The sequence below is a fragment of the Eublepharis macularius genome, chromosome 4, assembly GCF_028583425.1.
Source record: "Eublepharis macularius isolate TG4126 chromosome 4, MPM_Emac_v1.0, whole genome shotgun sequence".
Lineage (NCBI taxonomy): Eukaryota > Metazoa > Chordata > Lepidosauria > Squamata > Eublepharidae > Eublepharis > Eublepharis macularius.
In genome coordinates this window covers 113,772,922-113,904,593 of record NC_072793.1, presented here as the reverse complement: position 1 = coordinate 113,904,593, position 131,672 = coordinate 113,772,922, and the positions used below count along the sequence as shown (strand labels likewise).

The following is a 131,672-nucleotide window of genomic DNA, read 5'->3' as shown; positions in this document are numbered from 1 at the left end:
CTGGTCCTCTGAGGACATGAGAAGTTTCTCATTGATGTTAAGGCAGTAGGTTATCTCACAAGTATTTACTTTCTCTTTCTCCGCTGCCTCCAGCAAGTGTCCTTGAAGGCTGGTTGCGGCCAGCTCGAAATGTATCCTTCTTGGGAACTGAGATGATTTCATTCTTTGTTCTGTCTAGCCTAAACCTAGTTTCTCCCTTTCAACACCCCCTGGCTCCTTCGTGCCTCTGCGTCCAAAACATTAATGGCCCTTATCCTGATGGTGGGAACCTTCCCTATAACTAACACCACCGACCCCATCTACATCACTTCTGCCAATTCAGTTGTCTGAGCACCTTGAACTTGATGGATCTCTAATAAACTTACTTCAACCAATACACCTGCATGTTTGCTGTGGAGAACTTGGGGATTCTACCTGCCAAGGACTGACATTCCAGTTCCTTTCTCATCTATGAACCTCAGTGAATGGTCATGGCAAGATGCTATTTCTCAGTTTAATTTACAGGGTATTTTGAGCCTGAATGCAGTTTTAAATTTCTTGATGTAGATGTAATACACTGATTTAATATCATCTACAAAGAAAGAGCCAGTTTGATGTAGTGGTTAAGAGCACGGGACTCTAATCTGGAGAGCCGGGTTTGATTCCCCACTTCTCCACTTGAAGCCAGCTGGGTGATCTTGGTCGAGTCACAGTTCTCTGGAGGCCTTTCAGCCCCACCCACCTCACAGGGTGATTGTTATGGGGTAATAATAATATACTTTGTAAACCGCTCTGAGTGGGCATTAAGTTGTCCTGAAGGGCGGTATATAAATCTAATGTTATTATTATTATTATTATAATAAAACTATTTTAACTCTATAAAGTGCTTTCCAGTAACCTTTTCAGTAACCAATCATGTGTTGTCTACTGTTGTCTCCCTTTTACAAACAGAAAACAAGAAATTACAGGACAGGCCACTAGGTTCAATTTTTTGTGCCTGGAGAATAGAAACAGAACAGATTTGGTCTTGTTTTGAACAAGATTGGATTGGATCTTATTTTGCACCAGCCTCTCTTTGTATTGCCATGTTGTGTATATAAAAATGGTGTGGATGGATTTATACTCCAGTGCATCTAATGAAGTGAGCTGTCATTCACAAACGTGCAATCCTAAGAAGAAATACTCTGGTCTAAGCCCAATGGGTTTCTTAGTACTGATACTCATAAACTGGAATAAATGTTGTTCTATTCTGTTTTATTCCATTGCTACAGATTAACACCGCTACACATCTGAAATTATAGATCTTGTGAAAAGAATTTCACACCAGGGGATGAGTAAAAATAAGCAAGGAAGGCTAGAAAGAGCATCATTTGAGAATTAAAAAGTGGAAGGAAGTTGTCTGAATGGCAATGTATTGGCTAAGTTACAGCGGTGACTGGTGGCAAGGTCAGTAAAAAAGAAGGAATACTAGGGAGACAAGCTGTTTAGCTGATTGAAGCAATTCCTGCATGCAGGAGGGAAGCCTTTGAACTGGGGTCTACAAACATTTATAGACCTGTAAACCATAATCTAGTCTATTGCAATGCTCCTGTGTATCCGAAAGTGAATAATTTGCTTAGTCCACTCACACAAAGGAATCCCTTAAGGGGTCTACCTCTTTAGTCTGGAAAATGAAACTGTACAAATCAATCACAGATAACAATTTCAGCTATTGATTTTGTGTGCATGTGCAAAATAAAATGATGTAAGTAAACATTGTGGTATTTTTAGGCTTGGATGAAACATACCTATTTATCTCATAGCACAAAACATTTATTTCAAATGGATAAAAGGGGGGATGTTTCTGAAGGGGTATTAGTCAGCATATAGGTTTCCAAAGTTACCTTTAAATAAACTACACAACCGGAGTCTTTGGGTTCTTTGGGACAGCTGTTTTTGCACTTAACAGCACCAAGATACACATTCCCACTAAACAGATCTACACAGATGTAAGTCCCATGTTATTCAATAGTGCTAACTCCCTGGGAAGTGTCTTGCATCCTCGGGCAGCACCAACTTCTAAACATGACGATTCAACACTATCTTATTAGGCATACCTGTGGGACTGCCTCTCTCATCACGTCCCTTGCAGGGCACTACGCTCCGCAGATAAACAACTCCTGGTGGTCCCCGGCCCGAGGGACATCCAGCTGGCCTCCACCAGGGCCAGGTCTTTTTCTGCCCTGGCCCCAGCCTGGTGGAACACTCTCCCACTGGAGATCCAGGCCCTGCGGGACCTATTACAGTTCTGCAGGGCCTGTAAAACAGAGATGTTCTGCCAGGCCTTTGGTTAAGGACCAGCGGGTGTCCCCTCTTATCCTATCTGAGATTGCTACCTCTTCTATGACTGCCCTTGGCTATGCGTTTTACCCACAGCTATGACTTATGCAGGTCTTTTATTAGTATCCAAAGTAGCCTATGTATAATGGTGCTGGAGTATTTTAATATAAGTTTTTAAATCTGTTTTTAAAGTTGACTATTAATTTATTGTGTTTTAATGATGATGTGAGCCACCCTGAGCCCATTCGTGGGGAGGGCAGAATATAAGTCAAATAAAATAAATAAATAACTATTAACTTATTAACTAAACAAGAACCCAGTACAAAAAATACAAGAAGACATAGAAAATTATTTTAAAGAAAGTAAAACTGAAGAAATTTCAATGATTTGTTCAGATCTTGCAAACTCACTTCATTTACTGAGTCAAGCTATCTCATTTTAGGTCTTCCTCTTTTCCTACTGCTTTCTACTTTTCCTAGCATTATTGACTTTTCCAGAGAACCTTGTCTTCTCATAATGTGACCAAAGTACTATAGCCTCAGTTTTGTCATTTTTCCTTCTAGGGAGAATTCAGGTTTGATTTGATCTAGTACTCACTTATTTGTCTTTTTGGCTGTCTGTGATATCCACAAAACTCTCCTCCAGCACCACACTTCAAATGAATCAATTTTCTTCCTGTCAGCTTTCTTCACTGTCCAACATTCACATCCATACATTGTAATAGGGAATACCATAGTTTGGATTATCTTGATCTTGGTTCCCAGAGAGACATCTTTATCTTTAAGGATCTTATCTAGCGCCCTCACAGCTGCTCTTCCAAGTCTCAATCTGATTTCCTCATTGCAGTCTCCCTTTTGGTTGATGATTGAGCCAAGGAATAGAAAATCTTGGACAATTTCAATTTCCTCATTGTCAACTTTAAAATTGTGTAACTCTGTAATAGTCATTACTTTTGTCTTCTTGATGTTCAGATGTACTCCTGCTCTGGTGGTTTCTCCTTTAACCTTCATCAGTAGTTGTTTCAAACATAGCCTAGGTAGCGCTGAAAAGAAAAAGCTGAACTCATGTGCATTGCACATTCCCCCTTTCCACCCACAGAGTTAATTTGGTTGTGGAATTAGGTTGGGATTCAATTGGTGAATGCTGGAAAGCAAACCAAGATGCTGCCATGCCATCCCAGTGCCTGCCTGTCTGCTGCCTCCACCATATGGTAAGAACCAACATGAAACACATGAACTTTTCAGTGAGAGGGAGCCATTTTAACTTGGTTTCTTGGATTTGGCTCATCATTATGGAGGCCACTTTAAAGAAACAAAACAGTGAATTCCAGGTGTATTTCCTACTTGTGCATTTTGTTTTGTACCCTTTTAGTGCTCAGCACAGAAACAGAAGCCCCAGTGCCTTGGGTTACTGTCTCCTGACAATCTCCAGTAAAGGCTCCAAATCCCCTTCCACCTTCAGCAGTTATTGGTCGTCCTGGTGAAAAATCATCATGAGCTGCTCCTGTTCTTGACAGGGGCCCCAGATGAAAAAGATTTAATGTGTCACCAAAATATACACCTTCATAGTTTATAAATGTCTTTGTATTTGTCAGATTTTGACCAATTTTGTTTATCAATATCTGCACAAAGCAACAGTTTAGGAATTACTGTGCACTGATTTTCAGTATCTTCAAATTTGCATAAGAAAGAACAAGCCTTTGATCACTTGACTAGACTTACATATTGTTCTTTAAAAAAGAAGAAAGGTAGTCTCTTTTATATTGTTGACAGCAGCTCATAAAATGATGCTGATCCTTCAAGAATGCTAGTTATTTCAAATGTCACTATTATTTGGTGGGGGGAACTGACAAAACATTTCCTTGAAACTGCTGAAAGATAGCGATTCAGGTTAGAAATCTCACATAGCCAAAATTCAATACCTTGAAAAAGATGTGCAGTGCAAACCTGAGGACAACTGAGGTGGAAGTGGCTGGCAGCCGATGCTAAATTGATGCCACTGGTCTGTTGTCTATGGACAGTCCACTGGGGGGGGGGGAATTACGCACCCCTCCACAAGGCACAGACACTGTAGCAAACATGCCAGAGTACATAGCAACCACAGCAAGACCCACCAATCAGAAAATGGCAGCAATCAGTTGCAGCTGCACATACCCTGGGTGCACCTACCTGTGCATTCCCTATGCAGGCTGCACACAGAAGCCAGCAGAGTGTGTGTGTGAGATGGGGGGCATAGACCAATACATGGGGTGTGCCGCCAAGATGCCACTGGATCCTGCTATGTTTTGCAGCTGAACAAAACAGAAGTCCTGAGGTACCACATGTGAAGTGGAATTCACAGATGAGAGAAAGGTGGGGTGAGGAGGGCATGGAGTTAACCTCTTCCAGTCAGAAACAGAACATCTCAGATTATATTGAAGAGTAAGTTGTCATCCCACCACACTTCGGTGTGCGAGGTCCCACAGGGAGCAATACTCTCCCCATTGTTGTTTAACATCTATATGCGTCCCCTTGCCCAGTTGGTGTGAAGTTTCGGACTTGAGTGTCATCAATATGCAGGTGACATCCAGTTGTATCTGATGATGGATGGCCGGCCCGACTCAGCCCCAGATGTTCTGAAACATGCTTTTGCAGCCGAGACTGGTTGGTTGAAGCAGAGTCGGCTGAAACTGAATCCGACGAAGACAGAGGTCCTGTACTTGAGCCATGGGGGATTAGGTTCAGGACTCCAGCTCCTGGCCCTCAATGGGGCACTAGTAGCGCCAGTTCTGAGGGTTAAGAGACTGGGGGTGATCTTGGATGTCTCCCTGAAAATGGAGGCACAGGTCACAGTGGTTGTCAGGTCCTCTTTTTTCCATCTGCGGCAGACCAGGCAACTTGTCCTTTACCTGTCAACCCGTGACTTAACTACAGTGATCCAAGCAATGGTCATCTCTAGGCTAGATTACTGTAGCTTGCTCTACGCGGGGCTACCCTTGAGCCTGACCTGGAGATTACAGCTGGGACAAAATGCAGCGGTGTGTGTTATTATGAAAGTGCCAACTAAGGCACATATAACACCATTCTTACATGAGCTGCATTGGCTGCCAGTGGAGTGCCGGATCAGATTCAAGGTTCCCACCACACTTTGGTGTGCGAGGTCCCACAGGGAGCAATACTCTCCTCATTGTTGTTTAACATCGATATTGACCTATAAGGTCCTGTGCAGACTGGGACCAGCATATCTATGGGACTGTCTCTCCCCATATATTCCCTGGAGGACACTCTGTTCAGGGGACAAACAGCTGTTGGTGGCCCCTGGCCCCAAGAAGGCCTGCTTAGCCTCGACTAGAGCCAGAGCTTTTTCGGTCCTGGCTCCCACCTGGTGGAACGCTCTGTCTGCTGAAATCAGGGCCCGGCAGGACCTACTATCCTTTTGCCGGGCCTGCAAGACAGAGCTGTTCCGTCAGGCATATGGCTGAGGCTGGGCCTCCACTAGCCTGGAAAAAGGGGTGTATAAATTTTAACTTCCTGTGAAGGCTGTCCACCATCCTGTTTTAAATGTGTACTAATACACTGTTGTTTTAATGTTTTAATGTAGATGATTTTTATTGTATTTTAATATGTTGTTATCCGCCCTGAGCCCGCTCACGGGGAGGGTGGAATAGAAATTTGAAATAAATAAATAAATAAATAAATAAATAAATAAATAAATAAATAAATAAATAAATCATGTCGGGATCCAATAAAGTAGGTGGCCAACTTCCTCTGACCAGTATGGCACCAGCACCTTTGCAAGTTGCTCCCAGGGGCCCTGGGGAGACATGCTAAGCTGTCCCTAGCACAGTGCGCAGCTGAATGAGGTGAACTTGCTGGTTGGATAGCTGAGTGAGCCAGGATGCTTGAGGAGTTGGGCTGGAACCGGTGACTGAGCAGAATGGCAGGAACTGCACTATCCATACTCCCATGTTCCCCTGTTGAATCTCCACCTGCCTAGATGCTAAACAGAAACATGCACAGTGATGGCAAATGGCACAGATACCTTGGCAGCCACAGACATGCCTGTGGGGCCCAGGCAGGGTCTGCAGTGTCACATTGGGAGGGGGGGGGGTTCCAGTTGCTAGGGAATCCCTCTGAGGCACTTGCTGTGGCTATTCAAATAACATTTCCTGATCCCACAAGGAAGCATTCAACAACTGCTGCTACTGTCCAATAGGGTCCCAACCCTAAAAGGAAATGGATCCCATGGTTTCTTGGCCAGCTGATCCACAGAGCACAGTGCCAGGAACCACCTGGGAGGAGGGGGAGTCCTAGCAAAGGAATGTGCTAACAGTCCAATATGGGGCTGCCAATGTCCCTGCCCCCCGTCATAGGTAGTGCTCCTGGGAATCCTTGGGAATTTGCCCCATTGCATGGTGCCTGTTGGGCCTGGCTCAGGTCACCCCAAAACTCACACACCACTGGCCTCAGTTGTGGAAGCCAGCATTGCTGCCCAGGCTTATGTGAGGGGAATGGGGAAGGCAGGACCTGAGCTGGGGTAGCTGAATTCCTGCCCTTGCTCACCTGTCAGTGCGTGGTTGCCCCTTTGTGTTGAGCCTCTGGAGGTGGGCTTCCTGTTAGGATTCTGAAATGAAACACATAAACCACTTTGCCCTTTGCCTGGATGTTAGTGCTAAGTGTTCCCTCAGTGGTACCAAGAGCCACCATTTAAGTACAATGCTGTGCACTCTAAGTGTGTACAACAGAGACCTCTGAGACAGAGTGCCATGCCATGTGCTCTACCAACTGACTTGTGGGGTGTCCTTGCTAGGGTTTAAGTAGTGCTGGGGGGGTGGGGAGGCTGTGATTGGGTAAGGGTGTTTGACCACCATTGGGAAGGATCATGAATGGATTCAGCTGTAGTTAGCATCCTATGCTGTGCTGGATCTGTGAGGGTAGTGCTTGATCTTTTTTGTTGTATGGACTACACTGTGGCTTTTGATGGCATAACTTGCTGCTGGTTTGGGGGGCATTCCCAGGCTCGGGTATCTTAGAGAGGCAACTAACTCCTGTCATGTCCCTAGGACTGCCCACTCCCCACCGCAATGTTTGTCTGTAACGTTTCCATACCAGTGACCAGCTAGGGTGCAGCACCACTGGGGCACTCTGCTGGTGCATCTTGGCGATACAATGGTGTACCTCAGAGATACAATGGCACAGTGCCTGGTTGTCTCTCCTCCACCCTCAGGATTATGCTGTAAAGCTTTGGTTCCTATAAGGGAAATAGTATCTACAAGAACAGTTTTATTTCATTTGTACCAAAGACTGACAACTATCTCTTCATAATAACATAACATTTGATTTATATACAACTTAACACCCACTCAGAGTGGTTTACAATGTATGCTATTATAACTATGTTATTATTATCCCCACAACAATCATCCTGTGAGCTGGGTGGGGCTGAGAGAGATCCAGAGAGCTGTGTCTGACCCAAGGTCATCCAGCTGGTTTCTAGAGGAGGAGTGGGAAATCAAACCTGGTTCTCCACTATACCAATCTGTCTCATTTCACAGGTGCCACTTTGTTGATTCCAGTTCAGCATTTACAGCTCATTCAAATGTAGTAAGTGTACAGCATTACTTTTTCTTTAGGATGGTCTCCTTTGGAAACAACCAAGATGCTAAGATGCTAAAGATCTGACAAGGCTTCTCCCACTGGAAGGATACAGTTTCCTAATTCCATCATTCTTTAACGGTCCAGGAGTACTCAGTGGACTCTGCAGCGTTGTACAGTGAGTCCAGATCCGTAATTCATCTTCTGTAATCAAAAGAGACTACTGCACTTAGCATGGTATAGTGGTTAGAGAGATTAAGGTTGGGGAGACTCAGATTTGAATCCCCTCTCTGTCATGGGCATTTGTTACATGACCCTGAGCCAATCACACTAATCTACTTCACAGGCTTGCTGCATGAGGAAAAAAGGAAGAAGGGGGAATCATGTTGCCTTTGAGTTCCTATTGATAAGAAAAATGGGAGTCATGTGTGTGTATTCTATTACACATTACTGTACAGTCCTGCATAGGTTACAATTTGGTTTCCATGGCAATTATCATCTATGAAAATTTCATCTATCAGCCCCACAACTGCAGGTTCTCCCCCACCCCAAATGACATTACTTTTCACAAAGCCATGCAGCCATCCTCATAGCTTCATTATACCTATTTCACAGTATTGACTGAAGGCCTCCCAGAGTGGTTAAAAGGGTGTGGAGTATAGTTCATAAGGCATTTTTTCCCAATCCAGTCTTGTCAGACATGCAATGTTAGCAAAAAGAAGAGTAACCTCCCGGGAAACAAAAATGAAATAAGTACAGTATCAATTAATTACAAAGTGTATTAAAGTGCAAGTGCTATAACTATTTCATATTGCTTGAATCCACATGTATCAATAAATACATAGCAGGGAAATCATTCCTGATTTAACTCAACAAACAACCGAGTATAATAAAGAGTCCTCTTTCCGGTGCGAGAGAAAGCACTGCCGCCTTGTTCCGAGTGTTAAGATCGTTGTCCATTCCTCTTGATTGATGCAGACTATATGCCCCTGATGAAGTAGGGACGAAATCTGCATTGTGTAGCCGGCCCTAGATTGGGCGTGGCACGGAATTCTCCTCTTCGGCTTCACGGACGACTGCTCATTTGCATTCAGAGGACTGTGGAAGACTATAAAGAAAGACTCTAGAAAAAAGAGATGAAAAAATGTGGAAAGAGGACTCTTTATTATACTTGGTTGTTTGTTGAGTTAAATCAGGAATGATTTCCCTGCTATGTATTTATTGATACATGTGGATTCAAGCAATATGAAATAGTTATAGCACTTGCACTTTAATACACTTTGTAATTAATTGATACTGTGCTAATTTCATTTTTGTTTCTCGGGAGGTTACTCTTCTTTTTGCTTACTGGTTACGGGAACAGCCATTTTGTTTGCCCTGAGAAATGCAATGTTGGCTGCTTTTTAAGCACAGTTTTCACTCTCGTGATTGCTGAGAAAAATGTGGATATGTTCCATTTCCACAAAGTACTTTACAATATACAATAGTGCTCCTGTTTTCTTTTTACTCTTAAGATTTTGAAGAGCAATATGATGGTGGCTATTGGCTTGGCAATTCTAGTGCTTTTCTCAGCTGTACAGAGGAGAAAAGATGTGTTCCAATTCTGGCCTAGTGACTGTCATGTGTTCCAATTAAGCTCAAATACATACAGTTCTTCCATCCCTATGGTACAGAAAAGTTTCCAAAAAAGGCTCTTACTGCTGTATAGTCTCCATCCTTATATTTGTAAAATGCACTAAATTGCAAGTATCTTCCTTTTCCTTCTCTGTTTTATATTTGATTTTTTTTACATTTCAGAAATCCTTTCCTCTACATTCAAATCTTCATCTCTATCTTTTTCTCAGTTTTAAGATTAACTAATAAATATGGCATATTTCTGAAATGGTATACATTCTTTAAAACTGCCTAAAATGAACACCTATTTTTATTGAAGAAAGAAATACATTTTAAATTATAGGCAGTCTAATCTTAAGCATGTTTACTCGGAAGTAACATGAATTCAGTGGGATATGTGTTTACGAGTCTTATACTCATTAATTCCTGTGTGGTTCACGCTGAAGCCTGATTTGCAATTTGAGTTTCCGTCATTTTTGCAAATCAACCTATTAATCTGGATTCATCTGAAGTTTCACTAGATGGGGCTTATGTTGGAGGCATGATGGGTAGCTCATTCTTCTTCATATTTGCCGCTCATTACCACTGCAATATTTCTGTTTCCATTAAAGTATGGTAGTATGGATCAGATTACTGAATCTTGTATTGCCCAAGCATCTAAGATAGTTTCTCTTGTGAGTCACAGAGTCACCATTGTAAGGGATGGGGAAGAGCTTTGGGGATCAGTTTGTGATAAAGTGGCAGAACTGACCCAAGAAGCCTGATGTTTTTTGAGGAGACAAATTGATTACATTGAGTAAAGTGGGCATTTACAAGTGATATTTACAAGGTATAATCATCATCAATATATCTGGTTCTCAGCAACTTTGTATAACTGTTATCTCACTCCCTGTATTTGTTGTTCAAGTTATTGTTGTAGTTCTTTTTTTGTATTTAATAAAAGTTAAAATGTTTATATATATATATATATATATATATATATATATATATATATATATATATATATATATATATATATGGTTCTCAACGTGGCTCCATCTGTGGATACTTAAATCCAGAGACTGAAGCTATGGAGAATTAAGAAACAGAGAATTCAACTCTTAAAGGAACAGACTTAACTATGTTACATGGCTGATTTTTATACTGTATACAATTTGAATTTCTCACTATAATGATTGCATTTATTGGCTGTATATCAGATTTTGTATGAACTATTAAGTATAGCCATATATTTAAATATGCACTATGTCACTTTATACACTAGCACAGCTATATTGCTTATTTATAAATTTGGATATTCCAATTGGTGACTATACCTTGATTTATCCTTGATTTTTGTTGGGATATTAGCACCAATATATGGGCGTGGGCCTGGCAGCTGGCACTGAGCAACTGGACTTGACCTTGCAGCTAGCACCTTGTTACTGGGCACATCCCACACAAGTGGCCCATAGTTTTTTCAGATGGAGGCTACCAGAGGGAGGAAAGCTGAAGACAGAAAGGCTGATAAAAGTTAGGTTGGCTGTTGGGTGGGCAGCAGAGGAGGAAGCAGGAAAGGTTATGGGGGTTTTCAGCGAAGGGAAAGAGGAAAATAGTGGGGGAAGAGAAAATGAGATGCCCCCTACAAGTCCTTGCTGGCCTCCCACTTGTACAATATAATAACATTCGATTTATATACCTCCCTTAAGGATGACTTACCACCCACTCAGAGCGGGTTACAAAGTATGTTGTTATTATCCCCACAACAAAACACCCTGTGAGTTGGGTGGGGCTGAGAGAGCTCTGGAAGAGCTGTGACTGACCCAAGGTCACCCAGCAGGCTTCACGTAGAGGAGTGAGGAATCAAACCCAGTTCTCCAGATTAGAGTCCTGTACTCTTAACCACTATACCAAAATGGCTCTCTAATAGCCGTGATGGTGCCTTGTTTCTGCTGGATTGTTTCTACTTCCCAGGACTTTAAATCTTGAACTCCTTAGCTCCAGCTATTGTCTCAGGGGGGGTCACATTTAATTATGATGAGTGAGTAGTCCTGGCATCACCTTTCTTCTACCAGCCAACCCCATTTCCCCGGATATATTCTGTAAAATCTGGCAAACTGTTCTAGATCTGGCAAAACGTAGTCTGGCCTCTCTCTCTCTCTCTCTCTCTCTCTCTCTCTCTCTCTCTCTCTCTCTCTCTCTCTCTGTGTTATTTAGAACAAATAGCAGTGTTCCAGGGGCTATGACTTCCTATTGCCTCCTAAATTCTATTCAGTGTGTTGATTTTTAACATTCAGATCTCTCTGTACTTACTTAGGGCTTACAAGGCCACATCTTATCCTACTTTCCTTCTGTCACAATAACTAAATCTGACTGAGAATGCCCCCTTGACAGTACCCATCTGTAAGCCACATCCTTATGATGATAGAACAGAAGGAGGCATTCTCTTTGTAGCTGCTCTTTCGTGCTTCCTGCTGCCAATGATCTGCTGGAATCTGACTGTCACAGCACAAAGTCACCACAGCAAAGATCACCCCTTTTGCTTGTCCTCCAGTGCATTGTTGCCTTGTAGCAGTCTAGCCAGCTTCACAAATCACTTAAACCAACATCTTAAATCCAAATACTCAGGATGTATCTGCGTTGCTGCTATAGCAGGATCAGTGATTTTATATACTACAGTTTCATATACATACCCTGCCTGTGGGTTTCTGACTTTATGTGCTGGCTTTCCTCTAATATGCATTCTTTCCCACACCCCTTTAACATCGTGTTTTTGCTGATCTGATAAGCATCCTTTCAAGAAGCAATTTCAGTTAGCCTAGCCTAGATCAACTTTTCTGCAGCCTGTCAGTCACTAGGAAGGGATTATCATTTTACAAAACAGAGCTTAATAATAACAAATTTATTAAGAGTTCACTCACCCCATTTAACTTACCAACACTGATGGCAGTGAAAGGTACTTTTGTGTTCTGTTCCCTTGCCAAAAATTAATGGGTAGTGCAGCTCTATCTAGGAATGGGTAATCAGTAAGCTCCACTGTGTACGATGGTGCTTATTACTTAATGCACATTGGACTAAAGTCAGAACTCCACCCAGTTCTAGTGATGACAAAGAGCATCAACCCCCCCCCCCCAATTACTAGTTTGTAAGAACAATGCTGGAATTATTCCCTTGTATACATAGCTAGGTATCAGATGTCATTACTAGATTCATTTCATAGACTTTATAGAAGGGGGGATTCCCCGCCCCCTGTGCTGGAAGTACAATGGTCTAATGAAGGGCATCACTGAAACAAGGTGAGCTAAATTCATGCAGTGATTTTAACATGTTGATCGTTTGTAGAGGGCTAAAGAGGTACCCAGTCTGTACTGGCTGGGAAGCCAAAAGAGTTAAAATTATAGTAAGCCACCTCAAGCAGGTCTGTGGAGAAGTAGCATAGAAATTTCATGAATGAATGAATGAAGAAGCTCCATTCTAATGGAGTATGCAGTTTTATCGTTAAAAGTAGGGTACCATTCCCACCCTCCACATTCATGAGAATTAGATTCATGCTATGTGCAGTCCATGCTTTGTGCAATGCCCATTAGTATTTAAAGAACCTGGCTTGTTCCTTCTTTTGCCTATGGAGAGATACACAGACAGCACTTAGGGCCCTTGCAGTGAATGTCAGTCAGGTGGTGATGAATACCAGTTCCAGGAGATGACAGGAGCACCTCCTATTTCCAACCCCCACTTCTGCTTTACTCATGCGCTGGTGCATGGTTGTCTCAGGGAGTGTATGAAAGAGAACTGGATAAGGATATGAAAAGCATACACAGACCCCCTCACCCTCTCTAGGCAGAGAAGGGCAGGAATCATGACTCTGGGCCTCTGGAATCCTTCCGCTGTGGACCAAACCACGTCCTTTCTCTCTTATTAAAAAATCAAATGTGACAGTCAGTTTGGCCAGTTCATCAAACATTTCCAAATATAAATGTGACAATGAGTTCGACCAGAACTGTATGTTGTATTTGTCAGCTGGACTGTCTGGCGTACTCCTATTATTTGGGTCCATCTGGAATTATTAAACAATGTGTTCAACCAATCTGAAGTTGGAAAAATGTGGCCCACCTCGCACAGAGCAACTGTGTGAATCCTTGCAGCAAAGGGCATGCATAATGGCAGATTCTGTTGCTTTTTGTTGCCCTCGAGAGCCACTTTTCACGTGATTTCCCTTAGGTTATTTCTATGCAGAAATCTTGCACGTTGTGAAGTGACCCTCCTGAGAAGATGCATATTGTGGGATCGCTTCACACATTGTACTCTTCAGTGCACACCGGAGATGCTTTAGTTATGTGTAGAAATGTAAATTGTAAATGCAACATACTTTGTGTGCATGGCAGTGCACAGGCACGTTCACTGGCCTCCACTCCCTGTTGAGTCTATATTTGTTCGCAATTCCCCATTTTGCATTTCTGTGTAATGTGTGAAATGGCCCTATCAGAGTCTGGCACCCTTACACTTTGGGGCAGGGGTGTCTGTGATGCCCCACGAAAGTTATTTTCTCACGTGAACTACTACCTGGGAATCGTGGCTTCTCGAAAGCGCAAAATAGACTAGGTCGCGCATCATGCACTGGCCATGTTCCCTCTTGATTATGCGCAGCAGTGTGTGTGCCTGGCTACATCTCTCTGGGGCGCATTCCGGAGAGCTCCCCAGGCGCCGAGCAGGGCTGAGCGAGCAAAAGAGCAGCCGCCTGCAGCCCAGCACTGCTGATTTCGCCGGGAAGGGAGGTGGGGGGGGGGGGAGAGGGCGGGGTCTTCAGGTGCTCAGTGCCGAGACGCTTCCTCGCGGGCAGCCGAGCGCCGAAGGTGCGGAGGCGGACGGAAGCGGGCCGAAGTGCGAGTCCCCCAGCGGCGGGAGAGGTGGGCGGCTGGGCTCGGGACCGCTCCAGGCGAGCCCCCGTCCCGCAGCCTGAATTCTCTGCATGCGGGGAGAGGCTCGGCGGGGCGCCTCCTGGCTCCTTCCTCCGAGAAGGCAGAGGCCGGCGGGGAGCTCCTTTCGCGCGGGCAGAAAGGGTCGCGCACCCACTAGGCGGACCCCGGGCGAGGATCCCCGAGGCTCGCGGGCAGGGGGCGGCGGGCGCCATGCAAACGGCGACTGCCTCTATTCTCGACGTTTCAAGGACGGGGGTGATTCGAGAGGATGGCAGGAACGCCCCAAATAACTACACAGGTGAGCGACCAAGGCGGGGGGCGGGGGGGGGATTAATGTTAGGGTGGGCTGTTGGGAGTTCTCGCTTTGTTTGAGCCGATCTGGAGGGGGCGACGGTGCTAGGTTGGAGCCAAGGGGGGGAAGGAGCCCTGCAAGATAGCTGCTCTCTTCCCAAATCACTTTCCCTCTGTTTGCCTGCCCTGCATGCCCCTTTTGGGGACAGAAGAACTGGGCTTGCCCTGAGATCCTGCCCTTCCAAGTGGCCAGATGTCTGGTTGTGTGACTTATAGCTTATCTGTAGATGCTCAGAAGTATGCTCAGAGTTGGCAGTGGGGCTGACTCCTTCCTTCCCTGATAGGGAAGAGCCACCCATCAGTTCTATAAATGCCTTAGGGGTAAAGGAATCCACTTCACCTCTATGGACAAAACTCGGGGAGGAGAACTAGGAAAACCCTTTGCTTGAAGAGGCCTTGGAAAGCAAGTCAGAGTATATAGTACTGAGTGACACGAATGGCCTCCTGCCTGTGTTTAAATTCTGACTTACAATTAGGGGGCTGGTAAAAGGTAAAGGCCCCCTGTGCAAGCACCGAGTCTTACTGACCCATGGGGGGACATCACATCAGGATGTTTTCTTGGCAGACTTTTTGTTAGGAGGTGGTTGCCATTGCCTTCCCCAGTCATCTACACTTTACTCTCAGGAAACTGGGTAGTTATTTTACCGACCTCGTAAGGATGGAAGGCTGAATCAACCTTGAGCTGGCTACCTGAACCCGCCCTCTGCCAGGATCGAACTCAGGTCGTGAGCAGAGCTTGGGCTGCAGTAGTGCAGCTTACCACTCTGCACCACGGGGCTGGAGGAACCCCAAAGTGATATTGTGGGATCTTTTATGCCCCCAGAGTCTTCTAAGGTTAACAATATTTTCCAGCTCTGTTGTCTGTTTCATGAGCAGTAAAGTGTTTTCCAGTGATCATCTCATACATTAGACTCAGCTGATCCCTATTTTATGATCTGCAGAGAAGGTAAGAAATAATGAGTTGTCTGAGTCCATTCATAAATTTACATAAAGATTGGAACTCAAGTCTCAAAGACATCTAAAATAGCAAGCATTACTTTTCTCATGCATGGAAATCATTTCAGTGCATTATAATTGTGTACGTATGTGTTACCTTGCATTGCACGGTACTTACAACAAAAAAGTTCTTTTTATTTAAGCAATATCCGACATATGAAATATCCTTCAACTGAATATGCATTCCCTTGAGCCATACACTGTACACTTGAGTAGTCTGTATCATCTAGGTAAGCAGGGACCAAGGTGCAGCATTCCTGCAGAACAACTAATAAACCACTCATAGCTTGTGCTAGAGCTTTTCCAGTACTAGTATCTGGATCAGGTGCTAAATTCTAAATTTAAATCCTGGTTTAAAGAGGCTTGCTTCAGTCTACCTTGAATGACTTCTGTTTTCCTTAGGCAATTTTTTCCTTAGGAAAGGAGTCTCTCAGTAACACTTATATCCATTGAAGGTAAGTATACCAGCAGCACAAATAAGTGTGTCATACTTGAAGCTTAGCAGAGTGATGGCAATCAGTCCACTTTAAAATCCTGTTTATTTCAGGACAGAGAGAATTAGACATGACCTTAAGTCTCCAGCTCAAATCAGTGGAACTTAACAGTGCTTCACTTTGACTGGGTCATGTCTATCATTTGGAAGTGAGCGCTGTTAATGCCTGTATATATCATGAAGTCTATGAGTATCTCAACCAAGCAGCTGCTGTTCAATATATTTGAAAGGCACCAATAAAGAGAAACTATTCTGACTTGCTGATTTCCCCTCAGTCTGGATGTACCTCCATTTCAATTGACTACAATTGTATTGTTAAACTTCCTTCGTCCTGCTGTACCACTCATTTTGCTTTCTTTGGAATTCTGAGCTGTACAGAGGGAAGTGATGTCAGCTGGGGTTGCACAATAAACTGGTCTCATGCAGGGAGAAGATGTCTCGGCACTAGCACTTACTGTGTTCATTAATGGAATGAGCTTACCAAAACACCGTGCTACAAAGAAGAGGATGGTGGTATACACCAAAAAGTCAATGAGTTACCTTTAAATTTGGGGTGAAATGAAGCTGATGCTGTGGTACAGCCCTCAGGAGAATCATGGCAATAAACTTTCTTCCTCTATCTTGTGTATTTTGTTTCAGAAGTATGGATCTAAAAGGAAAGGCCTGGCGGCCATTGGATCAGACAAATGATTTGAAAAAGCATTTTTCTTGGCTCCATTGTTATTTAGAATGCCAAGTGCAATTCCAAGCTTGTGTAGAACACAGAAATACATGAGCATGGGATGGGATGGGAAGAAAGCAACCCAGTCTGCCAATCCTATTTAGCAGCAACCTCTGCGACATCTTTGGCTGAAGGGATAGAGTTTGAGAGGAGGCAAATATTTTGCAAATGAGTCTGTCTGTAATGCAGCTTCAGTACTCTGGTAATCATTGCGTGATAGCTTTTGTAGTAGCTGGCTTTTGTAACTGATGGTTGCAAGGGGGTTCATTTGTGTTGGTATAATTGTATTGAAAAGCTGTCAAGACTGTAATCAGATGAAAGGTTATGGAGAAAAAAGGGGCTTTCTTGATATAATTTAGCTAGGAAAATGTGCAGTGATGGCTTGGGGCTTCTAAACTATCTTTGCTAGTTATACTTAGGTTTGTTTTTTAAAGAAGACCACAACTGAATTTTCTTTAAAATTAAAAATAGCACAATAAAATCCCCAGGTAGGTAGCTGTGTTGGTCTGCCGTCGCACAGCAGGATTTGAGTCTAGTGAAAATAATTTCCAATCTTTATCAATATGAAGAGCAAGGCATACAAGCACATGCAGCTGCATTATACTGTATCTGACAACCGGTCCATCAAGGGCAGTATTGTCTACTCAGACTGGCAGCGACCTTCCAGGGTCTCAGGCAGAGATCTTTCACATCACCTCCTGCCTCATCTTAACTGGAGATGCCAGGGATTGGACCTGGCACCTTCTGAACGTAAAGCAGAGACTCTTCCACTGAGCCATAGCCCTTCCCAGGTAATCTTTTGTTCCATAGCTATAGCCTGCATGAAGTTGCAACCCAGATATTATACAAGGAATATAGCACATTGTACCATTAATGTTTGACCATCTATAGTTGTTATGTAATTCTGCAAACATATATATATGAGTAGCACAAGAAAACAATGCAGCATTGCACTAAAGTTGCCATCACCTCCATGTGAATAATCAAACCCAACCACACCACGTTATAAACCAACTTCACCCAACAATAAGCACCTGGACACCACAGTTCCTAAAAGAACACCCTCCCTGCACAAGCATAAAAGAAAATACATGAAGGCCAATACCTTAGCAAACCAAAGCGCAGCACATAAATAAAAAATGCCTTCCAAAACTTTTCAAAATAGAAAAGAGAGATAAAAGTTGTAGTGGTGTATGATGCATCTTGCATTACATTTCTTGTGTGTTGCAGTATCCCCGTTACAACTTTAATGTGGGTTGTTGAGCCCTTAGGTACTTTTTGTTTCATATGTATAAATACATCATGTACAACTTTTTGTACCAGTAGAAGTCATCGCTCTAAATATTCTGGACTAGCAGTTCAATAACTGCACCTGTCTTTGATTACCTCCTTTTCATCTGAACATTTTGTTGCAACAGTATTAGAAATGTAATCTGCTCACATAAAGCCAGATTCTGTTGGCTTTAGTTGACTATTTATGGTACTGTACTGGACCACCAGAGGAGTTGCTTATTAAGAAGTGTCCGTTCAAGGTCAACTGTTTCTATGAACCCATCCAGATTATTAGTAAAGTGTATCGACAGCGTCTCAGCTGAAAGTGCAGGGTTGAACTTCTTTCACCCACATATTTCTTTTTTTGAGAAACCCTTTGAGGTCCCAAGAAAGAAAGAAAATTCCTGTTTTTTTACTTGGCAAGTTTAAATGTTAATTATTTGTAGAATCCCCCCTCCCTTGCCATCTATATAAGTGTGGGTGAAAGATGGATAGGCACAAGCAGTTCTAGAAGGTACAGAGGGATTCTGAGAGCGGAACTACAAGTGACAAAAGGCACAGGTTGGACACTTGTCAGCTTCCCTCAAGTTTTGATGGGAAATGTAGGCAGCTTGGCGGAATGTTGGACAAGTGACAGTTGAAAAGTCCATTGGACAGCAGTCAGAGAGCCAAGCTGCAAGACTAGGATGCCTACATTTCCCATCAAAACTTGAGGGAAGCTGACAAGTGTCCAACCTGTGCCTTTTGTCACTTTTAGTTCCGCTCTGAGTGAAGCGTCTAGTTTTGGGAGAAGGCAATCTGAAATATTTCATCAAAGTAGAAGAGGTGCATGATTTCATCAACTTTGTTGTGACACATTGTACTAACAGCAGAATTATGTTGTATCTCTCTCTCTCTCTCTCTCTCTCTCTCTCTCTCTCTCTCTCTCTCTCTCTGCCTTCCTTTTGTAACATTTACAATGCCATCCTCAACAGAACTACACCATTCTAAGTCTATTGAAGTCAACGGATATAGTTAGTAAGGCAAAACACATGATGATACAAGGTCATCTGTACAAGTGATATCACAGAAGTAATGTTTGGTTTTGGTCTAATGAATGAATCCAAATATTCACCTGTAGCCAGTGAAGGTGGAAGAATGCGGTACCAATGCAATTCCAGAAAACCATTCAGTAATGCCATTATGGCAGGGAAACTATAAAGCCATTACAGGCTCTGGTGACTTCTTCAGATTGGACTGCCAGTAAGTAGAAATCTCCTGAGGAACCCTACAGCTGTTCTTCTGAAAGCAAGCTCATCATTGTTCACAGGCTTTCCAGCAAGAATGAACAAAGATCAAAATTGGGCCTGTTCCTGTCATTTTTAAGTATAAAGCTAGGAAGGCCTATAACTTACAGTTGCCACTGAGGCCAAGAGACTGGAGATTGCTTCACTGTGAAACAATATCAATCAAAAATGGGAGGAGGTCAGTCTCCTGTGTATAACACTGCTCCTAGCTATTTAACTAAGCAAAACAAATAGCAAGTAAGGAAGTTCATAAGTTAATAGACTCCATTTTTCTACCACTTAAAGTAACAGGATGTCGTAGAGTTGAACTGGCCTAGGACAATTCTGGCTTTATTTCAGCAAGACTCTGACTCCTGGACTGACATACACAGGACTTGGATTAAGAAACGCCAAAGTCATTTGCAGACTGCATATGTAGACTGAACAGTGAACACAAATAGACTGAGCACAAGTTTTCTACTAACAATGGTTAAGCCATCTCCCATCCCTGTCCTTTTCAAATCCTCCTCTCCTTGATAAACAATGGGGCAGGAATCCTCCCAAACAAAGGGAAAGGATAGCCTCTCACTCTTGAATTTATGTATTGTGCAGTGAGTGTATCAGCATCTGGAATATTTACCTATTTGTGAGCATTCAAATGTTTGGTACTATATGTGTATCTGATATTATTCTTAATGTATAAGTGTATATCCTGATTAGATAAAATTATCTCTGTTTCATCATTATGGAGTCCAGTTTGCCCAGGAGCTTTATCTTTTTCTTTGAAAAATCCCTTAGCATACCTTCCCCTAGAACATAAACTTGCAGCTCCTTTAGAACAGGAGTCAGAGATGGAAGTTCTATTATGTTTGGCTTCTCCAGAGTGGTCAGACACAATTAAACAGTAAGTTTATTCAAATAGACATGTATCTATTACATGCGCAGAGTGGTAAACTGCAGTACTGCAGCCCAATCTCTGCTCACAACAACCTGACTTGGATCCTGGCAGAAGCCAGGTTCAGGTAGCTGGCTCAAGGTTGACTCAGGGCCAAACTACAAGTGACAAATGACACAGGTTGGACACTTGTCAGCTTCCCTCAAGTTTTGATAGGAAATGTAGGCATCCTAGAGGCGTCCTTGCAGCTTAAAGTTTAGCATTTACAGAGCAGCAGGGAGGGAAGTGCAGGTGTCCTTGCAGCTTAAAGTTTAGCATTTACAGAGCAGCAGGGAGGGAAGTGTGGGCGTCCTTGCAGCTTAAAGTTTAGCATTTACAGAGCAGCAGGGAGGGAAGTGCAGGTGTCCTTGCAGCTTAAAGTTTAGCATTTACAGTGCAGGTGTCCTTGCAGCTTAAAGTTTAGCATTTACACAGCAGCAGGGAGGGAAGTGCGGGCGTCCTTGCAGCTTAAAGTCTCCCGGTGCAGCCAGGCATCGCTCTGCAGGGCCAGGCCAGGTGAGGGGAAGGGAAAATGCCATGATGCACCTTGAGAGCGGGAGGAAAGGTGCCCCATGCCTGAACTTCCCTCCCTGCTGCTCTGTAAATGCTAAACTTTAAGCTGCAAGGATGCCTACACTTCCCGACAAACCTTGAGGTAAGAGAACACGAGCTGAACCTAGGTATTTTGTCTCGTCTGTTTTGAGTCTCAGTCTTGCAGCTTGGTTCTCCGACTGCTGTCCAATGGACTTTTCAACTGTCACTTGTCCAACATTCTGCCAAGCTGCCTACATTTCCCATCAAAACTTGAGGGAAGCTGACAAGTGTCTAACCTGTGTCATTCATGACTTGTAGTTTGGCCCTCAGCCTTCCATCCTTTTGTGGTTGGTAAAATGAGTACCCAGTTTCCTGGGGGTAAAGTGTAGATAACTGGGGATGGCAATGGCAAACCACCCCATAACAAAAAGTCTGCTAAGAAAACATCATGATGTGACTCTCCCCCATGGGTCAGTAATGACTTGGTGCTTGCACAGGGGATTATCTTTACCTTTTACCTTCACTATCACATACGGCGACACCAAGCTTTCATTAAATACAAGCAAAACATTTCATGGGCCTGCCAACAAATGCAGTCCCTGAAAATGGCATAGCTATGCTAAAATGAAATGTGACTTTTTTTAATGAGTCAGGTTAGCTCTCCAACCCAATTCTCATTGATTCCCTGTAATCAGATACCAGCTATCAGATAGCAGCAATCCAATTTGGATTGGAATTACAATGCAGGGGACGAAAGGGCCTTCCATTCTACATCATTTTCCAGCCCCAAGCTTCCTGGGGGAGTTATTTTATCTGGGGGAGTGGGGCTGAATATACATACTGGGAAACCTGACCCAACACACTGGACAAGATGTCTAGTGTAAACCTTAGGCAACCAAGTTATGCAGAATCAGAAAGCCCTAGCCAAACAACTGAACACAAGGGTTGGCGGAAAGTGGAGAAGATGCTGAGGGTTAGAATGTCTATTGGAATGATTCTGTTCATCAGAAACTCTTCTGGTTGGATGAAAGTCCTATCACACACCGTGATGCAATAGAGCCCTATTCCATCAAGGGTTGATGTGACAATTGGCAGCTCAGTCCAACTCAGGCCTGCCAGCAAGATGTACCTAGGCTCAGACATTCTTGCTTTCAGTTATCTTGTCAAGGTTGTTCAGCCGACAGTGCAGCACTAATTAATTTCAGAGCTGGGAGGTGTGAGAAATGAGCAATGTTGTGATATGCCTGGAAGATTCCCAGAGGCTGGGCATTCTATCGGGTAGCACCAGTCAGGAGGTAGAACAACCCAAAACCCATAATTGGCCTAAGGGCCTATTTAGGGGAGGGACTTCAGTGCTACTGTGCTTTGACATCCTACACATATCTTTTTATTCTGGTTGGTGAGGCCTTGTGCTGTGGCCTATGGATCTGTGTGGCTCACCTTCTGTAACTCTATCAAGAAGCTATAGGCTGCTGGCCAGGAAGCCCTGTGGCTACTTGACTATGTTTGGAGTGGATTTCCAGCTCAGCTCCAGGTACCCTCTGTAATAGCTAGACCAGTTACCTTTGTTATTTTTACTGATTCAGATCTGCTGAGACTTGTACTGGTTTTATTTTAACTGCTTAATTGAATACTTAATAAAGTTTATATTTTCATGCAGAAGTCTGTTACTTTGGAGTAAGACCACCCTGGAACCTGGTAGAGGATGTCTGGCAGCTTTTCTAAGGTTTATAAGGGAGAAAAGGGGTTCCTCTGGCTTCCAGACACAGGAAGTCAGAGCAGGAATGACAAACCTCCTGACCCTTCTCAGAACTTGGGCCCTGCTAGAGGAGCAAAGGAACGTCTCTCACACACATATCTACTGCTTGCTACCCCAGCCCTTCCCACTTCACATTGCCCAGGATAATGAAATCATACATAAATATGCCAAAATAACCATTAGATTTGTTTTTTAAAAGCTTCTTGCAGTTGACTAACACTGGAAGAAATTTTGGATGTATTAAGAACCCTTCTGATATTTCTGAACAAGTTACACTTTAGGGTCACATCTTCATTAGTATTAGGGTTGCTTTCCCCTTTGTTTGGAAGGATTCCTGCCCCATGGTTTTTCAAGGAGTGGGGGACTTGAAAAGGGAAGGGATGGGATATGGCTTAATCATTGTTAGAAAACTTGAGCTCAGTCAGACTAGGGCTGCCAGTTCCCCTGGTGGGGGCAGGAGATCCTTCACTCCCAGCCTCCGCCCCTCACCATCACTCACCTGGCCAGTGGGGGGGGAGAGGAGGGGAAGGCATGGGGAAAGGGCCTGGGAGGCAAAATGCCTCCTGGGCAAGCCTGCAGTGGGCATGCTTCTGGTGGGTCATGACAACATCTCTTCCAGGAGTGACATCATCCCACTGGCCACAGAATGCTCTCATGTTTCACTTGGGGCTGATTTGGTTCCCAAATAGGCCAATTCTTAAAGATGCACAGAGCATTCCCGCAGCCAGAGTGATGACATCACTCCCAGAAGTGATGTCATTGCTTGCTACCAGGAGCACATGGACATGAAGCGTGTGCATGGAGTTCTTCAGAACAGTGAGTACCAGGTCCCCTCCCCCCAGAGGGTAAGGGGACCTGGCAACCCTAAGTCAGACTAACATGCTGCAGAGTTCATATGCAGGACTCAGAGGTGGTGGTAAAGACTTAAGGAAGACTTCTGGCCGCCACTAATGCTTCTGTGTAATCTCATCTGGCATAGTTATTTAAGGTGGGGAGTGATCTATTGACACCTCCATTGGGTGACCATAAAGCACATAAATCAATAATTTTTTGGTGAAATTTTGCAAGACTGCTGATAAAATCTTTTATCTAGTCTGATTTGGAGACACCAGATTGAAGGGTAGGCCTTGTTCCAGGAGTGTCAGAAGCATGTGCTCGTCAGTATTTGGTATAATGGTTTAAAGCAGCAGGACTCTAATCTGGAGAACCAGGTTTGATTCCCCACTCCTCCACTTGAAGCCAGCTGGGTGACCTTGGGACAGTCACAGCTTCTCGGAGCTCTCTCAGCCCCACTCACCTCACAGTGATTGTTGTGAGGATAATAACAACACACTTTTTAAAAAATTCTTTTTATTAATGTTTCTGAAGGGTTACAACTTATCCTAGTAAAGTGAATATAATTTCTAATTCACAACAAGTCTAAGATGAATATATACAAGTATCTCAACCAGCTATATACAAATGTTAGAAATGTACTTGAATCTATAAATTAACATGAGATCATATATATCAATAGTATAAGCATTTTTAACAATATTAATATGATTATATTAAATAAATCTAACTAGAAGTTTCATGGTATTCTTAAATTCTTTCATTCCCCTTTTCCCCACCCACTCCCACTAAACAGGTTATACTTACTAACAAATATAATTCAAATAGATTTACTAAATATATTTACTAACAAATATAATTTTGAAAAAGCACGGCTTACAAACAGTATTCAGAGCCACCAGAAAAATACAACAGATGCTACGTTCAGCAAAAGACAGTAGAGACCCCCTCACCTCTGCAGGAGTATACCGTATACCCTGCAGCTGTGGACAAGTTTACATCGGGACCACAAAGCGTAGCATCCAGACAAGAATAAAAGAACATGAAAGACACTGCAGACTTGGCCATCCTGAAAAATCAGCAGTGGCTGAACATAGCCTAACTCAAACAGGACACAGTATCCTATTCCAGGACACTAAAATACTTGACAACACTTCCAACTACTTTGTCAGACTACACAGGGAAGCCATTGAAATTCATAAGCATAAGCACAATTTCAACAGGAAAGAAGAGACTTTAAGAATGAATAGAGCATGGTTTCCAGTCCTGAAAAATGCCAGGCTAACAAAACACTCTATACCCAACAATAGCCCTGCAGAGAAGATTAGCACATCAAGCACCAATCCATATGCAAAAGAATCTCCTCAGGATACAGTGAAGCCTCCCTCCATTAGCATTCCACACCCTGGGAAACTCTTACAGGATGACTCAACCCAACCCCACCCCTCCTGAGTAGATATAAATGACCTGCCAACATCTTTTCCACACTGTGACATTGAGAGATCTCTGTCTTTTGGTGCTACACCTCTGAAGATGCCAGCCACAGCTGCTGGCGAAACGTCAGGAACTACAATGCCAAGACCACGGCTATACAGCCCGGAAAATCCACAACAACCATTGCTCTCCGGCCATAAAAGCCTTTGACAAAATATAATTCAGATAAACTTTGTTATATTTAACTCTCCCCCTTTAACCCACCCACCTACCCCCCTCAACAAATAATTATTAACTAGTAGTATTCACACACCCCTCCTCTATGTTAAACACAAATATATCAGTTGTTTGTGTACCCATAAGAAAAAAAGAGAAAGAGACTGGATAAACAACCTTCTGGACCTTGTGAAATGTATTTCACTTAGGTAATTGGAACAAGTTCCAATACAGAAAGGCTGTTAAAAATCTAGGAGGCAAGAGACAATGAGTCCTCCCCCCCTTTCTCCCCAAACCTCCAACAACTAGATATGTTAAATATTGAAAGTCTAAGCCATAACTTCTTCAGTGGGAAGAGTCTTGACATATGTAATAGAAGATTTTCATTTTACTATGTAAATAAACAGCAGCTCAGTCAAGCATGTCAAACTGGTATTTTGCTGCCCTTTGGTGGAGCCAAGTTCTGTGTTGTCTTTCTTTTCTGTGAGGATTTGTTAGCATCTGTTAATAAAGGAATGTGAATGTCCTGCAACAAAGTTGCACCCAATTCTTGATCTTCTATATAATAGACTTTGTCATTATATTTTACCTGTAAGCTTGTTAAGTTTGTTCATTCATAAGTCACATTTGCTTGCCTTAGTGCTTCCGTGTTTTTTTAAAAGATCTCGGCATTTCTTCAGTGCTTCTGATGGCAAATCTGGGAAAATAAAGATTGGTTCGTCCTGAAAGGAGAACGAGCCTTGGGATCTGGCTGTTTCTAATATTATCTTTTTGGTTCTTGAGTCAGAGAAAACTGCCAGAATGTCTCTGGGGCCCCTTCATTTTGGAAGATTGAGTGATCCTAAACAATAAGCTTTAGAAATCAAAGGGGCCACTCCGTCTTCCAGCTGTAGTTCCTGAGCAAGTCAGTTAGCAAGGAAGGTTGTTGATTCAGTGTTATCAGTTGCATATTCATTAAAACCTCTAAATTTTATGTGAAGCTGTCGAGCTGAAACTTCTAGGTTCAATACTCTATCGTGTAGGCTGGCATTTTCTTTTTCAAGAGAGCAGAGCTCTTCTTGTAAAGCCGTTCCAAGCTTCAATGCACTCTCTGCCTTTTGGTTAGCTGTTGTCAAAGAGCTTTTAAGTTCAGCTAATTGCTCAGATAGGGGATTAATAAGAGCATTCATATTTTATATTAATCTCTGTTCCATATTTGTAAGAAAAGAAGTAAGCATAGGCTCAGTAGGAGTGGTAGTCTGCACGCTTACCCTACTTTCCTTGGTTGCCATTTTGTCTGTGTTGTTGATTTGAATTATTGTTGCTTTAGATGGTGAAAAAAAAGTCCTGCACTTGTTTTGAAGCTTTTGGTTTAGATTTATTTCTGTCAGGACCTTGCTTGCCCATAATTTACTGCTTTTAAAAGAAGTTATGGCATTAGATAAAGAGACAAGGGGACTCCTCAGACGTCCTCCTTCCCCGCTGTCAATGCCACGCCCCCATGAGGGTGCCATTGTAAAAACATTTTTGGTGGAAAGAATTTTCCCAAATCATTTGAAGGAGGCAGTAATTAGGTCTTGGGAAATCCTTTGGCAAAAGGGATCCAGATAATTATTATTCTATTTTTAAACTGCTTTCTTTTAACAAAATGATTGAGGTAGTATTGGAAGAGCATCTTTAGAAATACCAGGTATACGTCAAACATATTTAAAATCTGTTTTAGCTAGTATGATGGATTGCTCTGACTCGCTCAAAGTCTATAGACTGTTGAACGATTCCTTTCCTGACGTCTCTGAGAAGGTGGCCAAGTTTCTCCATTCTGCTTCAAAGTTGCGTCAAAGGATATTACAGAAATAAGCTGTAAATGTATTTATGTATTTGTAATGTAGTATCCTTTTAACCTTGTTTTTCTTTTTGTAAGTGGATAACTTGAATTGTTGCTATATGCCAATAAAGGCTAACTTGACTCAACTTGACTTGATATACCAGGTTGTCAGTTTTGCCCTTCACCATTTCAGTCAAGTTTCAGGTTTGGTTTAGAGATGGAAGCATCTTTAGTTGCTCTGGTGGACAGCCTACAGTTAAAGGTAATGTTTGCCTTTTAATCCTTCTTGATCTATCTGCAGTCTTTGACATAGCTGATCATTCTGTTTTGTTGGAGTGTTTGGAAAATAAGGTGTTTTTGAGGGGTTTAGTATTCCTGTGATTTTACTCTCTTTTGCTGGATCAGACTCAGAGAGTTTAAATATTTTATGCCACCTCTCCAGGGAACCTGTTCAAGTGACCTACAAAATAAAACATAATAAAAACATAAAACATTAAAAGTTAATTAAAACCCAGCCAGAGCATAAAAGCTTAAATCACTGAACAATTTAACATTTATTTATTTATTCGATTTATATTCTGCCCTCCCCACACCAGCAGGCTCAGGGCAGATTACAACCATATACAATTAAAACACATTAAATAATACCAGTTAAAACCATAAAACAGTCAAAGTTACACAGTTAAAAATACATAAATATATACATAATCGTAACGGCACAGCAACCGACCAACAAATCTTCACCCATCTCTAGAGCATCATAGTAGGGACTGTTTGCTAGATGGAGGTATTGCTAGTAGGGAGGGCATATTCTGTAATCTACCGGCCAGGGTGCTCCACCTAGCACCGCCCATACGCCTGGTGGAACAGTTCCATCTTGCAGGCCCGGGCCATTTCCACACGACTTACCGGCCTCCCGAATGTTGTGCAAAACACGTGGAAGATAGCATCTTCTTGCATGAAATTGCACCAGGAAGATGCGATGTTGCACAAAACACCTGGATGATAGCGTCTTCCTGGTGTGATTTCGTGCGAGAAGATGCTATCTTCCGCGTGTTTTGCACAACGTTCCGGAGGTTGGTAAGTCGTGTGGAAACGGCCCTGGTCTCGTTAAACAGAGCGTTCCACCAGGCTGGGGCCACCAGCTCGTTAGACAGAGCGTTCCACCAGGCCTCCCTGGGGCCAAGGACCCTTAGCAGATGTTTCTCACTTAACAGTTTTCATGCTAAAAGCACATTCTAAAAAAGTGTTAAAAGATCAACTCCTTAATTTAAAGCCTGGGTAAATAGAAATGCTTTGGCATGGCAGCTAAAAAGAGTAGCCTAAAGGTGAGATGCCACTACTAAAAAATCCCTATTTCTGGTTACCAACTGGGGTTACCAGTCTACCACTCAGGGTGGAGGATCCCCTGCTCCCACCCTCCACCTCCACCACTGCTTACATAGCCAGTGTGGGGAGTGGGGAAAAGGAAGCCCCATTTCGGGCTGAAATTGGCCCATTGTGAAGCGTGGGGAGCACTCCAAGGCCATGCTGGCCCCGGCAGTGCTCCCACGCTCTGCAGCGGGCCAAGTTTGGCCTCAAGTGGGCCTGATTTGGTCCGCTGCAAAGCATATGAGTGCTGCTGGGAGGACCTGGAGAGGTCCTGCACTTCTCAGCAGGCCAATTTAGGCCTCAAACAGGCGCAGGAGCACTCCCAGGAGCAGCAGGAGGCCCTGCATGATGACATCACTTCCCTGTGTCACTTCTGAAAGCAAAGACACAGAGAGCAGGGCTTGTGAGGTGGCTCTTAACTGGTGAGCTGAAATGCTTAAGTAAGGAATTTACAATACAATACAATACAATACAATACAATACAATACAATGAGAAAGAATTTAACTGGGTACACCTAGGCAATGGTTTTTGCCACTGATGACTGCTTGTATTGCTGTTTAGAAAGAGACCAGGAGGAGAAGCTTTGCTGTCCTGCTAGGTTTGCTTCTGACTGTGGAAGGCATGGAGTTAAGCAGTTCTCAATTGTTCTGATGCTAACAAATGTTACCACTAGAGATATGAAGGCCCAGAAAAAACTGGAAAAATTCTGACCCTGTTCCCTTTTTTTCTGAGGAAAATTTGGAAACTGGGGAGCCCTGGAAAAAAACTTCTATGAAAGGTCAGCTAGAATTTGGGGGTGAAAAGCATGGACTTCCTTATAGCTATTTTCTCAGAATAAAAACTTGAATTTTGACGTGGTGAAGAAATACCTAAAAAAGCGCGATCACAAATTCACTCTCCCTTGGATTCTTTTTCAGAATAAATTAGCTATTAAGTTAAACATGCATTTTGAATTTGTATAGAATAGGTGGTGGTGTGTAGAAAGCACCATCAAGTCATGGTCAACTTCCAGCAACCCCTGCTGAGTTTTTCAAGGCAAAGAGACTAAGAGAGGTGGTTTGTCTTTGTCTACCTCTGCAACTCTGGTCATCTTTGGTGCTCTCCCATCCAATTACTAACCAAGGCCAACCCTGCTTAGCAGCCAAGACCTAACAAGATTGGGCTAGACTGGGCTAATCCAGGTCAGGGCTACTGAGTGGATAATTAAATGTAACTCTAGTTTTCTTTCTGGTTTCTTAGGCAGACATACCAGCCATTACATTAAAAGTTCAGGAGCTGGTTCTGTTTTGCTATAGTAAATCAAGGGAGTAGTAAGGCTATTAGAGCTAATCTGTTGCATTTCACTTTGCCCTTTTTTCCATTACAGCAATAAACAAGCTTAATACAGCAATAAATAAGCAAGGCCCCCCACTATCTTCATCAGATTCTCTATAGTCAGGACAGAGAGAACTCAATACTTCACCTTTCACTACAGCAGGAAGGTGTGGAATTTTCTTCCTATTTCTGCACATATTTTCACTGTGACAAATGCTTTCATTGCATATTTTGGGGCTTTTTTTTTTGCAACAGTGGAACGGTGTCCCCCCCCCCCCCCCAGATTATGATTTCCTAAACTTTATTTTAAATAGTGCTTTAGAGCCAAATGTGCATATTCCCTGTTTAAAGGCAAAATATCAGGCTTATGGGGGTCCAGATTAAAAAGCACAACCTAGCTTAATTGTGCACCATTCCCATCCAGGAAGTGATATGTTTTGTTTTTTATGAAGGCTGATATGAACCCTTCTCTGACAGAGTTTTCCCTCCAAAAACAGGTAGGTGATGAGAGTGGTGACAGAAGTTGCTTACTGAGCAACTGACAGTGGACTGCAGTAGAGTTAAAAGAGTGTGACTGTTCTGATAGCGTACTTATTACAGGGCAATCTTAAAGTGTGTCCACTCATAAGTAAGCCTCACTAAGCTCAGTGGGGTTTACTCCCTATGTACTTAATATTGTAACCTTAGATTGTAATCTTTCTTTCCTTTTCCCTCCCTTCCACTCAAGAGTTGCTTACAAGAATTATTCCAAATACATTTCTGTCCCCCAAAGACTCACAAATAATGTATATGTTTATAATAATATAATATAATACAAATCTGGGTCCCATCCCAGGAGTGCAGGTGTTGGTCTTTGGAACACTGGCTATGAGGCAGACAGATCTTCTAATTGTACATTATTCCAATTGGTTGTAGCAAGTGAGTAGCTTTTCTGTTTTATTTTTTCCACCATGTGAACTAGACAATATTTTCTCTTCTTCTTACTCTCTGTGCCCACTTCCACTCTGTGCTTACATCTCTTAAATCTATAGCCCCTAATTAGCAGACCCCTCCCCCCATACTGATACAAAGGATTGAAAATGGCATTCATTTAATATAAATGCTGCATAAAAACAGAACATGTACATGGTATGTGTAGGCTGTTTTTCTCTTTGCATGTCTGTTTCCTGGGGAGGGGGGATTTAATTTAAAGCTCAGTGCTGTGTGGCTCACTGACAACAAAATATGGCTTATTACAGGACAAGGCAAATTGATGAATATGGCAGGTGTTTTGATACCATGCCAACCTGGGGAGAAAATAGAATTTTTTGATCAGATCTCTTCTAGATCAAACCAACTGCGCATATTCAGTGGATTATATGAATAAGCCATGCTTTGGTTTGAAATGCTGGATAATTTATGATGGCAGTCTCTGCTTGAAGAAGAAATGAAAAGTGGGCAAACTGCTTTGTTCAAATTTCCAGTGTGCCCTGCCTTCACAGTTCTGAAGTGAGAGACAAAAGATTATGTCATGTGCTCATTATGGTCATGGAGAGTGGGATGGTGTGAGGGTGGCATGCAGGGTCTCAGTATCACAATCAAAGTGGCTTATGATTTTTAAAAAGAAACATAAGCTGTCCAGGAGCAGAGCAACCACACTGCTTTGTTGATGTCTATATAGCATTTCAACATCCCCCCACCCCCAGTAATTGAGAGTTTTGCATTACAATTTAATATTGCATACAGAAGCAGGTCTTTGAACCTGGCTTGGAAGATCTTTGGAAGACCTTGGAAGACCCCTCACAATACAGTCTGAAAAGGCACTTATTTTAAACTGAATATTTCTGCCTACAATACCAGTATTGTGATGTATCAATGGATGTACAGTCTCCCCCTCCCCCCATTTTAAGACAGAACTTGTTAGAGAGGCTTAGGACTAGACATGGGCACGAACAGAAAAAACCCGAACATGGTGTTCGTTGCCATCCATGAACAACGAACGACGAACATTGACGAACATGACCTGTTCACAAACATGTTCGTTGTTCGTTGTTTGTGGGGGCCAACAGGCCCTCCTCCAGCCATCAAGATCCCTACCACACCACTCCCAGAAACCCTACCTGAGCAGGCCGCAGGGAATGTACCAATAATAAATAATAGCTTGGCCCCAGAGCCTAGCAGCAGCCCTGGAAACTGAAGGGGTAGATCCCTACCGCACCAATCCCAGAAACCTTACCTGAGCAGGCAACAGGAAAGGTTCCAGTAATAAATAATAGCGTGGCCCAGAGCCTGGCAGCAGCCCTGGAACTTGAAGAGGTAGATCCCTATCCCACCACACACAAAGAAAATTCAAGCTCCAATGCATTCTCCCTGTCTCTCTCTCAAAATGCCAACATCAACTGTTTCTCCCTCACTGTCTGCAAAACCAGAGCTGGGAGCCCCCCTTCCCCCCTGCTCTTTGCTCCTTTGTAACAAATTTGGAGCTCCACACTTGAAAGGAAGACCTGCCTATCAAGCTAAATTGGGCTTAGATTGGGGTTTCCAGGGCAACAGCAGGAGTTCAGACAGAGTTCAGGCAGTCCCTGCCTCCGGTTGCCAAGGGAATTGATTGCAGGTGCCAGATTGTCTGGCTTGATGAACAGCAATGAATGAGGCTTGCAACGACCACCTGTTTGTTTAGAATGGGGCCTCACGAACAGCTTGTACGTGGACAGCTGATTGGGCTGTTCATGGCTTTTTTTCCATTTGTATTGCTGTTCGTGCCCATCTCTACTTAGGACCAGTTCAACTGCAGATGAGTAAATTCAAGTTGGGGATTATTGCAAGCCTGAAAGTACCACTGCACATATCACAGCAGAAACTTTTGAAGGAGTCATGCAAACCTTTCTACTTCATTTGAACTTGCTCTTCAATCCAGCCATTAGAGAACTAGCTAGAGACGTTTTCCACACACAGTTTTTTCATCAGTTCTGGCTCCATACTGCCTCTAAGTTTCTCCTGACTTCTGTCTACTATTTGGTGCTGCCCCAGGCTTTCCCCTGGCTTCCGCATGCATTTTTGTGCCGTCAGTTTTTGCTTCAGCTTTTTTTTGGTTTCCCCCTTCTTCCCCCCCCAACTTCTTTTGAGACCACTTTTACTCCAATTTCTTTAGAAGCTGATTTTGAGCCTCCTGTTTCCTTGTGCATAGTGTTTTTGTTGGTTTTGTTTCTTCCACTCACTCCCACCCACCTTTAATGCACTTTTCGATGATTGGTCTTTCCTTATCATCGTCCATGCCCTCTGCTTTTCTCCCTTCCATGTCCTGTTCTGCAGCCTTCTGTTATTTCTGGCTTTATGTGAGGAGCAAATGGCAATTTTCAAATGTGTGCATTTAGCAAGTACAGCAATAAGAGAATTGCCGTATGATGATTCTCATTTATGATGAGCATTTATCTGCTACCAATTAGAGAATCATCATCGAGATTCTCATACATCAGCATTTATCTACTACCAATCAGAGAATCATCATTATGGCAACTCTCATACCTGAACATCTTTCTTGCTTGCTTCACAGAGCCCTTAAGCAGCATAACTGGGAGATTTCATGCTGGCTTTCATTTTCATCTAGTCAAGCCTGTGGATGAGTTCCAGTATGATTATTTGGGCTGCTTCTCTTTTAGTTTGGGACCCCCCCCTTCTCTATTCTCCTCCTCCAGAGCTTGGAGAGGTTTTGCTTGGAGCTTCCAGAGAATCCCCCAAGCTTCCTTTCCTTCCCCACCAATTTCAGAGGGGGAGGGGTGCTGGAGGTAGTGAGGGGAGAATCAGGAGATTTTTCTGCCCTCATCTTATAAGCCCTTATATTCCTATAAGCATGTGCACAAACTTTTAAAACGGTGCTTGTGCTGTGACTACTGGTGACGCCATCAATGCCAACAGGATCCTCACTTGAAAGTCCTGATTATTTAAGCCATGTGCAGAAGAAAATAAAACCAACTCCACAACTATAAAAATACAGAGGGAGATCTGTTCCCAAATGGATTCTATTTCTTCTGGATCGACTATTAACAAAATCAGGAGTAAGTCAAGCATGTAGAAACGGTCAGAGTTAGAATTGTTCACTCTGCTGTGTCTTTTGATATTGTTCTCCTAAAAAATATGCTTTGGTAGTTAGGGATGACTCCCGCAAATAAAAAAGGGATATATGACAAATTCTCACCACTAGACAGAAAACAGATCCAGGGGGAGATGTTTTGCTGCATGAAACATGTACCTACTATTGTTGCATGTTGTATTAGTCTGTGAATCCAGTAGTCACCAGTTTGATCAGAAGGTAAAAATCACAAGCCAAAGTTACATTGCTCTAAAATTCTATTGATTTCAGTGGGAAAAAATAACCATGTTCTAATCCCCCAATTGAAACTTTATAGGGCTGGATCACACAAAGGATTTCTGCTGATGGGGAAGGGTTGTGTGTGATTTTTGCTTATTCCGCCTCTTGTTGAAGATCTCCAAGCCTCACATGCCGTTCTTGGGAGGGGTTCCCCATCAGCCAGAAGTAGCATTTTGGATTATAACAGGAGGGGGACAATTATCCCTTCTATCAGTGAAAATTCCCAGCAGGATCCAAGCCAAAACTATTTAACTTTGTTTGAATTGTGCCTGCCTTTATTTCCTGGATGTTTGCTAGTCAGTAACTCTCTGCAGAAATAAATAACACGTTTTACAGATAACAAAAATGTGGCTTAATTTGATTATATACATCACATTCTTCTTTTCACATAAGAGGAAAACTTATTTAATGATATGAGCCTCGTGAAGGATAACCACTGTTCTTATATTTCAGGCACAGGGTCCCAACAATGATGATAGATTCACTGTAAAAAACTTTGTTTCTCTGTCGAGGCTTGATTCATATATCAGCAAAATGTTTATATGGAAGATGTTAGAATTTTTATGATAGAATTATAGATGCCTTGTAAATGATTTTTTTTTTTGCCTTTGAGAGCTGTGACACTTTTCATAGAGCTTTTCTATGATTGTTGGAAATGTTTGAATATAATTTGAATATCCCCAGATAATATGCAAGCTTTACAGTGGGGAAAGTTAAGTTTTATCACTATTTCCATTAGAAAATATGACTTTAGGCTGGGTAATGGGTCTATGTACCAAATTTGGCACCCTCTGCAGGAGTGCCATGGTTGGCTGCACACATTTAACAAATGAGAAGTTATCCATGAGTACTGAGAGAGAATAATGATTAGGACGAAGCTGAATCCTTATTCATTTCTCACCTCAAAAGTAACAATTTGAGGGGGAGAACTTTCCAACCCTTAAACCTTCCTTTTCTTATAACTGTTCACAAATAGTCAGAGCCATAGTTTTGTTCCTCTGCTGTTGCTTCAGCATAACCTCCAGGGGAGCCTGGAATTCCCTCAGAATTACAACTGATCTCCAGACTACAGAGGTCAGTTCCCCTGGAGGAAATGGAAGCTTCAAAGGGTGGAAATTGAAGCCCCTCCCCAGACACTTCCCCCAAATCTCTAGGCACTTCCTAACCCAGAGTTGGCAATGCAGTTTCAGCAACATTTTTCTCTATTTAATTCTGCCTTGCATAATCTAAGCCTATTAGGGATAATATCGCAAATGAGCTGAAATCATAGCTAATCAATTTTGGCTGTGTGGTGATGTTTCTAAGGACAAACATCTCCATATTTAGTGAGGGCAGAGCTTTTCCTAATGTCCATGGGTAATGCCTGCTAATAAGAGATCACCCTAGCAACATGTAGCCCTTTCACAAACACCAAAAGGAAGGGTGTTCTGCATGGAACAGACCCTCCTCTTATATTTTCTGCTCAGCCATAATTATGATGAAGGTAAAAAAAACCATTATGTATAAAACTAAAAATTCCTTCATGGTCTGGCTTGGGTAAAGCTGAAGAAGATTTTCAGGCCTTGGAACCCTAAGCAGGTTATGCTTGCTTCCATGTGCCCAGTAACTATTAAATTGGATTTTATTCTAAATGAAATTTGATCCAAGGCTTCCCAAATCTAGAAGCATTTCAATTGCACAATGTGGATGAGAGCAGGAGGGAGGGAAGAGGATTAAATCTTGAAGTATTAAATGCTTAAAACACGTAAATGATTATATTGTTAAAAATCATGAAATCATTAGGTTGTGGAAAGCCTAATTAAATCAGAGTCACTTTTTTCATAGTGTGCATATAGATTAGTGCCTCAGGAGAATAGTCAGTAAATGGATCAAGTTGCTAGATTGGGCCACTTGATCTTAAGAGCTGTAGAGCAAAAGTTCATAGCACAGTGTACTGATCTCAGTGGCCAGGTCATCCAGGTCCCTGGCAGCTGTGTTGTGCAAGGATGGCTGGGCAGCGAGTTAGCACTCTGCTTGTTTGAATCCCTCTACTGCCCTGAGCTCAGAAGGTGGCCTAGGGTAAGCCACTCCTCTTAGCACCAACTCCTCAGCTGCATTGTGGGGATAATAATAACACTATGTTCACCACTCTGAGTGGGCACTAAGCTGTCTAGAACAGCAGTATATAAGCACAGTGTTATAATTATTATGCTCTCAAAAGTCATGTGTTACAAAATGCTCCTCTATTGTAGACAGAGCTGGGAACAGTAGTGAAAATTCAAACAGGGGCCAAATGCACACTTCCCTACCTTCCAGTTTTCCTGCGCATTAATTGTGCTGGATTCTATCTCGCAGTGTCCCAGGCTGTGTTCACATTCCCTTTCTTACTGAGTCAGCATCATGGTATGCTTCGTTCACATCCCTGGGAGAAAAGCGGAATAAGGGGCGGGTCTAGATCTGCTGTTGCTGATGACTTGACTTTTTAAAAAAAATTAATGAGAGATTTCCGCTATATCGATTTTCTGCTGTATTGCAAATAAGTTTGATTCATAGAAAACACCACGCTGCATCGCACGCTCAGGCCATGCGAGACCAAAGTAGCATTTTTGTTGGTCAGAGAGCCCCAGAAGAGCACAATGGGTCACTGAAAAAGATTGCGGACATTGGTGGGACACAGGTGTTCACATGGCCAATTACCACAGACTACTGTGTTACCGCTGAACTATATTTATAGGACAGCAATTTTTCGCTATACCAATAATTTTAAAAACATTTTTTTTAAAAAACCTGGAAAGAGTCAACCTTTGCAGCCACAGTCCGTTTACTGGAAATTACCTAGGCTGTCCTTCGGCAGTAAAACATTATTCACCGTAATAAAAATGGTGCCCCCTCCACCCATGCCTCCATGGGCTTTTTACAATGCCACTTCCCAAAACGCTTGGGAATTGAAACAGGATTGCACAATAGTGCTAGGAAAGCACCCTTTAAAAAATAAATAAACTGGATGGGGGTGCGGGCATGCCTCAGACAGAGTTGAGACCATAAGAATTGCTTGGCAAAGAGGGATGGTGTTCCGGAAAGGCAAGAAACAAGGAAGTGGGGGTGGTTAAGAGGGGGCAGTCTGTTTGTGAACTGCTTTTATTTGTTCACATCCATGGTGAGAACTGCACAAGAGAAGCGTTGGAAAGCATGACAAACTTGTCTGAGGCGCAGCGCAACAGATGCGAAAGAATGGCGAGATTGAGGTGAGAGTATGTGAACAGCCCTCTGAGACGTGCATAAATGGTGGGAAAATAGCAACAAACTTGAGCCATGTGGATTCGGCCAGGGCAGAAAGAAGAAAGTTCTATAATTTTCAAGCAATAAAAAATCTCACTTGAGGAACTGGTGCATGTTTCCCTGTCTTCCAGGAAGCTTAAGCCACATGTTAGGGATTTTGGGGGGGGGCGGGGGGGGGGGAGGATGGGATAGAAACCCTCCTTGATTTAAAAACTAGCCAATGGATCATTATTCCTGTGATTGCCAGATAGAGGCACAAATGACAGAGGATGGACATCTCTGTCATTCCTGCTTGACAAGCTTCCAGAATAGGACGCAGTCAGTGTGGGATAGTTTGTGGATCTAACCCAGCAATGTACTTGTTCTCTCCTTCTTATTAGGATGCCTGAGCATTGTGGCTTTGGGTTTCCAGTGCAAACTTCTGTGCACTTTGTGAGAGTCCAAAGTGATTCTCAAGTGGTTGAGCTGTTACGCAGGGTATATAAATATCTTAGCTCCAGGATGTATCAAGACACAACACATTATTAAGACCATAAAAAGGAAGCAAGGTGCTTAGAACCTATAAACTAGGCTTTTAATGGCCACCTTTCTATTTCTAAACACTGAAATAAAATGATTCAATAAATATTTTATTGAATATTTTATTATTTTATTTTCTATATTTACTTATACAGTGGAATGATAGCATATAATGTGACTGTCAGGGCCATCCTAAGCAAAGACTCCTTAATGTTAATTAAGTCCTTATGTTAATTTCATAAGGAAAAACAACCAAGAACAGTTTACATAGCTTGGCAATGTAATGTGATATAAGAATAATTGTGCTGGCAATATCATTTGATGGTTATTTTTAAATAGGAAATAACAGTCAAGATATAACTGTACAACACCTTTGATTTGTACACCAGACAGCAGATTTCCAAAGAACAGCTTGTCCTCCTAGGCTTCACCTCCACTTTCAGCAGCTAGGAGCTCGTTAAGGCCCATCCATGTTACAAAATCCACATGCCAGACACATGGACTGTTGACAGATGTGGCCTGGGATATCCCAGTCAGTAACTTAATTCCCAGTCATACAATGTGGGAATGATGTGCAGGATCTTATCAGCAAACTCTAAAGGTGAAATCATATACCACAGTAAGAATTTCTGACACTACGTGGAGCAAGTTTTTTGTATGATCTCATCTTGTAGATTTCATTTGGTCCTTTTCTACTATTAGTAATGTACACTTGTGGCTAATCCTAAAATTCTGCTCATGCTTACCCCCTATTCCTCTCTTGGCTAATGTAAATTAAATAATAACATGTTAACTGTGTTATTCTGGCAGCTTGTTTGTTTGTCATATGAAATTAATGTGTCTGAAAGCAACCTTACCTCTAGTCAAGGACATACTGGAAAAAATGCAGTGAGAACTTAGGTTATGTAAACTCTTGCTAAAGCATTCTTAATTTTTTTTAGCAAAATTATTATCACCTGAAACAGATTAGTTTTCAGTCTAGGAATACTAATATAGGATCCAGTAAAACTATAAAACAGGCCAGGAATTAGGAGCTCTCATTTAGTTGCTAAATGAGAGCCAGTTTGGTGTAGTGATTAAGAGTGGCGGGACTCTTATCTGGAGAACTGTATTTGATTCCCCACTCCTCCACTTGAAGCCATCTGGGTGACCTTGGGACAGTCATAGCTCTCTGGAGCTCTCTCAGCCCCACCTACCTCACAGGGTGATTGTTGTGGGGATAATAAGAACATACTTTGTAAACTGCTCTGAGTGGGTGTTAAGTTGTCCTGAAGGGTGGTATATAAATCAAATGTTGTTGTTGACTATAATTTCTTCATTGCCCATAAACAGAAAGCTGAAAAATTGTTATATGGAGAATCCATAGCTGCTCTCCTAGCATTTTGTTTATCAGTCTGTAAAAAAAAGGCAGAGTGAACTACAGAGCAGAGGAAAGAAAGGGTCTGATCCTTTCCATCCCATGAGGGTTTCCTGATCAAAATTGTTCCCAACTTAGGGAATGCAGTGCTTTGGGGAAAACAGTGCAGGAGGAAAGGTTAAGCACTGCCAATGCATTCAATACTAGTCAGCTTCTTATTATTACGTTTAAATCTCTTTTTTTTAATTCATCACAGATCTCCAGTGTAGTTGGTCCCAATATCTCGGTGCAGGATATTTGCTGATGCGTTATTTCCATTGTAGCCCCAGGCAAGAAATGTTAAATTTGATCTAGGAAGATTTTTAGCTTAGCTTCTAGATAAGAGAGCTGAGTTCCTGGAACACACTTCAGACAGACATCTGAATTTTGAGGTGCTTCTTTGAACTCCAGTATAGCATCTTTTGAAAACATATCCATCAGTAAGTGTGCTGGTGATGATACTTGAAATCTTTTTCGCAGATAGAAGTGGTTGATATAATATTATTAAGGCTAGAATTGCACATCAGGAAAAATAGATACAGCTTAAGGGGCTATCAGCTAACTAGTTTTAAACACTCTTGGAAAGGGTGTGTGTGTCCAAGAGAGCAATCCTAAGCACGTCTACTCAGAAGTAAGCCCCGTGTTCTTCAATGGGGCTTACTCCTAGGAAAATGTCCTTAGGATTGCAGCTCCAATTTTGGGAATGTTTAGAAATGTTTAGAGAGCCAGTTTGGTGTAGTGGTTAAGAGTATGGTACTGTAATCTGGAGAGCCGGGTTTAATTCCCCACTCCTCCACTTGAAGCTGAGTGACCTTGTGTCAATCACAGCTCTCTGGAGCTCTCTTAGCCCCACCCACCTCACAGGGTGTTTGTTGTGGGGATAATAATGACATACTTTGTAAACTGCTCTGAGTGGGTGTTAAGTCATCCTAAACGGAGGTATATAAATTGAATGTTTTTGTTGTTAAATACATGGAACAAAAATGAAGCTGATGGGCAGAAGACTTTTGATTACTCAAGAACTATCATATGCAATTGACAACATAAAAATTAAGCATGACACATTTTGAGCAATATTTCTCATTAAATTATTGTTTGACTAATCACTGCAACATGATATGGCATATTCAATTTTTTTTTGAAGGATGGTATTTTAGATAGTGAATATTTGCATTATGGGAATGCAAAATGAACCTCAAGTCATTCACAAAATAAATCAGCTTATTATCAAATCAGAGCAATTAATTGCCAAAACAAAAGAACATTAGAATAAAGGACTATTTCTTAGTGGGAACTAAACCTATACCTGCATTGGTAATTCTCTAGACTGTAGGATATGGCTCACATGTCTAAAAGTTCCTCCATCCAAGAAATTCTCTGTCTATTAAAAAAAAATCAGGTGCAAGGGAAAAGGATTCTAGCCTCTCTGATTTCCTGACCTTTTATATACAAGGCATTTGTTTTGTAAGGAAGAGCATTTCACCTGCTGTGTGGTCCTGAGTCTGACACAGGTTTACTGCTTCAGTATGAACTAGGCCACAGACTTCAAGGAACTAAGTTACGGGATGAGTCAAAGAGATGAGGTAATTAGTTCAGAAGGATGTAATCTGTATTAGATGATTCCTCATCTACAGTCTCGTTTATAAAGTCCTTCATGACCTAGTTCCCACATATCTTGTGTCTGCCTCTCCAGAATGCTCCCCTATTGCAACAGCTTCACTCAGCTGAGCCTTTTGAAGGTTAATGGATACAAACTGATAAAAGCATTCTGTAGAATGTGAAAAATGGAGTGGGCGGGGATCCTGAATCAGGGATGAAGCATTTGATCTGCATGCCAAAGGTCCCTAGTTCAATTCTCCACATCACTAGAGTCAGAGAACAAGTGAAGTAAAAGACCTCTACCTGAGACCTTCAAGAGCTGCTGCCAGTCAGCGTGAACAATATTGACCTTGATGGATCAGCTGTTTGATTGAGAATAGAACAGGCTTGTATGAACTCTTCAGGAGGGCATTTTTATTTTTATAAAGAGAATATTTTTGTAATTTTAAGGTCTATGGGATTTTATACATTGTTTGTAGTGTATTTATTGGTCATTTGTATTGCTGTTTTTAAATTTTTGTAATTAACTTTGAGTCTCTGTGAGAAAGGCAGACTATTAATGAATCAAATAAATATATAAAAACAAAAAAAGATACAGTTTATTTTACCAACTAAGCATGCTGCCACCTCATTTCCATTTCATTTTGCTGCCTGTGTAGATTAAGGCTTATTGCCCTGGAACTGCTGTTAAATACTTCCTTGATCTCTCCATTCTGCCCAGCCTGCATTGCCTTTTACTCCCCCTCAGATAATTTTTCATAAATAAGTTGATACTATTAATTTACAGAGGAGTCCTATAGACTGGCTTTTTTGTTGCAGTGTAAGCCATCTTTTACTTTGCCACGCTGGTCAATTGCATCCTAGGTTTCTTAAAGGAAAGGAATTGCTGCCAACCACTGTTTCTAGCAATGAGCTTATCAGCAGTGACAGTGGGTGGAGGGGGGTGGAATGATGGTGCAGCAGCTTCAGTGGCCATTGCTGTACTACTTCTGAGCGTGGGTTCAGTTGCAGTTTATGGATCATAGGCGGAGAATGTTTCTAACTGAATGCTCCCTTTGGATCTGCTGCAGTGCTGCGGTTGGTGCTAGTTTTCTTGATGACTTTGACTAAAGTGCAGTGGGAAGAGAATAACTTGTTTAAATGTAAAAATAAATTAGAATATATTAAACACCTGTGTTTTCTAATAAGCAAAACTAAAACAATTTTCTGACACCTTTCCTTATATTATGATATGGTTACAACATTTTTACATTCATTTATTGTATTTTTAATCTCATTTCACCCAAAAATTGGCTCCCAAAGCAGCTTACAATGATTATAAACCAATACAAATAACAACTAAAATATAGTTGAAAATTGCTTGAGGGAGGGTTCCTACTGGGGGCTTTGTCTAGATATGCTGGGGGGATTCTCCCTTTTTCCCCTCTGATGGCAATTAGTATCTAAGAGGAAAGGAGTGGGCTCTTAGCGGGATGCATGCATGCTGGAGAGTTGCCTGGTTGCTTCCTCTTCTCTTTCTCGTTCAATTGTAGCAGGTGTAATATCACAGTTGGGGAATGCTTAAAATACCATTTTATAGGATCTGCAAAGAAGAATATTGATAAAATATAGCAGCTGTGTTTCCCTACTTTTTAAAATAGGACAATGTAGCCAAATATTTCCACCTCATCTTGGTACATCCCAGATAATCCATGGCAATGGTACCATAATTGGCACAGTCATAACGTTCCAGTGTTCTGCAGACCACCAGCTGATTGGACAACGAGTTGTCACGTGCATTTGGAAAGGAAATGAAACACAGTGGACAGCAGGCATTCCTGCATGTAAGCGTAAGTACTTTTACTAAAACATTTGGATAGTTTTTTACTGTGTATCAAGCCACTGATAGAGCTGGCATTGATGGATGCAGTGGAGCACATTAAATTTCATTCATTATTGTTTCTATTGAAGTTAAGAATATTCTTTTCCAACTCTGAAATTGTGGCCTACTATAAAAGAAATGTGTTTGGGCATTTTTACAGTAGATAAAATGTCACTGATTTTAATGAAATTATTGCAGGAACAGTTTTGATTTTTCATAAGATGTACTCAATGCAATTTCTCAGAAAATTGCAGATCAGACCAATATGTCTGCTCCCTTTAAGTAATCTGTCTATGAACAGCCCTTTTTTATTTAATGCCAGGCTTTTGAAAAATGATTGATCTGAACATAAAGAACTTTGGTGAAGTGCAATTAGGCTCTTGCTTGTGGATAACTGTGAGAAGCAGCTATCATATTGACAAATAAGGCTTGAATGGCAACAATATTAGATGCTTCTTACTCTGTACTTTTCTTTATTTATTACATCAATGACAATGATCAAACTGGACGGAGGAGGGAAGCCTCCAGCTAAACCTGAGGAGTTCAGCATACAGCCAGTCTAGAGTTCAAGGAATGCTTCAGAGATCCACATCTAATTTTAAAATGTTTGGGGTGGCTTGTCTTCCCATCTGAACTTGCTTATCCAAATGAAATATAATTGTGCATGTAAGTTGTGTGTCCATTACAATAAGTAGTTGACAGCAAACAATTATACACATAATTGCGCATCTGTAGTCTTTAAACGCAAAAGCACCTTAATAAAACATTAATAACATATTTCTAAAGTATTGAAGTCTTGTCATCGAATTATTTAAGAAAATATTCAAATATCAATTCTTTGCTTAGTGTCAGTGGAAGCTTGCTGGGTGACCTTAGGCCAGTTACCCACCTTCATCCTAACCTACCTCACAGGGTTGTTGTGAGGCTAAAATGGAGGAGAGGAGAATGATGTAAGCTGCTTTGGGTTCCCATGGCAGAGAAAGATGGGGTGTAAATGAAGTAAATCAAAATATATGTGGCTGTCGTTGCCATGATATTTTAAGCTGCGGTGCATTCTGTTTACAAAAGAACCCTGGGTTTTAAATACTTTTGTGTAAATTTGAAAGACAAAATACCTTAATGGCTTTTAAATCTGTGGCAAAGTCCCCTTCTCTTTGGACAAGAAGGAAAGAGTTGTCAGCTTTTCTGCTAACCCTGTTCCTATGACCTTAACAATACACTGGCACACAGAAATTTAGCAGATGAAGCTTAATGACTGGCACTTGATCTCCATGCTAGTAGTTAAACTTCATCTACTAAATTTCTATTGTTAAAGTGATCTGGCAATTGCCTTCATCTTATTTTCTGCATGTTGGGTTGTTCTTAAATGCGCAAGTGCCCTGTTTGCCAGGAAAAAAATGGGAACACTAAGGGAAGATAATGGGCTATGAAGAGGCAATAGATGCCTTTCATTGTTGATTGTCTCAGCTTTCTAGCCTGCCTCATTCCAAAGGATCAAGTGGAGCAGATAATTATTTAAAATATATATATACATAGAGCTGAAGTTGCGTTAAGCAAATATGCTTATACTTATCATTAGCTTAATCCTTGCCATGAAAAGCTCTACAGCTCCTCATAAATGGGCTTCCAAAATATGTTTAAGCAAAGGCTTTCAGTGACTTTCTCAGAGAACACCATCAACATTTGTGGAGGGCTCATCCAAAATGCCTCTTGGTGTGTTCTTGATGGAGCAGAGATGCAGAGAAGATGCAGCAAATGATCTGTTGCAGCTGGTGATAATTCCTCTCCACCTGATACCTAGTTAATATGCAAGGATGTCCTTAGGAATTAGGGCATCATAGGCATTACTCTACTTAGGGGAGCTTTTGGACTAAATATCTCTCTGATCTCCTGTCCTGTTTGGCCCAATGCCTGTCTAACTCTGAACAGCATGTCCTCTCTGTGCTTCTCAAGAAAGCTTATTAGCAGGCTGCATCTTGCAGCTTGCTCTGGGGCCAAGCCTGTTACACAAACTACACCACTTCGTTTCTATCTCTGGGTCCTGTGTGTTGTTTTCTCTTGATTCAGCCTTTTCCTCTATACTGTTCCTAAGCAGCATGAACATGTGCACCAAGATGGCACTGAACAAAGCAAATCCCTTCCATCCCCTGCTGCAAATTCAGCTGCAGGCAGCACAGTGTAGCATGACATAGTGGAAAGACTGGCCCTGATACTGCATATTTGAAGTGTAAACAGAAACCCATTAAATATTGCCTCCCAGGTAAAAAAACACAGTTCACCACAAAGTGGAACACAGCCCTCTAGCTCTTTATGGCTTTCCATAAAAGGTTTTGTCCTCTTCCCCCTCCTCTTCTTCTTTTTCTTTTGCCTGCCAGCCAACAAGCAAAAATGGCAGGAAGAGCAGGGAAATTGTGAAGCAATGAGCAAAACACAACACATGACTAGTAAGCTGTTTGGTTTGCTGGGTCACCAGTCTTAAAATCCTAACATTTTGAGATGATCTGTTCTATTCCTTGCTTTTGTTCTTGTTTACATAAGGCTGAATTAATTGTGATGCTAAATTACTTGTGTGGATTTTATTGCTAAATTTTAAACAGAACACTTTAAAATAGTCTGCTTTGAGAAGTTCCTGGATTGACATGAAGTCAAAACAATATCAGTCAATACATACTCAAGCCAGTGGTTTACAATGACTATTATAATTGGCAGCAGGTATGTTTCAGTGTGGATGTCAATCTGTGCCTGTGTTTACTTCGTTCCAGCGATGTCTAAATATGAAACCTTTGGATTTAAAGTTGCGGTGATTGCCTCCATTGTCAGCTGTGCTATTATTCTGTTGATGTCTATGGCTTTTTTAACCTGTTGTCTTATCAAATGTGTTAAGAAAAGTGAGAGAAGAAGAGCACAAAGGTAAGTAATGTCTGACAGAAAAGGTCATTTAAGATGACCAAAGGTTTTTAAGTGACATTGAAGTACAACTAGAGGTGGGCACAATCCAAAAAAAATTACCGATCAAACTGATCGGGGATCGGCGCTGGCGATGACCCCAAATCACCGATCCACACCGGTCATCTCCCATTTCCGATCCGTGGATCGGGGATCGGGGAGGCCAATGCAGAGGGGCACCCCGCTGTTCCCAGCTATGTGGGAAGGTGGGTGGTGGCGGCAACCGCCAGGCCTGGCGGGCATGGAGAGGTGGCGATGAGCCGCCTCCCCTCTGGGAGGGGATGTTCACACACACACACACACACACACACACACACACACACACACACACACACACACACACACACACACACACACACACAACACTTAGAGCAGAGGGGGTGGGAGTTTTTAACCCGTCCCTGCCTCTCCAAGTAGAGAGAGAGAGATACACCCCGTCAACATGTTTCAGCCAGCTTTTAAAAAAAAAGCAGGGACAGAATCCTCCATTCTTCCCCACCTGATTTTAAAAGCAAGCAGCCAGTCTTCCAAAAGCATATTTTAAACACACACACAGAGCCGTGAATGAGGTTTTCCCACAAAATACAGTGTTTTAAAAGCAGGTTAGAAACAGAGTGACAGACAGAAAAACAGCCATTCCTCCTACAAAGCCCCATTTTTTTAAAAAGCAAAAAACGTTTGGAGTGCCCATGGCTACAGAACACCCCCCTCCCTCTCCTGGGTCTCTTCTCCCAACTGGTGAGTGCGTCACTGCTCCATGGTTGGAAGGAAGCCCTGCTAATCAAGGAAAGCTGGGCTTCCATTCGGGTTTCCAGGGCGACAGAAGGAGGGCAGACAGAGCTCAGGCATTCCCCTGGCTCTGTTGCCAGGGGAATAGATTGCTGGCGCCTGACTGTCTGGCTTCCCGATCAGATCCCGATGGCCTGATCAAGCTCCGATGAAGCCCCCCCCCCCCGAACGCTGGATCGGTCGCTGTGGACGGCACCGATCCGCCGGGTCCCGATCGCGCGAACGCCATTATCGTGGGTATTTTTCTATCGTAATGCCGATTGTGCCCATCTCTAAGTACAAACTCAATGAGAGACAGATTGTTGATCCACTCTTGTTTTTCTGTTTCTTTTTTCTGTACATTTATGTGAAAATAAGGGACATATGGCCACAAAATGGGAATGGCTGACTATGGAGAGGGTTTCAATAGTGGGTATTAGTTCATGATAAATTATTCTGGTATAAATGGCTGCATGGTCTCCATATTTTAAATGGGCACACAAAGATTCCTCCAAAAGAAATTCCAGATGAATACCATGTTAGAGAGAGGGAGAGGGGAAGGGAGTGGGAGAAAGACTGATACTTCATTTTCTCATTCCAGTCATCTGCGAGAAAAGTTGATTTTTTAATTAAAGAGTAAATACTATGTGTTAAACAGTACTTAATGTTAAATATTCCAAATACAGAATAAGAGCCTGTATTTTATATTTCAGGTATCAAAATACCCAACAGTATATTCTAGCTTCATAGACAATATCTTAATGTAGGACATGAAATTAACTGATATGTTTTTGGTTGGGGGAATGGGGGGAAAAGGAGGGAAATGGCAACAGTGTCCTGATACACTGACATCATTCCCATGTGCTGGAAGTGACATGTGCATTGCTGGGGGATGCCAGGGGCATTCTGGTATTTGGCCAAAATTCTGCTGTTAAACCAGAGTTTTGGCCAAATACCAGAGCATCCCTGGAATCCCCTGGTGACGTGCTGATGTTATTTGTGAGTCCAAAGGAGTGATGTCAGCACATCGCTGGTGATGTGATGACATCACCAGCAAGTTCCCCCACAACTTGGTAAGTCCTCCATCCCCTGTTAGTTGCTGGGGGAGACCTGACAACCTAGTTTGTGATATAGGTTAACCTTTCAGGAGCCATGCTTTATTACAGTTCTTTTATGACAAAATGCATCTGCACACATGATCAGTCAACAAACAACATACACTATGGTGGTTTCCACACTACCTTATTTTTGCACTCACCATTTCCCATTGAGTTTTTTTGCAGGTTTGTACACACGGCAGTTCACCCACATGTATATGCCGCTTCTCTCCTGCTTCGCTTTGTCCCCACGGCGCTGTAAATGGCACCATTTTCTCCAGACGGTGCTGTGTCGTCAGTGCTGATGTAATCCCAGGCATGCATTTTTTTTTGCTTCTGAGGGCAAGAGGTAGCAGACTCCATCACCAGCAATTGAGAGATCTTGGGGGGCGGGGGACTGGAAAACGTAGTCTGTTTATGGCTGAATGCGATTGTGCAATTCTAGCCCCTTAAAAAATATTTTTTCAATGAGCGGGGGCAAACTACCAAACGCAGTAGCGCAATTCTAACCCCTTTTTTAAAAAAACAAGTGGGCACAAATGGATTGGTGCCTGAAGGTTTCCATGGCAGCACTAATGAGATGACCATGGGCAGTGATCAGGCAAAGAAAAAAAGGAAGGGAGGGGAAACATCCTGTTTGTGACGGTTTTAAACAAATTGTGGAATAAAGGTTTCTCACGAATTGTGGAAAAAGCGGCAAAAACCCGTGAGTACCAGGAAAAAACACAAAAAGGGAGAACAAATTAATCATGGGAGTTTCACGAGGGGGAGATGGGACGTTCACGGATGGTTTGCAGGAACGTGTGGAAACATGCGTCCTGAACGGCACAGCAGCGCTAACCTGCCACGAAAATAAGGAAGCGTGGAAACGGCCTACATCTTTACTTACTCAGCTGAATTATTTAATCACTTCTGATCATACTCAGTAAACCATAACACTTTCTACTTGTGATATAAGATTCTATAGCTCTGTTAATGCAACCAAAAAGGGGGGAACTCCCTCCAAGAGTTGCCCCCTGTGCTGGCAACCCACTGAGTTCCACCATCTCTTTTCCCAGAAAAAAAGCCCTGGGTATAAAGATGGGATGGATAGGCAGGAGGCCCACATTGCTATTGTTACAAGCAGATACAGCACTGCAGACATTAAACCCATCTCATGTCTGCTGCAGCTTAAAACAGTGCCTACTTTTCCAGAGATATGCAGCTGTGGTACCAGCTCAGAACAGAAGAACTGGAAAGCATGCAGGCTGCCTACTTTGGTTTTAAAGGCAGAAACAACAACAACAACAACAAAAGAAGCAAGAAGAAATCTGTATTTGATGATGGTTTTAACATGGCCTATGACAACCAAGGCTTCTGCAGGTAAGATCATGGCTACACGATGATAAGTTGCATTTCCAAATGGTATTTACAGAGTTGCTTGTCATGAAAGGAGACTATTGGAAGCATATTTTCAAATGCAATACAGGATTGAAAACTCTGATTTTCAGCCAAGCCTATTCACTCACCATCATATATTCAGTTATAACTGTATAGGCGTCACTCTGCAGAGTGCTAAAATGCCTTTGTCATTCAAGGCATTACTAAATGGCTAATTTTCAGTACTAATCCTATGCTGCAAAATGAAACTTTTGATCATTTTCAGTGTTGCTCATTCATTTTTAACTCATACACTGGAGTGATGCAGTAAAGTGTTTGGGAGAAGTACCTGGCAAGACCTGACTCTTGTGTGCCGATGCCCAAACCTGCCAACAGCCTCTCTCTGCAGAGTACCACAAATGCATTGAAATCAGTTACACTCCATGTTTTCCATAGTTTGCTGAGAACCAGTTTGGTGTAGTGATTAAGAGTGCAGTACTCTTAACTGGAGAGCCGGGTTTAATTCCCCACTCTTCCACTTGAAGTCAGCTGGGTGACCTTGGGCTAGTCAGGACTCTCTGGAGCTCTTTCAGCCCCCCCCCCCTCCAGAATATTTTGTTGAGGGGATAATAATGACATAAATTGTAAACTGCTCTGAGTGGGCATTAAGTTGTCCTGAAGGGTGGTATATAAATCGAATGTTGTTGTTGTTGTTATTATTAATTAGCCAGGCCAAGCTTTAGTGCCTCAGAGCAATAGTCTTGTGGGGTAACCTTCTCTTTCATTTAGTGTTTTAATATGAACCGTCGTTTTATGGACTGTTAAGATGTGTCACAATCTGGCCCAGAACAGCAACATGTATGAATCAGTTTTTCTAGGAAGGAGCCTGGTCGAGAACATCACAGAGCTGAGCTTAAAACTGTACCGCATCCCTACCTGCAGCAGAAGCAGTGGCTGATCTAGCCAGAGGGTATCATTTGCATATTCCATTCTGCTTTCTAGTTTGTTACTGCTCCTTTTACGCTGCTGAAGAATAACCATAAAAATGGCAGCAATATGTTGTAATAAAACACAGATTGAGAGGCCAGGAGGAGATCTTGTAAATAAATGTGTTACATTAAGTTGAGCTCCGTCTAGATAGACGTCAGAATGGTCTAATCCTATTCGTCATTTCATTCTCCTCAGGCAGCTAAAATAGTACCGGTGAAGCATAGCTGCCCACATGCTTCAACATTTACAAGAAATGCCTTTACTGAAATTTTCTGGTTTGTGCAACGCTTGGGCTAAGGCCAGAGTAGGGCCACTTGAGCAGCCTTTCGGGTGTGGCAGAAGGGGAGGCTTCCCTCATCTCATGCCTGTGCCCTGGCCTCAAGGGCACCACTTCAGGTGCTGCAGCACATGCCTCTGTTACAAAGCACTGCTTTGCAAGTCCTGTTCAGACACCCCAGGCAGTAGGAGCATAACCAAATAGAAGCTCTTGATTGACCGTATCTCCTTTGAATCTTTCACCCATCTCAAAAGCCCTCCTGAACTACATTTCTGTTTTTTCCCTAGTGATGGTGTATCAGCATCACAGATACATAAATATGCTGGCTTCTGGGAAGCAGGAACAGAGCCAGTCTTTAGGACAAGAAGTAGGAGACGGTGTCTGTTTTCATTGCTCACCCGCCATCCACTGATGCGGGGGAGTATCATTGTTTTGCCCTTTGATGCCTTATAACACCATAGTCTTTGCAGGGTGTCCTTGATTTCTGATTATTTACCTTATAGTTTCTTGCTAGTTTAAGCAGTGTTAATGCTCTTGAAAAAATTATGAAAACAGTAAACAAAGCCTAGCGGCTATTTAATCCATTTTTAAAGTTTAAGGGGTTTCACTGAGACTTATAAAGCTAATTGCACAGTGATTATATTGGAAGCCACTTTGTCTAAAGGATTAAGAGCCAGTTTTTAATATTAGATACTTGCATGCAGACTTGGGATACTTGCATGCAGAGTGCAGACTTGGGATGAATATGCAGTCAGTTTATGTTTCTGGTATCCTTTACTCTAGTTTCTTTCCTAGTTTTTTTTAATCTGAAAATTTATCATGAAAGATATAATCTAGCAAATAATATGTTGTTTTTTGTTCTTCTTTTGCTTTTAAAAACTCTTCTCTGTGCTATTCTCTATGGAGCAGAAACAGTTCAACTGTGTTTGCAAGGGACTGTGTATCCAAGTTTAGTTAATGTTTAGTTAAATGTGATATTAATTTGCATAAGTAAATGTTTAAACAAATAGTTTCTCTTGGGTCCATACTTAATTTTTTTTTAACTTCAGTGCGTACAAAGATCTAGGGAGTAGTTAGATCTAACAGTAAGCTCTACTAAAGAATCAGATATATAATCAAAGAATAAGGTGTGGTCCTTCCTCTTCAATTCATCTGTGGCTCTTGTTAATTTGGACCAGGTAGCTTTTGAGCTCCATAGCGAAAAATTAAGGTTGGATATTTGCTGATTCTGGTAAACTAGGACAAGTGTAATTTGGTTACAAAGAGGGGTAGGGGTAGGGCCCTTATCCCACAACCATGGTTATGAAAGGAATGACTGGCACTACAGTTTATTTGCTCTCTCTCTGTATGTACATTGGAAGATCCGGAATTGTGTCCCATCAGCCTGTCTTTATAACCATTACAAAAATTACAGTGCAGAACTGAGCATATCTGGGACCATATCTAAAAATCCAGGACTGAAATTAAGACCTATTGTTCTGTTCCACAAGACCATTTATTAGGCTAGCAACCCAATGAAAAATGTATTTGATTGATTCATAGTCATCTTTTAGTTGTTGAGTCAGTTGATTACATTTGTAATCAAGCAGGGGGAATTCCACCCACCTCCTCTCACCCATCACACCAGCCACCTCACACCAGCCTGCCCTCCTGATTGCAGCATTGCTGTCACTCCTTCTCCCCCACTCAACCAACTGGCTCACACTGCAGGGGGCAGCAGCTCCTGCTCCTCCTCAATTGCCCTCCTTTCTGCAGAAGGATTAGTGTTGGCAACCTTAGACATGGAGGGGGTGCTGGTTAGTGCAGCTCGTGCTTCTCCTCCTCTGCCCACCTATCTGCCTGCCTGCAAAGGCGAGGCAGTGGCAGCAGGGCTGGCATCAATGGTGGGCTCTCCGTTTGAATGTCTCCTCCTGCTCCTCCTTTCCCCACTTACAGTAAGCTTAAATTGTCTGTTCTTCTGTTGAGAGAGATTTAAACTCTCCTCCATTGCAGAGGTTCAAATTGTTCTGCAAGTGAACAATTCTATCTACGTACATTTTTGCTAAATTAATGCCTTATCAACTTCAGAAAGCTGTCGCCCAAGAAATATACATGACAATTTATCTATATTAGGAACTGTATTTGAAATATTCATGTTCCAAAGCCAACACAAAAGTGCTTCTGAGCAAAGGGAGAAAAGGAGTCCCTCCTCTCTTGCAAAACATTCAGAGTGTGAAGCAGCAACAATGATCTGCAGCAGCAACATGAGAACTTTAGAGAAAACAATGTTATGTCCCATTAACTTCAATAGAGAGATGCAGGCAGTAGGTCAGAATACTGTGTAGGAATGCTTCTTATAGAGTCGCATGGAACTGGCTGGAGCACAAAAGCAGAAGAATGTTTATCTGGAACTCTGTCACTCAAACGTAAAGAAGCTCTTGTCATCATGTTTTGGTTACCCTCATTTGCTGTAGTGCCAGTGTGTGTGGAGCGTGCCTCTCCTCTCCTTGGCTGGGTTTCCATCCGACAAAATCAGATATTGCATTACCAGAGAGGCTTCTGGGATGAATTTCTATTGTCTTGTTTGTGGAGTGACTAGCAACTGTGAAGCATAATTATATTGTTGTAACTGAGGAGAACTGTGAGGGTTTAAAATTTAAGGCTGGATTATGATGTGTGTGTTTGTGAGAGGGGAATAACATATGGCCTAACATTAATTGAGTACAATCTTTTAATTCAGCTCCACTGTAGTAACAAATGAATTTTGTTTATTAATTTTTTAGCATGACAGTACAGTCATACTACTTATTTTTAGTATAAATAGAAAAATAAAACAGAAGCAGACAGCATTCCTAAAGGCTAACAAAGATTATTCCAACAAAAGTTTTTCAGTATCCACCAGAAGTGATGTGGTGGCACTGGTGTGGCTCCGTTTTATAAATTTTTCCTCCCACCAGCCCACTGAGGGCTTAAGGGCAACAGACAGACAAACCTGGAGGTCTCCCTAGTTATACAAATCTCTCTAAAAGATTATTCACTCTGTACATATGAAGAAATTAGGTCTGATTCACAAAAATGTATGGCTGGAATAAATTGTGTTAGCCATCAAGGTGCCATTGTTTCATTTTGCTGCAATACAGCTAGCCCTCTGGAATAGGATAAGCAGGCCATATTTTAAGCTGGACAATATTACTTATGATTCTGTCTGGGAGAACTATTCCAAGTGGACTTTGGTTCATTGACCAAACATTCCAATGATTTTTGTACAACTGTGTGAATCATTTATCTTATACTGTCCTGTACAGTGCTCAGTCTTGCATGTCGGTCCATATACATTAGGTGAGTTATGATATTTAGACCCATGTATTATGCGGCAAATGAACCTTGAAGCTTGTGAACAAAATTCCAGTTTTCTATATCACTTTGAATAATTCATTTGACATAGTCAAATCTTTTTCATCACCATGAAATTATTGTTAGCAGCAAGGCAGTAAAGATGAATTACTAGAATAAATATAACTGTGAAAAACATGCAAAATGTTTGTACCCAAGACCAGTTCCAGTTCCCAACTTAGAAAACCAACATGAATTGTAAAGGAACTTTGACTACCCATCAGTTATAGGGCTCAGTTCAAGGTTATGGCTATCACACACAAAGCACTTCATGGCCTTGGTCACTCATATCTATGGGGGCATGTCTCTCCATATGCTCTGCTTTGCTCATGTCAACAGGGCCTTCTGCAGGTGCCACCATGCAAATGGGTAAAATCCAAAGCTGCCTGTACATGCAATGGCCCCCACCGTATGGAATGCCCTGCCTGAAGAAGTCAGGAAAGCTCCACTTTGGTGGCTTTCTACAAACTGTACAATACTGAATTATTCAGGATGGCTTTCTTACGCAGGTAATAGGCTGTGCTGTAAGGAAATGGTTCAGAGAGATGCATCGGTAGAGATGCATCGGTAGGGATGCAGGGATAGGGACTGTAGCCTACTGTGTACCATCTAGACATGGGCACGAACCAAAAAAATTATTGAACCTGCGGTTCGTAGTTCGGTGCCGCCGCTGAACCCAAACAAACGAACCGTAATGAACATTTCCCATTACCGATCCAGTTCGTGGTTCATGGATGTTGGAACGGCCCCCATTGCACTTAGAGAGCCCATATTCACAGGGAGTGTTTAGCACGCTCTCCTCCAGCCAGCACCCAAGTTTGGTCAAGATTGCAATAGGGATCTTGGAGTTATACCCTCTCCAATCCGAGGCCCCCAGGAAACTCCCACTCGATACAATTAGAGCCACCAGTTGATGTTGGCCCAGTGTACAAGGGGTTGGCCATTAGAACTGCCTATCAGGGTTTGCAGGGATGAGAATGGAGTGCCCATGGCTACAGAACACCCCCTTCCCCTTCCCTCCCCCTGGGATGTCTTCTCCCATGTAACTAATTTGCAGCTCCATGGTTGGAAGGAAGACCTGCCGATCAAGGTAAGCTGGGCTTCGATTTGGGTTTCCAACGTGACAGAAGGAGTGCAGACAGAGTTCAGGCATTCCCCCAGCTCCCTTTCCAAGGGAATTGATTGATGGTGCCTGACTATCTGGCTTCATGAACCGTGGGCGAACACAATGAACCGTGCTTCCAACAAATGCTGGTTCGTTGGTCATGGACCCTCATGAACAGATGATCAGGCAGTTCGTGTTTTTCCCCCGTAATGCGGTTCGTTCCATCTACTGCTGTAAGTATGGTCCTACTGGATAGTACCATGTTTGTTTAATATCTTATCTGCTTATGTTGTCATATAAAGCTGTTTATGTAGTGTTTCTGCATTGTTTTTTTCAGCTCTGCACTGGATTTCTGCTTGTTTTCAAATTACTACCATCCTTACTCTATTGTATTGTTTACTGAATGTCCCAGCCATTATTGTATTGACTTATTCTATGTAATCTGCCTTGAGTTTCAGTGAGAAAGGCAGACTATAAATAACATGAATAAATAAATAATTGAATGAAAATATCTATCCTTATTAATCACTAAAATTGTTGCTATTTGTAGTGCAGTTTTTCTACCAAGCAAACAACAATCTGTGTGCTACAGTAATTTTTTTCCAGTGAAAGCCCCTCTTTTTTGCATCAACCTACTAACAACTGTAACACTCTAGCACTTACCTGTATCAGTTTCGCACTGCAAAAATTCATTGAACTTTATTTTTTACTCCACTATGTTACATTTGCTGGGATTTTTTTTAAAATGGCAAAATCAGTAAATCAGAATAAATATCCCTTGATACTTTTCTGTTTACAGGAAGAAAACTGTAAGTAGCTGTATGTTGGCAGCACTGTTTACTAATATTGCCCCAAAAGGGGCACAGTATTTTATCTGTTTTTATAATTGATTTTAAGTTGTATTTTAATCCAATGGCTTACTTTTAATATTATGATATGGTTTTAATTGTAAACTGCCTCGAGCAGGACTCTGAAGGGATAGCAGAGACATATTCTAAATAAGTAGTGTAGCTGTTGTCTCATGCTAGAGGAGGTACATGAAGGGAGAGTGGTCTTAGAGGAAAGGGCAGGAAGACATCTAGCTGACTGCAATAAGTCCTTTCTTGTTATCTTTGGAAGTCAAACTGCCACCCTAGTTTTTCTTGATGAACTGGTAACTAGAGATGGGCACGATCAGCATTACGATAGAAAAACACCCATGATAATGGCGTTCGTGCAATCGGGACCCAGCGGATCGGTGCCGTCCACGGCGACCGATCCAGCGTTCGGGGGAGGGCTTCATCGGGGCTTGATTTGGGCCATTGGGATCTGGTCAGGGATGCAGACAATCAGGCGCCAGTAATCTATTCCCGGGGCAACAGAGCAAGGGGAATGCCTGAGCTGTGTTTGCCCTCCTTCTGTCGCCCTGGAAACCCGAATGGAAGCCCAGCTTTCCTTGATTAGCAGGGCTTCCTTCCAACCATGGAGCAGCAACACACTCACCACCAGTTGGGAGAAGAGACCCAGGGGAGGGAGGGGGAAGGGGGGTGTTCTGTAGCCATGGGCTACAGAACGTTTTTTGCTTTTTTAAAAAACGGAGCTTTGTAGGAGGAATGGCTGTTTTTCTGTCTGTCACTCTGTTTTTAACCTGCTTTTAAAACACTGTATTTTGTGGGAAAACCTCATTCACGGCTCTGTGTGTGTTTAAAATATGCTTTTGGAAGACTGGCTGCTTGCTTTTAAAATTGGGTGGGGAGGAATGGAGGATTCTGTCCCTGCTTTTTTTAAAAAGCTGGCTGAAACATGTTGACAGGGTGTCTCTCTCTCTCTATTTGGAGAGGCAGGGATGGGTTAAAAACTCCCCCCCCCTCTGCTCTAAGGTGTGTGTGTGTGTGTGTGTGTGTGTGTGCGTGTGCGTGCGCGTGTGCGTGTGCATGTGAATGTCCCCTCCCTGAGGGGAGGCGGCTCATTGCCAGGTTAAAAACTTTCCCCCCTCTGCTCTAAGTGTGTGTGTGTGTGTGTGTGAGAACGTCCCCTCCCTGGGGGGAGGCAGCTTATCGCCGCTTCCCCGTGCCCGCCGTGCCCGGTGGTCACCACCACCACCCACCTTCCCACTCCCTGATCCAATCCACAGATTGGAAATGGGAGATGATTGGTGTGGATCGGTGATTTGGGGTCATCGCCGACGCGGATCCATAATCAGCTTGATCGGTAATTTTTTTTGGATCGTGCCCACCTCTACTGGTAACCATGTTCTGAGCCCACTGTTTGGAAGCTGCTTTTCTTTCCATTGTAAATGCAAATGGTTTGAGCAAACTCAAAAAGCATGTAATCTTAAGAAAATGTTCCATGTTTGAAATCTAGTCTGCTCAGTAAAGAATTGTATCTTTCAGGCAGAGTAACCACTGAGTATTTTCTGGTATGAGTGGTTTCAAAATAAATGTTTGATTTTATTTTTTTGTATAAAAAAATGCCTACCATCCCCTTCTCAAATAAGAGACTTTTTTTTCTTGCTATAGACTGCTTTTAGTTCAAAGGCTAATGGAGAGAAGCCACTGGTTAGCTAATCTAATTGCTGGGTGAGGTGACAAAACCCCTTGTATTTTACTAGATATAGAAGACTCTTTTGTACTTTAGCTGCAGCTGGTACATATTACCATAAAAATCTTTTTGTAGGAATGCTGATTAGTGCTTTCCTATAGAAGTGCTTGCAGGATATTTTTAGCTATTGCTTCTAAAAGAATGACAGTGCAGTTCTAAACAGAGTCATACCCTTCAAAGTCCCTTGAAGTCAATAGGCTAAGAAAGGAATAATTCTGCTTAGGATGGCACTGTGAAGAAACTAGGTGCCATGCATTTTCTGAAATGTCAAAGTAGGATGCTTTAGTACTGTGTGTGCTGAGCTATATTCCAGCAAGCAAGCGGCCCATGTAATGAAAACAAGCAAATTGAGCCTCCAGAAAAGCAACACTCAGTAATAACTGGAAGGAAAGGAATCATAATTATATGCCTTGATGCTAGATGTTGCCCTTGAGAACATAAGATGATTTCCACATGGGAACAGGCCTGTGTGGTTTCTCTGTTGCTGGTGTGCTTGCCTGTACAATGCAGCAGCAATGGGGCATCCACATGCCATATGGCAGTTTCCCCCATCTTTAGCCTCTTTCATTGTGGAAATATGCTTTCTCCTCACATCTTTACAATGGAAGGGACTAGAGAGCCAAGAAAAGCTGGGGGAGCCCCAGGAGGTATATGAATGCACCACAATACTGTGGGGAAGCAGGAAAATATCCATTTCCTAACAGCACTGAATCTAGGGCAGATATGAGATTGCTGGTCTCCAAGAGAGGCCTAGAGAGCTTCTAGAATTACAACCAATCTCCAGACTATAAGGATCAGTTCTCTGGAGAAAATGGCAGCATTGGAGGGTGGACTCTATGGCATTATAATCTGCTGAAGTCCTTTTCCTCCATAAACTTTGTCCTCTCCAGGCTTTACCCCCAAATCTCCAGGAATTTCCCAACCTGGAGTGAGCGTTTTGAAGCAGATAAGCCACGTGGAAATGGCCTAAGTGAGAGAAAATAAATTTGAGGCACAATAGGACTTTTTACTGTTTCACAGCTACCCTTCTGGAACAGGAAGTAATGACGTTAATGAATTTCTGTGCAATCTTAAAAACACTCTCTTGGGAATAAGTCCCACTGCAATAGACCTGAGTATGATTATAAACTGATATGTTTAAGATTGCCCTCTTTGTGCATGCTGTATCTGCAGAAGTGAGCTTTAGTCTTTAAGTTTACTTGAAGTAGATCTCTAACAGCGTTAACCTAAACAGTGTTATATTCTACTAAACCTATTGACTTTAAAAAATTGTATTATGTACCACAATATAAAGTCATGTGAATTGCAATCTCTGCTATTTGCTTGGATTTGTGATATTCTCAGAGAATACTTTCTATTGATTTTCACTAGAGCTTAAATTCTACGGTGCCATGCATTTTTACTATTAAGAAGACAGTCCTTGGTTGTTGGGGGTTTTCCGGGCTGTATTGCCGTGGTCTTGGCATTGTAGTTCCTGACGTTTCGCCAGCAGCTGTGGCTGGCATCTTCAGAGGTGTAGCACCAAAAGACAGAGATCTCTCAGTGTCACAGTGTGGAAAAGATGTAGGTCATTTGTATCTACTCAGGAGGGGTGGGGTTGAGCTGAGTCATTCTGTAAGAGTTTCCCAGGGTGTGGAATGCTAATGGCGGGAGGCTTCACTGTATCCTGAGGTTCTTTTGCATATGGATTGGTGCTTGATGTGCTAATCTTCTCTGCAGGGCTATTGTCGGGTGTGGAGTGTTTTGTTGGCCTGGTGTTTTTCAGAACTGGAGCCCATGCTCTGTTCATTCTTAAGGTTTCTTCTTTCCTGTTGAAGTTTTGCTTATGCTTGTGAATTTCAATGGCTTCCCTGTGCAGTCTGACAAAGTAGTTGGAAGTGTTGTCCAGTATTTTGGTGTCCTGGAATAAGATACTGTGCCCTGTTTGAGTTAGGCTATGTTCAGCCACTGCTGATTTTTCAGGCTGTCCAAGTCTGCAGTGTCTTTCATGTTCTTTTATTCTTGTCTGGATGCTACGCTTTGTGGTCCCGATGTAAACTTGTCCACAGCTGCAGGGTATACGGTATACTCCTGCAGAGGTGAGGGGGTCTCTGCTGTCTTTTGCTGATCGTAGCATCTGTTGTATTTTTCGGGTGGGTCTGAATACTGCTTGAAGGTTATGCTTTTCCATAAGCTTTCCCATCTGATCAGTAATTCCTTTGATATATGGCAAAAACACTTTTCCTGTAGGTGACTGTTTTTCCTTGGTTGTTTGATTCATCCTGGGTTTGATTGCTCTTCGGATTTCATTTCTGGAGTAGCCATTTGCCTGAAGTGCGTGGTTTAGATAATTAATTTCCTCATTGAGAAAGCGCGGCTCACATATCCGTCTTGCACGATCCACTAATGTTTTCATTATGCCTCTTTTCTGTCGGGGGTGGTGATTGGAGTTTTTGTGTACCCGACAGGGAATTAAAGCCAGTTTTAATCAGAAAGCGGATTAGGAGAGAAGAAATACTTCTTTGGATATCTGAGTTATTTTATATTGTTTATATTGCTGCTGTGAGCCACGAGGAATATAAATATTTTAATAATCATTTATATTGTATTTCTAAATACTTTTGTAAGTTGCCTTAAAAAAACTGTGTTTGTAGTCATGGTAGACATATTTTTTAAACTGAAATTGAGTCAGCCCAGAAGCTGATTTATGCAATTCTTTTATAACTAATATGAATTTTGTACATGGTGAGAAGTCACAGAGCTGCTTTCAGAGATAGTGCACCAGATATTTTGGTGTGTGATAAATAGACCTACAATGTATGAGGGAAAAGTATCATAAAGATCCAGAAAAACGTTTCTTATAATTGTTTTTTCATTGTCCTGGAATGCTATGTAAAGCTAACTCCAGGTTAGTGATTGTGACTCTTCAAAGTAGGCTTGCCAACCTCCAGGTGCAGCCTGGCAATCTCCTAGAATTACAGCTGAGCTCTAGACTACATCTATCAGTCTCCCTGGAGAAAATGGCTGCTTTAGAGGGTAGACTCTATTGCATTATGCCCTACTTGGATCATTCTCCTCCCTAAACCCCACCCTCCCCAGTCTCCTTCCCCCAATCTCCAGGAATTCCCCAACCCAAAGTTGACAACTATACTTGGAAAAACCATTAGGAAGGCCTACACTTGAAAGCTGATAGTGACTAGTTTGTCAGCTCAAGACTAGTTTTTCTGCTCTCAGTGTTCTGCCTGTGGACTGGGCACTTTGGTATTCTATTATTTCCACATAGCAGTTCTTAGACATTGTGATTAAGAATAATTCTATCTTATTTATCTTGATGAATTTCTGTTTCCTTCTTTTAATATTTTGCAACAAACATTGTGGGGTGCGTGTATGCTTTTTCATAAAGAAGCCAGCTTCCATAATAGCTGTATTGTTACCACTGAGGGTTGCGCAGCTTAAAACAAGGGATTTCTGCTCACCCTTTTCAGAAGAAATCCGTCTGCAAAGCAATTTACAGCAGTAGACAGGAAACAGAAGAGTATAATTCTTACAGAGTCTTACTGTGCCATAATAGTCTTATTATAAGCTCTATTAACAATATCACCCCTTCTGGCTAGGACCAACAAAAAGTAGAATTAACTTGATTCTTCCAGAGTCAATTGGAACTCATTTGTACCTTCCCAGTTTTTTTATAATGGGTGGAGGAGTATAAACTGAGATTAGAGTTACAGGCAATTGTACACTCATAAGAAGCCTTTCCACTGAATCTGCAAGCAAGAGCTGAATGTCCATGTATAAGCATTCTGTGTGTATTAGTTGTGCAAGAGCATATCATGATGTATGTTCCATGTTGTGATGCTTGTCCAAGCCCTTTGGAATGAGATAGATGCATCTTGGGATATGCATCCAGGATGGCCAGCGATCCTTGCTCAATTAGCTGCCTGTAGACACAGCAGAATCAAGATTTATGTTGCCAATAGAGTCTGATAATTTCAGAATCTGTTCTAAATAGCCATTAGAGTTTACCTTGAAGAACTGTGACATCGGTATATCAAATTCTCAGCAGTGCTCCATCTGTGCGTACTTAAAACCAGAGATTCGGGCCATGGTTATGACTGTGAATTTGGAGAAGTGACTTGCATATGGCAAAGAGACTGATAAGTAGTTACATATTCTAATGTGTGTGTTTGAAATATTTGAATTGAGAGTATAAAGTGTAAACACTTAAATAATTACAGAGGTGTTTTTCTTTTTTGACTAGAAGATCTAAATTTTGGCAGTACATAGTCAGTATCCAGTTACTTTTTATGGTAATGTTTATCTATGTTTGCTTTATTTACAGTCTTCAAAAGAATCTTGGTATTGCTGTTCTTATGTAAAGCTTCAAGTAACAGTATCACTGAGGAATCAAATATAGAAGTTGGGGGAAACTCCTTGTTAGGAGCATTAAGTTTTAAAAAGGTTTCTATCTGATAAAAATTGAACAGACAACCGCAACTTCCCCCTCAAGTAATTCCTGCCATCCTGCTTCTTTTCCTCTTGTGCTGCTATTTTTGTTTGACTTTTGACTTGTAACCTGTCTCAAGAAATTTGAATTGTGTATGCTATACAGTAAGAGGAGCATATGCCTTTGGCAATATATGGCAGTGTCCAGTACAACACTGCCATAACCATTGCAGATCCACCTTCATCCTCAATGCAGCTTATAACTTAAAAAACAAAACAGAAGAATACCTTAATAACATTTTACGCTAGTTCCCAGCCCTTAGAAAATCTGTAACCATTGATTTTTGTGTAGCTTTGCTGTGTACCTGATTTTGAGCCATATATTTAATAAAGTATCACCATTGAGCACAAAACTAAGCTGTCCCTCCCCACTTTCACTGTACTTCCTGTGGAAACATTTCCATTTCTTCTTGTACTCTAGTAAGCTAATTAAAGAGAAAGATGGCTCTATGTTATAAAGAATATTTTCTATCCATTCTCATTGAAGATTTCTTGGTTTGTTATAAACTCCAGTTTGTTGTGACATCCAAATCATGAGCTTTTACAAATTATGTATTGCTTCTTGTTTATAAGGATTCTAAACCAGGATTAAACCATGATTTATAATCCAGTCTATTATTTATAATCCAGTTTCTGGATTATAAAATATGGTTTATAGTCCAGAAACAATCCACAGTTTTGACAGCAAAACAATTTGTGGCTCCTTGTAGCATAGTGGTTAAATGGTTGGGCTGTGAATCAGTACTCTGCTGGTTCAAATTTCACTATTGCCATGAGCTCTACAGGTGGCCTTGGGGATGCCATTCCTCTCAGCCCAAACTCCCCACCTGTATTGTGGGGATAATAACAACACTGACCTTGCTCACTCTGAATAGAGCAGTAATCTGTCTAGAAGAGTGGTATATAAGCGCAACTATTACTATTATTCCAAGCATAGTATGCAATGGGAGGAAAAAGCATGCAAGCATGAAGACTTGTTATCTCATATTCATCATCATAAACTAATCTAAATATAGCTATTGTTTACATCTGTAAGGAGCTCCACAAGATGCAGTAGCAAGATTTAGAAATGTTATCAATTGATAAATAGCAAATAAGGCTATCAAAGATGACAACACAAATAATATGATCTGCTCCATGGTGATAGCCCAAGTGCAGAGACACAGCAGATGTTCTACCAGGAACTGGTGCTTTCTGCCAAAAACAATTTTATATATTTCCAGGAGTTAAGAAACCATTGATTATATTTAATGGATAATGTCACTGATACCCAAGGTCTCAGACTGTGAATGGAAATACACATTGCAGATTACTTGGGGATGCTCAAGTGAAGGATTTTATGTGTGGTCTTCAATTCACATGCAGGCTGATTTTGCCCAGTGCACATGAATGCCACTTTCACAGGAGCTCCCTTTGTGTGATTGGATCTGCAAGTGCACCAGGAGGGCAGAGCACCAATTCAACTCTGTTTTTGCTGTGAGAACAAGTAATGTAGGCTCCTTTGACTTCACAATTTGCATTTCTTTAAGGTGTGAGAAACTGTCAAGATCTGCATTTCAATGAATGGATGTGTGAAATCGGGGAAACTGGGATATTTTTAGCAGTTGAGGAGGAACTGATATCAAACGCATGACTGTATTCATGTGGAGCAAATTGAAGTGTAACTGTGCAAGCAAGTGCATGGAAAATTGGAGGGGGCACACATGAAATGAGGCTCACTTGAGTGTCCCTAGGTACTTAGTAACATGTATTTTGACCCTCAGTTTCTGGCTACTAAACTGCAGTCAAGTTCCCTGCAGTTCCTTCTTGGCCACTGGGGATGCTATCCCCTGGTACCCATGCCCTTTCCCGCTCTCCAGTGCTTCCCTCATCCCTCTGTGCCAGTTTCCTCACAGAATGGTGCTGTTGGCCTTCACATCCCATTTGGTAATGGTTGCCAGGTCCCCTTACCCTCCCAGCAGGAGGAGGTGGGACCTGGCACTTACCTTGGAGCAGTATTCTTGCACGCTGTGACGGACTCAGCGTCAGATGCTGAGATTTCCAGCAGTGAAAGTATGATTGACATGTTTCGTTCCCCCCCCCCCACATGGGGCTAGCCTGAAATGGCAGTTGGAGATGGAATGTTGGGGAAGCTGTCAGTTGGAGTTGGAGAGAAAACAAGAGAGTGAAAGGGAGCTGGAGCCTGGCTTTAGACCAGAGAGGGTCAGCCAGAGAATCCTCTGAGAGGAAATAATGTTTGTGAAACGTTTTTAGTCCTAGGACTAAAGTGGGGAAAACCAGCACTAACTAACTCCTACTTAGACTCAAGAAGAGATCTGGCAATTACAGAGGGCCAAGGAAGCAAGTAGAGAGGAGTCTCCCCTTCAGTGTCAGGAACAGGGTTATAGCTCATAACTATAACACCTGCCCAGTATCTAGTAAGGGTTTGTCTCAGTGGAGCACCCTTAAGTCTGGAGAGGAGGGGAAGTCATGCTGTGTCTGTACTTTTGAAGTAGAACATTTGTAAAGGAGTGTCAACCTCTGAAAGAAGCCAGCAACCTAGTGTTATACCAAGTGCCTCACACCAGTGAAGTTTCTGCACAAAAACCTTTCTCTTACTTCAGTTCAATCATCTTCCTACCTGCCTTTTGATTTTAACCTGTAAATACCTTCAGTTACGTTTTGAACCTCCCCAAGCCTTGTGTGCCAGTTTCTGCTAAAGGGAAGCACAAACCCCTGAACTGTCCCCTACTAAGACTTGACTGGGTAACCATTTTTTAATATTTCTTAAGGGTGGGACTAGAAGGAAAGTTGAAGCTTAACATCAACCACACTACCAGAGGCTTCCCAGCCCAGTATAAAGCTTCATAGGCTTAAAGAGGAGAAATTTTACCTCAGAGTAGGGGAAGGTCAGCCAAAGCCTGAGTTGGACTTGGGTTTGCGGCACACGCGCATACTCCCCTGGCAGGTGCAATGATGCTACTTTCAATTTGGGCCCCTGTGAAGGGCAGGAACATGCCCGCCACTAGGTGCGATGATGTCACTTAAGGGATGTTGTTGCAGCTGGCGGGAGCATGCCTGCTGCATGCTGGCCCAGGAGGTTTTTTTGCCTCCTGAGCCCTTCTTGTCTTCCCCGCTCCCCCCCCAGCCAACCAGGTGAGTGGTGGCAGGAGGCAGAAGCTGAGACTGGGGGATCCTCAATTCCCACCAGGGGACTAGCAGCCCTACCCTCCTCCCTCTAGTCCATGGCTGCCTTTGGACAGCCTCTATAACCCTGCCTTCCCATCAGCATCCCAGCATCCCACCAGCATTCTTGATATTCTGAATGCTCTTTTCTTACCATGTTACATATACCTTAGAGTCCAAAAGATATTTGGTGTGTGTATGCGCGGAAGAGCCTTGATAGTTTGGCTAACAAGAATTTTTATAAACACTGTCATCATGTTACTACTACCCATAAGAAATGGTTACACTTAACTGAGGATTACCAGAAGTTTTCATACTTCTTTCTTCAAAGAAAATGTTTGGGTTATAGCTGTACACTTTATGTGGGGCTACCCTTGATGACCGTTTTGAAGCTTTTGTTAGTGGAAAACACAGCCACAAGTTCTAGGCTGATGGAATCATATCTCAAGTGTGACCCCTATGTGTTGAAATTTCCTGGGCACAATTCAAGGAGCTTGCTATTAAATTTAAAGCTCTAATGATTTTGGACTGAGTACTTAAGAACTGCTTGCTTTCTTCTATATTTTATTTATGGTGCTATATTTCTGGAATTCCTTCCCTAAAGATATTTGCCTGGCATATTGTCTGTTCAGTTTGAAAAACGTATCTCTTTTTTCTAAATTTTTGGTTGATTTCCCTACTCCTTATTTTGTTACTCTTCTGTTTTTAATCATTGTACAGGCTTAGTTTGAGTATTTTACTGCTAGGCTGATGTAGGTTTTATTGGTGTATGTTAATTTAGATGCTATTTTATAGCTGCTTTGTTTCGTTGTCTGATATTTTATGGCTGTTTCATTTGCTATTCTGTTAATTTGCAATACTTTTGGAAGTTGCCTCAATCTGGCTGAATGAAGGTTAATTATTAATAAATAAATAAATGACCCCTACTCTTCCCAGGCTATTTAGTTTTAGAAGCCAGAGCTAACATCTCAGAGGCTAACTAGATACGGCATTTTGTGTGAGTTGGTTCAATTGGAAAACATTTGAGTATCTCATTCATCCAGCCACCAGATAAATTCTATTTATTACAAATTTCCATTCCACCCTCCCCGCGGGCGGGCTCAGGGCAGATAACTTATCAAAACACAATAAAAATTCTATCTACATTGAAACATCAATAAAACAGCAGCATATTTCTATTCATACGGCAGCAACAATCAGACTTACAAATTTAAAAACAGGATGGTGGACAGCCTTCACAGGGAGGGTTAGAATTTTATACACCTCTTTTTTCAGGCCAGCAGAGGCCCAGCCTCAGCCATATGCCTGGCGAAACAACTCTGTCTTGCAGGCCCAGCAGAAGGATAGTAGATCCTGCCGGTCCCTGATATCAGCAGAGCGTTCCACCAGGTGGGAGCCAGGACCGAAAAGGCCCTGTCTCTAGTCGAGGCTGGGCAGGCCTCATTGAGGCCAGGGACCACCAACAGCTGTTTGTCCCCTGATCAGAGTGTCCTCGGGGGAATATATGAGGAGAGTCAGTCCTGTAGATATGCTGGCCCCAGTCCTCACAGCGCCTTATAGGTCAATACCAAAACTTTGAATCTGATCCGGTACTCCACTGGCAACCAATGCAGCTCACGTAATATCAGTGTTATATGCACCTTATTTGGCACTCTCGTAATAACATGTGCCGCTGCATTTTGTACCAGCTGTAATCTCTGGGTCAGGCTCAAGGGCAGCCCCGCATAGAACAAGTTGCAGTAATCTAGTCTAGAGATGACCATTGCCTGGATCATTGTAGTTAAATCACGGGTTGACAGGTAGGGGACAAGTTGCCTGGTCTGCCGCAGATGGAAAAAAGAGGACCTGACAACTGCTGTGACCTGTGCCTCCATTTTCAGGGAGCCCCCAGGCTCTTAACCCTCGGAACTGGCACTAACCAGTGCCTCATTGAGAAATGGGAGCCGGAGTCCTGAACCTAATCCCTCGTGGCTCAAGTACAGGACCTCCATCTTTGTCGGGTTCAGTTTCAGCCGACTCTACTTCAACCAACAAGTCACGGCTGCAAAAGCATGTTCCAGGACATCTGTGGCTGAGTCAGACTGGCTGTCCATTATCAGATACAACTGGGTTTCATCTGCATATTGATGACACCCAAGTCCAAAACTTCACACCAACAGGGCAAGGGGGGGGCACATATAGATGTTAAACAATAATGGGGAGAGTATTGCTCCCTGTGGGACCCCACATACCAAAGGGTGATGGGATGACAATTTCTCCCCAAGCACTACCCTCTGTCCCCGACCGTGGAGAAAAGAGACAAGCCACTGCAAGGCAGTCCCTCATATCCCTACATTGGTGAGGTGGTGAGTCAGAAGATCATAATCGACTGTATCAAATGCTGACAGATCCAATAATATCAGCAGCACCGAGCCACCTCAATCCAGATGTCTATGAAGATCATCTGTGAGGGAGACCAGTAACGTCTCTGTCCCATGTCCCAGATGGAACCTGGACTGGAAGGGATCTAGGGCCGAGACATCCTTCAGGAAATCCTGCAGCTGTTCCACCACTACCAGTAATGACGTGACAGCAATTATTCATTCTGTGTTCACATGGAAATTCAATTTGTACACATATAGGTAACTAATGGCCTTCCCCCTGCAAAGCCAGCATCAGCACAAATGAAACCCTACTTCACTATTAATCTGGATTTTTTTCCCTAGAAAAGTTCAGTACAGTTTTGTTCAGTGCCTCTGTGGGGCCCCTGTGGTATAGTGGTTTACATAGGTTGGCAACTACACACTTGACTGGTGGGACAGAGGAAGAGGAGCAATGGGGGACTTACCTGCTTTCAGGTACGCTTGCTGATAATGTAATGATGTCATTTCTCTTGCACTCAGAAGTGGTATTTTTGCCCAAATACCAGAGCATTTTAGCAGGCCGGCAACATGTCATCACTTCTGGAAGAGATGTCAGTACATTACTGGTGATGTCATTATGTCACCAACGAGCATGCCCAGCTGCCAGTAAATCCTGTCCCCTGCCCCCCATAGCAACCCCCTCCCCCTCCAAATGCCAAGGGGAACCTGGCAGCCCTGGGCTAGCATATTGGTCTAAGACTGGGAAGCGTCAAGTTCTAGTCACTGGGGCAGTAAGATTTGAGTCTAGTGGCACCTTAGAAACCAACAAGAGTTTCAGAGTATAAGTTTTTGAGAGTCAGAGCTCCCTTCTTCAGACTCATGTCTGAAGAGGGGACTTCTGCCTCTTGAAAGTTTACACTGAAAATCTTGTTGGTCTCTAAAGTGCCACTAGATTCAAATCCTGCTGCTGTACTGCAGACCAACATGGCTACCCACCTAAAACTAGTCTAGTCTATTCTAGGCGTAGCTTTTGATTAGTTGGAGAATGGAGATGTGCACTGGGTGTGCCACATTAATGATGTAACATAATGTAATGTAAAAGCTACCATTGTTTTTATATCTTATGTATTTTATTGTTGTTGTTTTCCACTCTGAGCCAACTTGAAGGGAGAGCAGACTACAAATGAAATAAATAAATAAATAAATAAATAAATAAATAGTTACTATTGCTTCCTCACAGGGTTGTTGTGAAGATAAAATAGAGGAGGGAGATCCATCGATGCCCCCCTAAGCTTCTTGGAGGAAAGGCATGACAAAAATATGATCAACAGATTGTAGGGGACTAGAGCAGATAGTTTTTAGTAACTATACAGCCCTACAATTAATCTGAGTATTTGTTTTATTTTACTCTGGATTCTTATCCAGAGTTATCTCCTCTTTTCTATATAGCACCTAGAGCATTGTTTAGTACTAAATAAATGTTGCACACAAGTAACATCAATGATTACTGTGTATGCTAATTTTTACAGTTTTTACTGCTTTTATATTTATTGTAAATTGTTTTATTTCCAGAGAGACTAATCCAACTGTGAAAGCAAATTAAAGGAATAGTTTCACTAAACCAATAAAAGCTTTCTCTTCTGTTTTGCAGTTTCCATGAAGAATGGGCTGGAGACATGACAGAGACTGGCTATAGTGGAGATAACAATTTTCACTGCAAAACAACCAAAACCAGCCATGCCCTTGATAAACAGTTAGTACCAGGACACAATATTGCTATACATACCATCAGTACAATACATGTTGTAGAGGTCTATGGGCCTGAAAAGGATATGGTTGGGACAACAGATATGCATTTACCTGGATGAGCAAGTTCAGAAATGCAATTTGAGATCTGCTGGACCAAAGCCAAATGGGAATACAAATGCCTGCTGAATGTGCCTTAAAAACTGCATAGAAGTAAATGACTGGATTGTTCCTATGTATCTTCACCAGTAAATGTCAGAATATATACATGAAAAAGATTGCATTCTGGTGCAATTTAAATAAAACAGTACATATTGATATTTAACAGAAAGTAGCCATTTCTGCAATTTGCTTTCAAAAGTGAATACATTAAGAAGACAATGATACCTTTCTTCAGCATAATTCTTAACAGGTGTTGTTGTTTTTTTGCTCCATGTGAAATCATTGACAAGAAGTACAAATGCACTGCAAATTTATTTTATCTTCTCTTTTTTCTAAATAGACCAGAAAGAATAAAATGTATTTTTGCACACTACTATGATGAAATTACAATAAAAAAGTTTTTTTTAAAAGCAAACATCAGAGCTTCCTAGGTCAATGGTTTTGAATGAATTTGGGCTATTTATTTAAATGTACATGGGGTTCAGATTGCAAGGCAATTGCAAAAGGTATCTAAGGATTCGCCTTAGAAAGTGAAAGTTGCCAGACCCTGACTTGGAGATTGCACTTGCTATTTTAGGAGCTCTGTGGCATGGTCTTGGACTTAGGATCTGGCAACTTTATAAGGAATATATAAAGCCACACAGACTTGTTGTGTTAGTTTTCAAAGAAATCTTGCCAAAACAGCTGATAGGAATTTTCTCAGGACAACATATCTGAGGAACATAGCATAAGCCTTAAGTTTGTTATCCACATTAAGTTGTTGTGGTTATATCTTTAGTGCTAGTAGTGGGTTGTACAAAATATAGAAGTGATGCAGTCTGCTCCCAGAGCTTACAGTATTAATAACACACAGCAGTTAAATAATGATTTATAGTGTTCAAGGCACTCCACATACATTAGTTCAATAATGATGGTAACATCCTCTAGTTTAGATCTGCATTAATGCCTTCAGCTTGCAGGCTGGGGACTTATCACCATGAATGACAGCAGCTTGTCCATGGCTGTGTAGTAAGACAGGATTGTCAGCAGGAATTTCCAAGCTCACCACAAACACTTATATTTATTTATTATGTATTCATTTAAAACATTTATTACATTGCAGAAACTCAAGGCTGAGTACAATATAAATAAAATAGTCATAAAATAAATAAAACAAATGTTAAAACCATAGTCATAAAATGAATAAAACAAAGGTTAAAAACACAATTTAAGACTGCCAATAAATATAAAAACAAAGGCAATTAAAAAGCAGTTCTAAATAAAAACGTCTTCTGCTGCCTCCTGAAGATCAATAGTTAGAAAGCCAGGTGCACCTCCCTGGGAATGCTGTTCCATATAGCTGCTAAGTGTTCTCCATGGAGCACATGGAGACCTCAAAGGTGAAAGAACCAGCCAGGGACTGACATTAGGGTGGTGGCAATAGGGTAGAGGAGAATGTGGAGGCCATAGGGATGCAGGCGCAGGGAAGCAATGGTGCTTGTGAATGTTTGCTGAATAAGTGCACAGGTATAAACAATAAGCTGGAACCTGAAGCAATGGATAAACAGGTCACAATGTGGCAGAAGGCACAGCACTGAGACTGCCAGATGGCTGACAGAATTTGTTATCTAGATGTGATAGGGTTGCCATTCCCCTGGTGGGAGATCCCTGTTCCAGGTCCCCCCCCCCCACACACACACCTGGAGGGTAAGGGGACCTGAAAGCCCTAAGATGTTGCAGATATAAAATCTAAGATAGAAATAACTCAGTGGGTTGAACAGATGCAGAACTTCTAAGTGTCAAGCCAATAATAAGAGGCACAGTCACAGTCATGGGAGGCAATAGAGAAGGTAGGCAGATTTACAGAATCAACATTACTAGAATGCTGTGATTTATTTAAGAAATCTGGTACTATACATAGAAGAGTTATAATAACTATATAAAGAAATTGTGCTCAGATTGTTCTGTGTGGTTCTGTTCTCCCTGCAAATGTGCTTGCTTTATAACTACTCTACCTCAGTGGGGTGTCCTTTATTGTCCATGTAAAAATTATCAGGAAAAAAAAGAGCATGTAAAAGATTAAAGCAGTTGGGAATACTAAGCAAACAAACGTGACAACATATTCATTCACTTAGCCTCTTCTGATCCTGTGGGTCTATTTGTGCTTGCTGCAACAGCACAACAGTTTGCAGTACTGCAACTCAAAAGAATGTGGTTCTTGGCAAAAGGTTCTTCTAGGAAATTCCCTATCTCTGAATGTCTACTGCAAGACCAATACATTACTGTGTGGGCTTTTTACTGGCATTATTGTCCTGTACGTAAACTCTTAAATGTCCTGTTGCTTCCAACACTAATGCCAAAGCAATTTCTGTAGACATGATAGAGCTGAGGTCACTTGAAGGACATTAGTTTTGGGAAAACACTTTCATTGGGATCAGGTATACAGAGAAATGGACTTATTCCTATGTCCCCTGCCCATAACACTTCAGATTTGCAGTACAGCTATCAACAAGAAGGTTCTTGTCTCAGCTAAAGTTCCTCATCTGTAAAATAGTAGTAACAGTCCACTTCAAACCACCTTCTCGGATGTAATTTGTTGCTGTTGATGAATATCTGAGACAGCCTTATATGAATCAGACTATTGGCCTGCCCAGGTTGGTAATAAGTACTAATTTGTAGTAATTTGGCAGCTGGTCTTTGTCAGGGAAGAACCTTTCTGAACATCTGCCAACTGCTACCCTTTATGTGGAAACACCAGGAAATGAACCTGGGATATTCTATATGCAAAGTATGTGTTCAAGCCAGAGCTCTGCCATAATAAAGTGTAATTATGCCCCAAAACGATAATAAAACATTTGCACATCAGTACTTAAAACAATTGTTTAAATGCTTTTTTCCACATGAAATTGTAACTGGCCTGCATTCCTTTGTTATGGTGTGCCAGGTTACTGGTTGGAATGCCCCATTTTAAGCTTTTATGTACTGTGGAGCAAATATTAGATGAGGCTGTAGGAATTCTATAAAATAAATATGATAGTTTTATTGAAAAACTGACAAAAAGCAGAAGCCTTTGTTCCTGAATTAAAGAACCAATGCAATCAGATAAATTTGATTTCCCTCCCTCCCATACAAATGGTCTGCAAAGCAGCCATGTATTTATTTTTAGAGCATAATGAAGACCTCTGCTGGTCAAAGCTTCTCACAGTGACTCTCAGATTTTAGTTTCACTTTTCACAAACTCGTCATTGAACTTCCGTTTCTGGCAGCAGCTTGGGGGACCCATCTTGCCTGATTTTATGCACTTCAGCTTCACCAGAAAAAAATCCACCATACCCATGGGCAATGCTATTCAAAAAATGTAAGTAATGCATTCCCCCGCCCCCCGGGATTGTTCACTGAGATTCCAAAACAGATGGAACTTTTAAAAAGGTAACAACTAAAACTTTTCTCATAAAACAAGAGCAGCTGTAAAGGGCACTGGAAGCGCCCACACAGATTGATTTGCCCAGAGCCTTTCTTTTTGTGGAAGTGTTTTGCATTCTTGTAGCTAGGAAATGTCACTCTTCTGTTTATAATTTGTAACAATCTGTCTGTACAGGAAGACTGATGCACTGAGAGCAGATATAAAATATCTTATTTCAGCTTATTTTGAGAACTGTTCCTAAGTATAAAGTTTTCCACCTCTGCATTTCTGACAGTACAATCCAAAGGAGAGTTACCTCCTTCCAAGTCTATTAGCTTCAATGGACTAAAAGGCTATAAATCCGCTTAAGACTGCAGTGTGAATATGACAATATAATAATTTAATACACAAGCAATTGCATGGAAAAAACATTGTGTGATGAGAAAGTTTTCTACAGTCACAATTTCAGCTTTGTTAATTACAAACAGGCAAATGGGGCTCTAGTAGGGTTGCCAGCTCCAAGTTGGGAAATTCTTGGATATCTAGGGGGTGAAACCTGGAGAAACTTGGAGAAAGTGGGGTTTGGGGAAAGGACCTTGGCATGGCATAATTCCATAGAGTCCACCCCCCAAAATAGCCATTTTCTCCAGGTGCACTGTGGCCTGGAGATCAGTTGTAATTCCGGGAGATCTCCAGCCACTACCTGGAGGCTGGCAGCCCTAAGCCCTAGAGAAGGAAAAATAAAGAATGTGGGACTTTTGACATAAGTACATCAATGAAAGAAATCAAAAGATTTTGGAAAATACGCCTTAGATATAAAAATGTGAGGTTCTTCCAGAGATTGTCAATTTAAGTTCATATCCTGTACAGACAATCTGATCTTAAGTTTGTTTGTTTGTTTTACTTTACCTGGTCAGGGTATTACAGAGAGCCATAGCTACTTGCATGCTTTAATTAAAATTTTAAACATTTGTTGGTGCACATATTATTCTTTGGTTATAAAGTAGATGTTTTACTGACACTGCAACAGCCTAGAGAATGAAGGGAAAGGTGACTAGAGCATTAACCTGTACTACGTACCAACCCCATGCTCCACAGGTAGACAATGTCTCTAAAGAACTGACTCACACGCAGCATCCTTCTCACTGTTTTTCTTCAGCTTTGGTAATAACAAGAAGAAATGGGGAATGCACAAAGCACTCCTATGGTGATTTTGGTGTGCCTTTGCTGTGTGGGCAGAACAGAGGACTATTGTTCTCAAGAACTGTGTACTGGGCAGTACCGTATGTTTTTATCAAAGTGGCATGGCAAATTGAGAGTTCCACCCAAGTCTATATTTATAAAGTAGTCTTCCTGGTATGTGTGTTGTTAGTTACCCCAAAGCAAGAAAGCAATGAAGAAAAAGCTCTTATGGCTGCTTTGGTCCTTGCTTTTATTTCATTTTTTTTGCCTATAACAAAAATCCAGGATTAAAATCATTTAAGACTTTATCTTCCCATGAAGTAAGCTAAAGAGAACTTATTAATGAAGTAACACATTAACTTATGCTTAGAGAACATAGGAATTTGAGTATAATTGTCAAAGTATCATGTTTGGAGATGGGAACCTGAGATGCAAATTCTGAATAACAGCTAAATTACACTTTATGACAACAAATATTTTTTATTATATGCTACAGATTAATCCCATCCCATGGTCTGATATAGTGTGTTGACTTCTATTCAGTAAACTTTTTAAAAGTTCCTCATGTTGATTTTATGTTCCAATAGCAACAAATATTTGAATTGAAATATTTGGTTACTAACAAAAAGCAAGTCAAGTGTGGCTAAAAGTTGCATTCAAACAAATTCAAAGTGTTATGTGGAAATTATTTTTATTGAAATACATTTATAAAAATTTAGACAATATAGTATGTATTTCCCTTACATTGTTTAAATATAAGGGAAATACATTGTTTAAATTTAAATCAGTCAGTGAAAAATGCTGACAGACTATAGAAAGGAAGCCTAAGCAGCTTTATTTGGAAGTAAGTCCCATTTTATTAAATAGGGCTTATTCCAGGAAAGCATTCTTAGGACTACAGTGTAACCTGAATATGCACAACACATTGGCCATGACTGCTTTCTTCCATAAAGGTCACTGAAGCGACTCGTCATCACTTGCATTACTTATTAGTTACACTGGCGATTATACTATCCATTCCACAATGTGAAAAGACGTGTATAAATAAGAATTTTAGCTTAGACTCTGATTTGTCCTGCACAGCCAGTCAGGTGAATTCATGACTTTATTTTTTTATTTGGATTATTATAAATCTATTTATGGTTTTATCCCCACCCCCACTCCCACATTTACAAATCAATAAAACACTCCTATACTCTCTCAAACCATTCCCCGAGATAATTATCTAGAATTCTTTAATCAACAACTTCAAAACTCCCAAGCTTGCCTAATATTATATTGGCAATGGCATTTATTCATTGTAATTCATTGATATGAAATAATTAGTCTTTAGAAAATATTCCACAGAAAAATAAAGTACTGAAAAGTTTTTTGTCTCATATAGGTATACAGAAGTGTTCATTGGACCATGCTTCCAAGGAACTCAGGGTGCGATGCATGGGCTCTTTCCACACCTATGTTTTGTTCTGCTTGGCTGCCTTACAGGAGTACTGTTTCTGGGAGCATCCATGTAACATCATCTTCTGTTAGTTCTGCTTCTGTGTTTTCCTCTTCTTTCCTGTAATCTTTCCCAAATCTGATTGGGTACTATCTTTCTGGAAAAACCACAGAGAGCACCTCTGGACACTGTGGATGAGAAGGTGTGCATTTTTGCATGTCCCAATCACCCTGGTGACATTTTCCTTGCCTTGGCCCCTGTAGCTGCCATTCCTTCTCAAACACACAGTGGTAAGCTTTTGGGAGCTATTTTTAAAAAATGCTATAGTGTTATGAAAAAGTAAGACTCTAGCCCTTTTTGTTCCAGAGTAATAATGAGAAGGAGAAAGGCTGCAGATTTTCCCTTATATCTCCAGAATGAAGGGGCTAATGACAATTTGTTTTTAAATGAAAATTAGGAAATAGTATATCATGACAATATATCATTTTAATGTTACAACATTTTAACACTATATTGCTCTAGCAATTCTGATTTTTCTAAAAGCCTCTGGAGGAGGGGATACTGATAGCCATGAGGTATGAAAGGGCTGAGGCCTGAAAAGTTCAGGGAAACCTGTTGTGTGCATGCTCTGCTGCCACTGTGAATGTGTCTGTTTACAGCAGTGACAGTGACACACAGAGAATCATCTTCATGTGAATTTATCTCCATGTGGAAGCAGCCATAGATGTGCTGGTCTCGTCATGGTTTTGCCTCTTACCATTAACTTGAGGTTAGACTGAGAGACAGTGGCTGACATAATATCCACTGAGCTTCAAGGCCTAAGCAAGGTTTTTAATCCAGGTCTCCCTAATCAAAATCCAACAGCCTAACCACTGTCTTCAGTGGAGTTCACTGTGTTTCAAAACTGAACACTGTTTTTTTATTTTAGACAGGTCAATGCATTTTAGACTGAAAAAATCTAGCTGTCAGAAATGTCTCATATCTCCTCATTTCATACAAATTGATGAGCCCATGTTTCTAATTGCACCGTTAAACTAAATAATGCATGCAAATAATAAATTACATATGCAAATTAGAAAAAATGTGCACATTTTATTTTGGACACTTAAATTATGTGAAAAAATAAATTGTTATGAGAAAATGCACAATTAATTACTTCTAAAGGTGGCAATTAATTTTGTAAATCCAAATTTATATTCACAGTTAAAACTACAAAGTAAATTAAGCTTGTCATTTACATTTATTTATGGGCATGAATTAGAGTATTTTAGTTCTCTGGACAATAAAGAGAAATGATAATGCTTGTAGGAACAATATAAAAGAAAGGGTTCAAGTTCTGCCCCAATGCCTCGACATGATTAATTATTTTGCAGATTTAACTCTCAACAGCTTGAAATATGACTTTATTTTTAAAAATGTTATTGCTATAGAAAATATGTTGTACAGTGCAATCCTAGAGCAAGATTTGAGTCCAGCAGCACTTTAGGGACTAATGAGATTTTCCAGGCTATAAGCTTTTGAGAGCCAAGCTGCCTTCATCAGATACAAGTAGGAATCCTAGTGCAATGTGGTACTGTTGATGACAATAGTGCAGTATTTGGTAAATAGATCGATGTAATGGCCCAGCATCTACCCAAAATGCTTACAATATATGTTCTATGGATAAAAACTGAAGGGAGAAAGCAGACCATCATAAAGAAATAGTAGGAAATTTACAGGAAAACAGCTTAGTTAAAGCAGTCCCAGAAATGGCACCTCTCAGATTATTGCCCATTATGTCTGCGAATGGAGTGTAGAATGTAGAATGAATATAACATTGCTGAGGTGTAGTTAGTTAACACTGTCAGATTCTAATATGATCAAGAAAGAACAGCACAAATAGGGGATGGCTTATTTTCCATTGAGTTTTATAGGACCAAGTAAATGGGCTGTAATTTGGGGCACAATTGAATGAGTTAAGAGGGACCTCTTTCCTAACCTCACCCCAAGTGTAGCTCCTGGGTTGACGGGGAAAGTGAAAATATTCCTCATCTCCTCTGGTCATAGATGCAGAGGAGTTAGCCATTTTAATCTGTAGTTGCAAAATAGCAGAGTCCAGTAGAATCTTTAAGACTAACCAAATTTATTGTAGCATAAGCTTTTGAGAACCACAGCTCTCTTTGTCAGATGCATCTCCTCTGTAGACTAGAAGGCACATTCAGTTTGGAAGAATTGTAGAAGAGGCAAGAGAGACAAGGTCAGCTTTGGAAAAGCAGGCCTGACCCTCTGCTTGAGCTAGTATCTTCTGTGATGGATAGAAATGTAGAGAATGGGGAAAGAGAAGAACAGTGAGAGAAGAACAGTGAAGTTGTGGAAAACTCACAGGACTTTGTGCATGTTAAACAGGTTTCATTGAAGGACTCCAGCCCAATTAATTCCTGTTTTGGCCTACATTGTTGGGAGACTCCCAGTAAAGAGAACATCCTCTCACGATTCTTTTAAAATTCTCAGAATCTCAGCACACAGTGGCTGCAGTGGACAACAACACAATACACAGGGCTATCCCGGTTGGCTGAACCTGGAAACAATCAACCCCTGGACCCGAGACTCAAAAGATCAAAAAGAATTTATTAAACCATAACCAGTTTTACGTACATGCACAGGCCTAAGAACCAAAGTCCAAAGACCCTGTACTGACACAGTTACAAAGCTTTTATATGCTCTTTCATCCATGTTACAAAACACAACTCATATTGAAAAATCTTCATTTATTACCTTATATGGCAAAGTAAGCAACAAGCATTCTTGGCATAATCTAAATGGCTATAAGTTGTTGCAGGGCAGAACATGTGCTCTCAGGACTGGTAGATGGGACTGTGTCACTTAGTTATGGCTGCTAGGTAATGTAACAGCCCTGATCCAGTTTCCCATAACACAGCCATTCTGTGCTGAGAGGCGCCCAGCTTCATTCACCTCCACTGATTGGTTGCAAGGCACCTACCAGGTTCCAGAGATGCTGCTCAGCACCCAGGGCACTCCTTCATAGCACCACCCAGCTGCCCGGCATGTGATGGCCTGTTCCGAACATTTCTTCCATCATTGTGATGCCCCAGGGTGTTTGCTAGTTAACCCTACATATCCTGGGCAACCTGCTCTATTCCTGTAAACTAGTTGTGGCCTAACTAGTATTTCAACCAGGCCTAGTTGATGTTTGATAACTCCAGTCCCAACCCAGAGGCAGCATGGAGCAGGTGAAAAAAGGGGCTGCCTCATCACCAATCAGATGACATCCCCCCCCCCCCAATTCCTGCTTGGCCCCGTAATAGCAACCATCTAGTCCTATGCTATACCTTGGAAGTGAGGGTGGGTCACCTGCCATAGCAAAATGCCTGCTGAGGAGACAGTGCAGGTAAGCCAAGACCCCTAACCTCCACCCGTAATGTCTCATGTCCCATTTCCATCTATGTGGGCTGGAGCAAACTGAATCCATGGTGTTAACACCATGAATGTCCCTTCTTATGGTTGTCTTTCATTTATCAATGGTGGCAACTAATCAGCTTGTGCATTCCACTGCCTGTATTTGCATTCACAATTGATGCTCATGGGACATCCACACACTCAGCACCTAGGTATGTACTTGAAAATCCATAGGATATTAGACTGAGGTGTAAGATTGTGGTTCAGAAGATTTTATATTCAACCATCCATCTGGAACAATTTTGCTTCTGCAGTAATCTCTCAAAGGGATCTGACTCAGCATGTGGCTTGGCAGCTACGAGTCTGGCTGTCCATCTCATGGATAAATGCCACAAACACCCCCTGGAAATGGACAAAAGGAGCCTGAATTTGCAGAAATTGACACACACATTCAGTGCGATGTTGCATAGAGCTTAGTTAAGGGGTCAAAATTAGAGGTGCTGGATTGCCTTTGCTAAAAAGACCATGTGGTCAGGTTTTCAAAGGAGAGACCATAAACAAAATTGTGAAGTGGCTCCATCCCTGCAACAACTGTCGGCTATCTGGGCATACAACCTCCAAAGCAACCACTTTCTCCAGGGGAACTGATCTCTGTCATCTGGAGATCCATTGTCATTCTGGGGGATCTCCAGGCCCCCTAGTCTAGGGTCACCATTGATTCACAAAAGTACTACTGGAAGCTTTGACCTAAGTTTTATCTCTCTTCATTCTGAGCGAAATTACAAGATCAGGTTGGAAACTTAAGTACAAGAATGTACTCACTTTCATTGTTTAAAAAGGTTGTATGTGTAGCTCTTTCCTTTCTGTAGTTGTAGGAGAAAGGATTCAGGCTGTATTTTTCCTCTTACAACTCTGCAAGGAAAATGACTAGTGACTTTTAAAAATGAAAGCTGGGAAAGAAGCACTAGATTGTAGCAGTAGAGTCCTTCAGAAGCAAATAGTTACTCTGTTGCCACTGTGAATGCCTCTGCACTTTCAGCAGAAAAACTCCACAGAACATTGTATCCGAGGGGGAGCGGCCTTTTGCTTGTGGTCTGAATCTTAGGTTAAATACCAAGGAAAATATGATGCTTTGGAAAAGGAGCCCACACGACTAGTAACAGAGACGAGTCAAGCTGCTTCCGCGCTGTCTGTTTCTGTGCCCTTCTGCCTCTCTGCAGTTCTAGGTTTCCACTGTGCTGGGAAACAAAATAAAGTTGGGAATTCCTTTTCTGTTCTGTAGCCGAGAGAGAAGGAAAGAGCCCAAAGCCGATGTCAAACAGGGGACCTGGAAAGAAGAATCTTCACCTCTTTGCCGCCCTTTATAACGCTGCTGTTGCCGGCTCGCGTGGCCAAGGCCTGGCTGTAACCTGAGCCACGCCGCCGGAGCGCCTTCTCCCTGTCAGGGAAGGAGGACTTGCCCGTCAGCGCTTGTAGGGGCGGGACTGGCAGCTGAAGCTCAAGGAAGTTTCCAAACACCGCCGGGCCGGGTTTCCTTCACAGCTGCCGCCATTATGCCAGGTTAGTACGCCCCTCTCCTCTAAGGACTCCTCACGGAGGGAAGGGACAGCGAGCCACACTCGGCGCTGGCTGCAGGGGGCGCACAAGGGGCAAGCCTGCCTGGAAGCGAGCTGCTCGGCTTCGGGGTTGGAAGGAGTAGGATAGGAAACAGGGAGCGAATGTCAGAAGGGAGGGGAAGTCATTGTACCTCATCTTTGAGACATCCCAGTCTCGCTGTCATGCCTTTGGCTGGTTGCTGAGAACGAGAGAAGAGTCTTGCATTAAACTTCGCGTCAGGCAGCCCGGTCCTGGTTGCTCCCAAAAAGTATGCATAGGATAGTGTAGATTTATTCGGAAGCTAGTTTCATTCATTTCAGGTTAAAGGATTGTATTAAAGCGATCCAGATGCATGTAAATCCTACTACATTTAAAAGGATTTAGGGAGCAATCCTAAATCTGCGTGGAAGTAAGGCCTTTTTAGGAACGTGTTCTTGCAGCCTCAGTCCTAGAAAGTAGAGGTAAGGTTGCATTCAAGCAAGGGGTCTCTTGGGACATGTTCACCGGACACTTGTGCAGGCCCCACGTGGTCCAGTGCAAGGTAGACCCGCGGGGCTTTCTTGTTCTGCTAAGCATGAGGTGCCCCCTCCCTTTTAATAGAGCCTTGAGTATTTGAAAAGACACTTCTCTCCTTTAAGAGACAGACTGTATTAAACCTTCAGTGGCACTAACATCTAATGGATTCACACTGCCTTCTCTTGTTATATACTTCAACTTACTTGGTGGCTATTGCCTAATTTATAGGGTTTTTAAATATATCAGAATTTCTTGCACTTCATCTAGTGAAGGAATTCAGGAATGTTAAGCATAATATATTGGAGGATCCTATGAATAGTAAAAACAGGTCTTTTTAAAGTGCTGAAATGTGTAAAGATGGAATAAATTAAGTCAAGTGAGTCACTCAGTTTGCCTGTGTGTGAGTCACACTAGTACTGTTAACAGACCCAGACTAATATTTTGGGTAAACATTACTTTGAGAACCTTTGATACATAAAATATCATTTTAAGCAGTGTGGATGGCTCTTTAGTACTTGTATTTGGTCCTTTAATCCCTTATGTCTTACTGGAACTACTTAGTTCAAGCTCTTCTAGGGAAGGTGAACTTAAAACTACTCAGCTTTGCAATATTGGATAAAGTGTATGCAAAACTCAAGCTGCTCAATGGGCCACTTTTATATTTTCATTAACTCCTGAGGATGGCATCACTTGTTGTGTTTTAATGCAGTTCTGACTCAGTGTTTCTTTTCTCATCTTTTTTGCTAAGACATTTTCCTCTGTACACACCACTGTCTGTCTCTCTAGTATCACTGTTCTGTTGAACCTCTTATTAATCCTCCCCTTTAATCTGTACACTCTCTGTATGCCACCCACAAACCTTCCTACCCTCATCCCACAAGTCGGTTTGTACTCACTGTTTCCTGCTTTTACTCTTTCCACCCCGTAGTATTCTCTTTCTTCTCTTAGCATCCCTGTCTCTGTTTCTCTTTTTCATCCCTCATCTACTCTTGCTCATCAGTGATGGCAGTGACAGCACACAAGGCTTTCCCTTTCCCAGCAATGATGGAATCTCAGATGCATATGATGTCGCTGGTAGGGAGCAGCAACAGACTAGAAAAACTAGCAGCAGCTCCACAACACATCTCTGAATGTGTTGTGGAGGGTGTAGATGCAGGAATTCTTCTGTTTCCTGTCCTATAATGAATTGGAGGCAAGCTATGAGTCCTTTCTTCAATTACTCTGGTAGTGAGGTGATGTTGAAGCAAGGGTTCTTTCCATGCCACCAAAGTTAACATGAGAAAATGTCGGTAATTTCCACACAGGGAGGGGCTTAAATGGTTTCTTTGTTGCTGTTATGGCTTTAGATATAGTGGTAACAGGGCCCCCACATAGCAGGTTTCTCAGCAGTTTCTCTTCCCTAGTCCCCCAACAGTGCCCCTGAGAGATGTACCAGGTTTTGTGAATTCCCAGCTTTCATTTTTTAAAAAAAGTTTCTAGCCGCTTCCAATGAGAAGATATGCAATTTTATCTTTACATGTTCCAGCATGGGCTGGAATGACAAGTGATAATATTCATACTGGCTATACTTTGAATAGTTGTCTGGAAGCAGGGATTTTGGAAGGCTCAACTGGTATGGCATTGAATGGCAATAAAAACTGTACTTGCCAATCGGTTCCCCACAAGTGTTCAAAAGTGGCTGCAAAAGGACATGGTATTGAGGTTTCCTATGTAGAATAGATCACCGTGTTCCAAAGTATCAATGGCTCTATAGCTGTAAATATGTACACCTTTGCAGGATATGGCTTTGTATGAAATCATTGGTTTCAGCTGTGCTGTTTGCATGTCTGTTGTCATGCACATACAGAAGCATAGGCTGTAAACTAGATCTCTAAATTGTGTGCTTGTAAAATTCAAAAGAATATATCAGCTGATCTGTAATAAAATGCATTAAATGGCATTTGTTTTTACTGTGAGCTGTATTAACATCATAGACTAGATCAGAGTTACTTTCCCAAAAATAGCTGCGGGGTTTGAGTCACCCACACTATACGGATGCTTCAAATGGAAACACTTATATTTTAAGGCTTGTACAGAAGCAATGCATTGGGCTAAGTTGAAAGAAGGCAACAGTTGTTCAAGTGCAGATCAAAGTCAAATGCTTTTAATGTTATTCTGAATTAATTGGGTATTTTTAGTGTGCCTAGATGGGTTTGCTGACTTGATACTCATGGATAGTCCTTTATTATTTCTCAATACTGACCTTCAGAGCTCCTGTTTCCTTGAGCTAGTGTTTGCATGATTCACATGGCTGGTTGCCCAAGGTGGAGCCTTTCACTTGTAAGCTGTCACTTCAAATCCAGTTTAGATCATTGGAGACCAAAATTTTATCAGCATCTGCCAGCTGTTTGTTGATGTGAAGCTGTTCTAGAGCCTTGCAAGGTGTTTCTGTGGACAGATATCTGCTGTTAAGAAAGCCTTTATTTTGGGGAAGTTGGAGTAGAAATGCTAGAGATCAATGAACCATGGAAAACAGTTTTGTAATGTTATATGTTCCCTCTGATGTTTCTCCAGTTATTCATGATTTGTTGTTGTATAAGAGGGAAATATGATTGCTTATTGTAACTCATGCCATTTTAAAAATCAAAAGGTTTGTCGTGGGGAGGGGATTGCATCCTCTGGCTATCCAGTTTATTCATACAATCTCTTTCTTCAGTTGAACAAATGCCTTAGCACTCTTTATTCGAGCCCTATTTTTGTTTTTAAAAGGGACAATTTAGTGTGTGGCTGTTGTCAGAAGGTTCATGTGTCTGTGACTGTGCAGTGGCTGAAAGCCTGTTACTGGCACTCTAACCTCTCCATCATACTGGCTCTCACTGTTACCCAGACATGCCTGCTGCTGATTCTCTGGATGCCGCTGCTCTTTGATTGGAGAGCAGAACAAAGGAGAACTCTGAGATTAGGGTTGCCAACAGACCTAGAGGAAAATGCCCTGTATCTTTCATGTGTGGAAAGGGATAGTGGAAGCTTTTCATGCTGTGGGAGTCAATAGCATCACCTGACAAATGACATCACGTTAAACCTCTGTTAAAGGGACAGGGCATTTCTTTTCCAGGCAGTTGGCAATGGCAACCCTATTGGCATATCCTCACAGGATGTCACTGAACATGATTTTTGTGTTCTGGGAATAGGACTAACCACAGTAGCTGCAAGCAGAGGCATATGAGGAAGAAGAAGGGGTCTCTAATATATTAATTGGATTCAGGCTTCACATAGTCCCCTAGCTGGAGAGATTTCTGTGCCTTATTTTAACACCTTTTTGTAAGTTCCATAAAAACAAAGCCTGTATTTAATCAGAGCATAGGTTCTTCTAGTCCAGCACTTTTTTCTTACAGTGGCCAGTCAGATGCCCCTGGGAAGCTACTTGTGAGTGGAGAGGATAGAGCTGGCCATCCCCTCCCCCAGTTCCTAGTATCTGATGATTTATTGCACAGAGTGATTGTGTGCCTCAAATGGCTGAAAATGAGGCATATAAACCCATTACCTCCCCTAAATCTGTGTTTGGAAAGCCTGATGTTTAATAGCTTAAAAAAAAATTCCATATAATGATATCCACTTTGCTGCCAGAGCAATCAAACTCTCAGGCCGTTTGCAGAGTCTGCAACAAACTATGGATTTGTTTGATTCTTTCCAAGCACTGAATGAATGAAAAGGAAAGTCTTAAACTATCAGTTTTTATCATAACGACCAGGTCAATCAGCAATCATTGTTAGTTCCATAATTGCCAGCTTTGTGGGAAGAATAATGTTATGTCCTTTTACAGTCTGCCTGAATGCCAAAATGATGAACGTTTTGCTTTGTTAGTGCAACTTGTTGTTCAGTGGTTTTAAATACCTGCATTTCTTTTATTCTGTGTTGCTTGTTGTTCAGTGGTTTTAAATACTTGCATATCTTTTGTTCTGTATTGCTGGTTGACTTGGCAACACATTTTTTAGGATATACTGTATTCAGCAGAACTGCAATTTCATTGTTCTCTTTCATATATCAGACACGTTTGGATATATACATATAATATATACATGTACACATCCTCAATTTGGGACAGTTGTCTGAGAAACGTGTAGTGATATAAACACAGAGTTGCCAGTACTGGAACTGGAGCATATGTTCATGCATCCTCTACACAGGGACAGTTTGGGTGGTTTCCCTGCCACTACTGTGGGTCTGACACAGTGCAGTGGCAACAAGTCTTCTACATGGCAGGTTTCCCTGCATTTTTCTTTCCCTCAATCTCTTACCAGTAGCCATACCAGTCTAAAAGCACCGAATTATTCAGGTTTTTAAGGCAATTGGATATTGTTGCATTATTATTATTTGTAGACATAGTGATGCCTCTCCTGCTTGATGCTAGAAGTATTCTGTTGGTATTTTCTGCTGCCTTAGCAGGTTGAAAGCTGGAACCCTTAAAGTGACAGGCACAGTTTGTCGTCGTCCTTCTGTGCAGCCCCACATTGGGACTGTGTGTGCACAGGCCGGCCGCGGAAAGATTTGTCTAGCTATAGAATGCTGAAAAGGGGGACGCTCGCCCGTTCCGTGCGTGCGCAGTTCCGTTCCCGCCGAAATCGGCATACTTAGGGCGAGCGTCCCACACATTCCCTCAGTTCCTTTTTCGCCGCCGTCGGAATTGGTTCTTCTAGCGTATTCGTCTTCATTATGGCCCTCTTCAAGAAGTGCCAGAAATGTTCTACGAAAATGACTCACTCGGATGGGCACGATTTATGCCTTCTCTGTCTCGGGGAAGGGCATATAGTGCAGCGCTGTGCCATCTGCCAGTCTTTTACCCCGAAGGCTTGCCATGATCATTCCGCTCGGCTGAAGGCCTTCCTTTGGGGAGCCAATCTTCTTCCCCAAGATCAGGCGAGTAAGCTGGATGCGCCTCGTTCAGCCGCTTCTTCCGCCCCCGGGCCGTCGTCGGAACTGGCTCGTGGTTCCTCGGATCTGATTCCCTTGGAACCGACTGGAGTGGCTGTTACCGCTCCTGTGGCAGAGGGCGCTGCATGCCCGAAGAAACGCTCGGCGGAGCGCTCCGCAGTGGAACGGGCTGCTTCGGCACCCCCGGCAAAAAAGTCAAAGTCTCGTTCCAAACATCGCAAACGAGATGTCTCCGCTCCTGCTACCCGGGGCCCCTCCCCGGCGCCGGCAGCCCTTTCAGTTCCCCCGGGTGATGCCTTGCACACCCCGTCACCGCCACATACGCCCCCTCCAATGGTGGAGGACGATTACATCCCGGTTCCGAGCCTCCCGGATCCGGTCGTGGCCTTCGAACATGGGTTGCCATCCGCTCCTGCCTATGCAGACCCATCGGTTCCACCTTCTTTCTGGCCCCAGCAGCAGGTCCCGGATCCTCGTTCGGTTCCGACTCCGTGGCTGCCTCCAGTGCAGAATTTCCCGGGCATAGGTGATGTCGCGACCTGGTCATCCTTCGTGTCCTGGCTCCAGTCTTCGGCAGCGCTTGTCCAACGTGCTGGCCTGGTTCCACCGGTATCTGCCTACTCTGCTGCTGCACCGGAGACGTCTGTGAGGCATCCGGGGCAAGCGGTCATTCCCCCGATGTTACCATCAGTCTCACGCACGGAACCGATACCATCTACCTCTGCACCAATGCCGGAGTTCTCTGGTTCCGAGGATGAGGAAGGCCTGGCTTCCCCGTCGGAAACCTCCTCCGACCTTGCGTGGGATCCATCCCCGGATGACACCGTTGGTGAGTCCAGAGCGTCCTCTCCCAACGAGGATCACCGCATGCTTCCTGAGCAGATGGTCCGGATGGCGTAGGCTTTAGAGTTGGATGTCACCACTTCTGCCACGAAGCACAAGAGCAAGGTCCTCCAGGCGGTGGAGGACCTCCTCGATGCCACACACACTTTGTGGCAGGCACCGTCCTCGGTTCCGGCGACTGCCCGGAACCTGGAAAAATGTTATCGGCTAAAGCAGGAGGACTGCCCTTTTCTTTTTGCCCACCCGAAGCCTTCATCCCTGGTCGCCAAAGAGGTCAACGCCCGGTTCCGTTGGAACTCCCAATCTGCTCCAGTGGATCGAGAGGGCCGGGAACTGGATGCTCTCGGACGCAAGGTCTACTCCTCAGCATCCCTCGCCTTCCGTATTGCCAACTTTCAAGCGATAATGGGATCCTACAACCTCTTCCTTTGGAACCAACTATCATCCTATATCGCTGACCTCCCTGCTGGCCGTTGACCCTTAGTCAAGGCTCTGCAAGCTGAGGCCTTTAAGCTCGCGAAACAACAAATGACAGCCGGAAAGGATGTAGCTGACTGTTCGGCTCGCTCCATGGCTTCCTTGGTGGTCCTCCGAAGGCATGCTTGGCTCCGTTCCACGGCTCTACCTCTGGACAAGCGGGCGAAGATTAAAGATTTCCCCTTCGAGGGAAACCTCTTATTTTCGGAGAAGACGGATGAGGCCCTGTCCCTCATGAAAAAGAATCACCAGACAGCCAAGTCCCTCGGTGTGATTGCTGACCAGCCAGCTTCGAGGTATCGTCCTCCTCGGTTCCAGCCCTTCCAAGCGTCCTATCAATCTTCCCAGCCCTACCATCAGCGCCAAGGCCGCTATTCTTCCACTTACTACGGCCGTCGCTCCTTCTCGGGTTCGCAGAAGAGTGCTGCTAAAAGGTCTTCTCGGAACCGAGGGAAACAGGGACCTCAACACTCCCCGAAGGGCCCTGCGTCGGGTCCGAAACAGCTCTTCTGACTAGGCCTGGACGCTGCCTTGCGTGGTTCCCAGGATGTTGACCGGACCCCCTTGTTTGGGGAGAGGCTCCAACCGTTCCTGCCCGTTTGGCGAACCATCACTAATGACTCCTGGGTGTTGTCTATTGTAGAGCATGGCTACAAATTGTTGTTCACCTGCACCCCCCCACTCTCTTTGCCTCCTTGTTATGCCCCAGTTTCTGGTTCTCTGTTGAATAATAATGTTCAGGAGTTGCTTCTAAAGGGTGCTGTGCGTGTGGTTGATCTTTCCACCTCTCCCTATGGGTTCTACTCTAGGTATTTCCTAGTGGATAAGAAGGATGGTGGTTCTCGTCCCATCCTGGACCTAAGGGGCCTCAACTCCTATCTCTTGGTCCAAAAATTCAGGATGCTAACCTTGTCCAAGGTTATAGAGCTCTTGGAAATTGGAGTCTGGATGGCCATTATTGACTTGAAGGACGCCTATTTTCACATCTCTATATATGAGGAACACAGAAAATACCTCAGGTTTTCCTGTGGGTCAGTGGCCTATGAATACACAGTTTTGCCTTTTGGGTTGGCCTCCTCCCCCCGTGTATTTAACAAGTGTATGGCAGCGGTAGTGGGGTTTTTACGCTCTGAGGGGTGTGTCATCTACCCCGATTTAGATGATTGGCTCCTGGTTGGGCCTTCTGCCTCTGCACTTAGGGACCAGCTTTCCCTTGTCACCTCTCTGCTCAATGGATTGGGCCTTCTCATTAATTTTGATAAGTCCATATTTTTGCCTGCACCAACCATCCGATTTATTGGGGTGGTTCTTGACTCCTCTTTAGGGAGGGCGTTCCTACCCTCAGACCGTTTAAGCCGCCTAGTTTCTATGGTGCGTTATTTCCTGTCTCACCGTTACCAGATGGCTTTACTCATTCAGACACTCCTTGGCCTCATGGCCTCCACCACGGCTGTAGTGTTTTTGGCACGCCTCCATATGCGGCCTCTGCAGACCTGGTTCCTTCGATGTTTTAACCCATTTCTGATGTCCTCTCATTGGAAGTTCTCCATCCCAAGGGGTGTCCTGCGCTCTCTGGTTTGGTGGTCCCTCCCTGAGAATCTATCCCGGGGTTCTCCCTTTGGCACTTTTGTGGCTGACATTACTGTCTCCACTGATGCTTCCAACCTCGGCTGGGGTGGCCGCTGTGGTTCCTTGGCTGTGCAAGATGTTTGGTCGCCCTCTGAGGCTTCCTTGCACATCAATGTCTTAGAACTACATGCAATCCGCTACTCCCTTGCTTCCTTCACAGATGTGCTCCGGAACAAACGGGTCCAGGTCCTGTCCGACAACACAACTGCCTGCTACTACGTGAACAAGCAAGGGGGAACGGTTTCGCTCAGGCTCTGCAAGGAGGCCTCGAGCCTATGGTCTTGGGCGGCCCACAACAATGTCTACCCCAGGGCGATTCACATCGCAGGGAAGCTAAACGTGTCAGCGGACACCCTCAGCAGGGTGTTCCTTCCGCAACATGAATGGTCCCTCCAGTCCAAATACCTCCTTCCAGTTTTCCACCAGTGGGGGTTTCCGGAGGTCGACCTTTTTGCTACGGCCTTCAACAAACAGGCCCCGCGGTTCTGTACCAGGGCTGGGGTGGATCCTCGATCCCTAGGGGATGCCTTCCAGATACCCTGGTCACCAGGCTTCTTCTACACCTTCCCTCCCACCCCGCTCCTTCACAAGGTCCTTTGCAGAATTCGGGCTTACCGCACCCACTGCATCCTGGTGGCTCCATATTGGCCTCGCCAGGAATGGTTCCCCCTCCTGCTCTCCCTTTTGAAGGGATGTTGCCTGCCCCTCCCGCTCGCCCCGGATCTCCTACTACGGGACGGTGTGTGGCACCACAATGTGGGGATACTGAAGTTGACAGCCTGGCTCCTGCTGGCCCCGGAATGACCTTCTCTGCGGAGGTCTTGCGGATCCTTTTGAACTCACGGAAGCTCTCTACTAGGTTGTCTTACCAGCACAAGTGGTCCCGTTTTTCCCGCTGGTTGGCTCCCATGGGGGTTTCCCCGTTCGTTTGCCCTCTGCCTTTAATTTTTGATTACCTTGTGGGGTTGCACTCAAATGGTCTGGCTGTGACCAGCGTTAAGGTCCACCTAGGTGCAATCTCCGCTTTTCATGAGCGGATTGATGGGAGAACCGTGTTCAGCCATCATCTGACCAAGCAATTTCTCAAGGGGCTTTTCAAAACCTTCCCTCCCAGGGTGCCCCCGGTTCCCCAATGGAGTTTGCCTTTGGTCCTGGCCCAATTGATGCTTCCGCCCTTTGAGCCTCTGGCTGCCTGCCCGTTGGCCTTGGTGACGTTAAAGGTGGCATTTCTGGTAGCTATTACCTCCTCCAGAAGGGTTGGGGAGATCTCTGCCCTTCGGGCTGATCCCCCTTTTCTTCAATTTTTCCCAGATAAGGTTGTCCTGCACCCTAGTCTGGAATTCCTGCCAAAGGTGGTAACTAAGTTTCACCTACAACAGAAGGTTATCCTCCCCACATTTTTTCCTAACCCCTCTTCCCCAGGGGAACGAGCCTTGCACATTCTTGATTTAAGGCGTGCTTTATTGTTTTATTTGCATGCAACAGCAACTTGTAGAAAGTCCCCTGCATTGTTCATTTGCTACTCTGGCCCCCGGAGGGGTCTCCCTGCTTCCTCGCAGTCCATCTCCCGTTGGTTGGTGTCTACCGTTAAGCTTTGTTATGCTGAAGCTGTTGTGCAGTGTCCTCTGTCCGTGATTGCTCACTGTACCCGGGCGCAAGCTGCTTCCGCTGCATTCCTGCGAGGGATTCCGCTTCGGGACATCTGTCAAGCTGCCACCTGGTCGTCTCCGTCGACGTTCATCAAGCACTACTCTGTGGACGTGAATGCGAGACGTGACTCAGCAGTTGGAACTGCTGTCCTGCACTTATTGTTCCAGTGACACTCACGCCCGCCCCCATTGGTGAGTAGCTCGCTATACTCCCAATGTGGGGCTGCACAGAAGGACGACGACGAAAAACAGTGTTTCTTACCAGTAACTGTTGTTCGTCGAGTGTCTTCTGTGCAGACACACATTCCCTCCTGCCTGCCCCGCTGTGAGTGCTGTTTGGTATTACTTGGCCTCCGGCGGCTCAGGTGAACTGAGGGAATGTGGGGGACGCTCGCCTTAAGTATGCCGATTTTGGCGGGAACGGAACCGCGCACGCGTGGAACGGGCAAGCGTCCCCCTTTTCAGCGTTCTATAGCTAGACAAATCTTTCCGCGGCCGGCCTGCGCATGCGCAGTCCCGATGTGTGTCTGCACAGAAGACACTCGACGAACAACAGTTACTGGTAAGAAACACTGTTTTTCCCAGGTCTTTATCTGGCAACATTTGCTGTTTCATAAGCTTCTGTATGTCTCTGCATTCTGTTTTAAAAGTGAGTACATCTTGGAATGCTGTCTAACTTTTTTTTAAAATAAAAGGTTTCTTTTATTCTGATAATAAAGAGTTTTAAAGACATTGGTATTGTCAGTCAATTTCACTGAACTGCTATCAGATCTCTGGTCCAGCTGACACATCTTTTTCCATAGCCCAAGATGAGTTGAATTCATTTCACCATCTAAAGATTTCCAAGTTTATGATCCCCCATGGTTACAGAGTAAAGCTAGGACTGGATTCAAAGATTATGGACAGGATTTAAAAAGAAAACCCATTTTTAAAATGTTGATAGAGAATATTTGTCAAATAAAATAAAATAATGGTTTAACTGCAGTGATGTTTAACAATGCAGTCTTTTTTGGTTCTCTGGCTGGCAAGGACTATTAGTAGAAATATACCACTGTTCCCACTAGACAGTGCAGCACAATGGAGTTCTCTTTATGATTCAAAGTTGTGGATTACTGTAAGGTATGTTACCATAAATAGCATTAGTGACTGAGCTTTAAGGCTAAATCTCCTAACTGGGTGACTTTGGACTCAGTGCCTAACTTATCTTGCATCCTTCAAACAGGGACTTTTAACAGGGGAGCTGAGGTTGGAATTGGTGCAAGAGGCAAAAAAGGAGTGTGTGCAGGTTGTATGCTTCCTAAGCTATTTGGGGTATGTCTGCCCGAAAATCTCCTTCTAGCTTTTGGTGTATAGTAGCACCTGATTCTGCTGGGGGAGGGGGGCGGTCTTGTTCAGGGTATGATGAACCAGCTGACTGCTGTTGTCTAAATTCTGGTGCTAGACCACAGCTTACCTGTAAATCAGAATTCATTCGGTCAGACTCTAAGAAGGCACACAGATTTCCTGGCGGCTTGAATCCCAGGACTTGCATCTAGGGCATAGTCAACAGGGAGTGAGGCTATCCAGTTCTGCATGTAAGATTATCTGCCATCCTTGAGAAGTTGAGAGAGAGAGAAATATGTGGATGAGACCTTCAGGGACCTACTACAAGAGTCTTATTCCTGTGCTAACAGCTCTTCTGCTGTTGTGGAGATTGATGACCTCAAGGTTGGAGGCTGTCAGACTGAGGAGAAGGGACATAATGCATTAGATGGGACCCTTCCTCAGATGAGGGATCAATATCTTCTCCTGTCAAGGATACCCCTCTGGGGTTGGAGGGAGGTGGGCTTTTGGTAGTGAGTGACTTGATTATTAGGAAAATAAAGTGTGGGGTCTGTAACAGGTGCTTTGACTGTGTGGTGACGTGCCTGACTGGTATGAAGGTTGTGGACATCACACACTGTCTGGACGGGTTGATAAATAGTGCTGTGGAGGAGCCGGCAGTTGTAGTGCAAGTTGAAACCAAAGAGACTGGGAAATGTAGTTGTGTGATCCTGGAGGAAAAAGTTCAAGGCCAGGACCTCAGAATTGCTACCTTTTCCATGTGAAGGGGCAGCTAGACAGGCACAGATGCATGAATGAGATAGTGGTGCCAGGAAGAAGGGTTTAGATTTGTTTCTGGGACAAGCCAAACCTGTACAAAAGAGATGGGCTTCATTTGAACTGAAAGGTAACAATGCAGCTGGTGTGTAATATCCAAAGGCAACGGAGCAGCTTTTAAACTAATCACAGAAGGAAAGCTGACAGGAGCTGAGGATCCTCCAGTTTGGGATACCTCCGTCCAAAGGAATGATAGTATAAATACTCAGGGTAATATTGGTAGGAGCATAATAGAACTTGGAAGTTAGAGTAGGATGACAAAAGGTGGAGAGACAAAGAGGCTGAGGGAGGTGAGGGTTGTTGGAGAAATAAACGTTTTGTTGTTTGTATGCCAATGCTAGAAGCCTCCAAGCCAGGATGGGGGAGCTGGAATGCTTTGTGTTAAATTACATTTTAGATAATGTGGGTGTTTCAGAAACATGATAGAATCAATAGGATACAGCCATCCCTGGGTATAAGCTCTATAAGCAAGACAGAGACATGTTGGGGGAAGGTGTATATCAAAGAGGATATAGAGCCAACAAAGTTTTAAAAGATCAGGGGAATGAACTCCTCTTCAGAGGCAGTATGGAGATACTGGGTCCTAAGGGTTAGTTAAAAGTAGGAGTGTACTATTGTTCACCTGATCAAACCCTTGAGGCTGATCTCAAGATGGAAAAGGAAGTAAGAGAGGTGACTAAAGCAGATAACGTTGTGATACTGGCTGACTTCAACTACCCTCACTTTGACTGGGTAAACATGTGCTCAAGTCATGCTGTAAAAATGAAATTCTTAGACAGCATAAATGGCTGTGCACTGGAACATTTGGTCACAGAGCCAACTAGAGGGCAGTGATCTTGAATTTGGTTTGGAGCAAGGCTCAAGACTGTACGAGAGATGTAGATAATGTTGCCCCATTTGGGAACAGTGACCACAATGCTATTATTAATAATAATAACATTCAATTTATATACTGCCCTTCAGGACGACTTAACACCCACACAGAGTGGGTTACAAAGTATGTTATTATTATCCCCACAACAAACACCCTGTGAGGTAGGTGGGGTTGAGAGTGCTCCTAGAAGCTATGACTGACCCAAGGTCACCCAGCTGGCTTCAAGTGGAGGAGTGGGGAATCAAACCTGGCTCTCCAGATTACAGTCCCGCACTCTTAACCACTACACCAAACTGACTCATTCATGTCAATGAAATTTACCCCTAAAGTCCAAAAAAGTAACATTTGATTTCAAAAGAAGGAACTTTACCAAAATGAGGCAACTATTTTAGCAGAATGATGAAAAGGAAACACCAACGTCAAGGAAGTTGTAAAAGGCTTCTTTTAAAAGTGAGTGGTCTGCTCCAATGAAGTGAATGGGAGCACATGGTCTCGCAAAAGAAGTATAAGTTAATAATTATGCAAGCAAAAAGAGAATTTGATAAGCAGATTGCTAAAAGCATCAAAACAAACAATAAATATTTCTTTAAATATAACCGGAGCGGAAAACTGCCAGTGTGGCAGTTTGGCCTTTTGGATGACTAAGGAATAAAAGGATTGCTAAAGAAAGATAGAGTTGAAAGGAAACTAACAGTGCAATCATAAGGAGAATTACTCCAGTCTAAGCTCATTGATTTCAATGGGCTTAGACTGGAGTAACCCTTCTTAGGATTGCACTGTAAATGAATTATTTGCATCTGTGTTCACTGTGGATGGGGGCATGTATCTAAGCCTTAGCCACTATTTTCAGGAAAGGAATCAAATTGATGTTAGAGATGAATTTCTCAACCTGTGGGGGAAATTAACAACCAGTAAGTTTTCAGGTTCTGTTTTTCTATGCATAGCAGTTATGAAGTCAAAATAGAGGAGGGAAGAATGCTGCTCCTTGAAGTAAGGGCAGAATAAAAATGTGTATACTTGTATTAGCAGAGAGGCAAGTCAGTGAGGCCCATTCTCCATTCTATTTGTGATCAACAGCCATTTAGCTCCTCCTTTTTCAAAACTTCAGTCAGTGGCTGCTTCCACACACATTGGATAGTGCACTTTCGATGCACATTAGTGATTGTGTGCAACTGGATTTTCCTGTTTCACACAGGAAAATCCAGTTGCAAACAGTCACAAACGTTTATCGAATGCATTATCCAATGTATGTGGAAGCAGCTAATGTTGACATTGGTTGTATAGTTATTTTTCTTCCTGTCCCCTTTTTTACTTTTCCCTTTGTGTTGTATATATTATATAGGAGACAGTTATTTTGAATTGTAAGCAGACTTGACTACAGTGCCAGAAAGGCAGGTTCTAAAAGTAGCTTTCGATCTGACCTAGAAATTTTGGCCTGGAAGAACTTTCAATATATAACTTCTTTAATGTTGTGTTTACTGCAAGTACTGCTGTTTACCTTCTATAAATATATTTATGTCACTGGAATTAATTAACACTTTGAATAGTACTTCTCAGGGATTTGAGAAGTCTAATCAAAGCAGTGTGAGGAAAAATTCTTCCCTTTTTGTACTGTAGACAATGCTGTCTTTTATCTGTTGCTGTTGATGTGTAAAAAAAAACACCAAACCCTTTCCTAAAATCTCAGGGAAGTTTATATAGCATAATTATCTAGTCTACATAATAAGCAGGGTTTTTGTGGGTCAGCATATGATAATGGTTATTTGGAGACAGAACTAAAAGAGCAGAAATTATAGGCTTGGTTCCATCTTCTTGAAATGTGATTTTAGATCATTGTAAGGATACTTGGTTACGCATCTTTTCTCTGCTATCATGGTACTATATGTTGTATCTCTGTACCAGTGCATATTAAGAAAGCAAAGGGAAAGTTAAAAAACAGTGAGTGTTAAAATTTGCGGGGAGGGGGTTGGGAGTTGGTATATTTCATCTTGGATGCAAAGAATCATGCAATAAAGGGAATAAAATTATATATAGTAAATGGAAATGGGCCGTAGAGCTCTTTAATAAAGAGAATAGGGCTGTAGTTTATTGCACTCTTTGTCCTGTGTGTTATGAAAGAGGGTGTGTGTGAGGGAGGGAGGAGGGGCAGGGAGGAGTAGGATCTAGAAATACATGAGCCTGTAGGCAATACCAATTACCTAGCCAGGAATAGTGGTCCTGACTGCGTGCTGAACCTCAGTGGATATGGCGCATGTTTCCTTAATGTCAAATGTTACGCCACCACAAACTATTCTGCAGTTTTATCAAGATGAAATATGAACATTTAACCTATGAGTCTTAATTTGTGTGTTGTTTTCTGTTTCCTGACTCTGAATCATTCCCATTAAAATTAATTCATTTTCAGTATCATGTTTATGATAATTGTATAAATATGATATAAATTGTATAAATATGATTAACTGGGAACACTAGTGATGAAAATGGATGGGGAAAAAGATGACAAAGTATGAAAACAACAAGAAATGAGAGAAGATATATTTGTACTTCCCCAGGGTAGTTTTCTACCTTGCTCTTCAGCCTCTATCTGCAATGGGAAGAGTGCCTGTTTTACAAGAGACGTTTTGGGACGGCAATCACTTTTAACATGTGAAACATGCTATATAAATGTTAACTATTTATTATTATTTGTATTATTATTACTTCATTAGTGCTTGCATTTAAGGCTGCATTTTACAAAACATATTTATTTGTTTATTTATGAACTCATGTCACAGTGTGAAACAGTAACCATACATATAAAAAATTTAGAACCGGCCCAGAGTCCCACTTTGTTATTAAATGTTTTTTCTTTTGTTTTGCAGATCAGTCTTACTGTGATCGTTTGCATCAAGACATGGCTTTTTTAACAAGCAATGGCAGACTTAGTGAGCAGCTGGTTGACAAAATTATCCTTCAGTTAAATAGAGTTTATCCTCAAATTCTTACTAATAAAGAAGCAGAAAAGGTAATTGAAATGGCAGATTTTCCAGATTCCCTCCCCTCGCCCTCAGCTAATGAATGTATGATATAACTGACTGGTTTGTGATTAGGATTGCCATGTTTTTTTAATGTATAAAAAAAGTGGGGCCTGAATGGGGCCAGTGGAAATTGAATCCTGCAGGTTTCACCATGAACCCTCAATCTATAAAGTGTACAGCTATTGCACATTCTTATTCTTATAAGTCTTCCCTACCCATCATACTCACTCCCAGGAGGTCCATCTAACTCGGTCCAGACTACAACTGTGATATACACAGAATTAAATAAATGTGTGGAAACATAATTTGAGGTGAAGAGCCAAGCCATGTGTGTGCCATATGTTTGCGGAATTAAGCATGTAGAAACTAGAAATAGCTTATAGTTGGATCCTGCTGAGGCTGAGGCTACTCACAAATATCATTAATGTATCCCTGACAAAGGATTCTGAACACCAGTGGCCCTTTGTTTTTATCTTTCCCTTCTAATGAGGTAGGTAGGATGACTTACAAAAATTAAAATATTAAAAACTAGTTAAAGAAGACATAAAACCATTTTTAAAACCTACTGAAGGATTTTACTGGAACAGGAATTTAAAGTGGCACAAACTTTACAATATGAATAGGAAATCTTAGGTCTAGATAAAACCTTTTCATTGTGTTCATATGGCCTCTATGTTCAGAGGCCTTTTGCTGATGGATCAACAATGGCCGTCAGCTGTTGCTTTCTATGGGCTTTGCAGAAGCTCTGTCTGGCCACCATTGGAAACAGAATACCAAATCAGATGGACACTTTGATCCAGGAGGCCTCTTCTTATGTGGCATGTAGTCTGTGGCAGCTGTCTCATGTTTATGATAATGGATCTGCTGCAGCACACCTCTTTACTTCATTACAAATACACTCGAGGAACCTTGGGACAGAGGGAGAAGTTTGTAGAGCAACGATGTTTCCCTGGGGGCACAATGGAGGATTATAACATGTCCCCTTTTATTTTGAGATGCTCATGGGGCTTTATGCCCCATTTATAAAAAAAAATCCTGTTATATACAAATGCACATAATGAAGCCTTGTTGACTGTTTTTTGTAAAGAGTAACATAAACGTGTTTGGAACCCAGTGTAGGGAATAGCAACATAGTGGGGGCCTTTTGGAGTGGGAAGATGGAGGATAAGAAAGATTTAAGTACCTCTTTCCAACACTCCTTGGCTCAAAGTCGCCTCCCCCCTTCTAAAGTTGCTTTTCTTTAGGGGGAAAAAGCAGTAATCTGGGCTTGGTTATGTGTTTGGGTTTTTGAAGTAATGGAAAATATGCCACTAAATCTGAGCATTAGAGTCCTGTGTAGTGCTGAATGTATACTGTTTCAGTTCTTTGTTGATACAGGCATTGAAAAGATGACCTCTGCTGCTTGTTTTTCCTATGGATCCCTGACAGATGATAAAGTCTGTTATTTCTCCTCCTTTGGCAACAGCCGTTTGTCACATCAGTAAAGTATCATGGAGTGTTCATGTAGAGTCATATGTAGTTGTGTTGAACAAAATTGCAGAGCTAGCTGTGTCCTCTTCCGTGTGCTGTAGAAATGAGACAAAGGTTGCTTTCACTGTATCTGTTGTGCTGCAAGCCAGGGTACCAAAGGGAAAGAGAAGGAATAAGAGCCCTGTGAATGGAAAAGTGTTCCTCTGTAAAGCCAGTGATAAGAAAAATCAGAAAATATGAAGAGATGAGAACCTGCATAAATGCATGGAGTGTGTGTGTGGGGGGGGGAGGGGGAGTTGCTGTCCATTGAAGACTGTGCCCAGAGGAGAAACAATGTAATACATGGAGTATGAGAAGAGCTTCGATCAGAATGAAACCTTCATTGTAGATCAAAGGATTTGCTCAGGACAGAAAGCATATACAGACTTTAGCAAAAAGTTTTCTGATTGATCAAACTTTATGAAATATAAGAAGATTCACACAGGGAAGGGAAATGGCTCAGAGAGATGGTTTTGAAAAGGGATAGGGATGGTAGACTGTACTACGGTATCTTCTGTTGCTGTAAGTATGCCGCTTCTGGGTAGTTCCATGTTTTTTATGTCATGTCAAATTGCTTATGTTTTGTTTCAGCGTTGTTTTCAGCTCTGAATTCAGATTTATGCTTGTCTGTCAAATTTCTGCTATCCATGGCCTATGACTTTGTTTACTGAATGTCCTGGCCATTGATTGCATTGACATACAGTGTGTAATCCGCCTTGAGTCTCTGTGAGAAAGGACTGTAAATAAATAAATGCTTTTTGCCTGCAGTTTCGAAACCCAAAAGCTTCTCTTCACACTCGATTGTCAAGTCTGATAGTCCACTTGCAGAAGAAAGGTGACAAGCCCTGCCAAGAGTTTTACCGTGCTTTGCAGATCAATGCTGAACAGCTGCACAACAACTTGCCAAGCAGGAAAATCCTAAGTAAGTTGGAACTCCAGCAGCTTTCTCCAGTTGCTCTTTGACAAGATTTGTCTTCCCTCTTCTGACTAGTTTCTTTTCAGGAACAAAATTAAATATTCTATGCACTGTTTCATCAACTTTCAAAACTCCCTGAATGATATGGCAGTCTAATATTTATTTGGGTGTGTAGCAACTCTATTTCTGCACTTATTTGGTAGTTTTATACTCTCTTTTTTTAAAAGAAAAAAATCTGGCAAGATCCTAAATATATCTTCCCCTTATGTAGCTACAAAATTTGGTCTTGGATTACTAATAACCTCATGGTTGTATTTTGGGAGAATTAAGTTTGGAGTTAATAATTCAGAATAGGCAAAAGAAAATATATCTAACTTATAATTAACTGCTGGGACTCATTACTGCAGAATGTGGTGAGGGGTGCTGGCATAGTTGGTTTAAAAAGAAAGTTTGACAGATTCATATAAGTAATTGATGACTGCTAACACTGATGCTTGAAGTCGCTATATCTCAAAATACCAGATGATGGAGGACAACATCAAGGGGAAGTTTGACCTCTGTTTCTTTGCCTGTGGGCCTCCTGGGCTATCTGGTGGGCCACTGGAGGTAATAGTATACTGGCATAAGTGGGCTGTTGAGCTGCCCCAACATGGCCTTCCTTTTTTTCTTATTTGTCCAAAAATAATCCTCCAGGTCCAGTCTTTGTCTATCCAGCTTTTTCTATATTTTGCACAGAATCAAAATCAGACAAAATAGGAGCAGGGGTTGGCTCAGAGTTTATTATGGTAGGCTGCTTGTCTTCCATTAAGAAGGTGAACCAGATACCACAGGTTCTGTGTCTCTGTTAACTTTTTTAAAACGGTAAATGCATTTACAGAATCCCAGCCAGGATATGTATCATTCTTGTTTCCAAACTTTTTGACAGACAGTATAAATAAAGTTTTGTTCATCTCTGGAGAAAGAAAATAACTATCACAAACTAGAGACACAGCCTCAGACAAGTCTGGAATCTGCTTACTAAGCCTGGAAGATTTGCCATTTCCACTTAATTCTTCCATTTGAGAGCTCTACGGTGCCCTCTGAAGCAGAGGCACACCCTTCAAAGCCCATTTACCTCAATGGCATAACTATGCTTAGGATTGCACTGTTATGCTTCTGAACAAAAATTTACTCTCTGCTTCTGAATTTGTGTGTGTGTGCTTGCACATGCACAAGTACACACACCCACACCCTGGAGACTTCCAGAGAAGTGATGTGTGTGTGTTGGTAACACTGTTCTTGCTGTGATCTGTGGGATCAGAAGACTTGTGGGAGACTGTTAAGTGGTTAACAGTGCAATATTAAGTCTAAGCCCATTGATTTCAGTTGTGAGTTCCTTTTTCATCTGAGTTTATAAAGATTATCACATTTTTATCCTGCATAGTTGGCCTCCTCCTCCCTGAGAGAACAGCAGGCTGCAAAAGAGGCCCAAGCTTCACGTCTGCATTACATTTACATGGGATGTTCCAGCTGTAGTTCATATTGACTTACACCATGTAATCTGCCTTACATTTCACTGAGAAAGATAACAACAAGAACAACGTTCAGTTTATATACTGACCTTGAGGATAACTTAATGCCCATTCAGAGCAGTTTACAAAGTATATTATTACTATCCCTACAACAATCACCCTGTGAGGTGGGTGGGGCTGAGAGAGCTCTGGAGAGCTGTGACTGACCCAAGGTCACCTAACCGCCTACAAGTGCAGGAGTAGGGAATCAAACCCAGTCCTCCCAATTAGAGTCCCGCTGCTCTTAACTACTATACCAAACTGGCAGAGTATAAATAACATAAATAAAATTTTTGAAATCTGCTGGGTCCTAGCCTGACAGCCTAAGACAGTTGCTTTTGTCTTGTAGCAGCTAACAGCATTCAGACAGTTCAGGTACTGGCATTGGCAAAGACGTTAAATAATTCATAATCTCTGCTTGCTTCATTTAACCTGCTTAATGTATTTAGTCACAGGCAGATGTTATTTTCTGTACCGGGTCTTTGAGCATTGCTTCATGTGTTGTGCTGCCCTCTGTGAGGATAATTTCTGAAAACCATATTTGTAGGATCAGTTTGACAGCATGAGCTTTTGAAGGCAGGTCTGAAAAGAGATGTCGAGATGCCAATGTTACAGGTGTTTTTGACACCAGGATGGAAGTTTGTGGTCTCCCTGTTGCTGCTGTGGCTACCGATTAAGTGCAGCATCAATGGGGCTTCCACATGGCAGATTTACCCAGTTTTCCTACCCATATCGCCTGGAAGTGACAAAGATAATGACTTTTCCCCTTGTATCTCTGAAAAGGAAGGGACTATAGACTTACTTTTATATCTCTGAAAGGGAAGGGACTACAGATGTGCTTTTATTGCTAATGAAAGCTGGGAATTCAGACAACTTGTTGCACCTACCATTAAAATGGTAGAATGATATTCTAGTACTGATTTTTTTAAAAAATAAAATAAAAAGCCCGCTGGTGATGGGAAGGGAATGGCTGCTGCAGGGACACAGTCAGGGAAAATAGCTGGCACGTGAGCTGGAAAATCCAAATTTTCCCTCTCACACAGAAGTCATCCTGAATTTACTGTGATCTTTCCCAAAACTTTGGAGCAAAGAAGGTTTGAGAAAGCTCAGAGAAAAACAGGAAATCTCCAGAGGTGAACAAATACACTACGATGCTGAGGGGATGCAGCAAAAAAAACCTGGTTCCCCAAAGCATTGAATTCAGGGTAGGTAATCTGTGAAAGACAGCACAGTGTGAGGTATTAATCTTGTGTGGAGAAATGTGTGGTTGTTATACCACACTTTGCACTGAGATGGGAAAAAATCTCCATTACCTTGCAGCTGGTCTCCATTTTTTTCAGAAACAGCCATTTCCTGGCATTGTCCTGCCCTGAATAAATATGTTTCTTACCAGCATTGTTTGTTCTTCTGCCCTGCAATTAGGTATTTCAATATTTTCTTTCCAACAAACAAGAATAAGGAAACTTTAAGTGCTGATTGTGACGGTCATCCAGTACCTTTTGTGAGATTTCAGCAGAAATGTGGCAATGTCTAAACCTTGGGAGTGTGACAGACGGTTTCAAATTCTGCCATCCTGGAGCTTCGGCCAACCACTTTTAAATGGTAGACTGGAATGTTGAAGAGAAAAAAAGAGGAGGAGTTTGGCAGTTTAACTACTGGCCAACTGGCAGAATTGAGGACTGTAGGATTTTGGTGGGAGAAGCTTTAGGAGGTCTGCTGGTTAGCTAGGGAGTCCATTAGGGAAGTTAGGTATTTTGAAGACAGGTAGGGTTTGGGGGTTGTTCCTATCAAATACAGTTAAAAGTCCTTCTGTCCCATGTACTAAGATGAGGGAACTTACATCGATATTTATCAGACTTCTTGGTTTGCAGTATAAAGAGCAAGAGTCCAGTAGCACCTATAGAATAACAAAATTAGTGGTAGGGTATGAACTTTCATGAGCCACAGCTCACTTCTTCAGCTCACTTCTTGAGTATAACTGCAATTATTGAAAGAGAGAACAGAACTATCTTGAAGGTAGAGTTGTTCTAATACTACTACAGGTAGCAGCGATGAGTCAGAGCTGTACTATTCTCTGCAATGTCAGCATATACATCATCTACCTTCCTTTGTTTTGATATGCACTCTTTTCTCCTGTGTTGCTCGTGATAAAACTTGAATTAAATAGACGTAGTTCCTTGGCTTTTCTCAGTTGAAACAGCTCCAAAGTCAGTAGCATCAAGTTACTCTTCTGAGTTGATAGAAGGGCCACTTAAACAAGTTCAATGTGCTTAGAATCAGAATTTATTAATCATATATATCCTGTCTTTCTTCCCTAGAAGTCAGCCACAAGTAGTGAGGCAGGTAAAACAGGGAGAGTGACTTGCCCAAGGTTACCCAGTGAGATTCATAAGTAATGACCATTCTATATATTTTAAAGTAGCAGTGACCTGAGTATGCTCAGCTAACCCTGGCTGACTGACTGTACCCGAAGGATTAGTGTGTTCACCCACATTGACACATTACATTCTTAGATATATTCTAAAAGAATGCTTGGGTATATTCTTAATTATAATGTCTGAAGATGCCTTTGAGTCCTAGATTTTTCATCTGCCCTGAACATTCTAGGCAGTATACACAGTTTTCTTAGCAGCCTAAAGGAATTTTAGGTACTCATTACTGGAAGCATCTTTTCACTTTCTATAAAGCACTATTTATCTTGCTGGTACTTCATTATACAGCACCATTTCAGATGAGGCTATAGTCATAGCTGAAAGCTGTAGATGAGCCAGAGAGCTGCAAAAAACTTAAGTGAAATAAAACAGCAGTATTTGTGGACAAATTAGCTGTTGGCTTTGATACTGGTGTAATAAAGCTTCTAATTATGTTCACTTTGTGTATAGCAATATGTTCAGTATTGAGGTCCTTGTTAAAAACATAGCATGCGTTGCTTGGTGTTTGCTAATTTTGATCTTTTAACCAATGTACTATTAACCCACTTTGCCAAAAGAGAGCAGCAGTCAGTCTTTAATATTTCTTCTGTGATTGCATTGAGGCAAAGCCTCTGTTTCTGAAAGACCCAAATTTCAGAAAGAAGTAGACCCCTTTCTTCTTACCTAATTGCCAGTTCCCTTTGGTAGACTTTTAGAACTGTTTAGAATAACAAATATTGACAGGCTTCTGCTCTTAAACCTTTGTGAGAGTGTGAAAGGTATTCAATTCCATCTGCAGCTCTGGATGTTTAAAATAACTAAACTTAAAGATTAGAAGACCCTTTGGCCTGCATTCTAAACTTAAGCTTTACTTCATTTTGGCTAAATGACTATCACTATCATTTGCAGGTTATATTAGAGCAAACTAATGTTAGGCTGTAGTTGCGTGTTGCAAATTGCCCTTAGGGCAAGGGTGTGGGGTGGGAGATGGCAGAGAGAGTTCTTTTTTAATTTTATTTTTATTAATTTTTTTATTTTCTAAACAACAAAGGGGATACAGGAAAAAAAGGAAAAACAGAAATACCCATTACATTAAGGGAAGATTGGGATATACTCTTTATACAAATTATGTAGAGCACAATCACCATACATCATTTGACTATCATGTTCAAGCCCACAACTGTTCTCAGAGACATTGCCTCTCTCTTCCACTATGTCTCACTATTAAACCACCAAAATATTATAAATTATTTAAAAATATTTGCTGCTGTACCCCTCCTACTTCCAAAATAATAGCATAGAACACTCCATGATCTATACATTTCAATTGTGGCAATACTATTCTACAATGCACCCAACTATGCTAACTATATTATACTAATCAAATTAAATAGTATGTTTCCATTTCTGAAAGTTTGAGACTTAAAATAAACAATTTTTCAATAATCTCTGTCAATCTGAGCTCCTATCCAAATTTACATTATTTACATTATTTATTCCTATCTGACAGAGAGTTTTCTTGCCCCTGACAGGCAGTTTATCCTTGAAATCCCTATTGTCCCTCAGCCGCTTTTATCATGTCAGTGTGGGTCTGGAATTGTAAGGGGGATGACTTTAAGGGAGTAAGTGAATAACAAATTAGACTAACAAATCAAACAAATCTTTTGAGAAAATCTCAAATCCTAGCAATATTCAAACCAAGAAAAAGGATACAGTTGGAATACCCAGGTTCACTCTAAATACTTGTAAAAACTGGCATTTCAATACTTGATGTTTGTGTCTCAGTATAAATATTTGGGAATTGCACATTGAATATGAGGTTGAAAGTGGAAGGAAAACTGTCTTTCATATTATGGCAACTAAATCTTTGTCATGTCAAGTTATCAATTTATCCAGCTGCTGCTGATATAGCTGGAAGGTGTATTCAAAGGTCAGATACCTTTTTTGTCTTGTTTGATTTTTTATAAAAACAAGGGTATGATATATTGTGTGGCAGCCTGGAATGGAGCTCTTTGGTGGTTCCACTGAGAATTGCAGGCACATCTGCCTTTACATACAAATGAAGACACAAACATTTGTGGGAAATGCCGCAAACTAGGTCTCTGAATTGGTTAAAGGCTTTTTTTTAAAAAAAGAAAAGAAAGAAACAAGGTGTGTTTCTGGAAGATGACCATTGTTTGTTTAAACAAAGATATCTTTTGTAATTAAAACTAGGGGTGTGCACTAAAAAAAAGTATTATTTGGATTTGGGTATCTGGAATATCATATATATTTAGTATTCCCAGTATTTGAGTCCATATTTGGCTCCATTACTCCCTATAGGGAAAACTTTCGGGGGGGGAGGGGCTGAAGGGGACATTTTTAAAGCAAACTACACGAAAACTGCAGGGAACCTAGTCCTTCCCCTCCACTAAGGGCTTCCCCAAGATTTAAGTGAAATGGACCAAAGAGTCCAATTCTACAGGCCCCTGAACAAGCTGCCCCCAACCACTCTCCATTGTTTCTTTTGGGAGGAAAAATTCAACCCATTCTTGAGGACACAGGAAGTCTTAGCCAAACACCCAACAACCACCAATGACCAGAAGCCTCCTAATGCAAACAGAACCAATAAAGCCCACCAGAACCAACATCAAACTAGAGACCCAAACTGAAGCAAAAGACACAAGCACAACTGAACTAGTGTCACCCAAAGATGCCGAAGAAGAACGAGAAGAGAGGCACCTCCACCAGAAGCACATGAAACTATTTGACTGTTTTATATTGATTTAACCTTTTTCCTCCCCATACAGTTTACTTTGTTCATAGTTTTGTGCACTCAAAGATGCCAAGCAGAACCCAGGTCCAATGCAAGCCTAACAAAACTGACATCAAACTTAATTCTTTTAATAAAAACTTTTTAGTTGATCTAGTAACAGTAACCATATAGAATAATATTGGAAGGGAGTAGAGCGAGTAGACCAGATGTTTCACATGATACTGTATTACTCTGAAAAGTGATGATACAGTCTTTTCCTTCCACTTTGCATGATTTGCTGCTCTAGTGTGTTGGACTGAATATGTGACACTAACTCTTGGTGTGTTGCTTTTGTTTCTAGAAGCCTCAGATTCCAAAGGGATTAACCCTGAGAAGGAGAAACATATTCTAAATGACAGGGGTAAATAACATGTGTAAAGTATTCTTTGCTAATCAATATTGGTTGATAAGGGCAACAGGGAAAATGTAAGGTTGTCACAATTATTTTAATGAATTTAACTTTAAATTTTAAATGTGCTTGCTGTTGATATGGTCATTGATATTAATATCTAGATATTAAAACTTATAAAAATAACCTTGGAGGTTTTGTTTCAGCAATCGGGATTTCTCTTGTTCTCCCTTTTGCTGTTGTGTCTCTTTAAATCCAGGAGGTAGGGAGAAACCCAGGTAGGCAGCTATCAGTAAAGCTGTATCACAGAAGCACAGCACATGGCTAACATAGTTAACATCCCCGAAAAGCTGCATATCTGACTTCTCTACAGATTTAAGAACCAATGAATGCATGGAGGGGGGAAGTGATCAGAGCCATGCCCTCTGGTTACGTTAATTAAATATAACTACAAACGTAATACAAATGAATAAAACACCAGTATATAATTTAATTAAACAAATTTAAGTGCAAAAGTATGATTAAAAATAGCAACAGTGTGGTTCAACATATAAGTGTCTTACCCTTGTATATACAAATAGACAACTTACAAATATACAGGTATGTTTAGTACATTTTATCTCCATATGTATAGAACCTGTACTAGATGCATTTTGGACCAAGGGCATTCTTCAGTGGTATAGAAAGAGTTTTTTAATATAATTCTTGTCTAGCTATTTTCATTTGCCTGTAGATCTAAATGCACATGAAAGATAGTGCCCAGTAAATCCAAATTCAAAATGTATTTTGGAAAATGTTGTATCCAGATCCATGCCACTGGCAGTCAGGTCCCAGTCTAGCCCATATAGCACTCCTTTAGTTCAACTTGCTCCCAAACTTTGGTGGCCTGGGAGGAGATTGGCAGACATAGGTTAACCTTGTCTCCCAGACCTGTGGCTCCACCATTGTGGTCTGAGCCTAGCCCCTCTGGAATTGCACCCATTTCTTCTCTCCTTGAATGCTTGGCTTACTTCTGACGCTGGTGGCATAGGTGGAGGTGTCAGCTGCCTCTTGCTTGTAGTTGTAGCCTTGAAGCTGACTCTGGTTACCTCATTATAGAGAAGCTCTGTGGAATCACATGACAGCCCTATAGGTATTGCTTAATTGGTTAACTGGAAATAATTTTATTCACTACAGATGAACAAACACTTGGTGGGTGATGGGCCAAATTTATTTTATAGACTAAAATTCTAAAGGAATGTTCCCTTTTCTGTTGCTCTTCTTAATGAGTTAAAAAATGAGTAAGTCACATGGAATAAATGCATTTTGTCTTATGACAGCAATAATTGCAAAGGAAAATAATGGCTATTGAAAACAGTGATTATGTTTTATAGTACATTAAGCACCAAATAAACATAATTATTCCAATTACATTGGAATCAATGTAGTCGGGCACTGTGACGGGTTGTCACTGATGAGCCATTAATATGAATCAGTTAACTTAAATTCTTGGCTCTATTAATAAGTGATTTGCTTTTTTGTTCTCTAGGTCCTTCATTCTTCATTGCTTGTTTCAGTGTTGCAGCTGGATTAGCATTCTTCATGTACTGCTGTAACCCAGGTAATACAGCCAGGGTGGGGTGTGGTAGTTGAGCTTATTGGCTTGTTTCAGCATAGCATGTATTTTGGAAGTTTCTGGTACTTGGATCAAAAAAGAATTTCTCAAGGAGGGATACTGTAAACCTCAGTAACTTTAAATAAGGTCACATTTCAAGATGCACAGCAAACTGAGGTCATGAGCATCCCAGACTGTGCTTTATTGTCTTCCAAAGACCATTTAATTATGGTAGCTATTCTGCAGATAATATTAGTGGTTTCCCATGGCAATGTTATTTTATACATGTGAATTTCCAGAATTGAAAATGCATTTCTTTTGGTACTACAGGAGGATGACCAAAGAGTTATGCATTTTGTCAGAACTGACAGGTTCTGTATGAGCACCTGAAGACTGGAGATGTAAACTGAGCAGTGTTTTCAGTCATTTTTCTTGTGGTGACTCTAGCTTAGTTAATTTAATATGATTTTTGAGAACTTGCAAAAATTAATATGCTGCGTTTAAAAAAGTTTCCACTACAGTTTCTCTGTTTCACATGTTAGTCTGTCAAACAAATTCTAAGTGGCAGAACAAGCAAGCAAGCTGGAGTGATCCTGAATAGACATGGGCACGAACTGCATTACGAACCAAAAAAATCCAAGAACCGCCTGATCGTCTGTTCGCGATCCGGCGGTTCATGAGGGTCCATGGCCAACGAACCAGCGTTTGTTGGAAGCCCGGTTCCGACGCCTATGAACCGCGAACGGGAAATGTTTGTTATGGTTCGTTTGTTTGGGTTCATCGGCAGCACCGAACCACGAACCACAGGTTTGTTAATTTTTTTTGGGTTCGTGCCCATGTTTAATCCTGAACCAAATAACTATTGTTATGCTGAAGGAAATGTGTATATAATCCTTTCTCTCCCCTGGTTTATGTTGTATCCCTTTCTCTACAAGAGCTTTCAGGGGATTGTTCTATATAATTTCTACCCTTTGCACTCCAACATCTTTCACATGTGTGGATGGTTCGCTATAGGGCATTTTCAGTTGTTTGTTGTCATAAGCTTCATTTGTTTAGGGAGAAGGTAAAAGCATCTTATTTATCCTCACATCAGCTTAAAATATGGCTTAATTGAGATCCTAGTTCATTAGGAAATTATCCTTAACTCATATTTTCTTTTACTGAGGCACTGTGGTCCAACATTTACTAGCATTCTTTTGTTGCAACTGTGTATAATGTCAAGACCTTGTCATTATTTTGATGTATTCATTTTTGTGTTTGGTAATATTAGAAATGAGTGTAAAACAAAAGAGAACAAAAGAGATGAGAGGACCATGAAAAATTGTATTGCTAATATAAAAACACAAAATGTTAGCTGAATATAACACATGTAGATAATTGCCAGATAATGAGACTGTGGATAGGTTAGTTTTTGCAGTTTTATAAACCTTTGCTGCCAGAGTCAGAATGATACAACCTGCTGGACAGAAACCAACTACTTGTGTAGTTGTACCTATAGTGCAGTCAATGCAGCCTGAGACCATTGATTTCAATGGGATTAGAGTGGAGTAACTCTGATAAGATTACCTTGAAATCCAATTTGGGGACTTTATCATTGGATCCATTTTCCTCCATGCATATTCAGATTGTGAATTTTAGTAGGGATACAGTTGTTTCCTATAAGAGCCGGATCTTGGAGAGAGGCAGGGTGGTCACCTGACCCGGGTGGCAGGTCAGCCTCTTTGCAACTGGGGTGGCAGCGCAGGCCTCTTCCCCAGCAAATAGGCACTCATGCGTGCCTGGCTCATCCACTTGTGTTTTTGCTGTCTCTGGTGAAGCTGAGGTGAGAAGAGCTCGAGGCACGCAAAAAGGTGGAAAGGCACAGAAAGCGTGTGGAGGGGGAGGGGAAGGGCTCCGCCGCCACCACCCCAGCAGGCATCCCTAATTGCTCAGCAGGCCCGGAGCTTTGCCTCCTTCATTTGGCTCGGGCTTTGGCGCCTTGGGGTGGGGGTGGATTGTGGCATGCTCTTCCTCTCACTTCTACTGCAGGCGGCTGCTGCGAAGAGAGTTGCTTGAGGGCCAGAGCACCCCCCTCCCCACACACACACACACTGCTGTCATTCAGAGGCCCTGCCAAGGAGGCATGTTGGATGCCTGCTTCTCCTCTGCTTGTCCCGCAAGTACCTCGGGTGGACCTGCAGGGTGCAGAGCTCTGGAAGTGCTTCCATGAGTTTGGCACTGAGATGATGATTACCAAGATTACCTTGGCCTTGGCCCAGCAAAAAACGCACATTCCTCACATTGAGGAAATTGCCAGAATTCAGAGCAAAAGTGTACCAGTGAGAGCCAGTTTGGTGTAGTGGTTAAGAGTATGGGACTCTAATCTGGAGAACGGGGTTTGATTCCCCACTCCTCCACTTGAAGCCAGCTGGGTGACCTGGGTCAGTCACAGCGCTCCACCCACCTCACAGGGTGGGTGGGTGTACACACCTCACAGGCTGTGTGCAGGGGGCCTGCAGGGCAACAGAGGGAGCCAAAAAGGGCCTTCCCGCCCCTCAAATGGCAGCCATGGCTGCCATTTGAGGGGCGGGAGGGCCCTTTTCTGCCTCCTCCGCTGCCCTGCGGGCCCTCAGGGCAGCAGACAAGGCCAAAAACGCCCTTTCCACCCCTCAAATGGCAGCTGCTGCTGCCATTTCAGGGGCAGGAGGGCTGTTTTTGGTTTCCTCCATTGCCCTGCAGGCCCACAGGGCAGTGGAGAAGGCCGAAAATGCCCTTTCCACCCCTCAAATGGCAGCCACGGCTGCCATTTGAGGGGCGGAAAGGCCATTTTTTGCCTTCTCCTCTGCTGCTTGGGCCTACAGAGCAGTGGAGGAAGTCTCCACCACCCCAGCATCAGAGGGAAGGTAAGTGGGGGGCTGGGGCTACGACTTAGGGCTGAGGGGGCTGGGGCTATGGGGTGAGGGGTTGGGCTGTTGAAAGGGCCCTGCTGTTAAACTGGCAGGGGGGTGGGGGTGCTGGGAGAAAACCCAGCCCCCTGAATCACTTCGGAATGCTCTGAATCTTTACGGAGCATTCCAAAGCGATTCAAAGACCCAAATCCAAAACGGCTTGCCACTTCGGGTTTTGGGTGTTTCTGACTGTTTTTCCTACTTTGGGTTTACCGAATATTTTCGGAGTGCACACCTCTAATGGGAACCAGGAATACCAATATACTTGCTTGGGCTCCATTGAAATACGTTACAGCAAAAAAAAAAAATTGCAAAGAAAATGTGGAATGGATTTTACAGAAAGGTCTCTGGGCCCAGATAGGTTATTCAGGGACTGGAATGGCAGGCCCCATAGTGGAATGACAGCATCTGGGAGTATCAGAAGAGCTCTGGGAATAGAATGATAAACCCCTGAGTGGAATGACAGCCCCTGGGTGTAGGAGAAGACTCTGGGACAGGAATGACAGGCCCCTGAGTGGAATGAGGGGCCCCGGGTCTAGTAGAAGGGCTCCAGGACTGCAACAAGAGATCCCTGAGTGGAATGACAGCCCCTGGGTGCTATAATATATTTCAATGGAGCCCAAGCAAGTGAATTGGTATTCCTGGTTCCCATTATTTCCAATGGGCCTTCAAGCTTCTCCCATTATTTCCAGTGGGCAATCCTGTCACTCCTTTTAGTACATCCCCCTTAAAGAGGTGGCGAGAGCTTCTCATCAATTAAAGGAGATGGCTTAATTTGGTATTCTAGCACCAAGGTGTTTTTCTGTGCTATTTTACCTGTTTTTTCTCCTAAGGACATGATGCCCTAGCAAGAGAGTTTACTTTTCTTGTATCTCTGCTTTGTATCTGCAGCGGATTCTTTTGGGTGTCAGAAACTTACCTTGGCTAACCAATAAATGTTATTTTTCTAGAATAAAGAATTTGAATCTATTTTCTTTATTTGGGTAGTGGGCTTCCTTTGTTGGAGTTTAAGTTTCCCCCATCGTAGTGAGTTCCCTACCACATTTGTCTTACTAGAATATTGACAGCTTGAGCTTCCAATAACTCAGCACCCTTCACCTACCCTCCACTTACTCTTCTCCCTTCCAGGATTTTTTGCCATGGAATGACTCTCATCATACCTCTGAGTTCCTTAAAGTCTGTCTTTCCCAATATCTAACATACATGTCTGCCTATGAACTCCCTCAGCTCCCTACAACAAAAGGAATTCTAGGAGGAATGCTTAATTAATGACAGATAAGATAATGTAAAAAGTGTTATTATTAACAATTAATAGAAGTCAATGCAATTTATTCTGTTGTTTAAAAGAGTTCTTTATTATATATCTATATTAAAAAAATGATCATATACATATTTATAAAGAAAAAATATAAGGGGTGCCATTATTTCTTTTGCCTCCCCTCCAAAAATATGTAGACCTGGCCCTGTTTCCCATAGCAGGTTGCATTTCATGATGGAGTATTCTTATGCCTGAAAGTTTCTAGCATAAGCATGGTAAAGATATGAAATCAGCATTTCATATCTCCGTTGTCTGGCAATTCTTGGTTCATGTTATATTCATCTCATCAATTGTTTATTTGTTTTTATATTGACAATACAAGTGTCATCTCTTTTTGGTCCTCTGTTTTGTTTGGTACTGCTCACATTGAAGAACGGTTCTTTTTTTAAAAAAAAAAATTGGAAATGAAACATTCATGAATCTGTTCCTGAGAAGGCAAAACTACTGGGAAATCCTTACCATGCCAAAATATAATGAGTGAAGATTGCTTTACTATACTGTTCCCTTCATTTTGACTGTCAGAGATCTATAGATAATTTGCCATCTCTAGGTCATTGTAGGAGTCCTGAGGCGCAGAGTGATAAGCTGCAGTACTGCAGCCCAAGTTCTTCTCACAACCTGAGTTCAATCCTGGTGGAAGCCGGGTTCAGGTAGCTGGCTCAAGGTTGACTCAGCCTTCTATCCTTCTGAGGTCGGTAAAATGAGTCCCCAGTTTCCTGGGGGTAAAGTGTAGATAACTGGAGAAGACAGTGGCAAACCACCCCGTAACAAAAGTCTGCCAAGAAAACATTGTGATACGACATCCCTACATGGGTCAGTAATGACTCGTTGCTTGCACATCTTTACCTTTACTAGGTCATTGTAGACTTAAGTAGAAGAAGTGATCATAATAAATTCATGACCGTCCCCCAAAGAAAAAAATCTTAACCCAAGTCTCCTTTACAAATCAAAGTTCATTCTGTTGCTTAAATCACAATATATTGAACAAAACATTTCTTCTTAGGCAAAACTTTGGTAAGTCATTTTTGTGAAGAATTGTTGATTGAAACAAAATGCTATTGTTGTTGCATTCCTGTGTCAGTTCACCTTCTCCTTTCTATCTCTCTTCTCAATTTTGTTTTATTCTAGAGTCAAAAATTGTAGGAGGAGCCAGGAAAGTGTTGGGGTTTTCTCCAATCATCATAGGAAGACATGTTGCAAATATTTGTATGTTATACATGGAAGACTCACCAAGGCAGCAATAACAGCAAACTAAAGTCCAAAGTCTATTACTCCTGCCTATGGGAAGGCTGAGTTGCAAAAAGACATGCTTTTCTCATACCAAAGTTATAATTAAGCGTCTATACGAGTGTGTATATACTGCTACAAAGTGCTTTCAAAAAGCTATTTCTGCTTTTTACTTTAGGGAATCGATCATTTATTTCGATATGTGTTTATTTTAAACTATTTATCACCTGGATGAAACTGATTTTAAAAGTCTTTTGATATGTACTCTGTTGTTGCAAAATCTTAACAAGTTATGTCTAAATACCCACTCAAAGTGGCCTCCAAGAAGGGAAGAGTACTGTCAAGATTTTTGTTAAAGATCTGGATCCTTTGATGAAGCGGTTCTGGAAGTTTGTCCAAATAATCATGAGCTCCGTGTGCATCTCCTTTGAAACATCTCTGCTTGGTAGAAAAGAGACAGAGGGACTCTACTTGGAACCAAGTGCTGCCCATGATGGAAGAGGAGCTGCAGAAGATTTCAGTCTCCCAACTGACTCAGCCGTGTCTATTGGCACAGAGGTGTATCCTCTGCATAAATAGCAAGTGCACTTGGCTTTATACTAGTTTATACTATACTAACTTTAAAATGATACTTTGAACAAATGCAACGCCTTATTAAGACATGGTGTGTATCCTTTTATTTTTAAGTCAGGAGGACTGTCTGTTCTCGTTTTTTTTTTTACAGTACAAGAGGCCAGAATGACATATAGTAACCCAGGGGAAAATCTGTCTAGCTTTTGTTCAACAATCCAACTATGCAAGATGTCTTTTTATTCCTTATACAGGATTCGCGAGGCAACATTTCTGAGGAAATTTAGCAAGGTGCAAAGGCATTAAATGCATGAGTTGAATTGGGAAAAATTGCATTTTAAAAGCGTTCGGATTTTTTAACATCTCATTATATCTATATGTTAGCAATTACAAGGCACAACTCTCCTTTTTATTTTAATTTAAGCCCATGGATTTGTGCCTTTGACATGCATGCCTACTGTATAGGCCCATATACTTGTTTATAGAACATGTCACTCTTATCAAACCAGCAACTTGACCAGTGATAGAAGTCTCCTGAAGCACAGTTACTCAGGGTGCATGTGCATATCTCTGTGTTAGATGTCCTCTTGCCTTCCCAAATGTCAGGCTGAAAAGTCCTCCCTCCCTGGGTGGGCTTCCAAAGATTTTGTTGTTGTTAATCACACATACAATACAAGGAGCTCAGGAATTCCCCTAGGAAGTCCTTGGGCATAAGATTTTCATGTTCTTTATAGAAACTAATATGGAATGTCATGCATAGGAACAAAGAACATTCTACAGTTTTATTTTCTGTCAGATAAACAAAAGTTGGCTCCTCAGAATAGACTGTAGAAAAAAGGGAGGTTATTTTATCTGCCATTGTTAATGATGGTTGATTTAATTTGAGATATCTGCATGGCTGTGTAATTTGAGGAGACATTTGATGCTTGGTGTTCTGTTAGCTTCTTTTTTAAGGATCTTGCTGAGAGTGAAAACTTGAAAATGCCACCTAAAGGGAGTGATTGAAAAGACCCCAGTCAGCAGTAATTTCATCAGCCTGTCTTTTATAGAATTACCACTAGATGGAGGGAGAGCACCACAAGCTTTGTGCATATTACTTACATTAAACCACACTATTTTTTTTTCTGCACCTCATTCATGGGACGAATATAGTGAGTTTAGGTGTATATGTCCAGTCTTATTCCTGGCAGTGGCTTGCCTAGTATAAGTATGACTGTATTTATGCTGGGATTTCCTTTATTAGATATATCTCTTTTGTCTGACTTGCACACTAGAATTTTCTGCAGTGTATCAAAGAATGAATTGAGACCAGATATTGGCACAAAATTCACCTGAATTTAATTGTAGCAAATACAATTTGAAGTAAAACGGCCTGTTAATTACCACTTGTGAAGCAGATATTCTCTATGAATGAAATTAAAGGAAAATCGACATTAGCAATGCCATCCCAGGCAGAGTTACACCGTTTTAAGCCCGTTTGACTTCCATGGGCTTAGAGAGGTATGATTCTACTTAGAATGATACTGAAATTTTCATGAAGATAAACTTTATTCCATTTAAGTCAATGGATCATTTCTAAAATGGAGTACTTCAGATCAGAATGTCAATCACTTTTTTCATCTTAACTGAGCAGGGTGAGTCAGAGAGAGGTAACTGCTTTGCTGTAGCCTGGTCAGAGCCCATTAATATGAAAGGGACTCATCAGCTCTAGGGTAGAAGCAACTTATATTTAGTGTGTTGAGTAAAGGACACTGCACAACAGGTTTTTTTGTAAACTGTTTTGAGTCTCAGCAAGAACGTTGGGCAATAAATAAAAATAAATAAGTAGCTCAGTTTTGAATAGAAATATATAATAGAGGTTATGATAGGCGTCAGGTTCTGCCTCGGGCATCACCCAGTGAGGCACCGACATGCCTGACTTTGGACCAGGGGTACCATCAAGGATCATGCAGGCTCCCGCTCTGTGGAAGGAGAGGGGTATACCTCACCCTCGTGCCCTCTCAATCCTCTCGCAGGCCTGCTCAACCTGACAGAGTCCTGGCTGCCTTCCATGACAGCTGGCCCCTTCCCTCCTCCGGACTTACTCTTCCTCTTCTTTCCTCCACCCGCTGCCCGCTCCCTCCTACACTCCTATACAACCCACCACACCCTGTGGGTGGACTTCCCTTTTATCCCTTCACCAATTCCCTGTGCCTTCTTGGCTGGCTGCCAAGCTTTTCCTGTAGAGTGCCTCAGGCAGCTCCACCTGGGGTTGTTTTGCTCCCAGCTTCACCTGGACCAGGCTACTGCTTTCTAGCTGGCCTGCAGGCTGGGGCATGGCTCTGTACTGCTTTGGCTGCCTCTCCTCCCTGACTAGTAAGGCTGCTGGCTGACTGCCCCTTGCTTCCTGTGCCTCCTCCCTCAGGTCTACTCCCCTTGGGGGTCCTCACTTTCCCTGCTATTTACATCAGGTTGGAAAGAGCTTTAAACTGTAATCAGGTGTGTAACCGATATATTAACATGCTCTGAAGAAAATTAATTACATAAAAAGTACCAAATCTATGAACGTTTTTCTTCAGAGTCAACTAATAGGAAAGAAATAGTAGATGGTGTTGGGTTTCTCACATTTAGAGGTTTCTTCTAATTGCAGTGTGGTTGGGCAGTGGAGGGAATAAGCTCTCTCTCCCCCTTTGGGGCCTTTCAGTGTTACATTATACATCCACACATGTAAATGCTGAATGTCAAGGTCTGTTTGGGCAGCCAGACAAAAGACATATCTGGTATTGTTCCAGGTTCAATTCACACTGAGCATCAGCTGATTTTTTTTGTTTGAAATTTAATCCATATGATCCATCATGATCATCAGTACTATTATAATGTGAGCATGAAATTTACTGAGAAGCTGCAGAAAGACAGGTGTGAGTTCCATGGCTGCAGAAGGACTTGCATGTAAAAAAGAAATTGGGAGGTAGGAATGTTGTACATACATGAACAAACATAAATTTATGCCGGTAAATAATGTAGCATTTACATTGCAAAAATACCTAAGCTTTTAATGACACAATGTTTTAAAAGAGACTGAAAAGATTCAACGGTGATTCTTAGGTCTTCTTCCTATAAAGCGATTCTCAGGAATTATGAGAGACCAGTGTACTCCCACTTTAGACCAAAAGAATTTAACTCTGTATATAGCATTTATAAACATGTTTCATTTTTGAAAGATAGTTCTCTCACAAACATATATAATTCTGGTTAGAATCGCAGGATTTTAGTCCAGTAACCCTTTAGTGACCAACAAGATTTTCAGGATATAAACTTTTGAGACTCAAAGCTTCCAAGGCTATCACTAGACTCAAATTCTGCTGTTCTACTATAGACCAACATGACTACCCCTCTGAAACTATCTTCCGGTTAGGATTCTAACAGTACATAACGTGAGATTTATTTCTGAGTAGACCTGCTTAGGCTTGTTCCCTCAGCTATCACTCTTTCAAAAGCACACTTTTTCAAAAACTGTTCCAAGTTTAAGTGATACTATGTTGTGACCAATCAGGATTCTAAGCAGTATTTTATTCATCATATTATGCCTGGCTGAACTTTTGTTACTGAAATGTATGTGAGGTACTTTGGACAGTCACAATGTATCAGCTTTAAAAAAATTATTGCCATGACAACTGAATGTATTAGTTATGTAGTTTTGTCTTAACGATAGATCTTGCCAAATGCCAGTTTGTTTAAATTAGTCCATCCATTTATAAAAGTAAACACCACCCCTCCCCCATAGCATAATTGAGATCCCTTCAGGTTTAAACCCAACCACAAAAAGAAGACTCTAGCACATACCTTTATAATAGTGATGACTAGAATAGAAGAGCATTGTGGAAAGCATTCCTTACTCATCCATTTCTTCAACATTTATTTAGTACCAGTGTTTATCACCAAATACTTTTATGAATATACAATGAAAGCTCAGTGTTGACAGAAGTGGTCTTATTCACTAGAGCTGTTATCCTGACTTGAGTTTTTAATTTTGTGATGTATTCAGTGATCCTTATTGCCTTATTGACACAGTAATGTTGCACTGTTGTTCTATCCTATAATGTTGCCATAGTGTCATATTTTGTGGGTCACTCATTCTCAGGCATGTATTTTATTCATAAAATTTTAGTTCAGTAAGACGAATGATCCTTCTGCTCTATTGTGTACATAGTATGTAGTCTAACCTCTTTGTTTTCAAAGCTGAATCTTCTGGCAAGCTTTTCAGTGAAGTTAGTTGTGTGGTTCAGGCACAATTATTTGTGTGTCATGTTCTCTCATTAGAATGGCACTTCTAAGGACTTCTGTGTGTGTATCTCCAAAAGGGGACGGGATTCTAAGCTGCATTTTATTTGTCATATTATCCCTGGCTGAACTTTCAATTCTTGAAATGATGTTTGTGAGGTACTTTGGATATTTGCAGTGTGTTAGCTTTTTTAAAAAAGTATCATCATAACAACTAACCTGCCTCAGAGCTAGAGTATTTTTTTAACCAGTGTGCCCTTTCTCTGACAGTGGATGAGTTATACAGGACAGGCTACTCATTTCATCTGAGCAGATAAGACTATGTAAATTAGGCAGGTATTTGAGAGACTGGAGCCGGGAAGTAATATTCCACTTCTGGTCCTATCTCTCCACACTTTGGCTTCTCTCTCCTCCATTCAGTGTGTGTGAGTGTTGATTCACCTACTTGGATTTTGCTTTCCTACAAGGCAGGGGGAGATATCACACACTGCTTAACACACTGCATCTTGAAAGTGGGATGGTGCTCCTCCCTCATGTCACTTAAAGACTTACTAATTTACATGGACCTGCTGGTGGAACAAGTGAGTGGAATAATCCATCCTGAATTTTCTCCATCCTCTGTCAAGAATTATTCCACACTTTGAGTACCAATATTTCACAACTTCTAAGTCATTTCCTTGGGGGGGGGGAATCAGCTGTTGCAGAATATTTATTCACATAGCCAAACTGGTACACAATGTTTATGGGCTGAGGAAATTGAAGAAACCCTTATTCTGTGCTGAAGTGGTTGTGTCATTCCTTTATTATCTGAGCAGATTATAACTTTATCAATATGTATCATACATATCCATAACAGTTCTCACAGTGGATTGAGAGGCTGTTGGGAAACATAGGTTATCTTTCTGGGTTTTCATTGAAACGATCAGGTGACAAAATCTCTATTGCTGGCCCTAGACATTTGGTGTAGGGGCTAAGAGCAGCAGGACTCTAATCTAGAGAACTAGGTTTGATCCCCTACTTCTCTGCTTGAAGCCAGCTGGGTGACCTTGGGTCAGTCACAGCTTCCCGGAGCTCTCTCAGCCCCATCCACCTCACAGGGTGATTATCATGATGATGATAATAACACACTTTGTAAACCGCTCTGAATAGGCATTAAGTTATCCTGTAGGGCAGAATATAAATCAAATATTATTATTATTATTGATATTGATATTATTAAACCCAGCCCTGAAATATTCTGAGGGGTTTTTCAGTCCATATTCTCAAGACACAAGTTTGGTTGTACATGCTCTCTGACATGGTTGTATAAATATATACACTGCTGGGAGAGTACAGGATGAATTTGTTAACTTTGTTTTGATTTACCTACTAACATAATGAGTGTCTTTGTTACCAAGAAATATACAAAGGGTAAAGACAGACAAGGTATAAAAACAGTGCTCCCAGTGAATTCTTCAACTGCTCTGCATATCTTGTTTTGCAAATGAAATGACAGGTGTGCATACTGACAACTCAAATGCTATCAGGACCATCTCACTTCTCCATCTTCTACATCAAATGGGCTGAATGCCTTGTTCTTTTTAACAGTGCCACATCTGTCTATTTGTCAACCCATTAATTTAAAAAGGGAAACTTATTAAAAGTGTTAAACTGCTCCAGAAACGGAAGGATTTCTTGGTGACATTAGAGAGTGGGATTCTGTTTCATAGGCAACTTCTGCTTAAACTTGCAGCATTACTCTTTTTTTAGTAATTTAACACTTAAGGGGGATGGCTACATTTCATCTGTAAATAGTGGGAGTGTTTAAAGATCTTTCTCACTGTTCTAAGACTGTTAGTGTGCTTCTTCGTCCTCAGATTCTGATTCACTCAGGAAAAAGCTGTTCTACTTGCTGCATTTAACTTGATTTAAGACTCAGATACTATTTGCAAAAACGAATCTCAGTATCTGTATCTTTTTTTCTTCAAAGAACATGTGGCTTTTTTGCCCTGCATGCAAATTGTGTGTACAAATGTTTTCACTTAGGGTTTTTTGCTGGAAAAAGAGGTGGTGGAACTCAGTGGTGGAACTCCCGACCACACAATGATGTCACTTTGGGTCAGCTGGAACAAGAGGGGAGTTTTTTAAAGTTTAAATCACCCTTGGCTAAAATGGTCACATGGCCAGTGGCCCCTCCCCCTGATCTCCAGACAGAGGGGAGTTTAGATTGCCCTCCATGCCACTGGAGGCACTGGATGCCACTCCCCTCTGCCTGGAGATCAGGGGGCGGGGCCACTGGACATGTGACCGTTTTCAAGATGTGCTGGAACTCTGTTCCACTGCGTTCCAGCTGAAAAAAAGCCCTGTTTGCACTCAATTGTCACTACTACTAGAAAGCTGCTCTTCTATCAGCTTACAACTTTCTAAAATGTATGGCCAGTATGAAGTAGGGGTGCAGGTGGGGACTAAATCCTTGATTATAAAATCATTATGTATCTGTGTTAACAACATTTGATTGATTAGCCTTCAAACAAAATAAAAATTGTTAATTCAACCAAAAACAATCTCTTCCTTGGAAACTTCTTTTTAAACAGAGAACAACTACCTCCATGTTACTTGCTCAGCACTGAATTTAAGTAATTAAATTGTAAGCTCCTGTAAGTTGGACATTAAAAGCTCATGCAGTGGGTAAGGTGCCATGGCAACCATGAGTAAGGCAAGTGAATTGGTATGTCCATAATCCTACCAGTAGTACTATGATTAAGGCAATCTCTTTTGTCTAAATAAAAATACTCACACTTATAATTTTTGAAAGATACATAGAGTATGCAAAACAGGTAACTTTCTGTTGAATATGCAGTTCACATGAGTCAAATCATCACAAGCAGATGGCCTTAAAGACAGAGGTTATATATCAGTATTGTTGGGAAACAGTAAGGGTTAGAGGGGCATCAAACAACAAATGTCAAAAATACAGATTTCAAAGAACAACTTTGATACACTGTGTTTTCAAAAGGGTTTCTGATGTAAAAGAAAGCTAAAGAATGTTTGCCAGAGAGTGGATCACTAGCTCAAGTAAAATTGGTGAAAACAGCAGATTGGGGGGGGGGGGGTTCAACAATTTACAGTGCAATCCTGAGCTGTTTAAGATTGCACTGTTAATATCAAAGATTCAAATTGCACTGGAGCCTCTTAGCAGTACTTTATCCAGCACTTTTTCATCACTACCTTACAAGAATTTCTGATGGAACTAAATAAATCCTGTTTAGAAAAGAGTTGGGAAAGATAGGTTGTAGCAAGTATCATGACACAGTGACTTAACTAGCTAAAGCACCTGTCTAGGTGTCAAGCTATACATGCAGGCTTTTAAAGAGAATACTCCATGTGGAGCAGAAAAGACAGGGAAAAATTTCCTGTGCTATTTTGACAGGGAAGAAATGGCTTGAAGGGGGGGGCTTCTTTCCGCCACAGAGGCATTCTGAGGCCATTTGGGCTCTCCTTTAAAAAACAACAACAACAACAGCCGTCCCCCAAAGCATCTTTGTGGCTGCAAGGAACCTGAGTTGGATCTGAGAACCCAACTTTAGAAACCTGCAAGTATAGCTTGACCCTAGGAAACAGGAAGTTATGCGTTCAACTTAGAGCAATACCTTGTGCTGGTAGATACTTCATCTTTGAGGTTTAGAGAGGTTCTTCATCCCATGCCACAGTTCAGAGATATGGGGCAAAATGACTAGCAGACACAGAAAAGTTGCTTTGTTGCCAGGGCAAGACACCCTTATTTTATTTATTAATTTCAAGATTTATATCTCATCCTTCAGCCAATGATGGCCACCAAGGTGGCATCCCAGCCACAACTGCCATCTGCTTATCCAGCAGTATGGTTGGGTCTACAGGTACATTCAAACTTCTCTTTTGGGGGGTGCAACTTCCAGAATAGGAGACATCTCAATTCACAGGTAGCACTTCTAGTTTACAGGGATTAAGCTTCAGTTTATTAGCTGGCATCCGGCCCCAAACTGCCTCTAGGCGCCTTTCAGGGATTCTGCAATGTCTCTGGAATCAGTTGGAAGCCTGAGATGGAGCTGAGTCATCTGCCTAGGCCAAATCTCTGGATGATTTATGTAGATGTTAAAGAACATAGGAGACATGATGGAACCCCATGGGACATCACAAATCAAAGGCCCAGGAGCTGAGAAGCAGTGCCCCCGGCACCACCTTCTGGAAAGTACTTTCCAGATAGGGCCGAAACCACCACAAAATGGTACCTCCTAGCCCCAACCCTAAAAGACAATCCAGAAGTATACCATGGAAGATGCTGAAGATATACTGGAAGATGCTGAAAGGTCCACAGTTATCAGTTGTGTCATGCTCTCCCATTCATCTCTTGGTGCATGTCATCCACCAGGGTGACCAAGGCTGTTCCAGTCCCATATCCAGGCCTGAAAGCAGGCTGAAAAGTATACAAATAGTTCACTTCTGGAGTTGTCCACCTTGGCAAAGAAAGAGGCTGTACTGGCTTCCTTTGCAAAGGCTCCTGGGTTCAACAATCTGGGATGCCTTTAGCTCTGTCCTCATTTTGCTGCAAGTCAATATCAAGACTGTTTTTTCAGCCCGCTTTCTCTTCCATCTTGTGAAGCCCTCCCTAACCCTCTCCTTTCATTCTACTTCGCAAATGTAAAGGTTTGGGAAATATATATTACTACCATCTAATGGCCAAAGGCAATATGGGTATTGATGTTTGTTCTTGGGAAGAGTTGCTTTAATATGCTGTATGTTTAACTGATAAAGCTAACATGGTACTGTTTATTATTGTGACTGGCCCAGTATCCTACTGAGGTGAAACATACTGACTCTGCCTACTCAGACCACAAATGATGGGGAGTAAAGTGGTGACCATAACTGAAATGGAAGTACTAAAGTAAAAAAGCGTATTTGAGGCAGGGGCGTCTAGACAAGATTCTTACCAGTTTTAGTATAAGTTTGGAAGTGGTCTCTCCTAGAAGAAGTGGAAAGAAAATGACAAGATATGCCAAGTTTCTTTTGAGCTGGAATCTTTCCAATTGTCAATTGATGTCATTCAGTTATATCACTACTGCCCTAGGAAGGACATGTGAAGCCAGAGAAAAGAAGTGAAATTGAACCCCCCCTGCCGCCCGAAACCCTTTCCATAGGCAAAAGTGGGATGGTAGGGAAACAGGAAGTTCCTTCTCTCCCCTTGCTGTGCTTCCTCGCAGCGCCAAGTGAATAAGCACTTTTTAAGCTAAGCTCCCCGATATACATCTGAATATACATGCTGAATCACTGCATTAGGACTGATTGATGATCTAAGAACACTTAATACAGAAGTAATTCAGAGTTTCTTGTCTACCCACACAGTGGAAAGAGGAAGAGAAGTGAATCATGAAAAGAAACAACTTACAGACTTCCTTTGTCAGTAGATCATGGAAAGATTTCTCTAGCAGACTTCCTTTAGCAAACAGTCTGAGAATTTCTGTTTTAAAAGTATGTTGCTACTAATGTACCAAATTGGCCACTGGTACCAGGGATACAGCAACCCATAAAGACCTACTCAAATAAGCCATTAAGTGTACAGTTAAATATATGATCTTTTTTTTTTAGTTATTTACTCTTCCCAAACAACGGATAGGATTAAGACTTGTAACAAGAAGCAGATTTCTCAAATCAGTCACTTTTATGTGGCATACAGACCCAAGCTTAATAGCACAGTTTAGAGATTTTTACTCTTAAAAACCTTTCATTCCAGTCAAATGCAGCATGTCATATACTTAAGGGAATTAAAACCAGCTTACAGAAACAGTGTCACAAAAAAACCGTACTTGGGCCTTAGAACTAAAAAAGATCTTTGTAGCAATATTCCTCTCTTGTTCTTAATTTGCCCCTTTCCACAGAGCAGAACAATGTTGGACTATGAGCTGTAAACATTCCAGTTATTTCATTATTCATGATTGTTTTTTAACTGAAACTTTTGCCCAGTTAAGAACCAACAGTCAGGGTGTTCCTTCCTTTCCCTCTTTCCTCTCGCCCCCACCCAACAGGGCAAATAGGGATCCCTGGGACCATTTCAATTTCAAAGTAGCTCCATTCATACCTGGGAATTAAGTTCCAAGCATGGAACTCCCAATGCTTGTCTGATCAAAATACCTTGTGGCTGCCATATTAGCAGGAGATGGGGCTCAGAAGTATTTTATAATGTGTTAGTTGGCCCTCTGGGTTTTCCTAGGGTTGCCAATTTCATCCCTGGTGGGGGTGTGGGATCCCCTGATCCCAGCCTCTGCTCCTTGACAGCTGGTGGGGGGTGTGATGGGTGGCAAAGGGTGCTCTCCTACGTTCTGGAATGCTCCCACATCATGCTGGGAATAATTCCTGGTGTGATGCAAAAGTGACTGGTTTCACTGGGTGCCAATTTAGTAGAAATTGGTCCAAAACACTAAAATAAGGTCAAATTGTGCTGGCGCATCCCTCCACTACTACTCAGTCTCCCAATTTAGACCCCAGGGGACTTGGCAAACCTAGGTCCTCTAGTTTGGGTGTATCCTTCCTAAAAGTAGGATTGCTAGGCCTGGGTTGTGAAATTCCTGGAGATTTGGGAGTAGAACCTGGGGAAGGCAGAGTTTGGAGAGTGGGGATACCTCAGCATGGTATAATGCCATAGAACCCACTCTCCAGAGCAGCCATTTTCTCTAAAGAAACTGATCAGTGTAGTCTGGAGATCAGTTGAAATTCTGGGGTATATCTAACCACTACCTGGAGTTTGACAACCCTACTTAAAATGAATACTTTGTACGTACTACTGTATTCAAGGTCTAAGTTAGCAGAACAAAGCAGAATATAGTACTACATTCAAGGTCTAAGTTAGCCTTCTCATCTTCCCTGTGATGCTTTTGTCAATACAACCTCAAGAGGACAAATGACTTCCCTCAAACATTACATATATTCAACTTGTGACACACTAGAAACATATATATTGCAGGGGGAAGAAGCCTGGAATATTTTGCCTTTTCTATTAATAACTTGATATCTTTTATGTGTATTATTTTATTGAAAAGAATTTTTCCAAATTAATAAAACAGACAACAAAGAAAGAACAAGGAAAACAGATATCTACCAAAAAATAAAAGAAATTAGGAATAATTACCAAATTTTTATGAAAATTATGCCCTAGCTCCAAATTTACCTTTACCAACAATATTATACCTTAACTCCAAATTAATCTTAAATGTCTACATCTCCTTCTCCTCTAGAACATTTTTCTCCACCTCCTAATCTTCAGACACACAAACCATCAGTTCATTTCTCTCTTTCTTGCAAAAAGTCTGTAAGGGGTTTCCAGGTAACAATATATTTATCCAGTGACTTTTCCCTAATCAAAGTCATAAGTTTGGCCATCTCAGCATACTCCATCATCTTCTCCAGCCAGTCGTCTATTGTAGGTAATGAAGTAGCTTTCCATTTTTGAGCATAACAGTCTTGCAGCTGTTGTCATATACAAAAAACATGTACCATGAGTGACTTACAGCTGTTTGTCCATTAATCCTAACAAGAATGCCTCCGGTTTCATTTATAAATTAGTCTTTAGAATCTTCTGAGTAATTAAATGTATTGTTATCCAATTTTTTTTAGCTTTGTTGCATGTCCACATAAATGATGAAATGTCCCCTCCTGCCGTTCACACTTCCAACATCTGTTTGAAACACTTAAATATTTTTGCTAATTTATCTGGTGACATATACCATCTATTCATTATTTTATAGAAGTTTTCTTTCAAACCTGAATTTAATGTAAATTTAAGGCCCTTTAACCACTTATTCTCCCGTTGTTCAAGCTGTATATTATATCTAAAGTTCTTTGCTCATTTTATCGTACATACTTTCACCTGTTCTTCTTCTGTTGCCATTCTCAATAAAAATTTATACATGTCAGCAATAACATGTTTATTATTCATATATCATTCTGTTTCAAATACTATCTCAGTTGGATCAGATCCATACATCCTTTTCTCAACTTTAAATTGTTCAGTTAATTGTGCATAGAAAAAACATTAATAGGTATATATCCTTGTATAATCAAATCTTCTCTCAATTTCATTTTACATCCACCTTGTTAATAATCTAACATATCTTGATACCTTAACCACTTATGTTTGAATATCATTTCTCATCTAACAGCGCAATCCTATGGAGAGTTACTTCAGTCTCAGCATATTGAAGTCAATAGGCTTAGACTGGAGTAACTCTCCATAGGATTGCACTGTAAAAAAGTCTTCTTGTGGTGAAATCCAGAGTGGCATTTTTATATTTGTTCCATACTCTCAGAATGGCACGTCTAATGTAATGATTTTTAAAATCCACATTGTCATACCATAAATATACATGCCTTCCCTTTTGTTGTTATTGAAAAAGTTAAAAATAAAATAAATAAATAAATAAATAAATATACATGCCATCTGAATCTTAGGTCATGACCCTCCAACTCTGGTAGTCTTTCATTTCTCAACATTAGCCATTCCTTCAACCATACCAAACAGCAAGCATCAAAATATATTTTCAAATCAGACAACCCTATCCTCCCCCTTTCCTTAATATCTTCTAGTATTTTATATTTAACACATAGTTTCTTCCCTTGTCACACAAATTTGGATATATCCTTCTGCCATTGTTTAAATGGTATATTAGATGTCAATATTGGTACTATTTGAAACAAAAATAACATTCCAGGTAGGACATTCTTCTTGAATATTGATATTCTCCCCAACAAAAACAGTTAATAATAACATTCGATTTATATACCACCCTTCAGGACAACTTAACGCCCTCTCAGAGCAGTTTACAAAGTATGTTATTATCATCCCCACAACAAAACACCCCTGCGAGGTGGTGGGGCTGAGATAGCTCCTAGAAGCTGTGATTGACCCAAGGTCACACAGCTGGCTTCAACTGGAGGCGTGGGGAATCAAACCCGGTTCTCCAGATTAGAGTCCCATGCTCTTAACCACTACACCAAACTGGCTCTCTTCTAGTGTTTCCCATCTTAAGAAGTCTTTTTTGATTTATTTCCATGTCTTATAATTATTATGAAACAATGTACAATTCATACTTGACAGCATAATACCCACATATTTTACTTTCTTTTCTATCTTAAAACCTGTTTTTTCCATCAAGGCAGCTTATTCTTGTAATTTCATATTTTTTGTTAAAATCTTTGTTTTCTGTTTATTAATTTTAAAACTTGCTAATGTCCCAAGTTCTTTTCATTTATGCATCAGAATATCAACTCTCTTTATTGGGTCATCTAAAATTAAAACTAGATTATCCACAAATGCTCTCAATTTATATATATATATTTATCCTTTCTCTTTCAATCTTTTCTTCTTGTCTTATCTCTCTATTCAAAATTTCAAAAACCAAAATAAAGAGAAGGGGAGACAAAGGGCATCCTTCTCTTGTTCCTTTTTGAATTTCACATGATTTTGTTAAAACACCATTGACAATTATTTTTCCTGATTATAAGGTATTAGAGATGTGTGCTTCAGGTATTCAATTCAGGAAAAACCCCTGAATTGGGCCTGATTCAGAAATACCGAAGCAAAGCTCTCCAAAGTGATTCAGAAAGCTTTGAAAAGCTTTGGGGCAGCCAGCAGCAGCCCTTTGCTGACTGTTTGCAAATGCAAACAGCCAGCAAAGTTCTGCAGGAAGTTAAAGCTTCCCGTGCTTTCGTAGAAGAGGGGAGGGGGGAGAAGGAGGTGAGTGACTCACTACCTCCTCCTAACCCCTCCCATCTTGCAAAAAAAAGGCAGGAAGCTTTGCTTTGCTGGCTGTTTGCATTGCAAGCAGCCAGCAAAGCCAGAGATTCCCGCCTAACTTACACGTTGGGAGGGGTAAGGAGGGGTGAGTGACTAGACTAGGAGTACAAGGGGGAGGAGGGAGGGGGATCAGGGAAGGGAGGGGGGAGTTAGGAGTGTCCAATCCCACTGCTGCATTCTCCTTCCAGCCAATGGAATCTCTGGAAGGAGATGCAGCAGGGGATTTAAATTAGAGGCTTGCCTTTGGGCCAGCTTCCATTGTGTTCCTGGTGGCCTAGAGAGAGACTTTGAGAGAGTGCCTGTTTCTCAGTCTCTGTGTTGTGGCCTGCCCTGGACTTCTGCGAGGATCTGACTGACTCAGCGTTGGACTTCAGGAGACTGGTAGGAGAGTCAGTCAGTGATTCACTGGCTTTTTTATTTAGGGGGGAGATGGTGGGTTATTGCTTGTCTGGGTGAGGGGGAAAGGAAGGGAATTTAATTTGAAGCTTTTTACTTTTAATTCCTCTTTATTTTTTTGTGGGGGTGGATTCTTGTGTGTGTGTGTTTGTGGTAGCCTTTTTTTGCTTTGAGTGGCTGCTGGCTGGAGCATTTGTTTGGAGTGGGGAGGCTGGTCTTGTTTTAAGGGTTTATAGTTGAGTTGGGGTTTTTATTTTCCAGTTGCTGTGGGGCGGGGGCCTTAAAGGTTTAAAAGGTAGGGGCTTGATTTTTTTCCAGTTGTTGAGGGAGGGCTTAAAGGTTAATAATATTTGGATTAAAGGTTAATAGTTAATAATTATCCAAATTAACCAGCTTCCATTCTGTTCCTGGCCTAGAGAGACTCCTGCTGCTGCTGGTAGAGGCTCTCTGTCCAGTTTGGCTGCAGCCTGCCACTGAGGGAGGGGGAGGACTTCACCTGGAGGATTCCTGCCTGCATGCCTGACCATAGCTGGACTGCAGGACGGGTGAGAGAGTCAGTCAGTGACTCACTGGGTTGTCTATTTGGGGGGGAGGTGGTGGGCTTTTGCTTGTCTGGGTGGGGGGAAGGGAATTTAAAGTTACTGTTGGGGCTTGATTTCAATTGTTGGGGGGGCGGGGTGTTAAAGTTTTTAAGTGTTAAAGTTAGTGCTGTTTGTAGTTTTAGCTGTGTTTGGTTCTACTTTGGGTTTCCCAGAATAGTTTTACTTTTAAATAGTGTTTTTAGAAGGTAGGCTACTTGTAGGCCTTCACTGAATATTTGCCCTCTGAACTAAATTGATAGGGAACCAATATATACACACACATACATATATTGCCCATTAGTTCTCCCCTAACTAGGGTTTCACTGCCCAGCCACCATTGGAGCCAGGCTGGGCATTTATTGTGATAATCGGCTTCTATTTATATTAGGGTTTAGGGCCAGCTTGATTCCTGAAGAGGAATTCAGATGTTTGGTGTGTAGGTTTAGGTTCTCCAAAATAAATAAGGCCTTTAAAAAAGATATTTAAATGGGCGTCTCCAGTAGTAACAGAGCCACAAGAAACATAGATTTAGAAACTAAATTGTAAATTTGTTTTTTTTTAAATAAAAACTTTACGACAGGTAGTTAGTGTAGGTTCAAGGAAGGTAAAGAATGGCTGATAGGAAAGCTGAGAGGGGCCCTGGGGGGAAGGCCAGAGGTAAGTCTAGAGGGGGGGAGGGGAGTGCAGTGGCTATCCCCCCATCTGAGTGGAGGAGGCACTCCCCTGTGCTTCTGCCATTCACCAGTCTGGCTTCTGGTGACAGGAAGAGGGTTCACAAGGCCCTCTTTCCTGAGGAAGCTGCTGGAGGGCCACCCCCAACCCAGGTGTCTGAGGCAGGGGCTGGCATTGGGCGGGGGCCTGCTGCTGAGGCTCCCCTCCTCCAGCAGTTGAGACCCAGCTGCTGGAGGAGGGGCAGTATGTGGTGTCTCCTGGGATGGACATGGGGCACATGACTTTTCCGTCCCTCACGCTCACCCCAGGGACCCGTAGGATGTTGGAGTAACTGCAGGAGGAACTCCCTGCTGGGCGGTCCTCCCCTGTTTTCTCTGAGGCCAGCAGCAGGCCTCTCATGGCTGTGCAGGAGGAGAGGGTGCTTGAGGAGGAGGAAGAGACTGTGGTGGAAGAGCCCACATCTCTGCCCCTTCATCCTCATCCATCTCCGACTGCCCAGCCGAGAGTAGGACATGGTGTGTCTGGCCCGAGCACCTCACAGGAGGTGTCCCATGGGGGGGCCTTAAGCACCTCCCCTGTGTGGCGTGGGACCCCCATTACCTCTGATATCTGGAGTCACTTCCAGAGAATGGTGGACCCCCTGTTTGCCCAATGCCGGCATTGCAGGCAATGGATCAGGTGCGGCAGGCATGTGAACCATCTCTCCATGTCTGGAATGCGGAACCACCTGAAGAGGCAACACCAGGCAGTGCTTCTTCGAGGGGAGAGTTCAAGTGGCACCACACGGCTGCCAGCTAGCCAGAAGGAGGCAGGATCCTCTGGTGCTCTCCCCCCACAGGTTCCTGTAGGGCAGAGACTCCAAGCCTCTCTGACGTAGATGCTTGGTATGCAGGGTGCTAGTGTGCCCAGAGGGGGGATCCAGAAGGGTCACATCATCACTATGATAGTAGATGGTCAACCGTCCTCCTTAGTTGACCACTTCGGCTTCCAGGGGCTGCTCTATGATGCCTATCCATGGTACACGATCCCTGCTCACACGACATTGAGCAGGACCGTGGTGCCCTCATTTTTCAGGGCTGCCAGGGACCATGTGAAAACAGTTGTCCCACGCTGCCGGGAGAACTGTGCATTTCATATCCAACATCTGGACCTGCTTTAGTGTGCAGCATTTGTACCTCTTGCTTACTGCTCACTGGTGGCAACCTGAAGACTTTCAGGGTGGGGGTGAGGTGTCCAGTTGGACGGCTGGATAGGCGAGGGCACTGTCACCATGGGGTGCATGGTGACGGATGATGGCCAGAACATGAGGGCAGCGGCGCAGCAGGTGAACCATGAGTGCAGTTACTGTGCAGCTCACAAACTCCACCTAGCAGTGAAAGCTGCACTTGGGGTGGGCTCCTCCCCGGAACCCCAGGATCCCGCAACTCATGACATCCAGTATCTCCTGAAGAAATGTTGGAGGCTCATGGGTCACTTCTCATGCAGTGTGAAGTCCTCTCACGAACTACACCAGAAGCAGGCCAGGGCACGTGTGCCGAAGTATCACCTGAACTCTGACGTAGTCACTTGCTGGAACTCCACCTGTGCCATGCTTGGTGGAGCAGCAGGCCGCCCTTGAGGTGTGGCACTCAGAGAGCGACACTTGGAGGCAGTAGGGTGAGTTCAGCCAGGAAGATTGGCTCACAATCTCCCAGACAGTGGAGGTCCTGAAGCCCTTCAAGGACTTCACTGTAGCGATCTCATCTGACATGGCAACCCTGGGTCTGGTCATTCCTTTGGTGCACACACTCCAGAGTTCATTGGCTTCCTTTGTGGACCCAGATGCATCACACGCAGACATAGTTCTGGCGGTGCGTGCACTTGTGAGAAGGCTGCAGCAGGGCATAGCTGCCAGGCTAACGCCTCTCACGCAGAAGGAGTTGTACATGTTGGCAACTATGTGCGACCCGTGCATTAAGGGCACTTTTGCCGAGTGGGACGGGAACCTCACCCAAGCCAGAGATGCCCTCTGTGCGTGGGTGAGGCACAAGCAGGCCGAAAGGGGACGCCTGTCATCAGAAGGGACGGGTGAGGGGCCCAGCCTTGCAGGTCCTTCTCATGCCCTTTATGAGCAGGCTCCCCCTGCAGCCACCACTGGGATGTCCATGGAGATGGAAATGCTCCAGCGGCCCCTTGGCCCCTCTGGGATCGTGAGTTGCGTGAGACAGGATTCAGTGGAGGCAGTGGTCAGGGACTACCTTGCGGAGCCCTGCGAGTTGCTGTAAACTGATCCACTGAGCTACTGGGCCAAGAAGGAGGTGGTCTGGCCAGACCTCTTCCTCGAGATGCAGTGGCTCCTCTCATGCCCTCCGATGAGCGTGGAGAGTGAGCGCATGTTTTCTTATGCAGGTGACATTATAAGCCTACATCGCTTTCGCCTTCTCCCATGGAGAGTTGAGCAGTTGGTCTTCCTCAAGGTCAACTCTTGGCTCTTCGATTTCTCAGGAGTGGACTTCCAGAGTGAACGAGGTGAGCCCTCTGTGTGGCCTGCATCCTAGGACCTGGGGAATCGTGCTCTTCCCTACATAAACTTTTTATAAGTAGAAAGAAATCCAGCAGGAGGAGGGTGGAACTCAGTGGCAAAGGGAATGCATCCCTGAAATTTGCCCCCCCCCCAGGAAAAAAAATCTAAAACTGTCACAGACCCTGTGGGCACA

At 42.2% G+C, this 131,672-nt stretch overlaps 2 protein-coding genes across 4 annotated transcripts; both read left to right on the top strand.

The window, feature by feature from the left end:
- Positions 1-14,590: 14,590 nt before the first annotated feature.
- Positions 14,591-69,411, top strand: SUSD3 (sushi domain containing 3). Its single transcript, XM_054978395.1, has 5 exons — positions 14,591-14,678; positions 42,440-42,628; positions 45,423-45,570; positions 48,666-48,833; positions 68,795-69,411. Exons 1-5 carry the CDS (start codon positions 14,591-14,593, stop codon positions 69,009-69,011), a joined length of 810 nt encoding a protein of 269 aa, XP_054834370.1. The 3' UTR covers positions 69,012-69,411.
- Positions 69,412-72,305: 2,894 nt separating this feature from the next.
- Positions 72,306-117,426, top strand: CARD19 (caspase recruitment domain family member 19). 3 transcript variants are annotated; one of them, XM_054977629.1, is made up of 6 exons: positions 72,306-72,388; positions 95,945-96,087; positions 98,378-98,531; positions 105,582-105,641; positions 107,158-107,229; positions 112,597-117,426. In XM_054977629.1, exons 1-6 carry the CDS (start codon positions 72,373-72,375, stop codon positions 112,710-112,712), a joined length of 561 nt encoding a protein of 186 aa, XP_054833604.1. In that variant the 5' UTR covers positions 72,306-72,372; the 3' UTR covers positions 112,713-117,426. The 3 variants fall into 3 exon arrangements, with proteins under 3 accessions (XP_054833604.1, XP_054833606.1, XP_054833605.1); XM_054977630.1 differs by lacking the exon at positions 72,306-72,388 and adding an exon at positions 79,896-80,009; XM_054977631.1 differs by lacking the exon at positions 105,582-105,641.
- Positions 117,427-131,672: the final 14,246 nt, after the last annotated feature.

Bases quoted from the DNA above. Each gene is read 5' to 3' on its own strand.
- CARD19 (XM_054977629.1), top strand. The intron at 96,088-98,377 runs GTAATTGAAATG...TTTTGCCTGCAG, and splicing joins CTAATAAAGAAGCAGAAAAG to TTTCGAAACCCAAAAGCTTC. The intron at 105,642-107,157 runs GTAAATAACATG...TTTGTTCTCTAG, and splicing joins ACATATTCTAAATGACAGGG to GTCCTTCATTCTTCATTGCT.
- SUSD3 (XM_054978395.1), top strand. From the start codon at position 14,591: ATGCAAACGGCGACTGCCTCTATTCTCGACGTTTCAAGGACGGGGGTG. The intron at 14,679-42,439 runs GTGAGCGACCAA...TTTTTAAAATAG, and splicing joins CGCCCCAAATAACTACACAG to GACAATGTAGCCAAATATTT. The intron at 48,834-68,794 runs GTAAGATCATGG...TCTGTTTTGCAG, and splicing joins GACAACCAAGGCTTCTGCAG to TTTCCATGAAGAATGGGCTG.